Source organism: Oryctolagus cuniculus, chromosome 13, assembly GCF_051225735.1.
Source record: "Oryctolagus cuniculus isolate XC-2025 breed Fujian yellow rabbit chromosome 13, ASM5122573v1, whole genome shotgun sequence".
Classification (NCBI taxonomy): domain Eukaryota; kingdom Metazoa; phylum Chordata; class Mammalia; order Lagomorpha; family Leporidae; genus Oryctolagus; species Oryctolagus cuniculus.
This window is the reverse complement of record NC_142879.1, coordinates 979,849-1,085,901: the sequence shown is the minus strand read 5'-3', so window position 1 is coordinate 1,085,901 and position 106,053 is coordinate 979,849. Positions and strand designations below refer to the sequence as shown.

At 53.4% G+C, this 106,053-nt stretch overlaps 2 protein-coding genes across 12 annotated transcripts; both read right to left on the bottom strand.

Annotated features, from left to right (window-relative positions):
* Positions 1-5,739: 5,739 nt before the first annotated feature.
* On the bottom strand, positions 5,740-57,854 carry DHX9 (DExH-box helicase 9). 3 transcript variants are annotated; one of them, XM_002723805.6, is made up of 28 exons: positions 57,717-57,854; positions 53,848-53,980; positions 52,837-52,977; positions 39,037-39,148; positions 38,186-38,298; positions 37,709-37,857; positions 35,371-35,417; positions 33,127-33,263; positions 32,100-32,189; positions 31,840-32,001; positions 31,660-31,737; positions 30,984-31,175; positions 27,278-27,419; positions 26,832-26,914; positions 23,688-23,844; positions 20,301-20,401; positions 19,128-19,341; positions 18,864-18,958; positions 18,550-18,623; positions 17,515-17,667; positions 15,910-16,070; positions 15,122-15,233; positions 13,504-13,665; positions 13,276-13,403; positions 12,093-12,322; positions 11,868-11,983; positions 11,027-11,227; positions 5,740-6,362 (listed from the first exon to the last, which is right to left on the bottom strand). In XM_002723805.6, exons 2-28 carry the CDS (start codon positions 53,956-53,958, stop codon positions 6,041-6,043), a joined length of 3,783 nt encoding a protein of 1,260 aa, XP_002723851.1. In that variant the 5' UTR covers positions 53,959-53,980; positions 57,717-57,854; the 3' UTR covers positions 5,740-6,040. The 3 variants fall into 3 exon arrangements, with proteins under 3 accessions (XP_002723851.1, XP_089168081.1, XP_008250778.1); XM_089311955.1 differs by having other exon boundaries at positions 53,848-53,999; positions 57,717-57,826; XM_008252556.4 differs by lacking the exons at positions 37,709-37,857; positions 38,186-38,298; positions 39,037-39,148; ... (1 more) ...; positions 53,848-53,980; positions 57,717-57,854 and adding an exon at positions 36,200-36,336.
* Positions 57,855-61,520: 3,666 nt separating this feature from the next.
* NPL (N-acetylneuraminate pyruvate lyase) lies at positions 61,521-95,252 on the bottom strand. Of its 9 annotated transcripts, none has more exons than XM_089311957.1 (13): positions 94,923-95,252; positions 85,925-86,009; positions 80,842-80,915; positions 79,176-79,263; positions 76,006-76,063; positions 75,392-75,467; positions 74,773-74,865; positions 69,211-69,359; positions 69,044-69,087; positions 67,059-67,143; positions 64,510-64,549; positions 63,044-63,247; positions 61,521-62,429 (listed from the first exon to the last, which is right to left on the bottom strand). In XM_089311957.1, exons 1-12 carry the CDS (start codon positions 95,161-95,163, stop codon positions 63,075-63,077), a joined length of 1,206 nt encoding a protein of 401 aa, XP_089168083.1. In that variant the 5' UTR covers positions 95,164-95,252; the 3' UTR covers positions 61,521-62,429; positions 63,044-63,074. The 9 variants fall into 9 exon arrangements, with proteins under 9 accessions (XP_089168083.1, XP_089168084.1, XP_069911128.2 ...); XM_089311958.1 differs by having other exon boundaries at positions 63,044-63,169; XM_070055027.2 differs by having other exon boundaries at positions 63,189-63,247; positions 94,923-95,251.
* Between the last annotated feature and the right edge of the window lie 10,801 nt (positions 95,253-106,053).

Here is a 106,053-nt window from a genome sequence, read left to right as displayed (position 1 = left end):
GTGCTTCTCCCGCGGTCAGGAGACGCACAGGAGCACCACTGAAGGCTGATGGGTGCTCCACGCTCAGTGGTGTTGGGTGTGGGTAGAAACTCAAGCTGCTTGTCTTGTTTTGCCAGCGTACGCGTCCTATTCAGTCACCGCCAGGGGGCGGGGGGCAGGTGTCTGGCGTAGTCAGGCCACTGGGAAGCCTGCATCCCTGACGAGTCTCAGCTCTGCTGCTTCTGAGTTCAGCTTCCTGCTGCTGCACACCTGGGGAGGTCACTGCCGCCCGCATGGCAGACCTGGACCAAGTTCCCGGTCCCCAGATTTGGTCTGGCCCAGCCCGTTTTTTGTGGGCAACTGGGACTGAGCCAGTGGGTGACAGATCTCTTGCCGTTGTATCACCACAGGGTCACAGATGCAGTTCTGTGTAAACCACAGTGGGAGGGACACACGTTTCCTACAAAGCTTTGACTTTCAGACCTCTAGCCAGAACCCCATCACCTGGCTATACCTAACTGCAAAGGCGACTAGGACATGGAAATTTACACTGCTATCCTTTCTCTAAAATAGAGGGTTAATTTTCTTAAAAAAAAAAAAAAAAGTCTTCTTGGGTAGAGGCTGACACTGCGTGGGACGCCACGTCCCACACTGCAATGCTTGGAGTTCTGGCTGCTCCCAATTCCAGCTTCCTGCTGAGGCCCGCACCCTGGCAGGCTCCTGTGGTTGGATCCCTGTCACCCACCTGGAGACCTGGACTGTTCCCAGCTCCTGCTTCAGCCGGGCCCAGCCCTGCCGCTGCAGACACGTGGGGAACAAGCAGCTACTGGGGATCTCTGCCTTTTAAATAAATGGGGGAAAAAGAACTTTTTAAAAAAGCAAGCAGCACACAGGCTCAAATATTTAAACCTTTAACTTTTGTACTTGTTACCTAACTTAGCAAAGCTGGCCCTGATTTGCCAGAGAATCTCGAGGCTGAGGACGGATCAGGTTTCAAGGCGTGCTTATTCCTCACTGCTCCGTCTGTCAGCCCTGCCCGTTAGAGTCCAGGGCAGTTCGTAGGCTTGGCCACCACGCTCGGGGACCAGTTCGTAGGCTTGGCCACCACGCTCGGGGACTGTCCCTGGGGGCCCTCACAGGAACAGCCTATCACGGATTCAACGAATGGAGCTCTCTTCTCCAATCCTCTTTCCCTACCTTCTGTCTTTGGCTTGAGCAAGAGTTAAGCACGGACAGACACAGGATCTTGGAAGCAGCAAGAACAAGACAGCCTTGTGGGAGGAGACTCACCCACTGGCCACCTACTGGTTTCCCAGTAAAATTTCAGCGCACTGTGATGCTGCTTTTTCCTATTCTCATATTCCTAACCATGCACAAAATATGGCTGCAACAGCCGGAGCGGGGCGATCCAAAGCCAGGAGCCAGGTCTCCCACATGGGTGCAGGGGCCCAAGCACTTGGGCCATCTTCCACTGCTTTCCCAGGCCACAGCAGAGAGCTGGTTTGGAAGAGAAGTAGCCGGGACATGGACCAGCACCCATATGGGATGCTGGTGCTGCAGGCAGAGGCTTAACCTACTAGCCACAGCGCCATCCCCTCTGTTAACTCTTTCAAAATAAATAACCACTAAGTGTATTATATGCTTACAGGTTAACATGAAAATTTTATAGTTTGTGTTAGCTTAACTGTGAAGAAATACTGAGACAACTACTTTTATTGAGAAAAGTCTTCTCTAACAGTTACAGAGGTTCAAGTCCAAGACAGGGTGGCCCCTGGTCTGGCTTCACACCAGAAGAGAAGGGCTTTTATTTTATCGTCAGTCGCTGAAGGTTCACCTTCCACGGGCAGCAGGCTCTGTGAACCAAGGCCCTCTCACCAGGCCCGCCACGCTGAGAGCTGAGCCTGTAGCTCGAGGGCCCTGCGGGGGCACCCAAGTAATATTCAAACCACAGACAGCGGCACCAGCAGAAGCATTAAGCACTGACTTGAGCATTTCAAGACTGCAGGAACTTACAGTTTGAGCATTTCTAAGACGCTGGCTGCCATTTAACTAATCCTAAGGACGAGTCTGCCCAGCGTCAGCATCTCTCACCTCAGGAAGCCGGCCAGTTCTCGGTCTGTGTTGCTCGCCCTAGAAGTTTCCAGGAACACCTGTTTACATGCGTTTCTTCAAAGCAGAGTATCACTGCAGCAGTGTGATGGACTCAGTTGCCTCAGTGGCCTGGGGATGGCACCAGGACACGCATCAGGACAGTCCACAAACACCAGCAGCGCAGAGAAGCCTCCAGAACTAAACTCTGGAGGCAAAATCAGGGGAACTCAGGAACCTTTCTCCCACTCAAAACCAAAATTCAAATGTCAGTTCCAATGCAACTGCAAATTCCGTTTCTGGTTTTCCTGGCCTTTCTCCCCAACTCTGATTCCAGATTCAAACCCGTGCGTGGCTCCAGCTGACGCCTTCTGCTCTTTGGAGCTGAGCCTAGAGCGGCACCCACGTCCTGCTTTTCCGCACAGTCGTGGCCACGTTCTCTCAACATAAACTTTTTTTCCCATTAACTTTTTTTTTTTTTGACAGGCAGAGTGGACAGTGAGAGAGACAGAAAGAAAGGTCTTCCTTTGCTGTTGGTTCACCCTCCAATGGCCGCCACGGCCGGCGCACCGCGCTGATCCGATGGCAGGAGCCAGGTGCTTCTCCTGGTCTCCCATGGGGTGCAGGGTCCAAGTACTTGGGCCATCCTCCACTGCACTCCCGGGCCACAGCAGAGAGCTGGACTGGAAGAGGGGCAACCGGGACAGAATCTGGCGCCCCGACCGGGACTAGAATCCGGTGTGCCGGCACCGCAAGGCAGAGGATTAGCCTAGTGAGCCGCGGCGCCGGCCTCCCATTAACTTCTAAGCGCCACTCTGGGATCAAAGGAAATTTTCAAGTTCTTCCTTCCTACACCATTTTTACCCCCAAAGCACATCTCTGGGTTGTCACTGCCAATCTTAGAAGTAAAGATGCCAAACATACGAGCTGCCAGGCATGGACAAAACATGGACGTCAGGTCTGCTCTCATTCCTGCTGAGTTTGTAACAAGGACAAATCAATTCTGTCAACTCCCATGATCATCTCAAATGCCACTGTGTGTGGTAGGAGAAAGGGTGAACGCTTCCCAAGGGCTTCACTCCCGTCTCTGCGTCTCCTGAATGGAGATGAAAGGTGTTCATTTCACAATGCTGCAGTATTAACAGTGAGAACAGCCTTTGTTCTACACGACTGTAAGGGACAGCGTACCAGCTGGTGCCTTGTGGCATTATCTGGAGGTCAGTTGTAACCAGTGACAGCACTGGCTGAAGTGGGCGTCCACTCCCAGCTGTGACTGAACTTTTTTTTCTTTAGATTTATTTATTTGAAAGGCAGAGTTAGAGAGGCAAAGAGAGGTCTTCCATCCACTGGTTCACTTCCCAGATGGCTGCGACAGCCAGAACTGTACCGTTCTGAAGCCAGGAGCCACCTCTGGGTCTCCCACGTGGGTGAGGGGCCTAAGACCTTGGGTCATCTTCCACTGCTTTCCCAGGCCACAGCAGAGAGCTGGATGGGAAGTGGAGCAGCCAGGACTCAAACCAGCGCCCATATGGGATGCCGGCCCTGCAGGCAGTGGCTTTACCCACTATGCCAGAGTGCGCCAGCCCCGTGATTGAACTTTGGCCCACTTTGGGGAGGGTGGCAGAGATCTCTGGGGCAGAGTACAGAGGAAGGGATAGGACACATTATTCTGGAAACCTGCACAGGCCTTCAGCCCCGACCGGGACTAGAACCCGGGGTGCCGGTGCTGCTAGGTGGAGGATTAGCCTAGTGAGCTGTGGCACCGGCTTTTTTGCCATCTTTAACATCTCAGTTGTATCTGAAGTTGTTAGAAGGGTCCTTTTACGGCTTTTTTCAATCTGCCAACGACAAGAGCAAGAAGCATGATCCACTGAGGGGCCGGCCAGCTTGTGGTAGCACAGAGGGAGCAGGAGGGGTGGTGGCTGAGACTGGCTGTGCACAGCAGTGCTGTCCAGGTGCACTGTGAGAGTGGGCAGGGCAGGACTGCAGGCAGTTAGAAGGTCCAGGCCTCTGTGTCCAAGACAGCCTGAGTACAACGGAGGCGGGTTGCTTTTTAACATAAAAGCACAGGGTGAAGATGCTTCCAGTTGACCAGATGTGTTCACAAACAAGAGGCCTTCCATTTGATCAGCTTTCACAACTCTGAAAACAGTGAGATACTTTCTGGCTGACGGTGCCAAAACTGCTGTCCAGACCAGCTGCAGACCAGAAGAGAACTTTCCATGAAAATGTCCCACAAGCAGGATCAAGATCCTAAAACACGTCTTCAAGACGACTCACAGGACATGAAATACACACTGAAAAGCACAGTGGAACGCTCAAGGCTTCCTGCTTGTCAGCCTTGCTGATGGCCACAGAACAAAGCCACCTGCGTCAGAGTGCCCGGGGTGGTGAGTCAGGGCTTGAGTAGAACGACACCCAGAGAGAGCGTCACCAGAGTCCCCCCAGGCACCAGCCCTCGCTCACCGTTCTCGTCAAAAGAAGCCGTTAGGCACTCACCCCGCAGGCCTGACTTGATTCTTCTGACTTCTGTTTCCTAATGTGTCTTTAAAAGGCAGCATTTTCTCCAGCTAGTAATGAAGACTGCACCAGCACGGCTGAATTCCCAGGACCGTCAGTTCTTCAGCCCAAGAAGTATTTTGAAGTTGATGAAGCTTAAGTTGAAAAGTGAAGCTTACATTCAAAACTGTCATCTTTAGTTCTATTTTCTGTGAAATGTTTGAGGCCCCTTTGTTTATGGCCTATTAGCTACAACTGAACAGCGGAGGAGCACAGTGCAGGGCACACAATACACTGTCTCAGTCTGAAAGTACGGTCTCTCCTCTGTGGATGAGAGCAGAGATGTATCCAAGCGGCTCAGAAAGGAGACTTGAGCTGGAGAGATTTTAAGTTGTCAGTCATCAACAGTAACTGCTGAAGGTGACCCAATACACACAGAGTGAGGATTTTGAGGAGGACACTAAGTTACAATGTAACTTGCTGAAGACCACCACGGGGCAGAGAGCAGTGTTAAAATAGGAACCCCGTTCTGTTCAAGGCCTTAGCACTCTCCACTCATCATGGACTCTTGAAAGCTGTGAAAACGCACTGGAAACTGCAGTATTAGGAATGTATAGGCATCTCTACTAAAACAACTTAATGAATATCCTTTGAAAGTCACGTTAATAGATAAAAATTTGTCAAGTATTTCCCTTCTGCCTTCAAATTCTAACTTTATGCAGTTAGGAAGCTTTGCACAACTTTGTTCCTTACCTAAATATCACTTTTATTCAAGAGTTCTATGGAGTAATTATATTCCCAGGGTTTTACACTGGAAACTAATTCAGAGTAAGAAAAGTCTCAGGTTTTTCAAAGATAATGCTCAAGAGAAAGCCAAAATGTTCTTCCCTAGGTGAAACCATCTCACTCAGGTAGAGGCCCACACGACTCCTGCACTGGCCAGTATGGTACACGTGCTTGTGTACACGTACACACACACACACACACACATGCCAGCAAGAGTGGCAATTCAACCCATGGCTATGTATACTACACAAGCAAAAATATTACCTGGTGTACTTTTGTAATGGAGTACAAATTTTTAACTGATATTTAAAGTGAACACATGTAACTCATAGTAAAATGATTCTAATGTGTAAGATTAGCATTCAACATCAATTATACATCCAGTACTCAGTTTAATACTTTATTTTTTAATCATATTAAACAAAAGCAACGGAAATACCAAGTTAATTTTAAGGGCAAATCCTAGAGAAAAAAAATACAAATGGCGGTGCTTTTATAATAGATCATTATATTTTACACAATATAAACAAAACACTAATGGATCCAGATGCTTGGTTTCCTTGAACTACAATGAACTACAGAATGAGTGAAACAGGTTTACATCTGAGTCGAAAACAAACATCTTGGGAAAACATGTAGCATGCATTTTTAAAAACTTTCTATGCATAAGCACTGACACAATCAAGTTTTAATAGCCGCCACCACCTCTTCCTTGTCCAAAGTAACCACCTCCATAGCCCCCCCTGCCACCTCCTCGCTGGAAACCCCCAGATCCTCGGAAGCCCCCTCTACCAGACCCTCTGTAGTCCCCCCCAGATCCACCTCTAAAGCCCCCCCGGGAACCTCCTCTGTAGCCCCCACCTCCACCTCCGCCATACCCTCCCCCATAGGAGCCTGAGCCGCCATAGCCGCCGCCATAGCCTCCACCGCCATAGCCAGTGCCACCCCTTCTATAGCCACTCCCATTGTCATAGCGCGCCATCTTGGGAGGACGTGGACCATCTCCATACCTAGGAAAGAACAAAACCACCGCTTTAGCAAGGCATCCCTACAATTCCCCGTCTGCACACCAGATGTGCATGTCTGGTTGCAGTTCAGAGTTTAACACAGGAAAACAACGAAGCTGAAATGAAATGATTCTGCTATTCTGAAACAGGAAGAGGCAATTAGAACACTTTGCTTTTCTAAAATTCTTTCTGGTTCATTCTGGCCTTGCTCTTTTTTTTGTTGTTGTTGTTTGTTTGTTTTTACAGGCAGAGTGGACAGTGAGAGAGAGACAGGGAGAAAGGTCTTCCTTTTGCCGTTGGTTCACCCTCCAATGCCTGCCGCGGCTGGCGCGCTGCGGCCGGCGCACCACGCTGATCCGAAGGCAGGAGCCAGGTACTTATCCTGGTCTCCCATGGGGTGCAGGGCCCAAGGACTTGGGCCATCCTCCACTGCCTTCCCGGGCCACAGCAGAGAGCTGGCCTGGAAGAGGGGCAACCGGGACAGGATCCGGCACCCTGACCGGGACTAGAACCCGTTGTGCCGGCGCCGCAAGGCGGAGGATTAGCCTAGTGAGCCGCGGCGCCGGCCCCCCTTTCTGGTTCATTCTCAAACAGTTTTGGCAGTATGTCCTCACAACTTGAAGACAGTTCTCTGACTCAGGCCAGAGATACTACTAGGAAGGCAAGTACTAAACAACATGTTAAGAACTGATATTCTTGGAGTTGGGAATAAGCTGTTTTGTCTTTATCACCAAATATTTCCTAAATTAACTCTGAAATATAGTCCTCAAAAATGCCTTCAGTGCCTTCCTCAGGCCTAAAACCGCCTCGCTTGGCAACCCAGGTCAAGGAAGGCCAGTGAGAACCGACACAAATCAAGATGTCCGACCCAGAACTCCAATCTGACATATCCAAAAACCGCCAACCGCCAACTCCCCCCCCCCTCTTTTTTAAGATTTACTTGAGAAGCAGAGTTGTAGATCGATCTTCCATTCATTGGTTCAGTCCCCAAATGACTGCAAGAGCTGAGGCTGGGCCAATCTGAAGCCAAGAGCTTCTTCCAGGTCTCCCACATATTTTTTTAAACATTTATTTGCTTATTTGAAAGGCAGAGTTAGAGAGAGGCCAAGGCGCAGGCAGAAAGAAAGAAATCTTCCACCTGCTGGTTCACTCCCCAAAAGGCCACAAAGGCCGGAGCTGTGCCAATCCGAAGCCAGGAGTTTCTTTTGGGTCTCCCATGTGGGCACAGGGGCCCAAGTACTTGGATCATCTTCCACTGCCCTCCCAGGCTATTAGCAGAGAGGTAGACCAGAAGAGGAGCCGCCAGGACACAAATCAGCACCCAAATGGGATGCCAGTGCCACAGGTGGAGGCTTAGCCTACTACGCCACAGTACTGGCCCATCCCATGCTTGAAGAAACTGACACTATCAGTTTAGCAGCTGCCCAATTCAGAAATATGAATGGGGATACATCTTCATTCCTTCACTGTACTGCCACCCCATTTTTTTCTTTTAAAGATTTATTTGAGAGGCAGAGTTATAGACAGAGAGGTAGAAACAGAGATCTTCCATCCGCTGGTTCACCCCCCAAATGGCCAGAAGAGCTGGAGCTGGGCCAATCCGAAGCCAGGAGCTTCTTCTGCATCTCTCACATGGGTGTAGGAGCTGCAGGAGGCTTAACCTACTATGCCACAGTGCTGACCCCACTGCCATCCCATTTTAATCCATTACCAAGCCGTATTGATACTGTCACTCCTTCCCCATTTTTATTCTCCCCACTGTAACTTGGGCCACTGCCATCTTCCTGTCATAGACTGTACTGTATCTATCCCATCTGTTCTAGTCTTTTGACATTCCTCCATTTCGGAAGCAGGTGATATGTGAAGCCTTGCTACTTAGCAGCTCTCATACCAAAACTGATTTCTCTTCCCCTAAACACCCAGAAGCATTACATCTATGTCTGTCCGTGACACTTGACCTTCTCAAGAATTCTTCATTTGCCTAAGCCCAAATCCATCTCTCAGTTGCTAACTGCATGACCCTGGGTATTAACTAATCTGTGACTAGTTTCCTACATGAAAAGGAGAGAACAATGGGGCTGGCATGTGACACAGTGGGTTGAGTGGATACTTGGGATACCCGCACCCCACAAGGGGTTGTTAGTTTTGAGTCCCAGCTTCTCTTTTCCAATCCAGATTCCTGCTGATGGCCTGGGAAGGCAGTGGAAGATGGCCCGGGTGCTTGGGCGCCTATCAGCCATGTGGGAAGATCAGGATGGAGTTCCTGCTTTCTGGCTTTGGCCTGGCCCAGACCTGATGTTTCAGCCATGGGGAGAGTGAACCAGATGATGAAAGATCTCTCTCCCTCTCTTCCAAATAAATAAATATATTTTAAAAAGCAGTTATATATCATATGTTCTCCCTGATCTATGACAACTGAGCACCTAAAAGGAAACCTGTAGAAGTGAAATTGACACTATGAGAAGCAATGACTTGACCAGCCCTAGTCCTGTCAAGGAACAGTTTATTACTTTATTCTTTTTACTATTTTCTTTTTCTATTTAATACCATTGGTTGAACTCTTTACTTAACACAGAATTAATTGTAGGTGTTTAAATCCAATTGAAAATTGATCCCTGTAAAAATAAGAGGGAGGAGGTATAAAGTTCAGCATACTTTCCCATGGACTTACACCTACCTGAAGGTAAAGCTAAAATCTTGCCAGAAGACTCCAAATCCCAGTAAGTTGGCAGGCCATCTTATTTAGTTAAAGTGTTCACTTTGAGTGTGTAAGTGATCTCATAGATAGGAATAAATGTCAAAGGGATCACATAAATAAGATCAAGTGTTTGCTACTAACAATAGATAGACTTAAAAAGTAGAGAATGATCCAACATGAGAAGCAGGCCACACAGCAGATTCAGAATGACAAATGCCCTGAACACCATTCTGGCCTCAGAATCAGCCCTTAAGGCATTCAGATCTGGCTAAAAAGCTCATGAGAGCATTTCAGGCATGGATAGCTAAGACACTGTGGTAAAAAATGGCCTACATGAAAGATTTCTGTGAGGGAGATCCCAGTGGAAAGAAGGGGCCATCAAAGAAGGAGGTACTTTTCTCTGAAGGGAGGAGAGAACTTCCACTTTGATTATGGCCCTGTCTAAATGATGACAGTTTGTGGACTCAAATGGCTTCCATAGCCTTTGGCAGCTCACGACCAGGGCCTCAGGTGATCACTGACGTCATAAATAAGAGTGTCAACTGTTAAATCAACAACAGGGATCACTGTGCAGTTGCTCCCCATGTAGGATCTCTCTCCTTGATGAATTGTACAATGAGAATTAATGGTAAAACTTGTCTTCAAACAGTACTTTGTGGGTGCAAAGTGTTGGAATCTTAGTATAGAGTTGATCTTCTGTATATAAAGATAATTAAAAATCTTAATGAAGAATGGGATGGGAACGGGAGTAAGAGGTGGGATGGGAGTGGGGGTGGGAGAGCGGGTATGTGGGGGGGGAGCTGCTATATTCCAAAAGCTGTTATCTATGAAATTTATAATTATTAAACAAAAGCTTTCTAAAAAAAATAAAAAGGCATTTACAGGGCTGGCACTGTGGCGTAGTAGGTTAAGTCTCTGTCTGTGGCACTGCCATCCAATATGGGCACTGGTTTGAGTCCTGGCCGCTCCACTTTTGATCCAGCTCTCTGCTATGGCCTGGGAGAGCAGTAGAAGATGGCCCAAGTGCTTGGGACCTGAGGCCATGTGGGAGACCTGAAAGTAGCTCCTGGCTCCTGACTTCAGATTGGTCTAGCTCCGGCTGTTGTGGCCATTTGGGGAATGAACTAGCAAATGGAAGATCTCTGTCTCTCCCTGTCAAATAAATTAAAAAAAAAAAACAAAAACAAACAAAAAAAAAAACATTTATAACCAAATGTAGTAAGTTATCTATGATGAGAAGAGTAGAGAGACGTTTTGGATAATGGTATTTAACAAACATTTGTAACTTAAATTATTAATATAATACTTCTCAATTGAGATGGGTCCATGATGTTGTGGCCATGTTGTTAGGCAAAAGAAATTCTGACACAAAATTTCCTGAAGTTGCAAATTTATCACAAATGATTATACAAATGGCACAAAACACTGAAGGTAAGTAAGTGAACTTAAATGAAGACTGTATGGGTGTATGTTGTACTATTCTGCCTTTCTTGTAGGTATCAAATAATCCCAGACAAAAAGCTATTGAAAAATGAAAAAAGCATTTTAAAACTGAAGAGAAACGTCACATTTAAGACTATACTATACTATTTTCCTAAGGTAAACACTGATACTTCTCATCTGTGGGAGACTGAAGGGTTCACCAAGTTCCTCTGTAGGGAGGTCAGAACAGTGAGGAGGAAGAAAGGACCATCGGGCTGTTGTTACATTCCATCATGTGGCTCCCTGGATAGCCTCTGCACTTTCAAGGGCCCCATCTGACTCTACCTACACCGACAAAGTGGACGCACTACAACACAGAAGCAAAGTAACAACCTTTCATTCTGAATGTGTTGCCCAGAATTAAATCCCACATTTAGTGTTTCTCTAGAAATTCAAGTTAAATAACTCCACTATCAACTAACTCTAGGCCTCTGTGAGATGACAAAGCCTCTGGCTCGGCACCACCAGTTGTGACCCTGGTACTTACCGTGTACTGCCAACCATCAGGTTGATGCCAGCAGCTGAGGGCCTGGAGATCTGGCGGATGGTGTTCAGCATGTGCTCATTGGCAGGGTCCAGCTGGCTGATGATACTGGGCTGCTTGGTCACTTCAACAACAAGAGCCTCCACTGCAGCCCGCAGAGCAGTGATGCAGGCAGCAGCTTCATGGCTTATTTGCAGTCTGATCCTAAAATGGAGAAAAGCAATACAAAATAAGAAAGGAAGTAGGTAACAGAAAACTGCCAATATGGCAAGCACCATATTGTTAAGCTACTACAGCAGCCCAGACTCAGGCAGACAGGGGTACAAAGAACAACTACCCGCACTAACCTTTTAAAATTCACTACTACCTATCTGCAGGAATCGTAAACCATAAAACCATCAAGCCAAATACTGCCTGCAATGCAGACCACGCAGTTTCCACTAAGAATGAAAGACTCCACACTGGAGCTTTTTAGGTTTTTAAGAATGAGGCTGGGGGCCAGTGCCGTGGTGTAGCAGGTAAAGCCACCACCTGCAGTGTCAGCATCCCATATGGGCCCCAGTTGGTCCATTTCCAATCCAGTTCTCTGCTACGGCCTGGGAAAGCAGTACAAGATGGTCCAAGTGCTTGGTCCCCTGCACCCACGTAGGATCCTGACCTGGAAGAAGCTCCTGGCTCCTAGCTGTAGACTGGCCCAGCTCTGTTGTTTCTTGCATTTAGGGAGTGAACCAGCAGATGGAAGACCTCTCTCTCTGCCTCTGCATAACTCTGCCTTTTAAATAAATATATCTTAAAAAAAAAAAAAAAGATGCTAATCTAAGAGTTCACATGCAAAAGTTCATACCAGTCATCTACCAGCACAATCTGACCATCAGATTGGACTTTCTTGGAGGCAAAAAGAAGCAACTGCAGGGGAGTGACTAAAGTCATGCCTTTAGCAGAGATGGCGCGGGTTCGAATCTGCAGATGGAGAGAATGGCAAGAGTAAACAGGTTACATTAACTGTCTAATAATATAAACTAGGCCTAAAGAAACCCAAAACTTACGTTCTGATGTGAACTTTTCTTACCTTTTCACCAAATACAAAGAAGGGGGAAGGGTATTTCATGTCTTGGCTGCTAAAAGGACAATTAACAGACGATTTGTGGATAAGTGCATTGCGCCCTTCGGTGGTAAGAATCTTTCTCTTTTCCTTGTGATAGCACACATTGGGATACACACCAAAGGCCAGGAGAGAGATAACAACATCCAAGTTATTATCTGGTCCAGTGTTAGTAAACACTTGTGTCAACAAACAATCTGTTAGGAATGAGGTTTAAAAAAAAAAAATCAGGTAATGGCCAATCATCACATCACAGGCAAACTACACAAGAATAAAAGAACTGATCTGTCTAGAAGCCTTTTTCTTCTCAGAAGCCTTGTACCCAGATTAAGCTCAAGAGGAAATTTTGCCGAGTCTCCATAATCAGAAAACTAAATGTCTGTATTCCCTTACTGATTCAACCATAAACCTAAGCTTGGGGTGGTAACTTGTAACACAATCCCTCGCCAGCCACCTACTCTGAGTGACCAGCAGGACCAAGGTCAATGGTCAATGTATTTGTTGTTCTTAAACTGCTGCGTGTGCAGATGGAGAGACAAAGCAAAGGACACCCACCAGAACGGAGGCAGGCGCGTCCAAGTCCAACTACAGTTCATGAGCACCGCATCTGGAAACACGAGCGCCAAGGCCTGCGCAGATTCTGCTCTAGCTCAGCCTGAGACGAAATCTTACAATGTCCTCACTGAATAAAGCTTAAAACTGTGAACTTCTATGTTGGTTTTATGATCTTTTAAATTGGGACAATAATATCTGTACCCAGGACCACTGTAAAGATTTTGCCAATTAAAGTATATGGTTCCAGCTCCCATCAAGAGATGAAGAATTGGACCACTGTCTCTATTTCTAAGGCACGGAACATCCAGAACCATCTACACACAGAAATTCAGTTCAAGCCACTGAACATGGGAGAATCCACGTCAAGTCTAAAAATGAACATGGGGCAAACTGATACACCATTTCTCAAACTCTTTCAGGATGAAAACCTTTTACCTCCTTTTTTAAAAGACTTAATGTAAAAAAACTATTATCACCACAAAGTACTAAAGGCTAGAAACACAGAAAAACCACAGGATCTAAAGTCTGAAGTTGAAATACATGTTAATGTGCACATAGTACATCGATGTCACTTTGAAAATATTCTGAAAATTACCTTCTGGAAATCCAGAATTAATCAGAATCTCTTTAAGCTGAACTTTGGCTTCCCAAGTCATTCTCAGTGTAGCCATATTGAGTCTTTTGTGTTCACAAAAACGTATCTCTGCTTCTTCTCCACTCATTCTAAAATAAATTAAGACATCAAGGGGGTCATTCTCAAAGACCAGAGATCTAGGTACAAATTAGAAACTAGAGCTAGTTCACCCAAAGCTCAAGCCCATACCTGGCATCATCCCAGGCTTGGAATACCGATAACAGGGCCACGTGATCAGAGAATCTGTTCCCAGCAAAATTCCGATGGATGTAGCCGAGCCGCTTTCCTTCGTTGATGAAAGGCTCTGGGAAGCAGGTAGCAGCAGAGATGGTGCAGACAGCGTCTCCCACACTGCAACACACACACGTTCACAACAGGTGAGGCAGGACTGGCAAACGTGGACTGGAGTCTTTCGGCTTTGATGAGCGAGGGAACATTACAGCTGCTCTCCTCAGAGCAGAAGGGGACAATCAACTCTGGAGCTGATGGCCACCTATCTACCATAAACTATGACCAAGTACTATATTCTTCCTTTCCTAGTCCTTTTCCATTTTCTCACCTTCCGAATGCTGTGGTAAAATAACTCTCTTTGGGGCTGGCATTGTGGCAGAATGGGTTAGGCCGCCACCTGCAACTCCAGCATCCCATGTGGGCGCCGATCGAGCCCCAGCTGCTCCGCTTCCACCCGGCTCCCTGCTGAAGCGCCTGGGAAAGCAGGAGTGTGGGGAGCAACTCGGACTATACTGTTACTGGAATTAGGACTTATTCTATGCATCTGCTCTCCCACAATATGGCGCTGGGAGAGAAGAAAACAGCTTCTACACAGCTGCCTCCAGTTCAGCCAATAAACTGTAGGACCTGCTCCTGATTGGAGGAGAGCAGCGTACTCGGCGTGTGGGCAGCCGAGTTGGGATTGGTGGAAGAGGACTATATAGGAGGAGAGAGACGGCATGCACCAGGAACATCTAAGGGGAACATCTAAGGGGAACACCTGTGCAGTCCCCGAGAGAGCCGGCCGGCGGTGTGCCGCTCCCCTGCGGAAGTGGGGAGAGTGGCCAGGGGGAACCGCCCTTCCACGGAGGTGGAAGGGACGGCAGCCAACCCGGGAAGAACCAGCAGCAAACCTGGGGAGGGCCGAGCAGACGAAAGAACAGCGCAGGGTCCTGTGTCGTTCCTCCACGAAGAGGGGGAGCGACATAATGGTGCCGTGACTCGGATATAAAGCCTAGGCAGGGTTTTGTGTCGTTCCTCCATGAAGAGGGGGAGCGACATAATGGTGCCGTGACTCGGATATGAAGCCTAGGCAGGGCTTAGTGTCATTCCTCCACGAAGAGGGGGAGCGACATAATGGTGCTGTGACTCGGATATGAAGCCTAGGCAGGGCTTAGTGTCGTTCCTCCACGAAGAGGGGGAGCGACACAGGAGGAACAGCCAGAGTGCTTGAGCCCCTGCACCTGCATGGAGACTTGGGCAATGCTCCTGGCTTCGGCCTGGCTCAGCACTGCAGCCACTGGGAGATCTGTCTCTCCTTTCCTCTAACTCTTTCAAATAAATACATCTCTAAAAAAAAATTGTATGCACACACACCCACACCTCTTTTCCTAAGACTATTTTCTTCCAAGAGACACCCCAGCTCCTGAGATGAGCAACAAGGGAACAAGTCCCGTTTCTTATCTCACAGTGTGCTTTTCTTTACTTCTGAAGCCTGAGTTTCTTCTACTTGAGCCCATCTTGCTTTTATGGGGGGAGGGTTTTGATTCTGAAACTTTCTGTCACTTAACTGTCAGCAATAAAACAACATACTTACTAGAAAATACACCCCATGATCATCATTTTGCCAAGACGAGGCTCAATAGGGAGTTTAGCTAGGATCCGTCCCAGAGGAGTCAACTCATCATTGGCATCCAGTGCGTCCAGCTCTGCGGGGAGATAATTCCTTGTGAGCAGAGGTCATAACAAACATCCTTGGCCCTAGACAGGCAGCAGCCTTCTTTGTGGACTGTTAGGGCACCGACGCTGCACTTAGGACCTCACACCGGTCAGCCTGACCGCCAACACCATGCTTGCAGCCCACAGTTCTCCTCACAAACGGAGTAGAACCCAACTCTGCAGCGCCCTGCATGAAGGACATGCCGTGAGAAGTCTGTAATGGTGCTAATTGTAACAGCACTGCAAGTACCTACGTGCCTCAAAGTCTGACACCCATCTCGTGATGATTTTTAGAGAAAGAAAAGAAATCTGCAAAAGCAAAACCTGAAGTTCACACGGCAGGTGAACTGAAATTCAGAAGCATTTGGCTGCAATACCCTTGTATTTTCGTATACTGTTTCTGATAAGACATAAATAAATGTTCTAAGAGATGCATATAAAATTTTATGGGCATCACGATATTCTGATCTTTAAGTACTAGTTAAGAGATAATGCCTTACCTTTTCCCTTTTAATTTTTCCCCCAAAATGAGAACATTATCCCATTCTTAAGTTTTCTTTGTAATGAAGGCTTGACTGAGCACATGAAGTGACACTGAAAGCCCTCCCTTCACAGCCCCCTGACGTGCTGCGTGGGGTCCTCAGGCACAGGTCTGAGTGCACACACCTCTCAGAGTGTGCTCCGCTTCAATCACAGCGTCCAGGGGCGGGGGCTCTATCGCCTTAGCCAGAAACTGGCCGATTCCTCCGAGACGCAGAAGCTTGATGCTCAAGGCAATTTCATGCAGTGGTGTCCGGAACATCTCTGGTGTCATGTGGGTTTCCAGTCTGGGGAAGGAGCAGAAGAAACATCCTTTTTGCATATGCAGATATTAATAAAGGCTTCGCAAGGGAATGATGGATACACAGATCTGCCCTTTCTCCATCTTTCATAATTAAACATGCAGACATTCTCTGGACAAGATTTCAGCTGATTCTGACTTAGTGCCTGGTGGTACTCTCAACTGAAGGAAGGCTGGAGAGACGATCCATTCCCCTAATGTCACTACCTATAGCTTCCTCAGGTCTCTTGTCTGTTGACAAACACTGGTTAAAACAGCAGCAAGACTTTCTGTCTATGTAACTTTTAGTGCTACTGGGAAGGATCTTACGGATCAACTAACCTTTTAAAATTCAAATACAAGTTATTATAATGTTAGAATTTCCTTTGTGCCAGGCACTGCTGTGTGAATTTGACATTATTAACTCACTTTTTTTTCACACCAATCTTATAGATAGATTAGGCATTACTCTCATCCTCTCATGACTAAGAACAAAGAGACAGGCCAGGTAATGTAGTCTCATTTTATGGGAGGGGTAAACAAAGTCCTAAAGAATTTAAATATTTAGGATTATGCCATGTATCGGTATTAGGCATAGACAGTATTAAAATCTAGGTCTGTACACTTCTAATCCAGGCTCATTTCCTATAAACTACTCACAACGAAGATTCATGGGTTAATTCCAACATTGCTGGCAAGACAGATCAGCTTAATTCAAGTCTACAAAAGTAGCATATCTGCTCTTCCCACTATAGACAAAAGAGCAAAAATCTCACATTGTTACTAATTAGTAGGCGATTTTACTCTAAGATGTCAAACAGTATTTGTTTCTTCAGTGCAAGTGAATAGCCAATGTTTACAAAGAACTAAACGTATTCCAAATGCTGCAGCCAATTTCCTAACTTCTAATGCTCATCTACAGCTACGTAAGGGTACTTAGAATTACAAGGGAGTCTGAGGTTACCGAATCTGATTTTTCCTCTGCATACCATGTATACCTGGGCACTGAAGTACTTTTCTGCCACATCGTACTTTCCCGTGCGCATTAATACAAGCCCCAAACTCTCCCCTTTATTATCAAGTGTATAGCACAAAGAGCCCCCAGACACAACTCTACTTTCACCTTTAATGTACAAAGGGTATCTTTAGCCAACTGGCCCATCCACACACCTCCCCCAAGAAGCCTCATAGGCTCTGAATGTAACTGAGACTTGGGTTTCAATCCTGGCTCTGAAGTAGTCTTGGTGAAGTGAGCTCAAAATTTAGTCTCCTTATTCAAATAATGCCTGTACTTCTCAGGGAACGTCCTCTAAGGCACTACCTGGAGGCATTTATACCCTGAATTCACTAAGTTCATGGCAAAGTGCAGAGGAAACCAGGGGCTATGTGCAGTGAAGATGCATGAAGGGTTAAAAACAAATCCTCAATCTTCATTCAACACTTGGTCTCACCTCTCAAAACGAGCTCGGCTACAGAGGTGAAAGCAGAATCCAGGCCGCACACGGCCAGCTCGCCCTTTCCGCTGCTCAAGGTTTGTTTTGGACGCCCACACCGTGGCATAGTTGGTCATGTTGTTGTGAGCAGTGAACAGTTTCACTTTCTGCCTGAATACAAAGAAGAGGTTAATTCTAAGACACACAGCCACTGACGCAGGGACCCTCTCCAGACAGCTGGGCCTGCTTGGGAGGTCTGTTGTGAATGGCCATCAGGGACCTGACTCTGCAGGTTGCCAAGCTGGCAACATACTAAACAGTGGACACTTCCCAGCTACAGGCTTGTCTGACAATCAGAGCAATTACCACTTCCTACTTCAAGGGTTTCTATTTAGAAACATGAAGCCAATTCATCAATGCAAAATACTCAGCAGGATCTGACCAGGCCACGTGAGTGCCAACTGCTCAAGCCATCTATACGAGAGGCCCACGTACATCTAGGTGTCTTAGGTCTACAGGTTACATGTTCAGGGAGAACGTGGCACATGCTCATACCAGGCCGCATCAGGCAGTGCCCGTGCGGTTCTCCTGAACCTCAGCAGCCTCATGTTCCTCCAGAGAGCACGCAGGCAGCCACTGCCTGGAGACTGGGTAGCACAGAACGCGGGTCTGTAGGCAGGAGACACAGGCACAAAGCAGCCAGGGAGAACCAAGTTTCTACCCGACTGTCCTCTCTGTATTACTATTTTCCTGTGAACAACGCCCCTCTGTCCATTGGGCTCATCCCACAGCAAACAGGAAGTCCTTTGTAATTCGTTCTAAGAAGTATTCAAGTGGGATATTTGTCATGTGCTCAATATTAGATGTCTTTCTACATCAAACAGCATGCTACTGTTGGCTGTGAGACATGGAAGCAGCCAGAGGTCAGTGGCAGGCTGTCACTTCCCACCGCAACATAAACAAAGTAAATCAGGAGGTGCAAGAACAGAGGAGCTTCCCAAAGTGTTTCTGCTTCTGCCAATGGATCAGGCAGCAGGTTCCCGGGAAGCTTACTTGCAGGAGTCGATGACATAAACAACGTCGTTAATGGTGATGCTTGTTTCAGCAATATTTGTGGATAAAATAACCTATGAGGAAAAGAAAAATCAGACTTCAGAAAATATTCCCATCAAGTACTAGAAAGGACTGAATTACTTATACTAACAAGTAAGAGAATTACAGAAATCTTTAAAAAAATAACTTTTCTCTTGACTGGATAATGAAAACTTCCTCCTCGACCTGGATGGCCTACAGCTGCTCTGGAGTGCTCTGCGACACCTGCTTGTACTCGGGCCACTCAACCCCACCACCGCATGGGTAACATCTACCTTGGTTACTCCAACTGGCACGGGATCAAACACTTTGCGCTGCTCCTCTCGCGGGATCTGGGAGTGCAGAGGCAGTATCTGATACCTGTGGCTCCCTGTAACAACACTGAAAGTTTAAGTGCTGAAAATACAAACTGCTACCCAATGTACTTACGTTTATTCAAAAACAGACAAAACACTGATTTTGTTTTCATGTACTGGCTAAGACACAAACAAAAATATTCACTTTCACCCTCAAACATATGAGAATTCAAAGACACATACCAAAATGTGCGTTCATCTCCAAATGCTTCTGCATAGTATAAATTAAATTCCAGCCGGGCAAAAACACCAGTACAGCTCCTGGAACATTGAGAGTCTCAATGTACTTCAGCAGAGCTTCGATGAGCTCGAAGGGGGTTTCCTTCTCATTCAACTGGGCCATGCTCATCCTTGTTTCTGGACCATACTCATCACCACAAATCAGGTTGCAGTTTGCCTGCAAAGACAGGAAGATGTATTTTGGATGGTCTCAATTATCGTATCTGATTAAGTCCTCTAGATTTGTGTGTGTGTTTTAAACATCTTTTATTTATTTGAAAGGCAGAGTTAGAGAGTGACAGGCAAAGTCAGGAGCCTCATTTGGGTCTCCCAGGTGGGTGCAGGGGCCATCTTTCACTGTTCTCCCCAGACCATCAGCAGGGAACTGAATCATCCTGGAGCAGCCGGGACATGAACTGGTGCCCATATGGGATGCGGACGTTGCAGGCAGCTATGCCTTCTATGCCACAACACTGGCCGCCACCACCAAATCTCAAAAGGGCATGGTTCAGCCGGGGATTCAGCCTTCTGGGTGTAACAAAAATTTTTTCAACTACAGGCTTTGGCCCACACAGCCAAATTTTAGAAAATAGTTTTCTCTAACAATATATGGCCTTATAATTAACTCTTTCCTCTTTTTCTGTTGATCTTTGTGATATAAATGATTTAAGTTGTGACAGAAAAGAGCTTTGTCACTAAGCCTGGAAATCTCTGAACAGAAATAGATCAATTAATCCAAAGACACAGATTATTGTCAGGTTTTTTTTTTTTTGACAGAGTTAGACAGTGAGAGAGACAGAGAAAGGTCTTCCTTCTGTTGGTTCACCCCCCAAATGGCTGCCATGGCTGGAACTACGGCAATCTGAAGTTAGGAGCCAGGTGCTTCCTCCTGGTCTCCCATGCGGGTGCAGGCGCCCAAGCACTTGGGCCATCCTCCACTGCTCTCCCGGGCCACAGCAGAGAGCTGGACTGGAAGAGGAGCAACCAGGACTAGAACCCGGCGCCCATATGGGATTCCGGCGCCACACGCGGAGGATTAGCCAAGTGAGCCACAGTGCCGGCCCCTACTGTCAGTTTTTTTAAAAAAAATCTTTCTGATCAGCTCAATGATGAAAATTAGTCATGAGATCCACTTACATCATCCTCTTCACCACCATCATCCTCCTTATCCTTCTTCTTTTTGTCCTTTGGAGGTGGCACAAACTGAGTCATCTGAATGCAGTCTTCCAGAAAATACTCTGCCAGGAACAAGCCAGTTAACGAAGTTTGTTCCATCAGTTTTCACAGCGCCGCAGTTGAACATCACTTTGATACCCTTAACCCTGGTTCTTTACAGCTGCCAACAAGTTCTAGTGGCAACAGTCTTATCCCACTCACATTCAGTGTTTCCTCAGACTTCCTATTAGTCTGTTTCCATTATTAGCGAGAAATGTGCCATGCCAAGGCGCTGCATCTGGGGGTGGCCTTCTTGCACCCAAGTGTGTGACTGTTAGCTCTTCTTAGAGAGCCGCCAGGATTCAATCGTGGGGCTCCACCACGATGACCGTATCAGCCCTAGTCTCCTGACACAGGATCTTACCTGTAAGCACCACAGCTGGATTAAGTTGGACCATTTGAATGCTTCTCAATGGGGATTAAATTCCAGAATTATTTGGTGGAGGAGGGAGGCACAGAGCCAGGTGGTTACCCTGTGTATAGTATGTAAACACTTATGGGAGTGCCCATTCTGCCATACACTCCCATGGTATGGGAGTTCTACATGGAAAGACATAACCTCTACACAGTGACATACATGACAGTAAAAATGCACACATAAAACAAGTTCCTTTCTCTCTTAAGAAGGATATCAATGTAAAATACTGAAGATGGACCAAGCGACTACACCTCTAGAATTCTCTGATGGATCCAGAAATGCCTCTGACATCTGAATACTTCCCTACATCCTAAGAATCACAGAGTATCCTCCTCATCACCATGGCACTTACTGACAATATGACTTATCCCTGATGATGCTGAACTGTCACTTGATTAAGCTACTGGTGGCCAACTTTTTACACTGAAAAGTTACTCTTCATTCCCACCATGCTCTTCAGAAGCAAGTCATTATGTACAGCCCAGCCAGGCAATAATTAATTCCTCCTTGTCTGAGGGAAGGAGAGAATATTCACACAAATTATTTGGAATTCTTACATATGACTAGTCACTCTTTGCTTATTCACTCACTTATTCATATCAGTATAGCTTCAGATGGCCCTTTTTATACTACAGGTTTACCCCAGTACCATGCTCTATGTCACTTCTGCTCAAACTGTTCTGGCTTGGGCCAATGGGCACTCTTTAGGCTGGCTCCTCACCCCATGCCCCTCTTTAATGCAGACGTTTTGAAAAAGCACTTCCTTATTTCAAGGCACAAGATGTTCCACAGCCATCCTGTCTGTTCTCTGCCTTGGTCCCAGAACTGGCTGTATCTCCTAGGAGGTCGAGCTGCTTTACCTGGAGAACAGTGTGATCCAAGTGCTAGCCATATCCCTTGTTAGTGGGGTCTCATCACTGCTATGGCCACTCAGCAGACAGAGCTCAGGAAAAGTATGTAACAATCATCGAATCCACACCCATTTGATTAGTTCTATGCTCACCTACTTGTACTTACATTTAGCTAAATATGAGTCATATTATTTTTTTTTCCAATTGTAATCTAATACCCTCTTGGTTCTTCCAGCCTCCCCTCTACTTATTTGAATTCTCATTCTACTAAGAAACCTGGTTCCCACCATCTGTTATTATCTTTTCAATCCCAGTACACATGTACACAAATTTTAGAATTGTTAACTCACACCCTTGTGAAAAATGAGGCTCTTTAAGAAGTTCATAGAAAATTAGTATTATGAAAAAACTAGGCATGGAATTGCAAATATTTTTGCACAAAAGCAAACATGATCCCATTTTTCCATTATAACATTAAAGTGCCCTTCATTGGCTTTTTTCAGAACTTTATTTCCTTCTGAATTTCAAAAATCAGCACCCTGGCATAGCCACTCATTGTTCCATACCTACACCATTTCACACTTTATTTTCTTGCCCTCAATTGGACTATGCTGCTATTCATTTTTAAATGAAGCTACTACATGACTGTCCTTGAAAATGGTGCTGGTAGTGACAAAACCTAGGACACCACAGAAACTGACTGACCAGAAACCTAGGCCTTGAACTACTTCTCTTAATCTCACATCAAGGCTCACCTGTTAATCTGACCCTGCAAACAGTAGTTCCCTGTTATGTATTTTTAATACATAGTAGTTATGTATTTTTAATTATTCCTTTTCATCTTTATGATAGGTTAGCTATGCATCTTTGTGTAAAATTTCTTTGAGTGTAGAGACAGAGAGAGAAACACTACTCCCTGCATTGATTCATTCTCCTGATGCCCACAGCAGCCAGAGAACCAAAACCAGGACCAAGAACTCAATCCAGATTTCCCACATGATTGGCAGCAACCCAACTATTTGAACCATCACCACTGCCTCCCAGGGTTCATATTAACAAGAAGCTAGAAGCCAGAGCTGGGTATTGCATTGAGGTACTGTAAGTGAACTTACAGAGGACACTGGCATATACTTGACCAAAAGTCGTTTCCCCTTGGTCAATACGTTTCAAGACCCCTTGTGGATGCCTGACACCATGGACAGTGTCAAACTTCTTGTATGTTTTTCCCTATACAGACATGCACACACAGATATAATGCCCTTTCCATCGCCAATGCTTATCACACACAGCGGCCCTAATTTTTGCAGCCTCAGGTGCAACAGTAAAAGCAGCATGAATTTCTTCTAACTTCTTTACCTTGGCAAACCTCAGCACGTTAAGTCTATTCTTTCTCTGTTAAGCGCAGAACTTTTTTTTTAAAGAAGCACTTTGTGACCTCTCTTCTGCATATGAGACTGTTTTAAAAGTAAAATAAGGGTACCTGAACATAAGCACTGTGACACCATGGCAGGTGCACCAATCACAAAGACAGCTACTAAGTGACTAATGGGTGAGAGAGGTGCAGAGTAGACAGGCTGGACAGAGGGAAGACGCACATCCTGGTCAGGTCAGCGAGATTTCATCACACTTGTCAGAACAGCATGCAATTTAAGGCTTATGAATTCTTTATTTCTGAAATTCTCCATTTCATATTTTTGGACTTTAGGCTAAACTAAAATTGTGGAAAGTAAAACCATGGATAAGGAGGGGAATTAATGTATGCAACAACTGTGTAGGTTATGTCTGGCCCCTGTACAGGACTAGAAACTCACTTGATACCCATATTCTCAGAAGTGAATGAGATCTGGTTGTATTCCTCAGCCTATGCTAATGTCTACTAACATCACAGGCAAGAAATTCCCCGAGAACACTCTGATGCATCTGATACCCTAACTGCCCTTTAAACTATTACTCCAATCTCCAAGACTGGGAACATACAACCCTGCACGCAACGTGTTTACTCCCTCACCCCCACCCTCCACCCCTCACCACAGTGTTTACCTTGAACTGGGTAAGTCCTCCCATAAACTTCAATGATTGGGCAATTGAAGAAATATTCACAGAACATGCTGGTATCAATAGTAGCAGACATGAGAACAATGCGAACTTCAGGATAAGCCTGAACCACATCACGCAGTACTACCAAAAGGAAGTCAGTCTATTAAAATACAAGCACAAATGAAAAAAAGAGACATTAAAATGTTTATACAATGAGATTTACCTACAAGATGTTACACAGCCATCAAACAACAGTGACATTCATTTTCTTAGGTGATTGTACAAGCCCAAGAAAAAGGGTTACAATGAGATATAATAACAATGAAAAACTGTTGTGGCTAGATAGCCATGGGGATTAGAAACTAATGTTTTTTGGGTAGGGAAAAAGAAAACATTAATGAGAACAATAAATCTCAGAATTTCCAATGTTCTGTTCTGGATTTTATCCCCACTGAGACTAGTTACCAACACACCTCTCTTATATGACATGTTTGTCTACTGCTCATTTTTCATGCAGTCATCTGGATTTTTCTTTACTGATCTGTACTTTGCTAATGTAATAGAATCTCCTGACTCCTGGTTTTCTTTAATTATCTTTCAAATGGACAAATGATGTTAATGTAAATATAGAATGATGCACCAATCTTTTTTTTTTTTTTTAAATAAATTCTTTCAGAAGGTCAAGGACTACACTGCTCAGTGGAATAGGCATCAGCTGCCTGTACCTACTACTGAACACATGAAACGTGTCTAAACTGAGATGTGATTTAAGCATAAAGAATACAGATTTTAAATGTAGATACCTAAAAGCATTTTTAAATTTTTGTTTTTAATTTCATTTGTATTTTTCTGGGATAGATGTAGACCTTGTATCTACTGGTTTATTCCCCAAATGCCTAAAACAGCTAAGGATGCGCCAAGCTGAAGTCAGGAGCCCAGAACTCAATCCAGGTCTCTTGTGTCGGTGGCAGGGATCCAAAAAACATCCACTGCTGCTACCCAAAGTTGCTATTAGCAGAAAGCTGCATTCAAAGTAGGAGAGCTCAGACTGGAACTGAGGCCCTTCAACATGGGATATGTGGGTCCCAAGTAGCGTCTTAGCCGCTGTGCTAAACGCTCACCCCAAAGTTTTTTAAATTGACTATAGATTGAAAAATTTTCAGCTGTAACAGGTTAAATAAAACATAATAAAAATAATTACCCATTTCACCTTTTAAAATGAGCTATTAGAAAACTTAAAATTACTTATGTGGGTCACATTCTGTATCTATTGGACAGTGCTACCTAAAAGATGGTTAGTTAAATTCACTACTTAGAAGAATTCTAAAATCAAGGGCCAGAGTTATGGCTTAACGGGTAAACTTGCCGGCTTCTCCACTTCTGAACCAGATCCCTGCCAATGTGGCCTGGGAAAGCAGCAGAAGATGGACCCTGCACATACAGGGGAGACCAGATGAAGCTTCTGGCTTTGGTTTGGTCCAGCCCCGACCGTTGTGGCCTTTTGGGAAGTGAACCAGCAGGTGGAAAGTCTCTCTGTCTCCCTCTAACTTTGCCTTTCAAAGTAAATAAATAAATAAAAAGGGGGGAAAAATAGAGTTCTAACATTGTACTGACATTTAAGTCCTTAATCTACCTGGAGTAAATCTTTAATTTGGTTATGAGGTAGGGATCCAATTTCTACTATTCCTACTATTCTACAAATGACCAGCTGTTTCCAGTCCCTTTCCCAGTGATCAACATCAAGGCTTTAGAGTATTCAACGTGTGCTGTGGTTCTGCACTCTGCATCATTCCGTCAGCCACACTATTAACCTATAACCACACTGTCTCCATTACTCCTGCTTCAAAGTAGGTTCTGACATAGGCAAGGTAAGGTGCTCCAACAGTTTTTCTTAATTACTGGTAACTTTTGGCCATTAAGTCTTCCCAGTACATATTTATAACAAGTTTATTAAGTTTTATGGAGAACACTGCTAGAATTTTGATTAGAATTGCATTGAAAACTGTGAATAAACTTGGGGAGAACTGATATCTATATGGTATTAAATCCTCATATCCATGAACATGATCTCTCTTCAGTAAGTTTTGTAGTAAACTTTAATTTCTCCTGTAGAGGTTCTGAATGCCTTTTGGTTGGATTTATCCTCAGGAATATTACTCTTCTGTTTGTTTAACAATCTCCTATTATTTGTAATAATTTGTCCACAAGTTCTTTGGGGTTTTCAGGTAAAGTAAAAAATTTAAGGCTACTTGAAAGGAAACAAAGTTTCTATAAAGGCCTTTTTCCATTTTTTCACTGTGAATAGTACATTAATAGAGACCTGAGAACTTTTCAAGAAAAGCAAATGCAATCATAGATACTAAGCCTGTCAAGTTATTAAGAAACAAGCTTTCAAAAGACTGTGAGTGACAAAAACATGCAATATTTGGTCCTACTGAATGACTGGATTTCTGATTCAAAAGTCAGGACAAACCAGTGTTATTCACTTAGCTCAACAACAAACATGAACTTTTTGCCAGAACAAGACGATGAACAATATGGCAGTGAAAGTGTTTTCTCAAAAGCAGCAGCTAGCTGACCACTGGGGCAGCAGTCCCTTTGTGTGCTTCCTCTTGAGACAGGGTACATGGAGTCTGTGTGTGTGATGACACAGGAACAAGTTTTTGCTTTAGTGTAGAAAGTTGCAGCTCTATTACTATACAATAGTAAGTTTCTTTAACACAGGTTTTGCTAAAAGCCAAATGAGGGAAATGTAGGCAATAAATTACAGTTTCACCCTAGTTCTGGCATGATCATCACTAATATCTGAAGAGTAGAGCTGCAAAACATCCAGAGGTGCTGCCAATCACAATGAAATAAGGCCTAAGCCATAAACGGTCATAAACATCCCTCAGCTCTTCACAATCCTGAGTTGTGAGTTCAGTGCCTGAATTATCCCAGCTCTCAATGACCACTGCAGATACACTTACTCTACAGGAAAACAAAGTTACATGTTTTTTAAAAAAAGCATTCAACACCTCCGCCACTCAAGTCCACGAGTTGTCACTGCAGACAAATGAGACAGGCAATGGGGAAAGGTAAAACGGAGCCAGCGCTCCCCCTGGTTCCTGCTGTTCACTGGTCCCTCACTGTAAACTCATTACTCACATTTATGTCTCGCTCGTGTATTTCATCCACAATTACATGACTGATTCCTCGAATGCCTGCTTCTAATTTCCTTAGGAGCACACCTTAAAAAGAAGACAGCAACAACTGGAGATGTCATGTTAATCACAGAAAAGTACGATACAGGAAAACTAGAGCAGCACATCTCTAAGTAACTACGTCAACTAACTCCAGCATTTCAGGAAACTAAATTACTCAACAGGTCAAAGTACAGGTTGACGTGCATTTCTTTTTCACTTATTTCATTTTCTCCGAACTACAACAACTACCAAGAACACAGTATTCTCCATGAACAAAAAATGACTAAAGGTTCCATTTACAGAACTGTTCGACTGGCTCATTCATTCCAGCCACACTGTTTAGCTACTGTCTTCTTATACTTTACCATGACATAAACCCCAAATGAAACCACAACACACAGTACTGACCCACAGTACAAAACATGATGCTGGCATGAGGGCGGGGAAGAATGGACTCAAATCGCACACTGTAGCCACAGCTCTTCCCAGGCTCCTCCCCTCGCTCATAGGCAACGCGTTCTGCCACGGACACCGCGCTGATCCTCCTGGGCTGAGAAAGGGAGAACACGCTTCAATTTTAAGATTACTGTAATAAGTCTATCCCATCACCAGCCCAGCAATTTAACAGAAATAGTAACAACAGTGATTTTTTTTTAGTAAGCTCCGAAATCCACTTAAAAAAAAAAAAAACCTTCAGTACAGAAAATATTACCATTCTGTGTCAAGACAATTAAAAATACTGCTATCCCTGTTGTAAGTAAAGTCACTGGTTTCCACTGGTCCCAACCAGTATGCCCGATTTGGGAGCTGAACCAATCTGAAGCCAGGAGCCAGGAGTTTCTTCCAGGTCTCCCATGTGAGTGCAGGGGCCAAAGGACTTGGGCCATCTTCTACTGCTTTCCCAGACCATAGCAGAGAGCTGGATTGGAAGAGCAGCAGCCGGGACTAGAAATGGCGCCCAGATGGGATGCCGGTGCTTTAGGCTGGGGCTTTAACCCGCTGCACCACAGTGCTGGCCCCTCAAATACATTTTAAAAAAGTGTTGTTGTGAAGGACTGAGCTCTGTATCTGGCCATCGAGCAGAGTTCTGCTACATACTCAGGCCAGGGTATCAGAAAACATTTCACTAAAGGTACAAATACAATCACAGTATCTCCTGGGCCTTTTCAAACAGTTGCTTTATTGTACAAGCAAAAGGCAATGTTCAAGTCCACTATTACCCTTGTTTGCTTCTTCTGTCCTTCCCAATTTTTAGCACTTCTACTACTGCTGGATTCTCCAAGAATGCCCTACCCATCAGGACACTGGGGACCGTGACTCATTTCATTTGCTACAATGACCAAGGACTGGATTTGTCCCCTTGGGGCTACATTTAGCTTTGCTTCCAGCCATCCAGTAAGAGATTTGGGCAGGTGGCAGGCAGCCTCTTCCAGAAGCAGTTGTATTGTAGATACTGCCCCACCCCCAACACAACTGCTGAAAATGCAAAGCAGCTATGAAAGAACATAGATGGTTACAAATTAACCTAAGTGGTACCAAAACCACCACTATCAGAAGCCTTCTGCTACATTCCATTGAGTATGAACAGAACATTAACAACAAACAGCAAAGAAACAAACACTCATGTAACCTCCTTCCTGTATTTTGTATGCTTTTCTGACTGATCAGTTTCTAGATTATTTGAGAGGCAGAGAGGGAGGGGGAGAAAGTAAAGGCAGGGAGGGAAGGAGGAAGAGACAGACAAGGACAGGGAAAGGTCTTCCATCTACTGATTCACTCCCCAAGTGGCCAGAGTGGCCAGAGTTGGGCCAAGCTGAAGTCAGGAACTTCCTCCAGGGGCCCAAGCACTTGGACCTTCTTCCACTGCTTTCCCAGGCCATCAGCTGGGAGCTGGATCAGAAGAGGAGCAGCTAGGACTGGAATGCTGGCACTGTGGGCAGAGGCTGAACCTACTATGTCACAGCACTGGCCCCAGTTTCTTGATTCTTTACAACAGCCCTGATTTTAAAATAAATACTAAAGAGAGAAATGCTTCTTTCATTCATAGTTGATTCTGTGGGAAATCAATGCAATTTTTCTTGAGGGAAGTATGGCAAAGTACATACAAGGCAAAATATGCATACCTTTTGGAACTCCATATTGAGAATTAATCTCTATGTATACAAAGATTATGATGGAAATGTGTATTATAAAAAAACTATGCGGCTCGTGCCGCAGCTCACTAGGCTAATCCTCCGCCTTGCAGCGCCGGCACACCGGGTTCTAGTCCCGGTCGGGGCGCCGGATTCTGCCCTGGTTGCCCCTCTTCCAGGCCAGCTCCCAGGCCAGGGAGTGCAGTGGACGATGGCCCAAGTGCTTGGGCCCTGCACCCCATGGGAGACCAGGATAAGTACCTAGCTCCTGCCATCAGATCAGCGCGGTGCGCCGGCCATTGGAGGGTGAATCAACGGCAAAGGAAGACCTTTCTCTCTGTCTCTCACTGTCCACCAAAAAAACAAAAACAAAAACAAACAAAAAACACAAAACACCAAAAAACAAAACTATGCATAGATTTCAAAATTTGTTTGCAACAAATACCTTTTCATTCCATTATCCACAAACCTCCAGAAGTACCCTTGTATGTACTGAGATCTCAGATGGGGGAGCCAATCTAAACAGGACACTCATTTGTGTTTCATATACACCTTGCATATATAGTCAGAAAGTAATTTTACACAGTACTTCTAATACAGCTGCACTTGACTATAACCCAGCACCTGAGGTCAAGTGTGGAGTTTTCTACTCATGTGTCAGTGCTGAAGAGTTTTGGATTCTGAGCGATTTTGGATTAGGGATGTTCAACCTGTATATTTTTTAAAATCTTAAAATCTTATCAATTTTAAGAGGCAACATTCATTCTTTCAGTAATTTCTGCAGGCCAAAACTCCAACTCTCACATGAAATACTGACACTGATTGTAAAATGTATCTCAAGTTCAGAGATGTAAAAACGCTCACAAACATGCGTATGCTTAGTATGTGGCACCCGCACATTGTTTATTGCCTGAAGGTCCGTGACCCAATGTCCAGATTACCATCCACACTTCCCTGGTGAGAGGGTCTAAGTCAAAGCCTGAAACTACCCAAGACCTGGCGTCCAGCTATCTGGCCCGCAGAAGCTGAGCTGCGCCGAGACTGCTTGGAAAGGCTGGCAGTTCTTCCCTAGACACATCTGCAGGCACGGTGCTCTGCTAGGAAGGCGACGTGCTGTTGTTAAAAGGAAAAGTCCTGAAGTCTGACTGCTTGGTTTCCATTTTTAGTATCACTACGTCATGAGTTGACCTTCAGCAATTTATTTAACTTCTCTGCTTAACTTACTCACAGAGAGATATTAAATAAAAATGGTGCTTACAACTTCAGGTCACTATTAATTGCAAATGAGTTACCATAAAATCAACTGCATACAACAGAACCTGGCATACAGCAAGCATTCGGTAAAAACTAACCATTACCTGCTTTGCACGTTTGCTCAAATGGGTTTTTGCTCAATATTAAGCTCATGTGGGATAGATAAGGGCAGATGTGGATGTGAACTTAAGGAGAGGAATCTCATTCTTGAGGCTGTTGATGTGGCATGAGTTAAGCTGCCACCTGCATCACTGGCATCCCATATGGGTGCCGGTTTGAGTCCCAGCTGCTCCACTTCCAATCCAGCCCCCGATAATGTGCCTGTGAAAGCAGCAACAGATACCCCAAGTGCTCGGGCCCTTGTACCCACATGGGGGACCAGAATGAAACTTCCAGCTTTGGCTTGCCACAGCCCAGCCACTGAAGCCATCTGAGTGAGCAAGCAGATGAAAGATCTCTAACTCCGCCTTTCAAATAAATAAATTATTAAAAAAAAAATCTCATTCTTGAGTTTGACTTGAGGTCCAAAGAATCCCTTTAGTCCAAGGTCCAGTGTAGCTTACCAATGCAAGATACTAATTTTATGTATGTTCGTACTAACTTTAAAGGATCTCATGTTCTAACATGCTCAGGGCCTTATGTGACCACCAAGGGAGATCAGTCAAGGAAAAAACATGGAAGATCTGGTCTCTAGGACTTCTATACCTCCTGGCTGGTTTGCTGCTTACCTGGGTTACCACAATGTTACATTCTGCTGCCCGGCCACTCTGGATAAAGTCATCTAGAATGAACTGGGGAACCTGTGTGGTTTTGCCACATCCCGTGGCCCCTCGGATAATGACAACTGAATTTTGACTAATTGCATCCAGGATTTCATTTTCAAACTTCTTCACAGGCAGCAACGTTCTCTCCTGCAAGACCTGTGTTTGAAAAGTCATACTTCAATTTCCACCCACACGCAAAAGCATCAACTGTCGTGATCCTTTAAAAAACTGCCCTGTTTAAACTTAACTCCTTCCCACTGGGTCAGCACTCAAAATATTTATTTTCTTCATTAAAAAAGTGCTTATTTCTATCTGTATTAGAACTGCCTTTTTATTTCTGAAGGAACCTATGGTTGTCGCCTCACCCTTATTTACCTGTTTCCCACAAACATTCCGCATGCATTATCCTTTCCTCTAAAACTTGTTACATCATGTTTACATAATGTTAAATTACTATCCCAAATATTCCCACTTTATTAAATTACGGTGAGAAGCGAAGTTTTTTCCCAGGCCCTCCCAGTAACTACCCTCAAAGGTAACCAGGACTAGCAGTTTGGCACACATCGTGCTCCACTCTCCTGCCTCTCTCCGCAATGTACAGGATCTCTGGGAACCACATGTCTGAACGCTTCAGACTTACTGACTGTAAGTCCTGATCCTGCTCCAGCTGGTACATTAACTCATTCTTAAGGTCCATGCTTATTTGTTCTGGAGTGGCCTGTGAAAGAGAAGGCAAGAGTGAGCGAGAGCACATGCTTCCACTTCAAACAGTACCTATGTTTACACTGGAGAAATATCTCAAGCACAACGCTGCACTCACATAGGCCAGGGGCCCCTCGTCAATGTTGCTGCTAGTCCAAGGATTCCAATTTGACTGTGGAGGAGACCAAGGAACCACACCCACTTGGTTTTGTCGCTGAGATGGTTCAAAGTGAGCCAATTTGCCAATGTTGAGAACCACTGGCACAGAAGGGTCATCAGGCTATCAAAAAATGAGAAAAGCCAAAGACAGCAGCATTAATTCCTTGTTGAATAACAGACATCCTATAAAAAAGGCACACTAAAGAGCTGCATGCTTACCGGGGGCACAACTTCAAGATTCAGCTCTTGAACTGTGTTTTGCAGCTGAAGTTCTAAATCTTGAGAGAGGTTCACTTTGTAAGGCTCCACCTACAGACAGAGACTGACCATGAAAACTCCACGACACACACACGGAGCACCACTCAGATCTGATGTTAAGGGACACAGGGAATTCAATGTTCCTACACTGACAGCCAGGGTCTCCTCAGCGAGATAACTGCTTCAGGGACAGGTCATTCACTGCCCACTATAAACAGCATTACAGCAAACACAGATAATCAGTAGCATGGCCACTCTCATGTCTCGAGTATTAAAAGACTTCTTCAACTATAAACATTAGACAAACCCTAAAAAAATCATACAGTATTTCATAGGCTATTAAGACTCACTGTCTCAGGCCAGCACCGAGGCTCACTTGGTTAATCCTCTGCCTACGGCACCAACACCCCGGGTTCTAGTCCCGGTTGGGGCACCGGATTCTGTCCTGGTTACTCCTCTTCCAGTTCAGCTCTCTGCTGTGGCCTGGGAAGGCAGTGAAGGATGGCCCATGTGCTTGGGCCCTGCATCTGCATGGGAGACCAGGAGGAAGCACCTGGCTCCCGGCTTTGGTCGACGCAGCACTGGCAGTAGCGGCCATTTAGGAAGTGAACCAACGGAAGGAAGACCTTTCTAACTCTGCCTGTCAAAAAAAAAAAAAAAAAAAAAAAAGACTCACTGTCTCAGGGCCAGCGCTATGGCGTCGCGGGTAAAGCCACCACCTGCAGTGTCGGCGTCCCACTCGGGCGCCGGTTCAAGTCCCGGCTGATCCACTTCCAATCCAGCTCTCTGCTATCGCCTGGGAAAGCAGCAGAAGATGGCCCAAATGTTTGGGCCCTTGCACCCACAAGGGAGCCCTAGAGGAAGCTCCTGATCAGCCCAGCTATGGCAGTTGTGGCCACTTGGGGAGTCAAACAATAGATGGAAGACCTCTCTCTCTCTGCAACTCTGCCTTTCAAATAAATAAATCTTAAAAGAAAAAAACACTCACTGTCTCTCCTTCTTTCTTCTTTGTAAGCCCAGAGTAAGGTTCCACCACTCCAAGATGATAGAGCTGTCTGACAAGAGACAGGGCACAGGACTGTGCTGCCAATTTCTTATTTGATCCGTGTTCACGTGCAAAAATCCCTACAATGTAAGGTCAGGGTTATCAGATAGAGGAGAAATCTCCTCAGGAAAGAAACAGCTTATCACAAGCAACCCGGGGCTAACACACCAAAGTACAGAGGATGCCATGGGTTTTAGTTCTTTCACTCCATCTGCTAACCAAAAGCAATTCCATAACAGCTTATTAACTAAACTGCCAACCATTTTAACAACACACTGAAACCAACACACACACAAATCAACATTATGAAACCATACAAAGTTCTTATTATCATTTGGCATTAAAACAGAGGAAGAAAATAGAATTAAACTTTTGAAAAGCAAATGAATCTAAAACAATTGGGTCCAAAGTGGCTACTCCTAAGCTTGGAAAAATATTAGACCATTTCTTTCAATTTGCAGACACATAAACTGAGACTGGAGTGATTTATTCAGAGCCACGACACTTCTAAGTATCAAAACCACAGCAGGTTAAGTCTCTGCCTGCAACACCGGCGTCCCATATGGGCTCTCGTTCAGGACCTGACTGTTCCACTTCTATCCAGCTCCCTGCGAATGCACCTGGGAAAGCAACAGAGGATGGTCCAAGTGCTTGGGCCCCTCCACCCACACTGGACACCCAGAAAAAGCTCTGGACTCCTAGCTTCGGCCTGGGCTGGGTCAGGCTGCTGTAGCCATTTGGGAACTGAACCAGTGGATGGAAGATCTGTTTCTGTACCCTCCTCTTTTAACTCTGCCTTTAAAATAAATAGGAGATAAATCTTAAAAAAAAAAAAAAAAAAAAGCCAACAACCAGGTCACACAGGGCTATTTCCTTACCTTTCAAGCCTAACACACTGCCTGCCTCAAAATTATGCCCAAGATTTAAAACCACAGGCATCATATTCTTCGGGGTTATCTATCCCTTAAGCATTTCCTCAGGGTTATTTCTCACATCTGCTCCATGCCCTTATGATTACATTCCGGACAGCCACTTTTTGACTTCTCACTTTTCACCCTAGCTACTTTTACCTGAATGAAATCTTTTACGCAAAAAGAGGAGAGTACTTTAAATTTCTTTGACACTGGCACACTCTTCCTATATCTCACTTTTTAATACAACACTAGCATCACCTTTTTTCATGTGTAACCATGGAGATTGGGCTGCTATTTATATCATTACAAATATTCTAAAATAGAATACATGCTGTAGGATATCAAAATATGACACACAGGGGCCAGTGCTGTGCCACAGCAGATAAAGGCACTGCCTGCAGTGCTGGCATCCCATATGGGCGCCGGTTCAGGTTCTGACTGCTCCACTTCTGAACCAGCTCTGACTATGGCTTAGGAAAGCAGTCGAGGACGGTCCAAGTCCTTCGGGCCCCTGCACCCGCAAAGGAGACCCGGAAGAAGCTCCTGGTTTTGGATCGGCACACCTCTGGCCGTTTTGGCCAACTGGGGAGTGAACCAGCAAATGGAAAGCATCTCTCTCTGCCTCTCCTTCTCTCTGTGTGTAACTCTTTCAAATAAAAATAAATCTTAAAAAAAAAAAAAAAGGCCACACCAAAATATACTACTTTGGCCATTTATAAGATGGCCAGTCTGAGAAACTACAGATAAATAATTATGTCTGCAAGGCTGTCCTTTTGCAAAAAAAATTTTCCATCAATTAAGGAAATCTGTATCTACTTTCTACATAGGAAAGATCTTTTCCCAGAAAGAAGAGACCGGGGTCTGAAGCCTGGCAGCTGCTACCTGGGAGCCGTCACCAGCATAACAAGACCACCTTGCTGCAATGCACATGCTCCTCCCCCTCAAAGCCAAATCCCAGTTTGCTTATTTAGCTCTGTGTTAGCGTCAATGTTCAGCCCTCTTTTGAGGCTCGAAATCTACATATTTCCCAAAATTCTACAACTAAGTTCATTTGTTTTTCTTTTCCCCGTTAATCTACTGTCAAGTTCACTTCACGGGCTAAAATTATTATCAACTCTTTGGAGGAAAAGAGTAAATTTAGCACATTCCTACAATGGATCTTATATCATGTACTGTTTTGATCCTACAGCTTACATGTATGTGGCTCAAGACTTTAATGTGAAGATTTTTCCTGTACACAGACTTAGAACATCAGGGAAGCAGTAACACTTACTTCTGCCCAGCTGCTTGATATAAATGGTCATTTCTGCAATAAAGCTCCTGTAACAACATATACAAAAAAGGTTAGGAATTTCACTGTTCGAAGTTACTAATTCCAGGTCTCCAAGTCAGGCAGGCTTTCCAACTGCTTAGGCAAATCACAGAAAGAAAAAATACTAAATATTTATTTGTATCCAATCCTAGAACGAATAAAGTTTAAACTTCATAATACATAGTATGGCACGAGACAGCTATGAGAAAGTTGATGAACCAATTGTTCATGAAAGGAAAATGCAAGGTTTTAGATTCTCCGCATGTATTTACTTACTCTTATTCCAAAGGCTTGAGTCTAACATTCAAGGAAAAGAAATTTTTGACTTAGCTTGGAGCCAAGAAATAAATTAGGCCTCAAATTCTTCAAATTATGGTTATCTTAACATTCCTGTGCAGGCCACCCATTATCTCTTAAGGTAAACTAACATATGCAAACTCACACATGCACATACAAACACTCTGGCTATCAGTGGCTCTTGAGACAGGGTTCTGGTATCTGCCTGCAGTTGGAAGCAGCCATTGGTAACAAAAAAATTTCGTCTATTTATCTCATATTTACTTAAATCAGGTCTAGAGGACACACTTTTTAACATTATGGCTAAAATTGCTAGCAGGCTCTCAGGATGAATCAAGGTTTTTGCAAAGGAAAAACGGCCTTCTGAGAACTACGCATTCTGGTCCTCCCACTGCTCAGGTACGATCTAGCCTTGACTTTGTGCTGCAAATCAAAGGTTAGGTGAGGCTTAAAAAAAAAGTTAGGTTCCTTCCTATACCTCTTGTGAACTGACCTTCAGGCACAGCGGCTTCAGGGGTCAAAGGCCACTGGCTTTCAGGGGAACAACATCCACCCTTTCATTAATGACACCGATGCCAGTATGTTTCTCAGCCAGGCTTAAAGTCAGCACTCAATCTCATTCTCCTCCACCTGGGGGAACAGCGACACCAGAAGTCAGTTTACAGTAGTTTCCCATGTGATTGCTTAGTTCAGCCTAAGCAGCAGCACATGTGTCTGAATACAGACCTCTGGTGTTGCTGTCTATTCCGCCCTGAAAGAAAGGGTATGTGAGGAGCAGCGCTCTGCTGGCTCCCCCCATCGTCTTTGCCTCCTGCATTGTTATGTCCTGAATTCTTTGCTGATTTTCTATCAGAAATCAGTAAGATATGGACAGCAAAAAATGTTTGCAACAATGAGATTCAGAGGCACTTCATGTGCCTAAGTCATCAGGTGAAATCAGTTCAGAAAAACATGTTCAAGGAGACAAATTATTCACAAATGGATCCTTGCTTTAAAGCCTCAAGGTTTAAAAAAGGCTGACAGTATTGAAGAATTCAGGACTGAACACACAGTAGGAAGCAGGGAGAATAAGTCTCTGAGCATCAATTTGTCCATAATGTCAGTTTCATTTTGGTAATAATTTTTTAGGGCTGCATCCAAGGGACACCACTTTGATTTTTCAAGAAAAATGCCTTAAATTTATTCGGAATAATTTCACATAATTAAGGATCACAAATTCATTCATTCAGATTTCCACGAAAACCCTCCCTTCCCTTCCAATAAAAGCACAGTGCCCACCAGAAGAATCTAATCCATATGAGCCTTCCTGGGAGTAATAATGACTACACCCTGGAACGCTCTCGGGAAGAACAGCAAGCAGGCTGAGAAACATACTGTCACTGAAACAGCTTCCCTCACGTTGTCTGCTAAACTGAACAGACGAAAATACGCTAAATTAATCCACATACGAAAACTGAGCCTGTCTTCCTTCAACTTCACAATAAACACTGAAATTTCAACAACAAAATTCTTAGCAAGCTGGCAACCTTCAAAGCTGGAATTAAATCTGGACCTAAATGCAACACAATCTACTTCTGAGACTCAGAACCGTGTGTCTAATCCAACCAATTACAGAAATAAACAGTACTCAGAACTACCTCTAAAGGTACCACAGCAAACAAAAAACATTTCCGGCTGTTTTTAAGCCTATTAGGAGCAAACCACTGTGGCTATAGTGTTTTCCCTCGAGTGCAGCTAAGATCACAATCAAAAGTGAAAACGACAGTAATAGCACATTACAAATCAATTACAACTCTGGGTAAAACAATGTATCTTGGAGCTGGCATTGTGGTGTAGTAAAACCACCCCCTATGATGCCGACATTTCATATGGGTGCCTGTTCAAATCCTGGCTGCTCCACTTCTGATCCAGCTTTAACATACACAGAAAATAAAACACATTCAACAACAAATATCCCACACGACCAACTTACTACAGAAGGAGAAGAGTGAAACAAGCAAACCTGTTGTGATCGGGACCCACTTGGGTGTACTTATATTCTCCCTGGATCTTTTCCTTCTGGAAATACTGGTTCAGACGAGCCTTAGCATTTTCCAAGGTCCAGTTTCCATGAAGCCCAGCATTTAAATCCACCTCTTCGGATTCTAGAGTCTGTAGGATAACAGCAATTAAATTCAGCTGTGCCAAGTTTAGTTCCTTCAGGTACTGAATTTTCTAACATTATCTTCTTTGTGCCATCCCTTGTAATACAAATATTCATTTGATAAGTTTCTACCCCTACTCAAATTGAACTAGAATCAGTTTTAACTGCAGCTGAAGACCCTACTGCATCAATAAACCAGTAGTTAAAACTCACATATTGATTTAAATTGTTCCTAAGAAATGACTAAATTTTGTACTTCTGACACTTAAATATGTTAACCTTGCTATGAACTAAGACCCAGTTTCCAACCCCAGTTGTACACAGGGACAGCCTTACCGCCTGGACTTCTTGTTCCTCCTTTCTCGAGTAGTAGTCCTTCAAGTTGGCTCCCCTGTCCCAAGTGGGCCCAGGAGCACCATAGCCAGATGCCCCAACTCCCGAATTATTTTCTATTAAAGAAAAAAAATGACTGTTCTCTTGATGAATCAAAATGTATAAAAATCCTAAATATGTTAGAGTTTTCCTAATTAAATTTTGGCACTTCATGCTTAGAAATACAAGGTTGCAGTTATTTGGGGAGTGGCTTGAAATGTTCACAACTTACTTGAAAATTACCACACCACTGCAGTTCACATCTACACTGCAAATCCCAAGGCTGAGAGGCACAGGAAGCTACTTCACTAGCGAAGGGAGTGAATGACAAGCCAGCATCTATCACAAATGCAGCTTTGTCTTCAATGTTACACATGCGACATCACATTAAAGGGTAAACTAGTCACTGCACAGGACCCCGAAAAGAAAGCTAACTGCAGGACTGGTAAGATTCACAATGAGAAAGCAGCATAACTAAAAATAGCAGTGACTGGTCATTCACTTTATTGAAGATTTATGCATGCTTTTCCTTTCATTTACTACTCAAGACAATCATGTGAAGACGATATTACAGACTTGGGCAGTTTGACCAAAATCCTAACTAATCTACTCTGCAGTAGACACCTCACTGAAGGCTATTCATATTCTTTGAACCTAATGTTCTAGATCTATGCAGTCATAAATAAATCTAGTAAAAGCTAAAAGCACAGTCATGCTACACTTTGTAAGAAAATTTAAAGGCTTTGAGCTGTCTCTTGCCAAGTTTTTAGCGGTTATTTTTGCTACGTCTTAATCACATGTACAAAGTTCCTTACCTGCTTTGAGAGCCAAATGTGGAGGAAGTGGTCCCCCCATGATTGCTGGTAAACCGCCAGCATTGGCTGTATTGTTAGGCATATCAGTCAGTGGGGGCAGAGGAGGTGCGATCTGTAAGAGAAGAGCCACAGCAGTGTCAGTGTGTCTGCCTTCACAGGGACTGGACAACCTTCCAAGGAGGCCCATGTGTCACATCTCCCTTCACACCACATCATTACCTTCTTGCTTCAAATGTTTATAAAAACCATCCAGCTCTCAATTAGGCAGAAAAAAGGACAATAAAAATTTCTCAATCCTTCACCAGGAAAGTATATATTACAGGGATGCAAATATAACTGCCCTACAAAAAGTGGAATTAGTTTACTCCATATGGTTAAATGACTATACTCACTATCTTCATGAATATACTCCACACAACAAGAATCTTTCAGGAGCTGCCACATGCTAGCTATCATTCTAAGTACAGAAGATCCAATACCGCAACAGGCAGATGAACAGTCTTCACAGAGCTATGCTCTGATGGGGAGAGCAATACAACAAAGTGCATGATCATAATATGGCAAGCAAGAATGAGGGGCGGAGGGTGAACCAACAGCAAAAGGAAGACCTTTGTCTGTCTCTCTCACTGTCCACTCTGCCTGCCAAAAATAAAAACAAAAACAAAACAAAACAAAAAAGAATGAGGGGCCAGAGCTGTGGCGCAGCAGGTTAATGCCCTGGCCTGAGGCGGCGGCATCCCATATGGGCGCCAGTTCTAGTCCCGGCTGCTCTTCTTCCCATCCAGCTCTCTACTGTGGCCTGGGAAAGCAGTAGAAGATGGGCCCCTGCACCAGCATGGGAGACCCGGAAGAAGTTTTTGACTCCCAGCTTCGGATCAGTGCAGCTCCAGCTGTTGCGGCCATTTAGGGGAGTGAACCATCGGATGGAAGACCTCTCTCTTTCTGCCTTTCCTCTCGCTGTGTAACTCTGATGAAAGAATGAGAGAGAGAGAGAGAGAGAAATAAAAGAGAAAAAGAGAGAGAAGGAAAGAAATACAGAAGCAAAGAAGGAAAGAAAAAGAATACCACAGAAAAACATAAAGCAGGGAAAAATTGAGAATTCATTGTTTAAAGTGAACGGGTAAAGTTGCACTTATGGTAACATCTGCAAAAAGACATGAAAGGGGGAGGGCAACCAAGAGCATTCCAGAGAGAACAGGAGGGTCCTGACAAATGCACTTACGTACACTCTACACATTTAAATGCTGACCTACATGAATTGTAATGACTCCTGGGTCCATTAAATACGTGTTCCATATCTAACACCAGCACAACCATGTTGATGGACATTTTTGATTGTAGTCAATTTTATATAAATTAGAAACAACACTGCTCAGGGATAGTGTTGTAGCATGGCAGGTAAGGCTTCCACATGCAACACTGACAACCCTTATGTGCACCAGTTCATGTCCCAGCTGCTCCACTTCCCATCCAGCTCCTTGTTCATGGCCTGCAAAAGGCTCTACATAAGACTCAAATGTCTGGGCCCCTGCAACCTAATTCTGAGACCCAGATGAGGCTCCTGGCTTCATGCTGGCCCAGGTCTGGCTGTTGAGGCCACCTGGGAAAGTGAGCCAACATAAGGAAGACTTCTCTGTCCCTCCCTCTCTCAAACTCTGCTTTACAAAATAAATATCTTAAAAAAAAAAAAAAAAAAAAGGTAAGAAAATAATGGTGTTAAAAAATCAGGGCTTGGGGCTGGCGCCGTGGCTCACTAGGTTAATCCTCCACCTGCGGCGCCGGCATCTCATATGGGCGCTGGGTTCTAGTCCCGGTTGCTCCTCTTCCAGTCCAGCTCTCTGCTGTGGCCCGGGAGGGCAGTGGAGGATGGCCCAAGTGCTTGGGCCCCTGCACCGGCATGGGAGACCAGGAAGAAGCACCTGGCTCCTGGCTTTGGATCGGCACAGCCATTTGTGGGGTGAACCAATGGAAGGAAGACCTTACTCTCTGTCTCTCTCTGTCTCTCTAACTCTGTCAAACAACAACAACAACAACAACAACAACAAAAACCCGGGCTGGTGATGTGGCGTAGTGAGCTAAGTCCCCACCTATGGTGCTGGCATCCCATATAGGCACCAGTTTGAGTCCTGGCTGCTGCTTTACTTCTGATCCAGCTCCCTGCTACTAGCCTGGGAAAACAGTGGAAGATAGCCAAAGTGCTTAGGCCCCTCCTGCACCCATGTAGGAGAAATGGAAGAACTTTCTGGCTCTTGCCTTCAGATCAGCCCAGCTCTGGATATTGTGGCCATCTGGGGAGCAAACCAGTGGATGGAAGATCTTTCTGTCTCTCCCTCCCTCTCTCTGTACTCTGCACCTCTCAAATAAGTAAATCTTAAAACAAAAAAATTGCCAAAATTCATTTGTACTTTGGCCTATTTCCTTTAACAAAATTTCATGAAAGTTAAGTTCCCGGGTTAAAAGGCAATGCACTTACAGACAGAGGAAGACAGAGCAAGGTCTTCCATCCACTGGTTCACTCCCCAAAAGGCAGCAAAAGCCAAGTTTGAGCCAGACTGAAGCCAGAGGCCTGGAACTCCATTTACATATCCCACTGAGTGGCAGAGATCCAATCTCTGGAGTTATCTTGCACTGCCTTCCTAGGCACATTAGCAGGAAGTTGAATGGCAAGTGGAGCAGTTGGGACTTGAACCAGCACTGACAGGTGATGCTGGCATCACAGGCAGCTTAGCCTGGTGCACCACAATGCCAGCCGCAAAAGGCAGAACACTTCAGAAAGCATCACACTGCTTTACAAAATGGCTGCTGACTTGCCACCAGGAGTATGTATGAGAACTTATTTCCTACTCCGGGTGTTACAGTATGTGACTTTTTATCCCTTAATTTAAACTTTTATTTCCATTTCATTTGAAAGGCAGAGAGAAAGATGGAGAGAGCTCTTCTACCTGCTAGTTCACTCCCCCAGATGAATCCAACAGCCAGCACTAGACCAGTCAGGAGCCTGGCGCTCAATCTGTGTGTCCCTCATGGTTGACAGGAACTGAAGTACTGAACCACTACCTGCTGCCTCCCAGGATAAGCACAGCAGGAAGCTGAATGAGAAGGCAGCAAGCTGGGCTGGCAGAGTGGCACAAAGGATAAGCTGCCATCTGTGACCTGGTATCACATGAGCGCCAGCTGCCCCACTTCTGATCCAGCTACCTGTTAATGTGCCTGAGTGAACAGTGCAAGATGGCCCAAGGGGTTGGGTCCCTGCACCCACAAGTGAGACCTGGATGGAGTTCCAGACTCCTGGCTTCAGCCTGGCCCAGTCTTGGTTATTGTGACCATTTTGGGGATGAACCCACAGATGGAAGCTTTCTGTTTCTCTTTCTCTTTCTAACTCTTTCAAATAAATGTTTAAACAACAACAAAAATAAAATAAAAAGAAAGAGAAAAGAGAAAAAAAAGAGAAAGAAAAAAAAGTTGGGATGGGAGTAAGCAAGGACCCAACCCAGGTAGCAGGTACCCTAAGCAGCAACTTAACACTGTACCACATGCCTGCCCAATATTATTATTATCATCTCTTTCCTATTCTAACAATATTGGTTACGATTCTTCTTACAGCAACCCATGGTTTTTGTATTTTCTTTGCACATTATTCTACCTAAACATCTTTCTGAGGTCATCGGAGCAATAAATAAAATAGCCTTGAAAGATGAAATGTATTGGGGTCAGCACTGCGGGTAAAGCCACCACCTGCGATGATAGCATCACATATGGGCCCAGTTCAAGTCTTGGGTGCTCAACTTTCTTATTTTTTTTTTTTTAAGATTTCTTTCTTTATTTGAAAGGAAAAGTTACAGAGAGGCAGAGGCAGAGACAGAGAGGGAGGGGTCGGTCATCCATCCATTGGTTCACTCCCCAAATGGCTACAACTGCTGGATAGAACAGTAGATGGAAAATCTCTCTGTGTCTCTCACTCTCTCTTTCAAGTGAAATCGATAAATTTAAAAAATAGAAAGAAAGAGATGAAGTGTCCTAAAATAAGGCAGAAGGCATTTGTTTCCTACCCAGGATAATTTTAAAGGGATAGAGTTTCGCAGGAGCTACCTAACTCTATGTTACACACTGTGTTCTCTGTAACCATTTGGGCCCACTCCATGTCATCCCAAAATGATGTGGGGACACGGGAACGTATGTAAACATGAAATTCTCGCTGCATGCTATGCTGCATTAGCAACATCTCAGACTCCCCTCCCCACCCTAGCCACAGTTCCTGTGCCTCACACTCTAACCCTCCACTAGTCCAAAATAAATTTCTCCCTAAATAACTGAGTGGGACAACTTCCTGTTCTCCAGGTGTGGAGAGAACTTTTAGCATTTCATACTTAATTAAAATAGTAGATGTGTGTGTATAACCTTGACACTGCTTAAGGAAAGATATTTGATAACATAATTGTCGCTCCCCCTCTTCACGGAGGAACGACACTAAACCCTGCGCTGTTCTTTTGTCTGCTCGGCCCTTCCCAGGTTTGCTGCTGGTTCTACCCGGGTTGGCTGCCGTCCCTCCACCTCCGTGGAGGGGCGGGCCCCCCTGCCACTTTCCCCACTTCCGCGGGGGAGCGGCACACCGCCGGCCGGCTCTCTCGGGGGCTGCTCAGATGTTATCCGGATGTTCCCCTTAGATGCTCCTGGTGCATGTTGTCTCTCTCCTCCTTTATAGTCCTCTTCTACCAATCCCAACTCTGCTACCCACACACCGAGTACGCTGCTCTCCTCCAATCAGGAGCAGGTCCTGCAGTTTATTGGTTGAACTGGAGGCAGCTGCGTAGAAGCTGTTTACTCCTCTCCCAGCGCCATATTGTGGGAGAGCAGATGCATAGAATAAGTCTTAATTCGAGTAACAGTCTAGTCCGAGTTGCTCCCCACAATAATAAACCATATATAAAATTTTAAAAGCGGGTCGTAGAAACCGGCATTGTGGTGCAGGGGGTAAGGCTGCTGCCTGAGATGCCAGCATCCCATATGGGAGCCAATTAGAATCCTGGCTGCCATACTTCAATCCCACTCCCTGCTAACGTTATCTTGGAAGGAGCAGAAGAAGATGGCCCAAGTTTTCAGGCCCTGGCCACCCACATGGGAGACCTGAAAGAAGCTCCTGGCTCTCAACTCGGATGGCCAGCTCTGGTCATTGCAGACATTGGGGATGTGTGTTTGCCTTTCAAACAAATAAATAAATCTAAAAAGAAAAATGTGGGTTCTAAAACAGTACTTAAAATATCAAAGTAATGGGGCTGGCCCTGGTTAAAGCCCTGGCCTGAGACGGCATCCCATATGGGCACCGGTTCTACTCCTGGCTGCTTCTCTTCCGATCCAGCTCTCTGCTGTGGCCTGGGAAGGCAGAAGATGGCCCAAGTCCTTGGGCCCCTGCACCCACATGGGAGATCAGGAAGAAGCTCCTGGCTTCCGATCGGCATAGCTCCAGCTGTTGCAACCATCTGGGGAGTGAACCAGCGGATGGAAGACCTCTCTCTCAGTCTCTATCTCTCTCTGTAACTGTCTTTCAAATAAATAAAATAAATCTTTAAAAAAAATACCAAAGTAATAATACATGGATTTTAGCAACTGGCAACATTCTATTTCTTTGAATTTCCTTTATAATCTTTTTGGTGGTCAAAATTTCGGCAATATATATTACACTATAAAAATGATGACCTTTTAATGTAAATGACAGCAAAACAAGTATACTGACAATAAACAATTCAAAGACAGGAAAAAATGTAAAGAAATGTTATACTTTTTTTTTTTTTTTTGACAGGCAGAGTTAGACAGTGAGAGAGAGAGAGAGACAGAGAGAAAGGTTTTCCTTTTTCCGTTGGTTCACCCCCCAAATGGCTGCTACGGCTGGCACGCTGCGCCTATCCGAAGCCAGGAGCCAGGTGCTTCCTCCTGGTCTTCTGTGCGGGTACAGGGCCCAAGCACTTAGGCCATCCTCCACTGCCTTCCCAGTCCACAGCAGAGAGCTGGACTGGAAGAGGAGGAACCGGGACAGAACCGGCGCCCCAACTGGGACTTCTAGAACCCAGGGTGCCGGTGCCACAGGTGGAGGATTAGCCAAGTGAGCCACAGCGCCGGCCGAAATATTCTACTTATTAACTACTACAGAAATACATGCAAAATTAATAAACTATCATTTATCTCTTAGGAAAACATTTTTAAAGACAAAGACTGTCAAAACTAGTGACTCTATCAATATAAGCACTGTGATACAGATACACATGGCTGAACACTTTGAAAACTTGCAGCACCACACTAGAATTTCTACTGGATATCAATACTCAGAGTGAGATTAAGGTGACTAACCTCCTACCCAAAACTGGTGACAAAGTTAAGCTCACCATTTCAGAGGATTCCATTCCTATGAATGAAACAAAACTCCAGTCAAAAGTCAACAGGCTGGGACAGGCGCTGGCCTGGTGATTAAGAGGCCCAAGTTGCACAAGGATGGCGGGTTCAGTATCCAGCTGTGGCTCTGGATTTCTGTAAAGCAAACCCTGGGAGGTGGCAGTCCTGGCTCAACTGGGTGCCTGCTACCTATGCGGAAGACCTGAACTGAGCTACTAACTCTAGCCAAACCAAGGGTTTTCAGGTGTGAACCATATGGCAGCTGTCTATGTCTGCCTCTCTCCCCTCCCCCACAACCCTCGCCTCTCTCCCCCCAAAAGGAAAACAGAGAAGGTCTCTCCTGGGGAGTGAGCCATCAGATGAAAAAACCTGTCTTGTTCTATTTTTCAAGGGAAAAAAAAAACAAAAATCCTGCTTGTTTCTATCTGATCTATTGAAACAAAAGGGCTTACTCAAGACGTAGATTAATATATATAGTTCCTATCAAGTAATATCAAACCACTAATTATTTAGTCAAGTATTGATTTATTCATTGCAAAAAAAATGTCAATTACCAATATGTGACTGAATGCTCACGCTTAGAGCAGAATGTACCTATGGACACTCCCGTGTATGGGCCTAAAACGGCAAGTAATAAGGAGCAGCTAGAGACAGAAAAGTAACGATCCAGAGCTAGTGCAGAGCACACTGAGATGCAAGGTGTTAAGAAAGCGGGATGTTCGCTGGGTTAAAGCAGAAAATACCACAAGTGAAAGCAGAATAGATAACAGGTAAGAAGAAAAAATATTTTAATGTATCACAGATAGAGTTAACACCAATAACACAGAAATAGCTTAAAATAGAAGACCAAGAATTCAATGGAATGAGTAGATATATAAATACGTAGTTCACAGAAAAACGTGCAGATAGCAGCTGAATACCAAAGATGTTCAACTTTACTCATTAGTACACTGAATACGTCAGACTGACAAACACACACATTAGTATTAAGATTACCAGTATCCATGGCCACTCCCCTCTAGAGGTCGCCAGCACACCTCTTCCTCTAAGTCCTGACAGTCAAAACCCTCTCCAGACATTCCCAAATGTCCACAGGGCGCCATAATCACCCCTGTTACAAACCACTGCTAATGGAAATGCAGAAATCTCCACCTTCCCCAGAGAGGAAAATGACAGCAGCCTGCAAACATCACATATGCACGTATCCTGACTCAGCACTGCCATTTCACGCACTCTCTCCCACAGACACACTAGCAAAAACACACATGCACAGTTATTCAGGTTAGCACCATTTGTAATACTTAAAAAAAAAAAAAAGAGGTTTAAGAAAGAATGATTGAGAAGGTCAGTGTTTGGTCTAGCAGTTAAGATGCCACCTGGGATGTCTACCCACACTCCGTTATCAAAGTGCCTGGGTTCGAGTTCTGGTTCTGCTCGATTGCAGCTTTCTGCTAATACACAAACTGGGAGGCAACAGGTGATGGCGTAGGCAGGTGGTTCCCTGTCACCCACGTGGGAGCCCCACAGTCCCTGACTCCTGGATTCTGCTGCATGCTTTTAGAGTGCACCAGCAGATGGGCATGCCTTCTCTCCCTCTCTCGGCTCTTCACACACAATATTTTAACGTTTGTAAAACGAGAGATGATTAGGTGGAACACAAAGATTTCTTAGGGCAGTAAAAATACTCTGTATGATATGTAATGGAAGTCATACACAGCTGTCCAAACTCATAAAACACCAACAGTAAACTCCACGTAAACTACAGATTTCTCATGCTATGATGTTTGTATGGGTTCATCAATTCTAACAGATACATCACTCTGGTGATGACGACACTGGTGGGGGCTATGCTTCAGTGGGGCAGGGTATATGGGAAATCTCTGTAGCTTCTGCTCAATTTTGCTTGATAAAAATGCTCAAAAAAAATCAAGCCTTTAAAAAACAAAAACCAGGTGCCGGGTTCTATTCCTGGTTGCTCCTCTTCCAGTCCAGCTCTCTGCTGTGGCCTGGGAGGGCACCGGAGGATGGCCCAAGTGCTTGGGCCCCTGCACCCGCATGGGAGACCAGGAGGAAGCACCTGGTCCTGGCTTCAGATTGGCACAGCGCCGGCCATAGTGGCCATTTGGGGAGTGAACCCACAAAAGGAAGATCTTTCTGTCTCTCCTTTTCACTGTCTATAACTCTACCTGTCAAATAAAACAACAACAACAACAAACCAAGCCATTAACATCAACCACCAAGTATCTGGCAACATAGGCTAACTGAACACACTGGTATAAAGGTAAAAGGCAGCAGCCAGTGCTGTGGTGTAGTAGGAAAAGCTGCCTCCTAAGGCGCTGGCATCCCATATGGGTGCCAGTTTGAGACCTAGCTGCTCTATTTCTGATCCAGTTCCTTGCTGATGCACCTGCGAAAGCAGGGGAAGATGACCCCTGCACCAAGTGGGAGGACTGGGTGGAGTACTGGGCTCCTGGCTTTGACATGGGCCAGTCCTGGCCATTGTAGCCATTTGAAGAGTAAACCAGTGGCTGGAAGATTCTCTCTCCGTCTCCCCCTCTCTGTAACTCTGCCTTTCAAATAAATAAGTCTTAAAAAGAAATTTTAAAAAGCAGATGGAGAGAAAGAAAAAGGAGAAGGCAGGAATAAAAGCTTTTTATAGGACCTAATATTAAAAGGGCAATCCCTAAAAACCAAAAGCATCATGAATCCTATCTACAATGATGATATAATCAAGGAGAGTCATTACTTCAAGTGTAGCTGTAGTGGGATAGACTTTTAATATGAAAAGAACCGCAAAACAGTGAAACTTCCCAACGACGACACTGGGGTGGTAACCCACAGTGCGATTTACCGCAGGAGGCTGCTGTTACGTGTACTGCTGAGTAGAGCAAGGGAGGGATTATGCTGGAGCACCACACCAACAGAAGCTTCTGGTTTGGGAAAAAAGGATACTCAGCTGTACGATGAGGTTAACTAAAGGCTCCGTAGCATCAGTTCAAACTCAAACTTTGCTCTATTATTTTTCTCTAAGCTTTGGGGGCCGGCACTGTGGCACAATGGGTTAATGCCTTGGCCTGAAGCGCCGGCATCCCATATGGGTGCTGGTTTTAGTCCCGGCTCTTCCACTTCCAATCCAGCTCTCTGCTGTGGCCTGGGAAAGCAGTGGAAGATGGCCCAAGTGATTGGGCCCCTGCACCCATGGAGACCCAGAAGAAGCTTCTGGCTTCAGATTGGCGCAGCTCTGGCTGTTGTGGCCAATTGGGGAATGAACCATCAGATGGAAGACCTCTCTCTATCTGCCTCTCCTCTCTGTGTAACTCTGAGTTAAAAACAAACAAACAACGGTGCTGGAGTCCAGAGCCAGGAATGCAATCCAGGTCTCTTACATGGATAGCAGGAAGCTGGAGTCAGGAGCCACAGCTGGGAATTGAACTCAGGCACTCTGATATAGGACTCCAGCATCTTAACCACTAAAGGGGGAGGCTAAACACCCCTCCCCCTTTAACTACACACACACAAAACCAAATCAGAGGTACCTGTAATGAAATAATGGACCTCACCATGATCAACATTGGCTAATGACATCCTGCTACACACCTTCTATTGCAAACAATACTGCTCTTACCTCTTCCTTTCTGAATATGACCTGACAGGACCCAGAGGAAAGTCACCTACAAAAATCCAGCCTGGGAAACTAAGGAATAAATGACCCAGTTTCCAACAAACTAATTGCAATGGAAAATCAAACAATGAGAGGAAAGAGACAGAAACTCAAGACAGGGAAAGCCTTAAGAGATAGCAACAACTGCAGTATATGCATATCATATTTACATGATTAAACTAAAATTAATGAAAACAGTTTCTGTATCTATGAGCAATTACTCTTTTACTTGTAGGTTTCATAATAGCATTGTTATGTTCAGAAAAGCACTATCTTGGCCGCCGCCGCGGCTCACTTTGCTAATCCTCCAACTGCGGTGCTGGCACCCCAGGTTCTAGTCCCGGCTGGGGTGCCGGATTCTGTCCCAGTTGCTCCTCTTCCAGGCCAGCTCTCTGCTGTGGACCGGGAAGGCAGTGGAGGATGGTCCAAGTGCTTGGGCCCTGCACCTGCATGGGAGACCAGGAGAAGCACCTGGCTCCTGGCTTCAGATCAGCGCAGCTCCAGCCGTTGTGGCCAACTGGGGAGTGAACCAACAGATCGAAGACCTCTTTCTCTCTGCCTCTTCTCTGTGTGACTCTTTCAAATAAATAAATAAATCTTTAAAATAAATTAAAAAAAAAAGGTTTTCCTTGGATGGTAGCTCAAAGTAGAAATGGATTTGTGATCTTTTTTTTTTTTCAAATACATGCTCTTATTTTTCATTCATTCAAACAAAACATTTCCGTGCTTAATATAGTAGGAACTATTCTAGATGCTAAGACACAGCAACAAGCTAAAAACAGACAAAATCCCTGCTTCATGAACTGACATGTTAACATGAGGATCTAGGCAACAAAAATAAATTAGGTCAGAAGTTCCCCAACTTGGTACAACGGACGCTTTAGGCAGCTAATTCTTTGTTGTAGGATACTGTCAAGTTTGCTATACAATTAATTAGCAGCAACCCCGGCCTCCACCTGCTAGAAGACAGTGGCTCCCTCTAGTTTTGTTTAATAAAGATTTATTTATTTACTTCAAAGGCACAGTGACAGAAAGAGAGATTATCTCTCTGTTGATTTACTCCCCAAATAATGCCAACAGCCAGGGCTGAAGTCAGGAGCCCGGAACTTTGCCCTGAACCCAGTCACTGGAGCCATCACCTGCTTCAGACCAAAGCACATTAGCAGAGAGCTGAACTGGCACTGATACAGAATGCAGGTGTCCCGAGGAGCACTTTAACCCACTGCACCACCATGCCCACTCCATTCCTAAAGCGTCTCCACCGTCAAGCATCCCTGGGAGACAGTCTCCTGCTGAGAAGCACTCCATTTAATGTCAATGCTCTGGAGAGAAATGCAGCTGTGAAGGGGATAAGAAACAACACAGTGTGAGGGCTGCAGTGAGTTTATAACCTTAACTACTGTCCCTGCCTCAAGTGTCCTCTAGGAGAAGCAGCGCTGAATACAGAAGTAACGAGGCAGAAAGGTGAGAATTACAAGGACAGTGTAGCTGCAGCAGAGGAAGGGAGAGGAAGTACACACATAGTCCGGGCTTTAATGGGAAAGGTTCAAATAGGTTACACTATTAATTTAAACAATTATAGGGAGGGCCGGCATGGTGGCATGGCAGGTAAAGGCCACCGCCTGCAGTGCTGGCATCCCATGTGGGCACCGGTTCGAGTCCCAGCTGCTCCACTTCCGATCCAGCTCTCTGCTGTGGCCTGGGAGAGCAGTGGAAGATGGCCCAGGTGCTTGGGTCCCTGCGCCTGCATGGCAGACCAGCAGGAGGTTCCTGGCTTAAGATCGGCACAGCTCCAGCTGTTGCAGCCAAATGGGGAGTGAACCAGTAGATGGAAGACCTCTCTCTCTGCCTCTCCTTTTCTCTGTGTAACTCTTTCAAGTAAATAAATAAATCTTTAAAAAAAAAAAAATTATAGGGGCTGGCACTGTGGCTGTAGCAGGTAAAGCCACTGTCTGCAGTGCCAGCATCCCATATCGGGGCCAGTTTGAGTCCCAGCTGCTCCACTTCCAATTCAGCTCCCTGTTATGGCCTGGGAAAGCAGTGGGAGACGGCCCAGGTCCTTTGGCACCTTCATCCATGTGGGAGACCTGGAAGAAGCTCTTTGCTCTTGGCTTGGGATCAGCCCACCTCCAGTCGTTGCAGCCATTTGGAGAGTGAACCAGCAGATGGAAGACCTTTCTTTGTAACTCTGCGTTTCAAATAAACAATCTTAAAAGCAAAATACCAAAAAATACAAGAGGGGTATGTGCTGCATAGCTACACGATTAATTATGGCATAAAAGATGAGGGGCCTGCACTGTGGCATAGGGGGTTGAGCTACCACCTGCAACATTCCATATGGGATTCCATGGGTGCCAGCTCAAGTCCCAGCTGCTCCACTCCTGATCCAGCTTCCTGCCAAGGCATTCAGTAAAACAGTGGAAGATGGCCCAAGTCCTTGGGCCCCTGCACCTACACAGGAGACCTGGATGAAGTTGCTGGCTCCTGGCTTCAGCTGGGCCCAATACTGGCCATTGCAGACTTTTGGAAAGTGAACCAGTGGATGGAAGATCTCTCTCTCTTCAACTCTTTCAGATAAATAAATAAACTAAAAAAAAAAAAAATGATATGATACTCCATTGCACAAAATACAGCTTACTTTCTGCTCTATGAGAATTGTTAATGGAAGCACATGTATGTAATCTTGCTGATTTGGTGGTGGTGCTGTGGCGCAAAGGGTTTGGTTAAGCCCCTTTGGGAGGTTTGCATTCCATACTGGAGTCTGGCTAATCTATCCTTCCAATTCACCTTCCTGCTAATGCACCCAGGAGCTAGAGGACGCTGGCTCAGGTACTTTAGGTGCCTGCCACCCACACGGGAGACCCAGATGGGAGTTCTGCCTGGCCTGGCCTAGGCAGCCGTGGGCATCTGGGGAGTGAACTAGACAATAAAAGACATCTGTCACTCTTTCAAATAAATAAATCTTTGAAAAAAAGTTGCTAAATTTTACATTCTACTTAGTGTTACACTGGAGTGGTATTTGGCCTACCAGATAAGAGCCACTGATGTGCTGTATGAGAGTTCCGTATCCAGCTGTTTTGACTCCAGCTTCCTGCTAATTCAGACCCTGCCACTTACATGGGAAATCTGGATAGAGTACCTGCTCTCAGCTTTGGCCTGGGCATTGTGTGCATCTGGGGAGTAAGAAGGTAGATTGGAGCACTCTCTTTTTAAAAAAATTAAAATGTTACTAATTTTTTTCATTAAAAATGTTGTGTTTAAAGTTTAGAGTATTACTAGACAATGAAAAAATTGCTGCATGAATGAATGAATGAAACGTATCAACCTGGGAAGATTAACAGTATCCCTAAGACAGGCAATTAGAGGCTGACACCCACCCAGCCATCCTATCACCTGTTCTTCTGAAGCCTCAGAAGAGAATACAGATCCTCCTCAGCTTATGCTGGTATCACATCCCGAGAAACCTACAGTCTACAGAAAAGTGAGCATTCCTAACTCACGTGCAGTTTGTATTGCATGTACACCAAGCATCAAGGAACTCACGTGTAAGCTTCTAAACCTGTCGGGTTTAAACATTCCTTTTTTTTCATGCAATGACCCTTTGCTTGTAATAAATTTGTAATCCTTTTCCTCTGTTAATCTGTCATGTTAATTTAACTCATAACACAGCCCAAGAACTTAGAAGGGTAGAGGGAAACTATTTTTCACTCCCCCAAAAAAACACACAAATAAAATGCCTGGCCACAAGTCCTTACCCCAATAGCCGGGACTTCTTCACTCTTGACTTCATTTATTCGCACCAGATAGTTAACAAAGTCTCTGGCGGCATTGCTCTGCGCGTCCTTCTTATTGGTGGAATTGCCCATGCCAGTGTAATTGTATCCTTCCACTCGGACCTTGAAGCCAAAAAAAGGTGTATCAAGAGATCTGCCGGGGTACTCCAGGATTTAAAAATACACAATTCAGTTATTAAGAAATAACAAATAGCTGACTTCTCGAAACATATTCTATGACTATAGCAGAACTAGCACAGCTAAGAGATTCCATGGAATAAATTTATGAAAAAGGCTGAACTGTATTGTCCAATGATAAGTAATCCAAATCAACTTATACAGCTGATCTCTTTGCACATAATAAAAGGTTCCAGAATAAAACCCAACTTTATAACATCCAACAGCAGCTCTCCATCTGTGTTTACTTAGCAATCAAGGGTTCCACTTTCTAAAGAAGTAGAACTGCAAACTGATCCAGCTTCTGCACTCATCCTACTGGTACTGAGAAAGCTCCAGGTTCCAATTAGAATAATTTACCACCAGATTGTTGATGAACAGAATAGCCATCAAATAACAATAAAGAACTACTCTGGGGGCTGGTGCCATGGTGTAGTGGGTAAAGCCACCACCTGCCGCACCTGCATCCCAAACAGGCTCTGGCTCCACTAAAGCTCCCTGCCAATGAGACTGGGGAAGCAGCGGAAAGTGGCCCAAGTGCTTGGGCTCCTGCACCCATGTGGGAGACCTGGGTGAAGCTCCTGGCTCCTTTCTTCGATGTGGCCCAGCTATGGCTATGGCCACTGCGGCCATCTGGGGAGTGAACCATTAGATGGAAGACTTCTCTTGCCGCCTCTCATACCTTTCAAATACATAAATAAATCTTTAAAAACAAAAACAAGAACTGCTCTTCTTCAACGTGCAATACACATTTCTTAACACAAAATGCTCTTAATCCCAAATTGAGCTTCATAAGTAGACAATACTCTTCAGTACCTCACACATGAATTTCTGCCTGTTTTTGTTCCCAACGGCTCTAATTTCATAGGATGGGGTCATCTTCCTTTTGCCACACCAGGCATACAGAAAATCTTTAACGTCCCCCATGATTCAGGTGTGTTCTTCAAACCTAAAAAAACGAAAAACAACTAAAAACCCCACTAAAGTTGGTTAAACAGCATAGTATTTGCAAAAATTGTAAACTGCTGAGAATCCAAATTAAGTACAGTATAATCCATCATGCAATTAAAATTGTCTAGGAAGAAGGAACCAGCAGAATCAGGCCTCAGTCCAGGACAGCGTCTGGGCAACTGGGCAACGCGCCACAAATGGATGTGTTGCCCTGGGTCCCAGGAGAACCCAGCTTCTGCTGGTAGCAGCACACAGGAGGGTCAGCATTTTCCTAGACTATAAATCAGGAGAGATTTCCTTTTATGATATGAAGGATAGGTGTCGTCTCTGTACTTTTCAAGATTCTTTTACTGAAGCTGTTTGGCTGAACTTCTATATTTGAGCAGATTCTGAACCTATTAAAAATCTCATCAGTTTCAGACTGCAGAAGATAAATTACCTGATGGCAAATGATTTAGTTAATACAGCTAACTTAGTCAATTTTAATTTCATTATTTCTGGAATCCTTTAACAGTTTTCCACTGAAAACCAGAACACATTTTCTCCCTGAAGTTCAGTGAGAAAACATGAAAATAATACAAATTTCAAATGACTATCAACTGTCAAGATAAAAGACTTGAGAATATTAACACACCCAAGAAAATATCCTGATTTACAATGGTGTTGTGGCATAGCAGTAAAGCCGCCGCCTGTGACGCCAGCATTCCGTATGGGCACCAGTTTGTGTCACAGTTGCTCCATTTCCAGATCCCTGCTAATGGCTTAGGAAAAGCAGAGATGGTCCAAATGTTTGGGCCCCTGCAGCTATGTGGGAGACCTGCATGAAGCTCCTGCCTTTAGGGGCAGGCACTGCAGCACAGTGCGTTAATTCTCCGCCTGCAGGGCTGGCATCCCATATGGACACCAGTTCTAGTCCTGGCTGCTCCTCTTCTGATCCAGCTCCCTGCTATGGCCTGGGAAAGGAGGAAAAGATGGCCCAAGTCCTTGGGGCCCTGCATCCACCTGGGAGACCTGGAGGAAACTCCTGGATCCTGGCTTCGAATTAGTGCAGCTCCAGCCGTTGCGGTCATTTGGGGAGTAAATCAGTGGAAGGAAGACCTTTCTCTATCTCTCCCTCTCAGTCTGTTAACTCTACCTCTCAAATAAATAAATAAAATCTTAAAAAAAAAAAATTCCTGCCTTTGGCCTGGCCAAGCAATGGCCACTGCAGCCATCACCATTTCAACTGTCCGGAGTGAACCTGCGGTTGGAAGATTCCTCTCTTTCAAATAACTAAATCTTTTTAAAAAATTGCCCAGGAAGAAATTTTAATGACGTAAGCGGAAAGCTTCTGACATAAGGATACAACACTGTATATTTTGAACTACATACAAATATATATAAAATCAAAACTGGAGGGCTGGCGCCGTGGCTCACTTGGTTAATCCTCCACCTGCGGCGCCGGCATCTCATATGGGTGCTGGGTTCTAGTCCCAGTTGCTCCTCTTCCAGACCAGCTCTCTGTTGTGGCCCAAGAGGGCAGTGGAGGAGGGCCCAAGTGCTTGGGGCCCTGCATCCGTGTGGGAGACCAGGAGGAAGCACCTGGCTCCTGGCTTTGGATTGGCGTAGCTCCGGCTGTTGCGGCCATTTGGGGAGTGAACCAACAGAAGGAAGACTTTTCTCTCTCTCTCTCACTGCCTAACTCTATCTGTAAAAAATTTAAAAAAAAAAAAAAAAATACAAGGCACTGCCAAAATCTAGTGTCAAGCCATGATAATAATTAAATCTATAAAAAAAATCAAAACTGGAAAGAAATAGTGCCTAGCCTTTGGGGACTATGAATGTTTAACAAATAGTTTATATAATCTCCTACAATTGGTACCTCATGTGTAGTAACTCATTTTCTTTTCACAACAGGATAGATCCTATTACTGCACTTTACAGAACTGTTCCAAGCCACTCATAATGGGAATCTGAATTCAAACCCAACTTCTAGATTAAGAAAGGGTACATCACATCGTGCATAAGCCCCATGATTTATTCTCATTCTGATTCTGAGTGCTAGCAGACACAGTAAGCACTCCTTTCTTGGCGCTGTGAAGGTAATATCTGCACCCAGTATCTGCTTCAGGACCTCTTATTCCTTCCGGTCTGAGAGACATCTCCCTCAGGTGCAGCACATGCTTCGCACTTCCCTGCTGGAGCCTATGCGTTTACAAGGAGTCTAGGCAACAAGCAAGATGCTGGAGACCACGTTCAAGCCAGAGAAAGTGCGCTGTTTCCTGGGAGGAGATCTGTTACCAGCAGTCAGTCTCGTCTTCTGTTCACGTCCAGAGCCCTCGGTCAGTACTCAAGTCCGTACCACGCGCCTGCTCCCTGCATAAACCCGCTAGGCTTACTCGGTGGCCAAGTCTAGCCCTGCTGGGTCACCTGAAGGAACAGCCCATTAACAGAAGAGCCACGGGAAGCTCTGGAAATTCCACCCCTGAATAATTCATTTAAAAAACAAGTTCTCAGGGTAACATGAACTTTGAAGAATTGCAATATCAAATTCCTCTCTTCCTCCACAGTCATTTAACTCTGAAACAATCATACCGCACATACATAACAAACACTTGGGACCTTTCTACTGAAGCTTCCCAAGCTGGCTGGTCCGCGGCAGGCTCACAGCCGTCTGCACCGTAACACGCAGCCCAGGCAGAACGGGGCACTCCCTCTCCCGCACCTGCTGGGCTCCTGGCCAACTTACTCAGGTTGGAAGTCCCCGACCCCCCACCCCCCTAACAGTTAAGACTCCTAACTGGCAGTGCTGCTGCAGATCCGCCTGTGTGGCCACGGACTCCTCAATCCTCCTCACTGGCCCCCAGACGCCCCCACCCGCGGGCCAGCCGCTCTGTCGCCCTCACTTCCCCTGAGAGGTAAGGACAGGGGCCAGGGACGGGACCCAGTGCAGCAGGCCGGCGACCCCTCCCGCGTGGGAGCGGGCGAGGGCAGTCCGGGGACAGGAGGGGGCGGGGAGGGGGCGGCAGGCCCCGGGCCGAGGCAGGGCCCCTCATCCACCGGCCCGCTCCCAGCCCCGCACCGAGGCCGGATGATCGCCCGCTCCCTCACAAGGGCCCGCTCCCCGCCCCGCACGGAGGCCTGGGTGCCTGACGCCCGCCCTCACCCGCCCCGCACGGAGGCCTGGATGCCTGACGCCCGCCCGCTCCCTCACAAGGGCCCGCTCCCCGCCCCGCACGGAGGCCTGACGCCCGCCCTCACCCGCCCGCTCCCCGCCCCGCACGGAGGCCTGACGCCCGCCCTCACCCGCCCGCTCCCCGCCCCGCACGGAGGCCTGACGCCCGCCCCTCACCCGCCCGCTCCCTCGCAGAGCCCGCTCCCCGCCCCGCACGGAGGCCTGACGCCGGCTCTCACCCGCCGGCTCCCCGCCCCGCACGGAGCCCGGGCGCCCGCCCCTCACCCGCCCGCTCCCTCGCAGGGCCCGCTCCCCGCCCCGCACGGAGGCCTGACGCCCGCCCTCACCCGCCCCACACGGAGGCCTGACGCCCGCCCCTCACTCGCCCGCTCCCCGCCCCTCACCCGCCGGCTCCCCGCCCCGCACAGATGCCTGACGCCCGCTCTCACCCGCCGGCTCGCCGCCCCGCACGGAGCCCGGGCGCCCGCCCCTCACACGCCCGCTCCCTCGTGGGGCCCGCTTCCCGCCCCGCACGGAGGCCGGACGAGCGCCCGCTCCCTCCCGGGACCCGCTCCCTCACCGGGACCGCTCGCCGCTCCGCACAGTGGCCGGACGCACGCCCTCACGCCCAGGCTGCACTGAGGAAACAGCAGCGAAATGGCCGACGGCGGCACGAGGGGCGGGACCACCGGGCGCATGCGTAGACGGCGCGCTGAAGCGTGCCCCCCCCGGGCAGGGCCGCGCCGCTGCGCCGTCGCCCAGGAGACCGCGGCCCCGCCTCTTCCGGTGACGCCCCGCCCCGGCGGCGGGGGCCTTCCGGTTGCGCGGGCTCCCAGAGGGGCGGCCCGCGGTGTAGCTCTTTGTCAGGTTCTGAGAAACCGCGGACGGGGCTGGGCTGACCGGCTGTCCCTTTGTGAAGGAAATTTGCATTTCTGTGGGAAACCTGCTTCCGCCGGAGCGAGCCGGCCGTGCACCGCGCTGCCGCTCCCCGTCTCCTCCCTGCCGCCCCCGCCCGCGCCTTCCCCTCAGCCCGCCCAGCCCGTCGGCCTCGGGGTCCCGCCCGTCTTGCTCCCGTATACCCACGTGCAAATGGGTTTTTGTTGTGTGGGTTTTTTTTTTTTTTTTAAGATTTATTTGATGGCCGGCGCCGTGGCTCACTAGGCTAATCCGCCTGCGGCGCCGGCACCCCGGGTTCTAGTCTCTGTCTCTCTCTCTCTAACTCTGCCTGTCAAAAAAAAAAAAAAAAAAAAAAAAGATTTGACAGGCAGAGTTAGAGACACAGAGAGGTCTTCCATCCAATGGTTCACTCCCCAGATGGCCGCAACGGCCGGAGCTGCGCCGATAAGAAGCCAGGAACCAGGAGCTCCATCCGGGTCTCCCACGCAGGTGCAGGGGCCCAAGGCCTTGGGCCATCTTCCACTGCCTTCCCAGGCCATAGCAGAGAGCTGGATGGGAAGTGGAGCAGCCGGGACTGGAACCGGCGCCCCTGTGGGATGCCGGCACTGCAGGCGGCGGTTTTACTTATGGCCGTACAGAACTGTGTCCCCGTTTTCATTCTAAGTCCTGGTCTGCACCCCCAGCCTCCTGCGGTAATTCAAAGCAGAGGCTAAGACCAAGAGCAGGCTGCACTTAGTGGGAGAATGAGAATGCGTCGTGCAGTCACCCCATAGGAGAGAAGCTGCCCGGGACTGGGTGTCCACAGAGGGCAAGGGGAGGGCCGCCGGGTCCCACAGGTGAGGCAGGCGAGGACAGGCGACCTCGGTGCCACCCCACGCAGGGCGAGGCGGTGAGCAAAGCCAGGAGGGACCTGAGAGAGGCAGATGCGGGAAACTGGCGGAGCGCAGCTGGGGACGGGCCATCAAAGGTCAGCCCTCTGGGGGCTGTGCAACAGTGCCATCTGAAGGGTGGCATAGTAACTTCTAGAAACAAGGTTGAGATCGGCACTTCTGTCTTGCTAAAGACAGCTTTGGGGGAGACACCGAGCTTGAAGACACTTCCCCCTTCCCCATCCCCACAGGCACCTGACCTCACGGCGTCTCCTGTGTAGTGTGGGAGACCAGGTGCGCCCTAGGGAGGCGGGCGTGCTGGATTGGCATGGACGGGCTGGGAGACAGAGACGGGGGCATCCGCCTGCTTCCCTGCCTGGCTCGGCCGGGCAGTCTTCCCCGTGCATCTGTGCTGCTGGAGCGGAGGTGCCCGCAGGGACAGACCGGAGCTCTTGCTGCTCCATGCTTTGGGCTGTTGAGGTGGCGCACCCGGAGGCTGCGGAGATGAGCCCCGGGCACTGAGCGCCTCTGTGAGTCGGACAGTCTGGACGCACGGTCACTCAGCACAGGCGGGAGCTCGGGGCTAGGCAGGGAGTCAGTGAGGGGCAAGGAGCTAAGGACTGCCCACCCCCACGCCATGTGCCCTGCCCCAGTCCCACCGCCCCCTGAGACCGGCACAGCCACTCCTCCTCAGGCAGCTGAGCCCCCCCCCCATCATGCCCCAAATGCCCGGAGGTCACCCTGTGCTGAGCACCTCCTGACCCGATAAACAGGACGGTTCAGCTGGATGTCACCCACACCACGTGTGTTCTGTCCCTTTGCCTTTCAACAAACCCTGCTCTCCCGCTCACCTCTGCATCTCCAGTTGTATTCTGAATCCAGCCGGTGGTCTCTCTGAGCCCGGCCAGGGTTCTTGACCTCTGCAACATAATTTGGGGGCCCCTACCCACCCCCATAAACAATACTGAAGAATTAGGCCCAGCCTTCTTAGCACTAAATGGCCAATGCATCCGAGGCAAGAGTTGAAGTAGGGAGACAGGGTTACCCAGGAGGCCACCGGACCGGGGGAAGCAGACATCTAGTCCCAGTTCTTCCCCCCCTTGCTAGGAAAGAGCATTTTTAAAGGACTATTGGGTGGGGCGGGGGGGGGGGAGGTAGGCAACAGCAGGGGCTCGGTGACAGGCAGACTTCCAAGGCATGCTGGGAAGAGTTTGCTGCTAGAATCTTTGAGCCAAGATCTAGCAATTCACGGGAGGTGGGTCTAGTTCCAGACGGGCCTTGTGACTCCAGTCGCTTCCCTGCCGTCAGTCCCTGGGGTTCTTTAGCGAGCACTGTTTGTTTAAACGTTGTTTGTGGGCTGAATGCCACCTGCAGTGCCGGCGGCCCCTATGGGTGCCGACTCACATTCCTGCCGCCCCATGTCTCACCCCGCTCCCTGTTAATGCAGCAGAAGACGGGCCGAGTGTTTGGATCTCTGCTGCCCGTGTGGGAGACCCAGAAGAAGCTCCTGACATCGGCCTGGCCAAGCCCTGGCCATTGTGGCTATGGAGGGAGTGAACCAGCAGATGGAAGCGCTCTCTCTGCCACTCCCTCTCTCCATAACCCTTTCAAATAAATAAATGTTAAAAACAATCATTCTAATTAGGCACAAAGTTGGCAGTTAGCTTTTGTTAATCAGATTGTGAAAAGAAAGGAAGACGGATTCATTCCTACAGCACAACCCGCAGAACTGGTCGAGGACTTGCAGTAGAACACAAGCTGGCTTCGCTTGCCCCATGCAGGGAACCCTGGCCGCTGCCATGGGCTGGTGGGAGAAAGGACCATGGCGAAGCACTGAGCCAGGAGCCAGGCGAGACGGGACACAACGGTGAGAGCAGAAGTGAAATTTTATTAAGTACAAAGCAGAAGCTTCAAACAGTACAATCGGAGGGGCTGATGGAAAGACCAGGCTGCGTCTTGTCCCTGCCGTGTTATCTCCAAGGAACAAGGGCAGTGGTTCTGCGTTAGTTACCGTGAAGGCCCCGGGCCCCTCTAGCTGGTTTTCTCTAAACCTAGACCTTGTCCTGGTTGGTGAGTGGGCAGGTGCTGGCTCTGTCTCCACCCTGCCTGAACACTTTCACTTTTCCTCTGATGATGTCAGCTGTCGCCCGAGGGCTGACTTCTGTGTACAACACTCAAGTAAAGAAAGGAGGCTCGCCAGCTCCGGTGTGGGGGCTCACGGGCGTGGTGCTGGCTTCAGCTCCGCGCTGCGCTGAGGGCCTGATGGTGCCTGGTGTGCACCAGAGGGAGAGCTCAGGTCGCCAGGCGGGGTCAGGATCAGGGCCTGATAACAAGTTGCTCTCGTGGGAACACAGCCCCCCAAGGCAATGCCCCCTGACCTAGGGACCCCTCTCTAGGCTCCGTCAGCCCTACACTGTGGCACCCCTTACAGGGCCCTCTGATTATGGAAGCCAAAGCAAGTGATGGGCTCCCAGTCTTCTGGGGGAAACTGACACGTGGCTGGTGGTCACCGAACGGCCAAGGGAGCGGCCTGTTAGTCACGTGGGGTCCGGGCACGCTTAACGTGGCATTAAAGGTGACATGCCGTCCAAATGCAACTGCTCAGGGCTAGACTCAAACGATTTTTAAAAGATTATTTATTTGAAAGGCAGAGTTACAGAGAGGGAGGAAGGGAGGGAGGGAGGGAGGGAGAGAGAGAGAGAGAGAGTCTTCCAACTGCTGGTTCATTCCCTAAATGGCTGCGATGGCCGGAGCTGGGCAGATCTGAAGCCAGGAGCCAGGATCTTCATCCTGGTCTCCCATGTGGGTGCAGGGGCCCAAGGAACTGGGCCATGCTCCACTGCTTTCCCAGGTGCATAAGCAGGGAGCTGGATTGGAAGTGGAGCAGCTGGGACTTAAATGCCCATATGGGATGCCGGAGTCACAGGGGGCAGCTTTTACCTGCTGCTCCACAGCGCCAGCTCCCAAGCAAATGTTTATTAAAGTTAAGTGTACATGACAGTGGTTTAAAATTAGGCAATGTTAAAATAGGATTAAGATCCAGACTTCAAGATAACGGGCGCTCCCTAAAGCAGGTAGATCAATCAATCATGATTTTCCGCTGGGAGCTGTTTCACCCACAGAAATTTCTCTACAGAAACTGCAGAAACAATGAGCCTGGGACTCCTCCGAGAGTTTTGCCCCTTCACGAAAGAGAACACTTAGGCTCGTGGTAGGTCCCAAGCCACGCACTGACGGGATTTCATGTGCTAGGACGGGGATCAGTTCAAGTTCATGTGAAAAGTCCCTGAGAGAAGAATGCACCGTGCATGGTGGGCGGAGTCTCAACCCCATGGTCAGGCACTAGCCACAGGCTTCCCAGCTTCCCTCCTGGGAGCCGGCTGGGGGGAGCAAGTCCAGGCTCCTGAGCTTGGCCGCGGCCTTCTCCGTGAACTCACTGGAGGCTCGCAGCAGGGGCAGCCGGGGTGGGCCCATGGGGATCCCTGAGACCAGCGTCATGATGGCCTTGGTCTGTGACACTCCGAAACCTGCCCGGGAGAGATCCGTGAGGCGATGTGAGTGGCCACCTGCACTTCCCCAGACGCCCAAGGGCTCCCACTCCCAGGGACCACCCAGCCGGGCAGGGTGAAGGCCAAGGGCAAGCCCCAGTCCAGATCCACTCAGTAGGTGTAGGGGAGCGGCAAAGGACCTGAAAGCCGGGGGGGGGGGGTTGGGGGGGGGGAGGTGTCAGAGAGGTCAGTGGAAGGAGGAGGAGCCAGCAGCCTTGCGTTTGACTTGGTCAAGGACGGACTCAGGAGGCAGAGCAGACCTGAGCTCAAGCACCTGTGTGAAGTCCCTGGGGAAGGCGGCACTTAGGAGGCCACCGTCTCGGGGCCCTGGGGCACAGTGGCACAGGCCGAAAGACAAAGCCATGGTGTGGGTGTGGTGAGGAGCTGGACTCAAAGTCCCGTGTCAGACTGGTGGCCAGGCCTCCAGGAGGACCCCAGGCGGGGGCCACAGCTGAACCAGGGATCACACCTGCATCCCACACCTGGCCCAGGTGCGGAGTAAGACATTAACCTAAAGAAGTAAAGGGTGCTTGCGCAGGCCAATGTGAGCCCGCCCGGCAGGGCCCCTCACAACCCAGGGCGCAGCGGGTTACCTGCAGAACAATCCAGAACAGAAGCTCAGGGCTAACAGTCACCTCGCACAAAGGGAGGGACCAAGCCACGGCCTACGAGAGGGCCAAGAATCGAGACAGGGAGAGGTGGAAGAAGCCGAAAGAACACTGGAGATGAAGAACATACATTCAGGGAGGTCAACCGGAGAAAACACACCGAGAGGGTCAGCGATGCCGGAGGTGGAGCTGCAGAAATACGAGCACAGAAGGGAGAGGCGTGGCAGGTACTCAGTCCCAGCACAGACGCGAGGGGAGCAACAGGAGGCTGGGGGACGCGTGGGGGCGGCAGGCACAGGACACAGCGAGGCTTCCTCAGAACCGCGGAGACTGAGGCCGTCAGACTGGGGCAGCAGGTGCACTGTTCTACGGGAGCCCCCCCCCCCCAGCCTCCCAAGGCGAGGGGAAGCAGGTAAACAGCACCAACGCACAAGTCCCCAACACAAACACCCGGGGAGACGCCCCTCTGAGGAACTGCGGGAGCCAGAGGGTCAGGTGCACAGGGCTAGGGGGAAGGCCGGGGGCCGTGCTGAGAGGAAACCCAAGATCTTCCTGGACTGGGCCCAGGGCCGATCTCCTGCAGAGTGGAGGGCGGCATCTGCCATTTGTCACAGAGTAAGCCGGAAGGGACTGGGGGAAGGGAAGGGTCTCCTCTGGTTCCCAGTCTCACTTCTTCCCGGCATCTGCGGCAGGGACACGTGTGTGCCGAAATGCTGTCGCTCACAGAGCGGGCAGGGCCACTTTCTGGCTGCTCCCACCAGCCCTGCAGGGGACCGGCCGCGGGACTGCCTTGAGCAGGGACACTGCAGTGGCAGGAGGCTGGGAACAGCGGCTGTGAGGGGGGACAGCAAGGTGCTGAAACCCAGAAGGGGCTGCACGGCTGCACTGACGGTCAGGGCTGGGAGTTAGGTGTCCTGGGGAGCCTCGGGGAGGCCAGGCCATCCCTTCTACCGTCCCCCAAGCCTCGGGGAGGCCAGGCTATCCCCTCTCTCTACGTCCCCTGAGCCTTGGGGAGGCCAGGCTATCCCTCTCTACCGTCCCCTGAGCCTGAGAGAGGCCGGGCTATCCATTCTACTGTTCCCGAGCCTTGGGGAGGCCAGGCTATCCCTTCTTCCACCCCCAGAGCCTCGGGAGACCAGGCTATCCCCTCTCTCTACCGTCCCCTAAGCCTGAGAGAGGCCAGGCTATCCCTTCTACTGTTCCCAAGCCTTGGGGAGGCCAGGCTATCCCTTCTATTGTTCCTGAGCCTCGTGGAGGCCAGGCTATTTCCACTCTACCATCCCCTGAGCCTTGGGGAGGCCGGGCTATCCCCTCTCTCTACCGTCCCCAGAGCCTCAGAGAGGCCAGGCTATCCCCTCTCTCTACCATCCCCAGAGCCTCAGAGAGGCCAGGCTATCCCCTCTCTACCGTCCCCGGCAGCAGACAGAGCAGGGAGCACAGGCAGCACTTACCTAGTTTAACCACGTAGTTGATAAATCTCTGGATACAAAACTAGAAAGGAAAAAGCAAATCAACAACCAGTATCACTAAACTGTAAGCATGACAAAGAATTTAGAAATCAGATTCTAGGAACCCCAAAAGGTCCATACACTTTAGTTTTCTTCTTTCAAAGAGACCACTTATCTACTTATTTGAAAGGCAGAGAAACAGAGAAAGGAAGGAAGGAGGGAGAGACATAGAGAGAGGTCTTCCATCCGCTGGTTCACTGCCCAGATGGCTGCAATGGCACCAGGCTGGAGCCAGGAAGCTGGAATTCCATCCAAATGGGTGCAGGGGCCCAAGCACTTGGACCACCACCGCTGCTTTCCCAGGTGCATTGGCAGGAAGCTGGGTGGGAAGTGGCACAGCCGGGACTCACTCAGATATGGGATGCCGTCATGGCAAGTGAAGGCTTAACCTGCGCTTTACAACATCGGCCGCCACGTACCCTCGCTCTTTGAGGTCCATCAGAGGGCAGAGGGCCTGCCAAGGGAGGACGGTGAGACCCCCGGGAGAGACGAGGACCCTTTCACAGACACGACCCACAGAGCAGCGGCTCCCGTGGTGGCGCTGCACAAGACAGCAAAGACAGGGCACTCCCACCTGTCCTGCCGCCACGGGCCAGCTTGGCCGTGCAGCCATCTGCAAACTGGGCTCTGTGTCCCTCTGGGATCCCTTCCAGGACAGCTGAGGGCCACCTGGCCCAGCCTGAGGTTCCCAGGGATCAGCATCTGCACACTCACGTCCTTTTCTGTGTTCCCTATCGGAGCCCTGCTCCTGCTTCTGAGAAATCAGGTCAGGCCCCATCAGCACGGCCTGGGCACAGCTCTGAGGACCCAGCCGGGTGGACCAAGGCCACTGCACCGACGGCAGGGCGCACGCTCTCCCCTCAGTACCAGGTCCCCCTGGGTCCCCAGGGGCTTTTGACTTTTGCTTCTTTGCTGTTACTCAAGGTCCCCGCTGGAAACCGTTAGAGGAGCAAGGGTTCTGTGACTTTGGCAGAACACTCAAAAAAATAAAAAACAAAAACCCATTCACAGAACGGACAGACGCTGCTCTAACCACACTTCCCCACTCTAATCCACTAAGTTACATAAACAGGGCTTTGCAGTACTTATTTCTTTAAAAACACAAACAGAAATAATAGCCTTTAGCTTACCCCAGCATTAATATTCATCCATGAGTTCACAAAAAATTGGTTAAAAAAACCCAAAACCCAAAAAAGAGCCCTATGCCCTGCCTCTGTGCCAGCCATGCCTCCCTGCACCTGGCTGCCCCCTCACCTGTGCACGGGCTCCCCCCTCCTCTGCATGTGCCCCCCACTTGTGCACACCCCCACCTGTGCATGCCCCCCACCTGTGCACGTGCTCCTCCCAACCTGTGCACGCCCCCACATCAGTGTACACACCTCCCACCTGTGCACGCCTCCCCACCTGTGCACACCCCCACCTGTGCACACCCCCACCTGTGCATGCTCCCCCACCTGTGCACACCCCCACCTGTGCACTCTCCCCACCTATGCACGCCCCCACCTGTGCATGCTCCCCCACCTGTGCATGCTCCCCCACCTGTGCACACCCCCACCTGTGCATGCCCCCCACCTGTGCACGCCCCCACATCGGTGTACACCCCCCACCTGTGCATGCCCCCACATCGGTGTACACACCCCACCTGTGCATGCCCCCACATCGGTGTACACACCCTCACCTGTACACACCCCCAACCTGTGCACGTGCTCCTCCCAACCTGTGCACACCCCCACATCAGTGTACACACCCCCACCTGTGCACGCCCCATCGGTGTACACATCCCCACCTGTGCACACCCCCACCTGTGCACGTGCTCCTCCCAACCTGTGCACACCCCCACATCAGTGTACACACCCCCACCTGTGCACACCCCCACCTGTGCACGTGCTCCTCCCAACCTGTGCACGCCCCCACATCGGTGTACACACCCCCTCCTCTGCATGCCCCCCAACCTGTGCACGCCCCCACATCGGTGTACACACCCCCCAACCTGTGCACGCCCCCCCACCTGTGCACGTGCCCCACCTGTGCACGCCCCCACCTGTGCACACGCTCCCCCCAAGCTGTGCACGTGCCCCACCTGTGCACACGCTCCCCACCTGTGCACAGGCTCCCCAGCTGCTGCTGTGCTGGGGGCCTCCCTGCCACTCATCCTGCTTTTCTCCGCCTGCCTCAGAGCCAGCGCCTGCCTCTGGGCGCCCCCGAGCTCTTGGGGCTGCCTGGTGGGCGTCTGCGCTTCTCAGCTCCCTTCCAGGTGCGCTGGCTGCTGACCCAGCCTTCCTGGCTTTCTCACAGTCAGAGGCGGGGGAACAAGGGCCCTTCTGGGGGGAGCCGAGCGCAGTCCCGGTGGGCGGGCGGGGACACGGCCAGCCAGCCGCCAGCAGGAACAAAAGAAATGGGAGGAGGGTAAGGGGAGAGGCACCGGGAATGCTGATGGGGGGGGGGGCGCGAGGGACGCGGAGGCGCGCGGTGGGCGGAGCCGGGCGGCTGACCTGGTGGCTGCGGGCCGAGGACAGCTCCCCTCGCTGGAAAGCCTCCAGCAGCATGTTCGTCCTTCTCCCCAGGTAGTTGTAGGTGCTGGCGAGACAGCAGCAAAGGCCACAGGTTCAGCCGGGCAGCAGGGGTCAGACCTCAGCCGGGGCCGCCCCCAGGGCAAGCCCAGGGGCTCCCCTGCCGCGGGTCCAGAGTTGAGAACCCAAAAGGATGAAAGTGAGAGGGGCTAACACCTGCTCTCAGCAAGGGCTGAGCTGCAACACGGGGAGGAGAGCTGTCGGGGAGCAGCTGGGGTGGGTGGGTGGAGCTGTGGGGTAGACACGGCCAGGGAGGTGGGGGGAGTGTGGGGGAGAGGCAGGGGGGGAGGTGTGGGGGAGACACAGCCAGGGAGGTGGGGGGAAGCTGTGGGGGAGAGGCAGCTGGGGGGGGAGGTGTGGTGGAGAGGCAGCCAGGGAGGGGGGAGCTGTGGGGGAGACACAGCCAGGGAGGTGGGGGGAGTGTGGGGGAGAGGCAGCCGGGGGGTGGGGGGAGGTGTGATGGAGAGGCAGCCAGGGAGGGGGGAGCTGTGGGGGAGACACAGCCAGGGAGGTGGGGGGAGCTGGGGGAGAGGCAGCGGGGGGATGTCGGGGGGGACACAGCTGGGGAGGTGGGGGGAGCTGTGAGTGAGACACAGCCGGGGAGGCAGGGGAGCTGGGGGAGAGGCAGCCAGGGAGGTGGGGTTGAGCTGCGGGGGAGATGCAGCAGGGGGGTAGCTGCAGGTGAGATGGAACCCTGGGGGGCCCTGGGGGGCCCTGGCCCTAGGCGGAGGTGGGCAGCACCCGGAAGGGATGGCAGACACTGCTGATGGAGCCTCACACTTCTCTTCCCGACCAGATCCCAGCCATGAGAACAGTGACAGAGGGTGCGACCTTTCACACCCAGGGCTCCCTGTCAATCACGGGGCATCCTCCCGCCCAGGACCTGGAGCCACTTGGCTCAAGAAGAGCTGTGCCAGGCTCGGCCTCACTTCCTGTTCCTGTCCCGAGAGGACTCCTCAGTGACAGCAGTGACAGCCAGGGAGAAACGAAGCCCCGCCTGCCCATGTGGGGGGTGCTGATGTGCCAGGTGTGGGGGCCCCAAAACTGAGCCCAAAAGGGAAGAATTCCCAGGGCCAAGGCTCTGTGGCCGGCAAGACCGGCACCTGGGGTTCCCGGCCACAGAGGTCCCTGCGGTGAGGACGGCCCGCTCACTCTCCTCGGGCCATGCTCGCAAGGCCTGCCGGGAAAGCCTCAGGTCGGGACCCTCACCCGGGGCACTGCTCGCTACAGTGTAGACGGGACCCTCACCCGGGGCACTGCTCGCTACAGTGTAGACGGGACCCTCACCCGGGGCACTGCTCGCCACGGCGTGGTCGGGACCCTCACCCGGGGCACTGCTTGCTACAGTGTAGACGGGACCCTCACCCGGGGCACTGCTCGCCACGGCATGGACGGGACCCTCACGCGGGGCACTGCTCACTACAGTGTAGACGGGACCCTCACCCGGGGCACTGGTTGTCACAGGCGTGCGTGCAGTGGCCACACCGACCCAGTGCCTGCCTCTGGTGAGGGGTCTCAGACGTGACTCTGGTCTCCTGGCTGTGGCCAAGAGGACCACTGGTGGACACCTACTGGACGGTGCTGTCTACGCCACGCTGGCCTGGGGCTGTGCAGGCAGAGGGAAGAGACAGACGGAGGTGCGTGGAGGACGCAACGCTGGCTGCGCCCGGTAACTCACATCTCCAAACGCCGCTCCGCACGCGGTCCCGTGCCTGTCAGCACGCTTCGGACCCGCACGGCGTTCCTGACACACCACGCACTGTGGCCCACGTCCCGCCGGGAGCGCTCGCCCCGCGCGGACTCTCCCTGCGCCCAGTGCTGCTCTCTAAGCCTGGGATCTCGGCCTTCCAGACATGGAAGACACCCCCCCCCCCCAGGGGACTCCACACTGTGACCCTGCGACTCACCTGCCCACCGCACCAGTGGCTCCCATCACCAGCGCGCTCAGCAGCTGCTGATCAGAGACAAACAGAGGAGGCTCTCGTGAGACCAGACGGAGACGAGACGCTGGCAATACACAGCCCCTCACGCCGTCCTCCAGGGCAGCTGGCACCCGGCGGCCCAGGGGACCTACCTCGTCCACCCCAAAGAGGAAAGCCAGCCGGCGCGGGCCGTGCTGGTCCACACACTGCCCGAAGTCCAGGAGGTCGGTGTCACTGAACTTCAGCCCCTGGAAGCTGGGGATCTGGGCCTGAATCCCATCCAGCAACTCCTCAGCACGAACTGCTCGAGACAGTAAACGGTGCCTGGTCAGCCTGCGCCCTGCACACACACGAGGGGCTGCCTGCTGTCATCAGCCTGCGCCCTGCACACACACGAGGGGCTGCCTGCTGTCGTCAGCCTGGTCCTGCACACACACGAGGAGCTGCCCGGCTGTCGTCAGCCTGCGCCCTGCACACACATGAGGGAGCTGCCTGCTGTGGTCAGCCTGGTCCTGCACACACACGAGGGGCTGCCTGCTGTCGTCAGCCTGGTCCTGCACACACACGAGGAGCTGCCTGCTGTCGTCAGCCTGGTCCTGCACACACACGAGGAGCTGCCCGGCTGTCGTCAGCCTGTGCCCTGCACACACATGAGGGAGCTGCCTGCTGTGGTCAGCCTGGTCCTGCACACACACGAGGAGCTGCTGCTGTCGTCAGCCTGGTCCTGCACACACACGAGGAGCTGCCCGGCTGTCATCAGCCAAGTCCTGCACACACACGAGGGAGCTGCCCGGCTGTCGTCAGCCTGGTCCTGCACACACACGAGGAGCTGCCCGGCTGTCGTCAGCCTGCGCCCTGCACACACATGAGGGAGCTGCCTGCTGTGGTCAGCCTGTGCCCTACACACACACGAGGAGCTGCCTGCTGTCGTCAGCCTGTGCCCTGCACACACATGAGGGAGCTGCCTGCTGTGGTCAGCCTGGTCCTGCACACACACGAGGGGCTGCCTGCTGTCGTCAGCCTGGTCCTGCACACACACGAGGAGCTGCTGCTGTCGTCAGCCTGGTCCTGCACACACACGAGGAGCTGCCTGCTGTCGTCAGCCTGCGCCCTGCACACACACGAGGAGCTGCCCGGCTGTCGTCAGCCTGCGCCCTGCACACACACGAGGAGCTGCCTGCTGTGGTCAGCCTGGTCCTGCACACACACGAGGGAGCTGCCCGGCTGTCATCAGCCAAGTCCTGCACACATGCGAGGGCGCTGCCCCAGGCTCACACACACGAGGGCGCTGCCCGGCTGTCGTCAGCCTGCGCCCTGCACACACACGAGGGCGCTGCCCGGCTGTCGTCAGCCTGCGCCCTGCACACACACGAGGAGCTGCCCGCTGCCGTCAGCCTGCGCCCTGCACACACACGAGGGGCTGCCTGCTGTCGTCAGCCTGGTCCTGCACACACACGAGGAGCTGCCCGGCTGTCGTCAGCCTGCGCCCTGCACACACACGAGGGCGCAGCCTGCTGTCGTCAGCCTCGTCCTGCACACACATGAGGAGCTGCCCGCTGCCGTCAGCCTGCGCCCTGCACACACACGAGGGGCTGCCTGCTGTGGTCAGCCTGTGCCCTACACACACACGAGGAGCTGCCCAGCTGTCGTCAGCCTGCGCCCTGCACACACACGAGGGGCTGCCTGCTGTCGTCAGCCTGCGCCCTGCACACACACGAGGGGCTGCCTGCTGTGGTCAGCCTGTGCCCTACACACACACGAGGAGCTGCCTGCTGTGGTCAGCCTGCGCCCTACACACACACGAGGAGCTGCCTGCTGTGGTCAGCCTGCGCCCTGCACACACACGAGGAGCTGCCCGGCTGTCGTCAGCCTGGTCCTGCACACACACGAGGAGCTGCCCAGCTGTCGTCAGCCTGCGCCCTGCACACACACGAGGGGCTGCCTGCTGTCGTCAGCCTGCGCCCTGCACACACACGAGGGGCTGCCTGCTGTGGTCAGCCTGCGCCCTGCACACACACAAGGAGCTGCCTGCTGTGGTCAGCCTGCGCCCTGCACACACACGAGGAGCTGCCCGCTGTCGTCAGCCTGGTCCTGCACACACACAAGGAGCTGCCTGCTGTGGTCAGCCTGGTCCTGCACACACACGAGGAGCTGCCTGCTGTTGTCAGCCTGCGCCCTGCACACACACGAGGTCGAGGAGCTGCCCGGCTGTTGTCAGCTGGAAGCAGCGGGCTCTTGCCCGCCCGGCGGCTCCCGCAACCTCAGCGCACGGAGGCTGTGAAAGCTGGGGCTCCTGTTTTGTCTTGGTCTCAGCTCCTGGGCCTGAGCTTCTACAACCCTGTGGACAGGGCTGCCAGGAGAGGCTCTTGTGCCAATGTTTTTTAAAAAAGATTTATTGGACTTATTTTGAAAGAGTTACAGGGAAAGACAGGGTGACAGAGAGAGAGAGAGAGAGAGAGAGATCTTCCATTCACTGGCTCACTCCCCAGATGGCTCCAGATGGCTGGGTGAGGCCACAGCCAGGAGCCAGGAGCTCCATCCGGGTCTCCTTGTGGGTGGCAGGGACCCAAGCACTTGGGCCATCTTCCACTGCTTTTCCCAAGTCATTAACAGGGAGCTGGATCAGAAGTGGAGCAGCAGGGACGTGAACTGGCACCCAGCGAGGTGCCGGTGTGGCTGGTGGCAGTTTTAGCCACTACACCACAACGCTGGCCACAGCATCTGGTTTTTGATCTTAGATTGAGACACGGTGCTCCCAAGACCTCTGTACTTTTCCACGTGACAGGTGCACTGGGACTCGGGGTAACAGGAGCGTCTTTGGCTCCAGAGAGGTGGCTGCGGCTGGGGCTCCAGACAGCCGCACCCTGGGGGCTGGTTCCCAGGAGCTGGTTCTGTGACCAGAGGGCTGGGACTTCCAGTGCCCTCGCTGCTGGGGAGAGAAGGGTCTCGAGGTGACTGCCCACGGCCAGTGACGGCACCAATCATGTCCACATGATGGGGCTCTACAGGGCACAAAACTAAAGGGGGAACTCTATGGCGTGGGACTATGTCTTAATACAACGTTTACGTATGACAAATCTGAGGGGGCCGGTGTTGTGGCATAGCTGGTAAAGCCGTGCCTGGGATGCCAGTGTCTCACGTGGGCACCGGTTCGTGTCCCGGCTGCTCCACTTCCGTTCCCCTCTGACGGCCTGAGAAGGCAGTGCGAGATGGTCCAAGTGCCTGGGCCCCTGCACCCACGCGGGAGACCGGGACGGAGTTCCAGGCTCCTGGCTTCGGCTGGCCCAGCCGCGGCTGCTGTAGCCTGGGGAGTGAAGCAGCGGATGGACAATCTCTCTCTGTCTCTCGCTCTCTCTCTCTGTCACTCTGCCTTTCAAAATAAAAATAAATACATCTTTTTTAAAAATCCGAGGAACTTGGTCTAACTGTAGAATCTCCTCCCTGGGGAAGCAGAGCTGCAGGTGGGAAAGGCTGGAAGGGGAGTCAGAGAGCAGGCGGCCTCTGGGGGAGCACAGGGACGCGGGGCACGGGCGGCACGGCCTCAGTGCAGCAAGCAGGGTGTGCGATGCCAGGGGTCAGCTCTTCCTCCTCACGCAAGAACCCGCACTGGGAGGAGGTGAGAATGTGCACGGGAAGGAGGTGAGGCCTGCACGGGGAGGAGGTGAGAATGTGCAATGGGAGGAGGTGAGAATGTGCACTGGGAGGAGGTGAGAATGTGCAATGGGAGGAGGTGAGAATGTGCACGGGGAGGAGATGAGAATGTGCACAGGGAGGAGGTGAGACCTGCACTGGGAGGAGGTGAGAATGTGCACTGGGAGGAGGTGAGAATGTGCACTGGGAGGAGGTGAGAATGTGCACTGGGAGGAGGTGAGAATGTGCACGGGGAGGAGATGAGAATGTGCACGGGGAGGAGGTGAGGCCTGCACGGGGAGGAGGTGAGAATGTGCACTGGGAGGAGGTGAGAATGTGCACTGGGAGGAGGTGAGAATGTGCACGGGGAGGAGGTGAGAATGTGCACGGGGAGGAGATGAGAATGTGCACAGGGAGGAGGTGAGACCTGCACTGGGAGGTGAGACCTGCACTGGGAGGAGATGAGGATGTGCACTGGGAGGAGATGAGGATGTGCACTGGGAGGAGATGAGGATGTGCACAGGGAGGAGGTGAGACCTGCACTGGGAGGAGGTGAGAATGTGCACTGGGAGGAGATGAGGATGTGCACGGGGAGGAGGTGAGAATGTGCACGGGGAGGAGGTGAGAATGTGCACGGGGAGGAGGTGAGACCTGCACTGGGAGGAGGTGAGAATGTGCACTGGGAGGAGATGAGGATGTGCACGGGGAGGAGGTGAGAATGTGCATGGGGAGGAGGTGAGAATGTGCACGGGGAGGAGGTGAGACCTGCACTGGGAGGAGGTGAGAATGTGCACGGGAAGGAGGTGAGAGCTGCACTGGGAGGAGGTGAGACCTGCACAGGGAGGAGGTGAGAATGTGCAATGGGGGGAGGTGAGAATGTGCACTGGGAGGAGGTGAGAGCTGCACTGGGAGGAGGTGAGACCTGCACAGGGAGGAGGTGAGAATGTGCAATGGGGGGAGGTGAGAATGTGCACGGGGAGGAGGTGAGACCTGCACTGGGAGGAGGTGAGACCTGCACCGGGAGGAGGTGAGACCTGCACTGGGAGGAGGTGAGAATGTGCACTGGGGGGAGGTGAGACCTGCACTGCAGGTGGGGATAAGGGGTCAGTACTCACTCTTCACCCCCGTCACGGCGGGGATGTGGGGTCTGGGGGGGGTACTCACTCTTCACCCCCAGCAGTGCAGGGATGTGGGGGTGGGGGGTACTCACTCTTCACCCCCGTCACGGCGGGGATGTGGGGTCTGGGGGGGTACTCACTCTTCACCCCTGTCACGGCGGGGATGTGGGGTCTGGGGGGGTACTCACTCTTCACCCCCAGCAGTGCAGGGATGTGGGGGTGGGGGGTACTCACTCTTCACCCCTGTCACGGCGGGGATGTGGGGGTGGGGGGTACTCTTCACCCCTGTCACGGCGGGGATGTGGGGGTGGGGGGTACTCACTCTTCACCCCCAGCAGTGCAGGGATGTGGGGGTGGGGGGTACTCACTCTTCACCCCCAGCAGTGCAGGGATGTGGGGGTGGGGGGTACTCACTCTTCACCCCCAGCAGTGCAGGGATGTGGGGGTGGGGGGTACTCACTCTTCACCCCCAGCAGTGCAGGGATGTGGGGGTGGGGGGTACTCACTCTTCACCCCCGTCACGGTGGGGATGTGGGGTCTGGGGGGTACTCACTCTTCATCCCCAGCAGTGCGGGGACGTGGGGGTGGGGGGGTACTCACTCTTCACCCCCAGCAGTGCAGGGATGTGGGGGTGGGGGGTACTCACTCTTCACCCCCAGCAGTGCAGGGATGTGGGGGTGGGGGGTACTCACTCTTCACCCCCAGCAGTGCAGGGATGTGGGGGTGGGGGGGTACTCACTCTTCACCCCCGTCACGGCGGGGATGTGGGGGTGGGGGGTACTCTTCACCCCTGTCACGGCGGGGATGTGGGGGTGGGGGGTACTCACTCTTCACCCCCAGCAGTGCAGGGATGTGGGGGTGGGGGGTACTCACTCTTCACCCCCGTCACAGCAGGGATGTGGGGGTGGGGGGGTACTCACTCTTCACCCCCAGCAGTGCAGGGATGTGGGGGTGGGGGGTACTCACTCTTCACCCCCGTCACGGCGGGGATGTGGTAGTAGTAGAAGGGCAGGGCGGGGGCGGCCGCCGCCACCTCCTTGAGGAAATGGACCAGGACGTCTGAAAGGACAGCAGGGCATGAGCTGGGAGCGGAGAGCCCGAGCCTGGCGCTGAGACACCTGCGCCCCCCGCTGAGACACCTGCGCCCCCAGGGCACGAGGCTGCACCGGCCTCTGGGGTGCGGCCACTGCCTCCTGCACAGTCACCATGCTCTCTTCTGCAGAGAGCACACTCGGGTGACCTTTGCCACCAAATCCCACAACGCGTGGAAGACTCTCACGCAGGCTGGAAGCCCACCAGGGAGCGCCCCCGCCCCCCCCCCCCAGGCAGGGGGTACTCGGATGCTGCGGAGGAGGAGGGACACCGGACACAGTCTCCAGGTGCCCTCCCCGGCAGGCTGCCCTTTGGAGACAGATGTCCCCAAGCCTTGCCCCGTGACTCCTGCACACAGCAGAAGTGGGCGCCTGCACCAGCAGACTGGCCCCGAGCACTGGGCAGAGGAAGGGAGGGCTTTCAAGCCGGCTCTCCTGGGGGCCCAGGGACCAGGCGGTGGGTGCGCACGCCCCGGGGGCCTGCACCCGCCTACCTCGGCTCTGCGGCCTGAGGAAGAAAGGTGCGATGGCGGCAATGCCATCGGCTCCTATCTCCGCTGCGTGCTGGGCCTTGGCGAGGAGAGAAGAGCGCACACTGGGGTCAGCGGCTTGGGGATGGGCCAGCAACTTGAACTCCTCCCCCTCTCGCCTCCGTGTGCCGGAGCTGCACTGTCCGCACCCTGTTCCTGCGTCCTGGCTGAGGGAGCGGCTACATCAAGCACCCCATGTCTGGCTGAGTGCTGGCACAGTGACCGCGTGGCCTGGCGTTCAGCACCGCAGGGCAACCCTCCCACAACCCAACACCGCCAGCCACGCCGACCGCCCCGCCAGCCTCCCCCACCTGTCCAGCACAGCACGCGGCCTTGGCTTCTACTTCCCAGAGGACACCGACGCTGGCCCCAAGCCCGAGCACAACAACACCCACCCTCGCTTTCCCCGGGGGAGGACAGAGGGAGCCCGCGCCCCGCCCCTCAGCGGTCACCACGTTGGGCGTGGCACTTTGGTTATGGCTCGGTGCCCACTTCTGCACCGCACCCCCAGCAGCCACCCCATGGCAAACGTGGAAGTGGAGGCCCCTGTGTGGCCGCTCGAAGGGCGCACAACGTACCAGCTCCTGCGACTCCTTCAGGCTCAGCGCCCCCACGTGAACCACCACCTGCTCCAGCCTGCCGGGGAGAGAAGCCGCTGCGTCCCGAGGGTCAGAGGCCGCGCCGTGGCTTGTGCCGGCACCGACACCTTGTTAAGCCAACCCCGAGAGTTTGAAATCCCACAGCGATTCATTTAGAATGACCCGAATCGCAGGGGTCGATGGTGACCCTCTCAGTGGGTGCGTGGTGTTTTCCTCACACGCATTCTGAAGACCCCTCATGTATCCCTGACAGAGACAGCCCAGACCCCAGCCTGGCCCTCGACTCCACCCAGCTGCGGCCCCTCCCGTGGCTCAGTCTTCCAGGCAAGCCCCTGGTGACAGAGCCTGCCTCACGGGGCTGTCGTGAGGAACACGCGCGCTCACGTGTGTGAAGCAGCATGCCGAACTAGGTGGGAACAGCGTGAGGCTCAGCTGCACAGGGTGCTGGGTGGTCAGCCGGCGCCCCGGGCTGGTTTCACTGGGCACTGCTGTGCAGGCTCCCACGGGCTCCCACGGGCTCGGGCAGGTGCAGTACTGCAGGTGCAATGCTGGCACTTTTGGTTGGAGATAAAATGGGTCCCTCCAGGGACAGAACCGAGAGCTGGCTGTATGGGAATGAGTTTGCTATTTCCCATCTCTGAATTCAGCCAGAAGGGATGACCCCAGTGTTCATCTCTGGGGGTGCCCCCGTGACCTGAGACACCACGGCCCCCAGGGTATCCCGGCTGCGGTGCCTGGCTGAAGCAGGTCTCGCTGGGTGGAGCCACGATGGGCTTAGAAGTCCAGCTCAGCCACTCCCCAGCTCCCCAGCTTCTCCATCTCCTGAAGCCCCAGCTCAGCTACTCCCCAGCTCCCCAGCTTCTCCATCTCCTGAAGCCTCAGCTCAGCCACTCCCCAGCTTCTCCATCTCCTGAAGCCCCAGCTCAGCCACTCCCCAGCTCCCCAGCTTCTCCATCTCCTGAAGCCCCAGCTCAGCCACTCCCCACTCCCCAGCTTCTCCACCACCTCCGAAGCCCCAGCTCAGCCACTCCCCAGCTTCTCCATCTCCTGAGGCCTCAGCTCAGCCACTCCCCGGCTCCCCAGCTTCTCCATCTCCTGAAGCCCCAGCCCAGCTACTCCCAGCTCCCCAGCTTCTCCATCTCCTGAAGCCCCAGCTCAGCCACTCCCCACTCCCCAGCTTCTCCATCTCCTGAAGCCCCAGCTCAGCCACTCCCCACTCCCCAGCTTCTCCAGTCTCCGGAATCCTCAGCTCAGCCACTCCCCACTCCCCAGCTTCTCCATCTCCTGAAGCCCCAGCTCAGCCACTCCCCACTCCCCAGCTTCTCCATCTCCTGAAGCCCCAGCTCAGCCACTCCCCACTCCCCAGCTTCTCCATCTCCTGAAGCCCCAGCTCAGCCACTCCCCACTCCCCAGCTTCTCCACCACCTCCGAAGCCCCAGCTCAGCCACTCCCCAGCTTCTCCATCTCCTGAGGCCTCAGCTCAGCCACTCCCCGGCTCCCCAGCTTCTCCATCTCCTGAAGCCCCAGCCCAGCTACTCCCCACTCCCCAGCTTCTCCATCTCCTGAAGCCCCAGCTCAGCCACTCCCCACTCCCCAGCTTCTCCATCTCCTGAAGCCCCAGCTCAGCCACTCCCCAGCTCCCCAGCTTCTCCATCTCCTGAAGCCCCAGCTCAGCCACTCCCCACTCCCCAGCTTCTCCATCTCCTGAAGCCCCAGCTCAGCCACTCCCCAGCTCCCCAGCTTCTCCATCTCCTGAAGCCCCAGCTCAGCCACTCCCCAGCTCCCCAGCTTCTCCATCTCCGGAAGTCCCTGCCTGCTTTCGTTTGCACTTGAGACCCTTCGAGACCCTCTGCCCAGAGGCTCAGGCCTGCATTCTTTTCTGCCTTTCACCTCCTCTCCCACAGAAAAAGCAGCTGTGCCTCCTCCCATCCCACCATCCCTCTCTCCTTCCTTCCCCAGGGACTCGCAGCAGGAAGCAGCTGCCCTGTGGCCCGACATCCGCCAGCCCGGGGTGCTCCCCGGCTGCCTGTGGTCCAGCTTCTGCCTGTGTGCACGCGCTCTGGTCGTTGGTGACTTCCCTGTGCCAAACCAGGCGGCCTTCTCTGCCCTCCACCTGTGACTCTCCCGGCGTCTCACAGATGGCGTGATGCACGCCGACCCCGCACGGGCACCGCAGAGCCCACGGTACCGAGCCCTGGGACCAGGCACTGCTCTAAGCGCCAGCACGACCTCGGACGGCAGCCATGCTGTGATCACTCCTGCCTCACAGGCAGGGCAGAGGGGCCAGCGCCCTGCCAGGCTCCCAGAGCTCATGGGGGCAGAGCCGGCCCCAGGCAGGGCGGCCCACAGCGGCGGCTCCGAGCTCTGCCCCTGGTCAGCTGTGGGCCCCTTGCTGTCCCCCTCCCACCCGCCCAGGGCCTGGCCCTGCCCCGTCTCTGCTGCCCTCCGTCTCCTGTTTCCCTGCTCTGTCCACACGTGGCTGGTCATTTTCTGGGGCCCAGGCTCTGACCGGAAACAGGCAGAAAGCTGAAGGATCGCCAGGAAGTGCCCGTGAGACAAGTGCTCACGCGTGACAGTCTTGGTGCACTCTGAGGCCGCTTGAGGAAGCCGGGGAGGTCACAGGTCCCTCCTGGCTGATGAGCCCGGCCCCAGCTCCCCGGGACCTGCCTGTGGTCTTCTGCCTCCACCCAGGACTGTGCCAAACCCCCCTTCTCTGGTTTGAAATTTCTGGAAGGCTGACACCCACTGGATGGTCAGCACAGCCCCCCGAAGACGAGGGCGAGGACTTGGCGGCTGGACGTGTGGTGGACAGGACCGCACCGTCCTGTGTTGTCACGGCGTGAACTGGAGGTGACAAGAAAGAGTCGTCCATGCAGGAGGTCAGTCCCTCGGCACGCAAGGGGCCCGGGGGGGCTCAGCCGAGGGAAGGCCTCAGGGGAGGCCGTGCTGGCCTGGCCCAGGCACCTCCGAGAAGGTGAGGGCACCTGGGCACTGCCAGGCCGACTGGTAACCAAGGGGGCAGGGGCGTGAGGTGCAGGAGAGGCTGTCTGGGGCCGGGCACTGCCTGGGCAGGAAGAGCCAGGAGGCTGGGCCCACCTCCCGCCAGCCACGGAGGCCACGGAGGCCCCTGACACGGGGGCGCCACTTACTTGCTCCTCCCTTGGGTCACCCACTCCTCGGCAAGCCGGCGGCGTTCAGCGATACTGAGGGACAGGCCTTCTCCGGTCGTGCCATTCACTGCGTCACACAGAGAGATGGTCGGGGGCGGCCACACCCGTGCGCCTCCCACCCAGCCCGCCTGTCTGCACGTCTGCTCCGGGCTCGGTGGTTCTGCCACCGTCCCTGGGGACAGCAGTGGGAACGCTGGTTACGACCCGAGGTGACAGGCCCGTTCTTGCTGTCAGGGACAGATGGCGGAAACTGGGGACAGAGGTGGCAGGTGACTGCCCCCATCACAGGCCAATCCCCAAACTCGCTCCTCAGTTCTACACCTGGGCCAGAAAGGCAGGAAGGTGGCACCAGCCAGGCTCCTGCCAAGTGCCTGTGCACACCTGACACCGGGCTTGGAGAGGAAGCGCACGTAAGCACAGAGGGGCCCGTGTCCGCACGGCAGGCACTCTGAGCTTATAAAGCAGGAATGCTGGCCGGCGCCGCGGCTCACTAGGCTAATCCTCCGCCTGCGGCGCCGGCACACCGGGTTCTACTCCCGGTCGGGGCGCCGGATTCTGTCCCGGTTGCCCCTCTTCCAGGCCAGCTCTCTGCTGTGACCCGGGAGTGCAGTGGAGGATGGCCCAAGTACTTGGGCCCTGCACTTGCATGGGAGACCAGGAGGAAGCACCTGGCTCCTGCCTTCAGATCAGCACAGCGCCGGCCGTAGTGGCCATTTGGGGGGTGAACCAACAGAAAGAAGACCTTTCTCTGTCTCTCTCTCTCTCACTAACTCTGTCAAAAATAAATAAATAAAGCAGCAATGATGCCCCTGGAGATGGCGGGGGCGTGAGACACCCAGGGAGTCAGGCTGATCTCCCCTCCGTGGGGCGCAGCACGTGCCAACAGCGGTGCTGGGAGCAGGCCGTCAGGGGGGTGAGGCCTCTTTCCTCCTCTGGTGTCTTGGGGGAGTGTCCCCCTGTCGTGGGGTTGCACCTGCTTCTGCCTCAGGCCCTGGAGAGACCACTGGTCTGTGGAGTAGGAGTCTGACAACCCCGCCCCAGCTCGGAGCCGAGGGACAGTGGGCAGTGCTGTAGTCAGGTCTCGGGTTATGGCCTGTGTCTGAGGGACAGCTCTGCACACCGGCTCTAACCGGCTCTGACTGTGACAGCTGAGGGAAAGCTCTGCACACCGGCTCTAACCAGCTGACTGTGACCACAGCACCTCCAGGGAAAAGGAGCAGTGGCCTTGGATGGAGGCCAAAAGCCCAGGGCTGCCCACAAGTGGTAGCTCCGTCAGGGACCGTGTTCTGGGCGCGAGGTTTGGGTCTGACGTTGTGGGTGCTCGCTGTCGCTGACACACGCGGGGTCACCCGCGCCCTGCGGCTCCTCTGTGCTGAAGGTCGTTTTCCCCCGACTCAGTTTGCAAGGCCAGGGGACGGCAGTGGACGGCTCCATGGCGGGGGTGCCCTCCCGGCTGGCTGCAGAGCGGCCCAGCCCCAGGAGCTGCAGATTGCCACCGGCCTCGGGGGAGACGGAGCGCAGCCGACGTGCGTGGGCGGTCACCGCGTCCAGCCCTGAGGGAGCTTCGCCGGGCCCTGGGCTGGCCGCCGGGGAGATGGACACTGCAGGACTGAGCTAGAGGCCGAGACACCCCGAGGGCACTCACCGAACACGCGCTTGACGCCCTGCTCCTTCACGAGATAGTCCACGTAGCGGCCAATCACGGACACGTTGACTTCCCTGAAAGACACGGGAGACGGGAAGCGCGCACGCGCATTCTGCGCCGTGTCCCCCCGCCGGAAGCCGCCCCAGGAGTCCAGGCTGTGAAGTTCCCAGCCTGGGCCCCAGGACAGCTGCTTTCCTGGGTGCGGCGGTTCCTGTGCACGTCTGCCCCACTTACGCTCGCCACACACAGGCTTGGCGGAAACCCCACCCGAGAGCAGTTCCCTAATCCCCGCCCGTCCTTGTGCGGAAGAAAGGTTGGGGGTGTTGGGAAGAACAAACGTTTCTTCCTTCCTCTCTAAGACTTATTTGAAAGGCAGAGTTACAGAGGGAGGAGAGACAGAGAGATCTTCTGTCTGCTGTTCACTCCCCAAATGGCCAGGAGCTTCTTCCAGGTCTCCCGCGTGGGGGCAGGGACCCTCGTGTGTGGGCCATCTGCTGCTTTCCCAGGCGCATTAGCAGGGAGCTGGATCGGAAGTGCAGCAGCCGCGCCTCGAACCGGTGCCCATATGAGCCGGCATCACAGGTGGCGGCTTCACCCGCGAGGCCTCCGTGCTGGCTGCATAACAAGCAGTAGGCTCACGGGAGAGCCGGGTCCCGTCACTCAGGAGTTTCAGCACTCAATGTCTGCGATGGCGACCAAAGGCTCAGGACCGCTGCCGGCCGGGCCGTTGTGGGTCGGAGAGGAGGGAGCTGGCAGGGACTTCGCTGACACTTCGCTCTCAGAACAAGGTGGGGAGCAGCAGCCTTGGCACCTGGGGGGGGGGGTCGCCAGAAATGCAGACCCCCGGCCCCGCGAGTGAGACTCTGGGCTCCCACGGGGCCCCGTGGGGTCTGCAGACCCCTGGCCCCATGCTGCCCCACCAGTGAGACTCTGTAGGGGCCCCGTGGGGTCTGCACACCCTTAGCTCTTCGCAGTCTGAGCCCCGTGGCCTGAAAGGATCCATGCTTAAGGCAATCAGTGCTTTTTCCTGTTGATTTTAACTTCCTGAAATGTGTGCCCAGCACCTTGGGTGAAGCAACCCAGCCTCAATCAAAACACAGGTGGGGAGCGTGGGCAACAGGGTGGGGGCCGAGGGCTGCAGAGCCCTGGCCACGGGGCGAGTGCACCCAGCAGCGGTCGCAGAACCCTGGGGAGCTCAGCCTCAGTGACTGCTCTCCAGAGGCAACAGGCGTGAAAGGAGGCCAGCCGGGGTCAGCTGAGGCTGGGCCCACTCGGGGGGGCTGGGCGGCACAGAGCCCACGCCCCTGTCCCCAGGACTCCCCGCCCAGAGGGGAGCAGCCTCTAAGGGGCCGACTCTCGCCACCATCAGCATTTTCTTCATGTACAAAGCGAACCAGGCTGTGCGGTGACCCCAGGGCTACACTTCCACCAGGCCGGACACGGGGGCGGCGCTGGGTGGGCCAGGTGCCAGCCTGCAGCCCTCAGCAGAAACGCCCAGAGCTGCATCGCAGGTGGACCCAGGGAACCCTGCCAGGGCTGTGCCACCGTGGTCACCGAGGCCGCCAGCGGCAGGTCAGGCTGCAGTGTGGCCTCCCCACGGCTCCCCGCCCGCCATGGTGCCCGGGTCCCTTCTGCTGCAGGCGAGACCCTGGCCCTGCAGGGTTTCCTCACCTGGGGGCTGGGGGCTGGGCGCGGAGGGGACATGTCAGGTCCCCTGGAACGGGCTCTCCCGGGGGAGGGTTCCCTCACACTCTGACATCTTCCCACTTACAAATCCACAGGGTTCTACACCCAGCTGTGTAAGTTTTCCACTTTGCATTCTGAATTGCACATTTCCGTACATTTGTAGGTATTCTGTTACTACGCCGGCTACAGCACTCCGTTTTTATGCATTAACATAATCGAATTGCAACTCCCTGTTCCTAGAGATTTGGTCCGCCCCCCTACCTGGAGGAGGGAACGCACAACAAATTATTTTTTGCCGCACATTGGGGCGCAGAGTGGGTGTGCTATGAAACTGCCCAGCCTTGTCTCGGCCGCAGCCAGGGCCCGCACGGGGAGGTGCGGCCCGCACAGCTCTCCTCTCACAGTGCAAAGCACACGGTTTTTCTGAATCAGCTTGGCAGAGGGAGACTCCACAGGCCCTGTGCTCCGTCTGCTGCACAGGACGCGCCCCGAGAGGCCCGGCCTCGGCCAAGGGAGCCGCCACACGCCTGGCCCCACGAGGCAGACGCCACACGCCTGGCCCCACGAGGCAGGCTCCACACGCCTGCCCCCACGAGGGAGATGCCACACACCTGGCCCCACGAGGCAGACGCCACACGCCTGGCCCCACGAGGGAGCCGCCACACGCCTGGCCCCACGAGGGAGACTCCACATGCCTGGCCCCACGAGGGAGCTGCCACACGCCTGGCCCCACGAGGGAGACTCCACACGCCTGGCCCCACGAGGCAGGCTCCACACGCCTGGCCCCACGAGGGAGACTCCACACGCCTGGCCCCACGAGGCAGACTCCACACGCCTGGCCCCACGAGGCAGGCTCCACACACCTGGCCCCACGAGGGAGCTGCCACACGCCTGGCCCCACGAGGCAGACTCCACACGCCTGGCCCCACGAGGCAGACGCCACACGCCTGGCCCCACGAGGGAGACTCCACACGCCTGGCCCCACGAGGCAGATGCCACACGCCTGGCCCCATGAGGCAGCACAGCAGCGCCGTGACCTCCCATGACCCTTGGCCCTCGCGTGGCGCTGGGATTCCACATCAGGTGGAAGCACGCGTGCTCCTAGTGAAACAGCTGCTCAGCTCCGGCCAGACCCAGGCGCAGGCACGCGTGTGCGTGTGTGCATGTGTGTGCGTGTGCGTGTGTGGGTGTGCGTGTGGCCGCTCGGTCTCCCAGCCGCTGTCAAAGGGCCCCGAACCCACGCGACTCCCACTCCTGCAGGCCGGGCCCCCTCTGGCTGGGCCACGGGTTTCTTTCCATGGAAGGCCCGGTAAGGACTCCCACGTGACGCCTGGGAATGTGAGGGAAAAAGAGCTTCTCCCGGCGTCTTCCCAGTCCCAGTGGACTTTGTGTCCTGGTGGCCGCTCTCGTCTAAGGACGAGAAGACTTCCTGCCCGAGTCAGGGATGCAGGCTTTGACGCCAGGGCAGGAGGAGGAGAGCGTGGGTGGGTGGAGAAAGACTTCCCTCTGCAGCCGTGGGGCTCGGGGCAGGTGTGTGGGCTGTGGCGGAGGCCCAAGTGAGCCCCAGGACACGCAGGGCTGCCCCCCGTGGCCCTGGCACCCTCCTCCTTCCTGTCAGCGCCTGTCTTCTCCATGGACAAACGGTCAGGAAGTGACAGAGCTCACCACAGCTTGCACCAGCCGCTGCAGACGCGAGGGCGGTGGATGAGGCCCGCGCCTGTCCCCGGGAGCTGCCCGGCTCCGGCAGTGCCGCGGCGGAGGCGGAGCAGACCAGAGGCGGGCATGCGGCCAACCGGCCCAGCGATGGCTGCTAGGAACACTCGCGGACAAGCGTGCCAGGCTACGCGGGTCACGGGGAAGGACCGGGCTCCGCTGGGGCGAGCTGGGTGCCTGGAACCAAAGGAGCCGCTTCCCTGGCCGCCCTCCTGCCTCTCGCCGTGCAGGGGGAGCCCCCCGAGGGAACAGCGCCGCCCGTCGCCCCCTGAAATCTTATTAGCCAGCAAACTTATCTCCGGAAGGCAGGCGGAGGAACGTCACAGGGCCTCTGTCCCGAGCTGGCCTGTTCTCCAGTCCCGTCCAGTTTCCAGAGAAAACCATAAGCTATTATCAGCCCCACGTCCACGTCCGCGCCTCCCCGGGAAGGGGCATCTAGGCCCCGCCCTCTGTTCCTTGCTCGGTCTCCGGGGTACACAGGCACGTGTGCCTCTCCTGTGACCCCACTGCCGCTCATTCTGCACACATAACCCCGGGAACCCTCCCACGCAGGGGCCACGTTCCCCGCCAGCTCCTCCAGGCAGGCCGTCACTTGCACCTGGCTGAACTGCTAGTCACCAGGACCCAGGAGAAGACACTGCCCAGGGAAGAGCCCCGGCTCAGCCACCAGAATTACAGGGTGGGGGGTGGGGAGCTCCAGGCAGCCAGGATAGGAGCGCCCTTCCCCCCCCCCCCCCCCGCTCCGTGGCGCTGGCACCCCACAGGGCGCCTTGGTGTCTGCTCTGTCAGAGCGCAGGTTCCTGTGTGGGCGGGACGTTAACGGCCACGTGGACCCACAGGCACCGGGCGTGGAGCACGTGGTGGCAGGACGGCTGGAACGCCCACTGCCCCACACACAGCAGGCGTCTAATAAACGCTGACAAGGCCCCTGCACAAAGCCCATCTGCGTTTTGAATTCGTGACTCAGGGACGTGTGGTTTCTAGAAGAGACAGGAGGAAGGGGAAACGGGCAGCCGGACTGGGGGTCTGGGAGGTGGACAGAGCCCTGTGGCGACCCTCGGGGCCTGGCCTGCCGGCAAACAGCGGCACGTGCTGACACGGCAAACAGACGGGACCGCGAGAAGCCGCCGCTTCCAGGCCGAGAGAGGCCTTAGAAGGTCAGGGAGCCCCCGCGACGGGAAGTGAGGCCGCCTGCCCTGCAGCCACGTGGCTTCTGCTGCCCCGGCCCAGGAACAGCTGACCACAGTCTTCCAGGCTCAGGAAGGGAGGAGGAGCAGCCACTCATCAGCGCCTCTGATGCCAGCTCAGCAAGTTAGCAGTGCTCACGTGGCCGTCACGACACGGCTCGGGCAATGATCACCCAACAGGCACCGGCCGTGCCGGCCGCAAGCTGTGACTGCGCCACGGGGTCCCTCGTCTGCTCTCCCAGGGCAGGACTCGGCCACCGCCTGAGAGCCCTCACTGGGGAGTCCACAGGACCCCTCCCCTCCCACCCCACCGCCCTCCTGCCGGCGCCCACAGAGCACCTGCTGTGCGGCTGCAGAGCTGGGCAGAGGTGAGAGCCGCTTCTTACCCGGGGTCGCCCACCCCCACCCCGCAAAGCTGCCTCCAGCACTGGGGGACGGAGCTGGGCAGAGTCTGGGACACGCAGGTCGGATCCTTCTGGGACCCAAACAATAGTTACCCATTCTCGGTCATCGGTGTGATGGTCGCAGCCACGAGACCCTGGAGCTGCTTCTTTGGGGAGGCCATCGAGCTGCCGGAAGGATCTGGAACACATGCGTGAGACAGCTGTTTCCTTGGGGAAGGCCAGGTAACGATGGGGTCACAGACACCCGGGGAAGGTCAGGTAAGGACAGAGGTCACAGACACCCGGGGAAGGTCAGGTAATGATGGGGTCACAGACACCCGGGGAAGGCCAGGTAAGGACAGAGGTCACAGACACCCGGGGAAGGCCAGGTAATGATGGGGTCACAGACACCCGGGGAAGGTCAGGTAATGATGGGGTCACAGACACCCGGGGAAGGCCAGGTAATGATGGGGTCACAGACACCCAGGGAAGGTCAGGTAATGATGGGGTCACAGACACCCGGGGAAGGTCAGGTAATGATGGGGTCACAGACACCCGGGGAAGGCCAGGTAACGATGGGGTCACAGACACCCGGGAAGGCCAGGTAACGATGGGGTCACAGACACCCGGGGAAGGTCAGGTAAGGACAGAGGTCACAGACACCCGGGGAAGGTCAGGTAAGGACAGAGGTCACAGACACCCGGGGAAGGCCAGGTAACGATGGGGTCACAGACACCCGGGGAAGGCCAGGTAATGATGGGGTCACAGACACCCGGGGAAGGTCAGGTAAGGACAGAGGTCACAGACACCCGGGGAAGGTCAGGTAATGATGGGGTCACAGACACCCGGGGAAGGTCAGGTAATGATGGGGTCACAGACACCCGGGGAAGGTCAGGTAAGGACAGAGGTCACAGACACCCGGGGAAGGCCAGGTAATGATGGGGTAACAGACACCCGGGGAAGGTCAGGTAAGGACAGAGGTCACAGACACCCGGGGAAGGTCAGGTAATGATGGGGTCACAGACACCCGGGGAAGGTCAGGTAATGATGGGGTCACAGACACCCGGGGAAGGCCAGGTAATGATGGGGTCACAGACACCCGGGGAAGGCCAGGTAATGATGGGGTCACAGACACCCGGGGAAGGTCAGGTAATGATGGGGTCACAGACACCCGGGGAAGGTCAGGTAAGGACAGAGGTCACAGACACCCGGGGAAGGTCAGGTAAGGACAGAGGTCACAGACACCCGGGGAAGGCCAGGTAACGATGGGGTCACAGACACCCGGGGAAGGCCAGGTAATGATGGGGTCACAGACACCCGGGGAAGGTCAGGTAAGGACAGAGGTCACAGACACCCGGGGAAGGTCAGGTAATGATGGGGTCACAGACACCCGGGGAAGGCCAGGTAATGATGGGGTCACAGACACCCGGGGAAGGCCAGGTAATGATGGGGTCACAGACACCCGGGGAAGGTCAGGTAATGATGGGGTCACAGACACCCGGGGAAGGCCAGGTAATGATGGGGTCACAGACACCCGGGGAAGGCCAGGTAACGATGGGGTCACAGACACCCGGGGAAGGTCAGGTAAGGACAGAAGTCACAGACACCCGGGGAAGGTCAGGTAATGATGGGGTAACAGACACCCGGGGAAGGCCAGGTAACGATGGGGTCACAGACACCCGGGGAAGGTCAGGTAACGATGGGGTCACAGACACCCGGGGAAGGTCAGGTAACGATGGGGTCACAGACACCCGGGGAAGGTCAGGTAATGATGGGGTCACAGACACCCGGGGAAGGCCAGGTAAGGACAGAGGTCACAGACACCCGGGGAAGGTCAGGTAAGGACAGAGGTCACAGACACCCGGGGAAGGTCAGGTAAGGACAGAGGTCACAGACACCCGGGGAAGGCCAGGTAATGATGGGGTCACAGACACCCGGGGAAGGCCAGGTAATGATGGGGTCACAGACACCCGGGGAAGGTCAGGTAATGATGGGGTCACAGACACCCGGGGAAGGCCAGGTAAGGACAGAGGTCACAGACACTCGGGGAAGGCCAGGTAATGATGGCGTCACAGACACCCAGGGAAGGTCAGGTAAGGACAGAGGTCACAGACACCCGGGGAAGGTCAGGTAATGATGGGGTCACAGACACCCGGGGAAGGTCAGGTAATGATGGGGTCACAGACACCCGGGGAAGGTCAGGTAAGGACAGAGGTCACAGACACCCGGGGAAGGTCAGGTAATGATGGGGTCACAGACACCCGGGGAAGGTCAGGTAATGATGGGGTCACAGACACCCGGGGAAGGTCAGGTAAGGACAGAGGTCACAGACACCCGGGGAAGGCCAGGTAATGATGGGGTCACAGACACTCGGGGAAGGCCAGGTAATGATGGGGTCACAGACACCTGGGGAAGGTCAGGTAAGGACAGAGGTCACAGACACCCGGGGAAGGTCAGGTAATGATGGGGTCACAGACACCCGGGGAGGTCAGGTAATGATGGGGTCACAGACACCCGGGGAAGGCCAGGTAAGGACAGAGGTCACAGACACCCGGGAAGGCCAGGTAACGATGGGGTCACAGACACCCGGGGAAGGTCAGGTAATGATGGGGTCACAGACACCAGGGGAAGGCCAGGTAACGATGGGGTCACAGACACCCGGGGAAGGTCAGGTAATGATGGGGTAACAGACACCCGGGGAAGGCCAGGTAACGATGGGGTCACAGACACCCGGGGAAGGCCAGGTAACGATGGGGTCACAGACACCCGGGGAAGGCCAGGTAACGATGGGGTCACAGACACCCGGGGAAGGTCAGGTAATGATGGGGTCACAGACACCCGGGGAAGGCCAGGTAAGGACAGAGGTCACAGACACCCGGGGAAGGCCAGGTAAGGACAGAGGTCACAGACACCCGGGGAAGGTCAGGTAACGATGGGGTCACAGACACCCGGGGAAGGTCAGGTAATGATGGGGTAACAGACACCCGGGGAAGGCCAGGAAAGGACAGAGGTCACAGACACCTGGGGAAGGTCAGGTAAGGACAGAGGTCACAGACACTCGGGGAAGGCCAGGTAATGATGGGGTCACAGACACCCGGGAAGGCCAGGTAACGATGGGGTCACAGACACCCGGGGAAGGTCAGGTAATGATGGGGTCACAGACACCCGGGGAAGGCCAGGTAACGATGGGGTCACAGACACCCGGGGAAGGCCAGGTAACGATGGGGTCACAGACACCCGGGGAAGGTCAGGTAAGGACAGAAGTCACAGACACCCGGGGAAGGTCAGGTAATGATGGGGTAACAGACACCCGGGGAAGGCCAGGTAACGATGGGGTCACAGACACCCGGGGAAGGTCAGGTAACGATGGGGTCACAGATACCCGGGGAAGGTCAGGTAAGGACAGAGGTCACAGACACCCGGGGAAGGTCAGGTAATGATGGGGTCACAGACACCCGGGGAAGGCCAGGTAACGATGGGGTCACAGACACCCGGGGAAGGCCAGGTAACGATGGGGTCACAGACACCCGGGGAAGGTCAGGTAAGGACAGAAGTCACAGACACCCGGGGAAGGTCAGGTAATGATGGGGTAACAGACACCCGGGGAAGGCCAGGTAACGATGGGGTCACAGACACCCGGGGAAGGTCAGGTAACGATGGGGTCACAGACACCCGGGGAAGGTCAGGTAATGATGGGGTAACAGACACCCGGGGAAGGCCAGGAAAGGACAGAGGTCACAGACACCTGGGGAAGGTCAGGTAAGGACAGAGGTCACAGACACTCGGGGAAGGCCAGGTAATGATGGGGTCACAGACACCCGGGAAGGCCAGGTAACGATGGGGTCACAGACACCCGGGGAAGGTCAGGTAATGATGGGGTCACAGACACCCGGGGAAGGCCAGGTAACGATGGGGTCACAGACACCCGGGGAAGGCCAGGTAACGATGGGGTCACAGACACCCGGGGAAGGTCAGGTAAGGACAGAAGTCACAGACACCCGGGGAAGGTCAGGTAATGATGGGGTAACAGACACCCGGGGAAGGCCAGGTAACGATGGGGTCACAGACACCCGGGGAAGGTCAGGTAACGATGGGGTCACAGATACCCGGGGAAGGTCAGGTAAGGACAGAGGTCACAGACACCCGGGGAAGGTCAGGTAATGATGGGGTCACAGACACCCGGGGAAGGCCAGGTAACGATGGGGTCACAGACACCCGGGGAAGGCCAGGTAACGATGGGGTCACAGACACCCGGGGAAGGTCAGGTAAGGACAGAAGTCACAGACACCCGGGGAAGGTCAGGTAATGATGGGGTAACAGACACCCGGGGAAGGCCAGGTAACGATGGGGTCACAGACACCCGGGGAAGGTCAGGTAATGATGGGGTCACAGACACCCGGGGAAGGCCAGGTAATGATGGGGTCACAGACACCCGGGGAAGGTCAGGTAACGATGGGGTCACAGACACCCGGGGAAGGTCAGGTAACGATGGGGTCACAGACACCCGGGGAAGGTCAGGTAATGATGGGGTAACAGACACCCGGGGAAGGCCAGGAAAGGACAGAGGTCACAGACACCTGGGGAAGGTCAGGTAAGGACAGAGGTCACAGACACTCGGGGAAGGCCAGGTAATGATGGGGTCACAGACACCCGGGGAAGGCTGGGTAAGGACAGAGGTCACAGATACCCGGGGAAGGTCAGGTAACGATGGGGTCACAGACACCCAGGGAAGGCTGGGTAAGGACAGAGGTCACAGATACCCCGGTACTCGGCAGTGAAAGATTGCACAATATTGAAATATGCATTTTCAGTTAGTGATTTAGGAGGCAGACACACACACACACACACACACACAGATCCTCCATCCAGTAATCCACTCCCAAAATGCCTGCTGGGAACCCAATCCAGGTCTCCCACATGGGTGGCAAGGACCCAACCGCCTTGGCTGTCACCTCTCCCCCAGGCTGGCGTGCCCAGGAACCTGTGTCGGCTGCTGGGGCCCAGGCACTCCGGTTTGGAACGAGTGTCCTAACTGTAGGCCAAGCATGTGCCCTGAGTCAGAGTTCGGAGTTCAGTTCAGTGGGGGGGGCCTTGAGACAGGGGAGGTGGCCTGGACACACTCCCTCCAGAAGGCCTCCTGCCGCCGCTGCCGCCCTGTCGGGGGTGGAGAAACCAGAGCCCTCAGACAGGCAGCAGCCGACCCCCGGAGCAGGCACTGGGCCCAGGCGGGCAGACAAGAGTCTGTGAAACCCAAGGGCAGCATGAGAGGGCACAGCCGGGAGGGGGCACAGCCGGGGGGGGGCGCAGCAGGACAGGGCACAGCCGGGAGGGGGCACAGCTGGGAGGGGGCACAGCCAGGACAGGGCACAGCTGTGAGCGGGCACATCTGTGAGGGGGCACAGCCAGGACAGGGCAAGCTGTGAGCGGGCACAGAATGACAGACGTAGCTGTGACAGGTGCAGCCGTGAGAGGGCACAGCCGGGAGGGGGCACAGCCGGGGGGGTGCAGCAGGACAGGGCACAGCCAGGACAGGGCACAGCTGTGAGCGGGCACATCTGTGAGGGGGCACAGCCAGGACAGGGCAAGCTGTGAGGGGGCACAGCCAGGACAGACGTAGCTGTGACAGGTGCAGCCGTGAGAGGGCACAGCCGGGAGGGGGCACAGCCGGGAGGGGGCACAGCCGGGGGGGGGGCGCAGCAGGACAGGGCACAGCCTGGGGGGCACAGCCAGGACAGGGCACAGCCGGGAGGGGGCACAGCCGGGAGGGGGCACAGCCAGGACAGGGCACAGCCGGGAGGGGGCACAGCTGTGAGTGGGCACATCTGTGAGGGGGCACAGCCGGGAGGGGGCACAGTTGGGAGCAGGCACAGCCGTGACAGATGTAGCTGTGACAGGTGCAGCCGTGAGAGGGCACAGCCGCGAGGGGGCCGCCCCTTCCTCCTTCCACAGCCCCATCCTTTCGGCTGGAATCTCACCCAAAGCCAGCAGGTGACCCGCAGAGCCTCCTGGTTCCCCCACCCTCTCACTACCTTGCTGTTTTGCCCGGGTTTGCCCGGTTTCCCTGGCTTGGCGAGCGCGCCACCTGCACACTCACGGCTGTCTTCCTGGCTAGCGTAGGCTCCCAACCATGGGGACTGCGCCCTGGCTTCGCTGTCATCTCCTGACATCGGGTGCTCAGAAGCGAGGAGTAAGGGGGTGACGCACAGGTGTCCAGACCGCAGGGGAGAGCCACCTCCCCGGACAGGGGCCGCTGCTGGGGTCAGCCCCAGCCCAGGTGTGCGGGCCCACATCTGTGAAGACAGGCAGCGAGGGGCAGCCGGGCCGCTGGGGACCGCCTGGCTCGGCTCCCACCGCGGCCGCTGCTGCTTGCCGACACGTTCTGAGCCGCAAGACTTAAGCAGCCACAACGCAGCCTCTAACAAGTGAAGAGAATACAACCATCAGGTGGGGCTCGGTGTCAGTTGTACGAACCACAGGGCGCTCGGAGCCGACACGGAGCCGACACGGAGCCGACACGGAGCCGACACGGTGTCTGCAGCTGTCGGCAGCAGGGAAGCGGCCACGTGTGGCTTCCGACCCAGCTCCCTGCCGCTGCTCCTGTGAGAGCTACGTGGGCCCTGCAGCCACGTGGGAGACCGGCGTGGAGCTCCAGCTCCTGGCTTGGGCTTGGCCCGGCCCCAGCCGCTGTGGCCATCTGAGGATGAACCAGCAGATGGAAGAGGACGCAATTCTGACCCCTCTGGCGCGTTAGAAACCCCAGTGCTCACGTGGCTAACGCTGGACCCCGAGAGGCAGCACTCGATAAGCAGCCGTCCCGTTCTGCTCTCTGTGGACTCGCAGCTGGTAAGTCTGTCACCCCAGCACGTTCAACTCGGGTGCACAGCCAGCTGTACCCAACAGCCCCGGCTCGGCTGGGCCCATGAGAAGCCCAGATGTTGTGGGAAAGCACCGGACACATCCCCTTGTAAACAGACACAGCTCAAGCAGACAGAGCTGGCCGTGCAGACCCGTGATCTGTGTGGGGAGGGGGCGGCTCTGTGCTGGGGGCAGCTCTGTGGGGGCAGCGCAGACCCTCCCTGTGCTGTGTGGGGGCAGTGCAGACCCTCCCTGTGCTGTGCTGTGTGGGGGCAGTGCAGACCCTCCCTGTGCTGTGTGGGGGCAGTGCAGACCCTCCCTGTGCTGTGTGGGGGCAGTGCAGACCCTCCCTGGGCTGTGCGGGGGGGGGGGGGGGGGCAGTGCAGACCCTCCCTGTGCTGTGTGGGGGCAGTGCAGACCCTCCCTGTGCTGTGCTGTGTGGGGGCAGTGCAGACCCTCCCTGTGCTGTGTGGGGGCAGTGCAGACCCTCCCTGGGCTGTGCTGGGGGCAGCTCTGTGCAGGCAGTGCAGGGCTGGGCAGTGTGGGCAGGGCAGGGCTGGGCAGGCAGGGCAGCCTCAGCAGATCTTGAGGCCGTGAGGATTCCTGGCTTGGAGGAGCCGAAGCTGTGCAGCAAGTCAGGAAGCAGCCGTGGTCACCCGGCCATGAGCTAACACAGATAAGAAGCTGCAGACTTGGCCCTAATCCTCAGTGTCACGCGGCCAGCAGGTGACATGGATGCTGAGCCTCTGGCCTCTTCTCTGCTGCAGGGCAGCTCTGTGCCCAGACCCCCAGGGACCCTGCTCCCCACAGGGCAGCTCTGTGCCCAGACCCCCAGGGACCTGCTGTCCTGCAGGGCAGCTCTGTGCCCAGACCCCCAGGGACCTGCTGTCCCGCAGGGCAGCTCTGTGCCCAGACCCCCAGGGACCTGCTGTCCTGCAGGGCAGCTCTGTGCCCAGACCCCCAGGGACCTGCTCCCCATAGGGCAGCTCTGTGCCCAGACCCCCAGGGACCTGCTGTCCACTGTCCTACAAGGCAGCTCTGTGCCCAGACCCCCAGGGACCTGCTCCCCCACAGGGCAGCTCTGTGCCCAGACCCCCAGGGACCTGCTCCCCCACAGGGCAGCTCTGTGCCCAGACCCCCAGGGACCTGCTCCCCCGCAGGGCAGCTCTGTGCCCAGACCCCCAGGGACCTGTTCCTCTGCAGGGCAGCTCTGTGCCCACCCCAGGGACCCTGCAGTGGGTCCTCCTGGTGATGTGTCCTGGTCCCTTATGGCAGAGGCTGTGGTGTGTATGGCACAGGGCCGCAGTGGGGCAGAGGTTGGTCTGCCTCCGGGCACCATCACTTCCCCGTGGGCTGACTGTGGGCCCAGCACCCGGGCGCCGTCTCCCGGGCACTGAGCCACGGCACTGCTGCCGTCCTCCTCCCTTTCCCCCTCTCACTCTTGGGGGCAAAGGACACAAGCCCAGGCCCAGCACTGGCTAGCAGTTTGTGGGACGCATCTCAGGGGCCGGACCTGAGGACCCACCTCCAGCCATGCAGCCTCTGCCCGGGGCCCCTGCCTGTGGCAGGTGGCCAGCAAGCTGGGTCACTGCCCAAATTCTCATCCCCCACTTCAGGGCACAGAGGCTACAGGGCTCTGGGCTGAGGGCTCTGCCCTGTGTCCCATCCCGCCCTGGCCGACGTCTGTCACTCACAAGAAAGCGGGGAGCCCTGACCCCAAGGTGGGAGGTCGGAGGAGCTGGGTAGAAAGGCTGCGCCTTCAACAGAGGCCGAGCAGCGTCTAAAAAAATCCGAGTTTCAAATGAACTCAGGACTGTGACCACTTAGTGGTCACTCCGTCCCCTGGGACAGCCAGCTGCCCATTCTCAAAGTGGCAAGGTTTCACAAAATTCAACATCACGGGACCGCAGCTGGGGCGAGGAGCACGAGGAACAGTGAGAGGACGCAGAAGTGCACAGGAAACTCAGACCGGCCGCTGGGCCCACTGCGTCCCCGGCCGGCCTCCCCCGCGGCTCAGACCCCTCCAGACCCCGGTCCCCGGTCCCCGGTCCCGGCGGGGCGGCCGCGGCCGCAGACACCCGGGAGCGGCCCTCGCCCCGCGGGTGCTGCCCCCCGCCCGCTGCAGCGCACTTGCCAATCCTCCGTCCCGCGTCCCGCTCTGTCCCCCGCTCCCCGGTTTCCGCGCCGCCCCGGGACCGCGTCCCCTGCCTCGGAACAGCCCCGCGTCCCCGACCCACGTCCCTGGCCCGGCACTTACCGAGGCCGCCGCCGGTCAGCTGCCTAACCGAAGCCCGGGACACTCGCGGCCGGGGCGGGGTTGGGGCGAGGGGGCGGTCCGGTGTCATGCCCCTCCCGCGGGCGCGCCCCGGGCAGGCTGGAGCCCGGGGCCGCCTCCCTGCGCGCTCCTGCCGCGCGCTCCTGCCGGGTGCTGGGCGCCAGCCTGGTTTGGAAGTTCGGGGAGGAGGAGGTTTGCTCTGGCCCGAAACTCCGGGCGGCATGGACGCCCTCAAGGCCCTTCGTTGGGGACAAGCGGCGTCCGGCACAGGCCTTCCCGGCTGGTCCAGCGCTTCCCCACGAGCTGAGCTGGAAGGCATTGGCCCTGCGGCTTCCCCCGCGGAGGGGCGTCGGTGTGGTGCACGGAGGCCGCGGGCCGCGGGGGGGGGGGGGGGGGCAGGGGGGGTGGAGCTGTGCTGGAGCCCCTCCGCGTTCCCCTGGGCAGGTGGAAGGGGCGGGGCGGGGGGGGCGGGGAGGGCCCTGGGCGCGCCAGGGGCGTGTTTGTAACCTTAACAGGGCTTCGAAATCCCAAGTAACTTTTTTCCAAGTTACTCTGTAATCCACGCAGAATCAGGTGGCCAACAGGTTTCAGTGGCACTGTCAGCCAATAGACCAAGAATCCAAACACAGAAGCAAACCACAGGCGCCTGGACTGGGGGCGAGCGGGTGCTGGGTGTGGGGACTGGAGCCCCCTCTTGGTACCCTGAATAAGCAGCTGTCCTGCCTGGGGGTTTCTAGAAAGGATTTACATACTTGTTTTTGTTTGTTTGTTTGTTTTGTTGTTGGTTTTTTTTTTTTTTTTGGACAGGCAGAGTGGACAGTGAGAGAGAGACAGAGAGAAAGGTCTTCCTTTTGCTGTTGGCTCACCCTCCAATGGCTGCCACGGCTGGCGCGCTGCGGTGCTGATCTGAAGCCAGGAGCCAGGTGCTTCTCCTGGTCTCCCATGGGGTGCAGGGCCCAAGGACTTGGGCCATCCTCCACTGCCTTCCCGGGCCACAGCAGAGAGTTGGCCTGGAAGAGGGGCAACCGGGACAGAATCCGGCGCCCCGATCGGGACTAGAACTCAGTGTGCCGGCGCTGCAAGGCGGAGGATTAGCCTAGTGAGCCGCGGCGCGGGCCTACATACTTGTTTGAAAGGCAGACTTAGAGGGAGAGAGGAAGAGGGAGAGAGGTCTTCCATCCGCTGGTTCACTCCCCAAATGGCTGCAATGGCCAGGGTTGGGCCAGGCCCAGGCCAGGAGCCAGGGGCTTCTTCCTGGTCTCCCACATGGGTGCAGGGGCCCAAGGACTTGGGCCGTCTTCCGCTGCTTTCCCAGGCCACAGCAGGGAGCTGGGTCAGAAGTGGGGCAGCCGGGACGTGAACAGGTGCCCACATGGGACGCTGGCCTCACCCACTGCAGCACAGCGCAGCCCCTGCCATGGGTTTAGGCCTCCTGGAGGTTGTGGTGCCCTGTGCTCGGCCTCTGTCCAGTCCTCGTCCTCACCAAGATCATTGCCCAGATGCCCGTCCCTGGCTGACCCCGCTCATCCCTCAGGCCCAGGCTCCAGGGAGCCCGGTCCTGCCAGTGCTCTGGCCTGCTCACAGGTGACTGCTCCGTGAGACGTGCGAGTGCCTGCACCCTGTGGATGGAGGCGGCCTGTGTGCACACAGAGCGGTGGCTGGCACCCGGGGCCACGCGGCAGCTCTGTGGTCCTGCCGCCTGGAGGGGCCTCCCCTTGTGAGTGCAGCTGTGGCAGCCTCGTGACCAAGAGGGACTGTGGCACCTGCACGTGGGGTACTGGGAGCGGCCGCAGAGTGGGAGCGGCCTGTGGGCGTGGGGTCTGGGGGCGCCGCCCCCTGTTGGCCCCCCTCCTCCTGGGCTGCATCTCTTAGCCGGTGTGGCCTTCTTTGGCCACCACCTGAGTGGGGTCGGCCTGGGGGTGGGGAGGGCGCGCGAGGTGGTGAGCACAGGAGAAAGCTAACGTCAATTCTGCTTCCAGGGCTCCTTTGACGATACCCAGTCCTCCCGGGGACAGGGCCTCCAGTGGAAGGCGTTCAGCCGCGTCCACTCCCGCCTCCTGCTTGTTCCGGTCCTGGGAAAGCTCCAGCCGGGCCTGGCCTCTGGGGACAAGGCAGAACTGGCCACCAGGGGGCAGCGTGACAGCAGACATGAGAGATGCGGGAAACAATAGTCCACACTGAGAATATTCCGCGCTGTTGCAGCTCGGTTTCCCCGTCCTCCTCCAAGCGTCACATTTGCAACTCCAATTTTCAGCTTTCTTCTTAGATCTTGTCCTCTCATTAATATTAGGATAATGAAAAAAAAAAAACAATATGTAGCCGGGGCTGTGTGTAGCAGGTAAAGCCGCCTGTGACGCTGGCATCCCATGTGGGCACTGATTCGTGTCCTGGCTGCTCCACTTCTGATCCAGCTCCCAGCTATGGCCTGGGGAAGCAGCGGAGGAAGGCCCAAGTTCCTGGGCCCCTGCACCCGCGTGGGAGACCCGGAGGAAGCTCCTGGCTGCTGACTTAGCCTGGCCCAGCCCCGGCTGTTGCTGCCATTTGGAGAGTGAACCAGCAGATGGAAGGAAGCGCTCTCTCTCTCTCTCTCTCTCTCTCTCTCTCTCTCTCTCTCTAACTCTTTCAAATAAATACATCTTTTCAAATTGATGTGTAGAAACAGGAATTAGAATAGGAATTTGGTTTCCCTCAAATATTGGTTGTGTGGGCTTTCTGAGAGACGACGCCTCGGGGGTGGGTTTCTCTCCTGATTGGACCCCAGGTCTCCTACAGCATCTGCTGTGAAGACAGGATGGGGGGGCCGCGTCTGTGCCCCCAGGATGCCAGAGCTGCTGGGGGCTCCGCAGAGCAAGGTAGCTTCCCGTGTCAGGGTCGTCCGACTCCCACGGGAGCTGTGCTGGGGGCACTGGGCAAACATAGCCCATTTCATCCCCCGCCTCTCCCACCTGAGCCCCAGGCGTCACAGCCTGGACAGGGCTCAGGCCCGGCTACAGACCGGCTCACTGGGGCCTGATTGGAGCCCCAGCTTACTGCAAAGCATGTCGGAGCGCACTGCTCACGAGCGGAGGAGCAGGTGACACGTGGAGGGAGCCTTCTGTGGGGACGCAGGGCTGGGCCTTCTGCGGTGGGCTCAGGGCTGGGCCGGCCAGCACGTTCCCGGCCAGCCGCTCTTCCCCCACTGCTCCGGGTCAACCTGAGGTCCGGGTCGGACACCGAGCGGGACTTCAGCCTGCAAAGGTCAGTCGGGCAGCGCTGTGCGCTGACTCTACACGCACACTGAGAAGGAAACCCAGACTTGCGGCCCTGCAGGCTCTGAGCCGTTCGGTTTCCGTGTGAGTAGCGAACTTCACACTGCACTGCTGGCGTAGCTGTATAAACCGGAGAGGGAACCAAACTCCGGCAGTTTACCAGCACTCAGAGGCCACGGCGCCAACACTCACCGTGGTCCTAGCAGAGAGAGAGAGAGAGAGAGAGAGAGAGAGAGGGAGAGAGAGATGGAGGGGGTGAGGAGTGCAAGTCCCACCCTGGGAACCTGCTCCAGTTCCCAACATGTAACAGCGCCCCCTGGTGGCAGATCTTAGACTCGCCTGACTCTCCAGTGATGGCTGAGGGATGGAGGTGACTGTGCAGGTGCCGTCTACACACCTGGGGATGGAGGTGTTGCAGGTGCCGTCTACACACCTGGGGATGGAGGTGACTGTGCAGGCCCCGTCTACACACCTGGGGATGGAGGTGACTGTGCAGGTGCCGTCTACACACCTGGGGATGGAGGTGTTGCAGGTGCCGTCTACACACCTGGGGATGGAGGTGACTGTGCAGGTCCCGTCTACACACCTGGGGAGGGAGGTGACTGTGCAGGTGCTGTCTACACACCTGGGGATGGAGGTGACTGTGCAGGTGCTGTCTACACACCTGGGGATGGAGGTGACTGTGCAGGTGCCGTCTACACACCTGGGGATGGAGGTGTTGCAGGTGCCGTCTACACACCTGGGGATGGAGGTGACTGTGCAGGTCCCGTCTACACACCTGGGGATGGAGGTGACTGTGCAGGTGCCGTCTACACACCTGGGGATGGAGGTGACTGTGCAGGTGCCGTCTACACACCTGGGGATGGAGGTGACTGTGCAGGTGCTGTCTACACACCTGGGGATGGAGGTGACTGTGCAGGCCCCGTCTACACACCTGGGGATGGAGGTGACTGTGCAGGTGCCGTCTACACACCTGGGGATGGAGGTGTTGCAGGTGCCGTCTACACACCTGGGGATGGAGGTGACTGTGCAGGTCCCGTCTACACACCTGGGGAGGGAGGTGACTGTGCAGGTGCTGTCTACACACCTGGGGATGGAGGTGACTGTGCAGGTGCCATCTACACACCTGGGGATGGAGGTGACTGTGCAGGTGCCGTCTACACACCTGGGGATGGAGGTGACTGTGCAGGTGCCGTCTACACACCTGGTTTGAGGTGTTGCAGGTGCCGTCTACACACCTGGGGATGGAGGTGACTGTGCAGGTGCGTCTACACCTGTGAGTGGGGGAGGTCCGTGCTATGTCCGAGGTAGGTGGTGGTTCTGGTTACTGCTCCCTGTCTCCTGCTCTGGGTGGGATGACCCTTCTCTTTAGAGCTCATCAGAGAGTTTACCCCAGCCCCTCCTCTAGGTCGCCCGCAGGGTTGGTTTGAGGTCTGATGTGCGGGGCATGGGTTGGGTGCCGTGGGGAATGGGCCTGCCACCCTCGAGAATGAGACAAAAATAGCTGAGATGGTGACAGGTCTGACAGCCGTGCCAGGTGCTGAGCTGTGTGGCGCAGACGCCGGGAGGACTCGGCAGTGTGTAACAAGGTGCTAATTGTTGGCACAGACAGCCAGCACAGTGCAGCTCTGTGAGACGGTGTGTGGGCTGCAGCGTGCAGGGCAGGCTCCCCGGCCGTCAGCGCCGCCCGCTCGCCAGGTCCTGCCGGGAGCCCGCATGGGATGCGGGGACACCACAGCCACGCGTGGAGTGGCGTCTGCGTCTGGAGGGGGCAGGGAGAGGCCTCGGCAAGGTGGTGTCCTCCCGATCAAGACCAGTGGACCTGCAGCTTCCGGGCTATGCTAGAGAAACCCAAAGTCAAATTTGACTTATTTATCTGGAGATTTATCGATTGGTTTAAAGAGTTACAGAGAGAGAGAGAGAGAGAGAGAGAGAGAGAGAGTTTCCAGCTGCTGGTTCACTTTGCAAGTGGCTGCTATGACCAGGGCTGAGCCAGGCCGAAGCAGGAGCCAGGAGCTTCCTCCACTTCTCCCAGGTGGGTGCAGGGCTCCAGGGGCTTAGGCCATCCTCCACTGCTTTCCCAGGCCATTTGCAGGCAGCTGGCTCAGATGTGGAGCAGCCAGGACAGGAACGGGCGCCCACAGGGGATGCCGGCACTGCAGGAGGTGGCTTTACCCCCGGCCACAACGCCAGCCTCCAAGGGGAAGTTTTAGATTCCGGGCTGTCTCAAAAGCAGGAGGAGAGCTGATGTCATAAACCCTGTTCACGGGGAGGGCACTTTGCACTGCTGCTGATCTTCCCCTCTGCTCATCTTTACCCAGGATCCCCCCGGCGGGTGGACAGGGCCCTGCAGTGCGGCCGGGGCCCCAGGAGTCCACCTCAGATCGGGAGAGTGCGTGGCCGTCTGTCAGCTTCAGCTCTGGGGATTCATGCTGAGGGGGTGAGGATCGGGGCCGAGCCGAAGAGTAAGGAGACCTGCGACACACGGGAACATGTGTGCGTCAGACGGGACGCAGAGCCCTCAGCCTACTGGATGGTCTTGACGTGCCCGTCTCAGCCCCTCGCCGTCAGCCATCCTGTGTTTTAACCTCTACCCAGCGTCCTGGGTAGACGCCACGAGGACCCCCTCCCCAGAGCACAGAGGGGGCCCAGCCACGCTGGCTTCGGGCCCCTCCAGCCTCTCCGTGGACGCCGTGCCATGGAGCACGTCCCGTTGCTGGGCTGGGGGCACCCAATCTCCTGTTCACGTGGTGGGTGAGCCCCTCTGGGCCCGGCTCCTCTGCCGGTGCAGCCTGGTGCCCCATCTGACGGTGAGGACCCTTCGCAAAGTGCACGGCAAAATGGAATCAAAGACGAGTTTGTTTCTCTGCTGAGAACGGGAATCCAGGCGTGCCAGGCTCTGCGGAAAGAGCGCGGAGACTCCCCAGCTCGGTCTGCCTGCGCCGGGGTGGACGTCGTTCACTCTCCTTCCTGCACACTTCTGGGGCTTCCCGAGACAGGACTGTGGGGAGCAACTCGGACTATACTGTTACTGGAATTAAGACTTATTCTATGCATCTGCTCTCCCACAATGTGGCGCTGGGAGAGGAGCGTACAGCTTCTACACAGCTGCCTCTCACCAACTTGACAAGCTGCAAGAGCCGCTCCTGATTGGAGGAGAGCAGCGTACTCGGCGTGTGGGTAGCAGAGTTGGGATTGGTGGAAGAGGACTATAAAGGAGGAGAGAGACAACATGCACCAGGAACATCTAAGAGGAACACCTGTGCAGCCCCCAAGAGAGCCGGCCGGCGGTGTGCCGCTCCCCCGCGGAAGTGGGGAATGTGGCAGGGGGAACTGCCCTTCCACGGAGGTGGAAGGGACGGTAGCCAACCCGGGAAGAACCAGCAGCAAACCCGGGGAGGGCCGAGCAGACGAAAGAACAGCGCAGGGTCCTGTGTCGTTCCTCCACAAAGACAGGGAGCGACATAATGGTGCCGTGACTCGGATATGAAGCCTAGGCAGGGTTTAGTGTCGTTCCTCCACGAAGAGGGGGAACGACATAATGTTGCTGTGACTCGGATATGAAGCCTAGGCAGGGTTTAGTGTCGTTCCTCCACGAAGACGGGGAGCGACATAATGGTGCCGTGACTCGGATATGAAGCCTAGGCAGGGTTCAGTGTCGCTCCTCCATGAAGAGGGGGAGTGACATAATGGTGCCGTGACTCGGATGTGAAGCCTAGGCAGGGTTTAGTGTCGTTCCTCCACGAAGAGGGGGAGCGACATAATGGTGCCGTGACTCAGATAGGAAACCTAGGAGGGAGGAAACGGGAAGAAGTGGAAAAATACCGGAGAGAGAGATTAGCAAAGAGCCTAGGGGAAAGCCGGACGAAAAAGGTGCCGGAAGAAGCTATTGAAAGCCTAGGCATAGACTCGGATACGGACTACGGGGGGAAGCTGGGAGAAATCTCTAAGGTCGAAAGCAAAAGTGAAAGCTAGAACAAACAGACTCGGATACGGACTGCGGGGAGAAGCCAGGAGAAATGAGGGAGAAATATTGTTGGAAGAAAAGTTAGGGAAACATACCGGGTAGAGAAAAATATGTTAGGGAGGATGAAGCCGCGAGTGCAGGCTGAAGCGGAAACGTAAGCCAGCTTGGAATTCTTTAAGTCAGCCCGGGGAGCAAAAGGCGAAAAGTTGAACCAGAGGCAGAGACGTGGGCCAGGTTGGAATCCGTCAGATTAGCCTGGGGAGCAAAGGATGGGAAGGCAAACCATAAGGCGGAGACGCATAAGCTAGGTTGAATTCGCCAGGTTAGCCCGGGGAACTTAGATTGAATACTGGTGGTGGCGGAAACGTAAGCTGCGCTGTGTGACTTGCGGAAGCCGCCGCGTGCAGAGAGAGCACGGGGCGTGAATAGATAGGGAATGCGGGGCTGGCGCGAGGCCGTGGTGCAGGTGCGAAGTGCGTGGAGACCGCGGAGTGTGCGCGCGAAGCCAAGCCGCGCAGAGCCGGGAGCCCGCCACAGGGTGGGCGCCGGGAGGCCGCGCAGATGAGAGAAGCGCGGGCTGAAGCGGCTCAGAGCCGGGAAGCCGCCGAGAAGCAGCCTCGGGGCGGGCGCCAGGAAGCCGCAGGGATAAGAGAAACAGAAGTTTAGAAGTAAAATGAGAGAAATAGGAATGCTGGCAGATAGAAGTAAAATGGGAGAGATAGGAATGCCCGGAGATAGAAAAATAGAGAAAAATAAGGCCTCCCCACAACACAGCAATGAGAGAGCTTGGATTCGGTCTGCCTGATTGGTAGGCTTGTAAGCACCTGTGGGCAACTCTAGCAAGCAGAGCAGAGTGTGTGCCGCGGGGCACCGAAGACAGGCGCGTATCAACGCCAAAAAATAAAAAGAAAGGGGGATCTGTGGGGAGCAACTGGGAGCAACTCGGACTAGACTGTTACTGGAATTAAGACTTATTCTATGCATCTGCTCTCCCACAATATGGCGCTGGGAGAGGAGAAAACAGCTTCTACACAGCTGCCTCCAGTTCAACCAATAAACTGTAGGACCTGCTCCTGATTGGAGGAGAGCAGCGTACTCGGCGTGTGGGTAGCAGAGTTGGGATTGGTGGAAGAGGACTATAAAGGAGGAGAGAGACAACATGCACCAGGAACACCTGGAGGAACATCTGAGCAGCCCCCGAGAGAGCCGGCCGGCGGAGTGCTGCTCCCCCGCGGAAGTGGGGAAAGTGGCCAGGGGGAACCGCCCTTCCACGGAGGTGGAAGGGTCGGTAGCCAACCCGGGAAGAACCAGCAGCAAACCCGGGGAGGGCCGAGCAGACAAAAGAACAGCGCAGGGTCCTGTGTCATTCCTCCACGAAGACGGGGAGTGACAAGGACGACCGGCGGAGCCTCCTCGGCTGCTGCGTGCCGGCCGGTTACACCAAAGTGCCACCCTGCAAACAGTCGGGGAAGCACCCAGCCTTCAGTGGGAGAAGGGTCTCGGAGCCCAGTGGCCGGGAGAAATAATGGCCCAGGTCCAGGCTTCAGCAGCTCTGGCTGCCACGAGCGTCGCGTTTCTCACCTGACAATGTGTGTCCCTCGCTGCGGGGGAGAGCGTGGAGCTGCCGGTAGGAAAGGCCTCTGGGAAACACCACGCCCCTTACGGTGCCGGGCGCTTGGCCTCCCCCCCCCCCCCCGCCCTGGGGACTTGGTGCAGTGCTCAGAGGCCCAGAGGAGTGACCCCACCAACCAGACAGAATGAATAACACACAAGAGAATCTGTCCAGCAAATGTTGGAAGCTTATAAATGCAAATCTATGTTCGCTCATTGGGATGACCAGGAGCACTTTTTTTTCTTTTAAGAAAAAAGCACTTTTTTTTTTTTTTTGAGAGAGAGAGATAGAGAGAGAGAGGTCTTCCATCCACTGGTTCACTCCCCAGATGGCTGCAACAGCCAGAGCTGGGCTGATCTGAAGCCAGAAGCCAGGAGCTTCTTCTGGGTCCTCACGCAGGTGCAGAGGCCTGCACTTGGGCCATCCTCCATTACTTTCCCAGGCCATTTGCAGGGAGTTGGATCAGAAGGGAGCAGCCCAGACTTGAACTGGTGCCCCTATGGGATACCAGCACCGGAGGCAGAGGCTTAGCCCATATGCCCCGGCACCAGCCCCCCTCCCCCTTTTTTTTTGTTTTGACAGGCAGAGTGGACAGTGAGAGAGAGAGACAGAGAGAAAGTTCTTCCTTTTGCCATTGGTTCACCCTCCAATGGCTGCCGCTGCCGGCGCACTGCACTAATCCAAAGCCAGGAGCCAGGTGCTTCTCCTGGTCTCCCATGGGGTGCAGGGCCCAAGCACTTGGGCCATCCTCCACTGCCCTCCTGGGCCACAGCAGAGAGCTGGACTGGAAGAGGAGCAACCAGGACAGAATCCGGCGCCCTGACCGGGACTAGAACCTGGGGTGCCGGCGCCGCAGGCGGAGGATTAGCCTAGTGAGCCGTGGTGCTGGCCCAACCCCCCCTCTTTACTCCATCCTGATCGGCTGTTTTTCAAGTTCTTTCTCTGTCCCTGAACCCAGTATGGGCCTGGGATGTCTGAATCTTGCCTGCAACACAGCTTCCCGGAGTGTTCCTGGGGGCTGCCACTCAGGCTGGCATCCCAGGGAAAAACTCAGCTTAAAACCCCCCAGGACACTCCAGCAGCAAAGTGCCGCTGGTGCCCCGGAACTGAGCCTTGCTCCTGTCTTCCGCCTTCCTCACAGAGCTGCGGGGCTGTGGCGATCCTCACCTGACCCCCACGTGGCTCGGCCACATTTCCCTGCGTGGCATTGGGAGTGGGGTGTGCCGGCGGAGGGATCCTGAGTGCTTAGGCGGCCAGCTGGCCGTGGGCTGCCAAGCCAGATCCAGGGGAAGAGAAAGGACTCTGATGTGTTGTACTCGCCAATTGCCATGGTGTGAACCCCCTCCCGGAGCCGGTGTGTGTGCTGTGGCGGTGTCTCTGAGCACAGATTGGGCACAGATGGGCGTGAGCAGCTCTCGCTGGCTGGAGGCAGCCTGTCACAGCCACACTGGCAGGAGCGACCGGACTGCCTGCCAGCCCGCAGCTCGCCGGCAGGTGCGGTTGGAGGCGCAGCCCGCAGCTCGCCGGCAGGTGCGACTGGATGTGTGATGGAGAGAGAGAGATTGCTTCACAGGCTGGAAGTCGCGCAGCAGAGTTTAAGGGTTCAAAGCTGCAGGGTCCACCCCAGGAAGGTTCCTAATACAAACGTCCCAGGGAACCTGAAGCCCGTTGTCCTCTTAGCCTCTTAAGAACTTGCTGATTTAGGGGCCGGTGCTGTGGCGTAGCGGGTAAAGCTGACGCCGGCAGCACCAGCATCCCATATGGCGCTATTCCTGGTCCCGGCTGCTCCACTTCTGATCCAGCTCTCTGCTGTGGCCTGGGAAAGCAGTAGAAGAGGCCCAAGTCCTTGGGACCCTGCACCCACGTGGGAGACCCGGAAGAAGCTCCTGGCTCCTGGCTTTGGATCGGCGCAGCTCCAGCTGTTGCAGCCATTTCTGGGAGTGAACCAGCGGACGGAAGACCTCTCCCTCTGTGCCTCTGCCCCTCTGTAGCTCTAACTTTCAAGTAAACAAATAACACCTTTAAAAAAAAAAAACAAACCCTGCTGATCTAAATGCAAGGAGGCATTTAAATCCCCCCCCCCCCCCCCCCCCCGCCAGGCACCACAGCCCACCTTTCTGAGCCGCCCTCCCTCAGGCGGTCCAGGGCGGAGTCATCCAGTTATCCCCAGCTGAGGCCTTTGCTGCAGGACTGAGGACAGTGGCGGCCGCGGGCAGCCCAGGGGTGGTTTCAGGAAACGTGGAGAGGTCGCGAGCTGCCTCGGCAAGTGGTGAAATCCACAAGGCC

Excerpts from the sequence above, each read along its gene's own strand:
- DHX9 (XM_002723805.6), bottom strand. The coding sequence starts at position 53,958 with ATGGGGGACGTTAAAGATTTTCTGTATGCCTGGTGTGGCAAAAGGAAG. Across the intron at positions 18,959-19,127 it reads GGAGATGAACGCACATTTTG|GGAGCCACAGGTATCAGATA; the intron begins GTATGTGTCTTT and ends GTGTTGTTACAG. Across the intron at positions 12,323-13,275 it reads TAATTCTGGATTTCCAGAAG|ATTGTTTGTTGACACAAGTG; the intron begins GTAATTTTCAGA and ends CATTCCTAACAG.
- NPL (XM_070055019.2), bottom strand. The coding sequence starts at position 95,163 with ATGCCGCCCGGAGTTTCGGGCCAGAGCAAACCTCCTCCTCCCCGAACT. Across the intron at positions 86,010-94,922 it reads GCTGACCGGCGGCGGCCTCG|ATCCTTCCGGCAGCTCGATG; the intron begins GTAAGTGCCGGG and ends CATGTGTTCCAG. Across the intron at positions 62,430-64,509 it reads CAACTACGTGGTTAAACTAG|GTTTCGGAGTGTCACAGACC; the intron begins GTAAGTGCTGCC and ends TCTCCCGGGCAG.